At 38.3% G+C, this 102,627-nt stretch overlaps 1 protein-coding gene and 1 long non-coding RNA gene across 2 annotated transcripts; both read left to right on the forward strand.

The window, feature by feature from the left end:
* The first annotated feature begins 43,468 nt into the window (after positions 1 to 43,468).
* On the forward strand, positions 43,469 to 62,326 carry LOC148132575 (uncharacterized). The gene is made up of 3 exons (XR_015747366.1): positions 43,469 to 43,568; positions 46,559 to 46,724; positions 62,030 to 62,326. It is a non-coding gene; the product is annotated as an uncharacterized LOC148132575 (long non-coding RNA).
* A 2,131-nt stretch (positions 62,327 to 64,457) lies between these two features.
* On the forward strand, positions 64,458 to 100,409 carry ANKRD55 (ankyrin repeat domain 55). The gene is made up of 11 exons (XM_087954235.1): positions 64,458 to 64,497; positions 71,602 to 71,724; positions 83,002 to 83,132; positions 84,953 to 85,062; positions 88,466 to 88,526; positions 89,954 to 90,082; positions 90,967 to 91,151; positions 92,814 to 92,981; positions 96,286 to 96,938; positions 98,296 to 98,397; positions 99,842 to 100,409. The coding sequence occupies exons 1-11, from the start codon at positions 64,458 to 64,460 to the stop codon at positions 100,123 to 100,125; spliced, it is 1,986 nt and encodes a 661-aa protein (XP_087810361.1). The 3' UTR covers positions 100,126 to 100,409.
* Positions 100,410 to 102,627: the final 2,218 nt, after the last annotated feature.

The raw sequence follows: 102,627 nt of genomic DNA on the forward strand, positions 1-102,627 counted from the left end.
TTTAATTAGTAAAGCAGCCTTCTCCAATCTGATGTCTTCCAGAAACGTTGAACCTCAAACCCTGTTTAGTCCCACCAACATTTTCAGTGGCCCAGGGAGACATGTTTGGAGACCACCAAAGCTAATCCAAAGATCAATTTCTCCTTCCCTTACTTTTCTCCCTGTTCTCTTAATAGCTTGTACAAATTTGGCATTTACATGAGAAATGAGAATAGTTTCTTTCTTAAAACAAGTGCTGAACTGGTACCAAGATCTAAGTTATGTTAAATGCAATGTGGAAGTTTCTTAGGCAACTACTTCCTTTTAATTGAACAAGAGAAAAATATTTGTGCAGCTTATTGGCATATAAATTAAAGTTTCTTTGAAGTGTTTTAAATTCACAAATCTTTTAAAACTTGCTTGTTTTCTAGATTCAGTTTTCTAGATTCTCCTTGAATGACCAAACTTACTTAAAGTTTCCACAGGCATTTCCATAGCCATGTCCAGTGAATTCAGTGTTTAACATGACTATATGGGATGCCTTGAATATTTGACATCCACTGGAAATATGTCAGATCTTCAAATATCAGTTTCTAACCCCTATAAAAGCAAACAGAAAACATTAAGGCAAATGAAAGTACTATATTCAGGTACATATATGACATTTAAAAACATTTGCTTGATTTATTTGTTTACCAAATTTACACATAATGATTTCACAAATGTAAATATTATCTGGAATTGTTTGTGAAATTTTGTCAACTAATTATTTTTCTACTTTAATTTTCGTCTACCTATTCAAAATTTAGTTCCCAAATGCAGTCCTATGCATCTATATTCTCTGGTGCTTTCTTTGCACCAACTTTAATTAATATTATCCATACAGCAAGACAAAGTACCAAGAAGTTGTCACCAAAAATGCCCAGGACTATTGTTCATGACATCAGTAGGATAAGATCAGGAATAAAATTATGGAATGGATCTAAATGGAAATTGTGCCTCTCCCATAGAATCACCCTCTTTGAAATGGAAGAATCACACCCTCCATTAAAAAAAGTGGAAACTTGATTCTGAAATAGAATATTTGTGGGGACATTTGATTTTTTTTTTAGATCTAACCCTACTGATTTATATAATGAAATATTACTTATTGTTGTTTTGTTGTTTTTAGATACCTGATTTTTTTATTGTAAACCACTTGGAGTGTCTGGATACAGTGGCATTGTTGTTGTTAATCACGAAGTCATGCCCGATCCATCGTGACCCCATGGACAACGTCCTGTCCTCTACCATCCTCCAGAGTCCATTTAAGCTCACACCAACTGCCTCAGTGACTTCATCCAGCCACCTCATTCTCTTTCATCCCCTTCTTCTTTTGCCCTCAATCATTCTCAGCATTAGTCTCTTCTCCAGTGAGTCCTTCCTTCTCATTTGAGTTTCATTTTCAGATCGGGCCTTCTAAAGAGCAGCCAGGGTTGATCTCCTCTAGTACTGACCGGCTTGATCTCCTTGCAGTTCAAGGGACTTGCAGGAGTCTTCTCCAGCACCATAGTTCAATGGCCTCAATTCTTTGGCACTCAGCCTTCCTTATGGTCCAGCTTTCACAGCCATACATTGCAACTCCTTCATGGATCACTGCCTTGTCATGGCGAAGGGGCTTGCATAGCTATGAGCTATGCCATGCAGAGCCACCCAAGATGGACAGGTCATAGCAGAGAGCTCTAACAAAACATGATTCACTGGAGAAGAAAATGGCAACCCACTCCAGTATCTTTGCCATGAAAACCCCATGGACAGTACAGTGGCATAGAAATATCAAAATTGAATGATTGATTTGTAGAATAAGTATAAAGTACTTTTTATCTCACTTTTCATAGCAGCACCTGGCCACCTTTTCCTTAGTTGAGAAATTAAGCAGAAATAGATTAATACTAGGAGAGGAGACAACAACAAAAAACCCTGGTAGCAGACTAGATTGAAAACTTTAAAAGTATCTCATAAGAAGGCAATGGAATCATATTTTCATGGCAAAAGACTGAGAATTGTGACTGCATAGATGTGGGGAATGGCACATATGCTTTCTAGCATGTGTGTGTGTACTTTCTAGCATGGCCTATGGATTAACAGCAAGTTTACTCAGTGTCATTCTGATTAACACTGTGATCAAAACAATTCTATCAATAATGAATCTTCAGCCAATGATGGAGTCTTCTTTAGCGATCAGCCTAATGTGCAGCTATGCTTTCCTTAGCTGCAGGATTAATTGTACCTATATTTCCATAGTAAATAATAATAAAGTTTAACTTACTTCTTTTATGTGATAATAAGAAAATCAGAGCAAGGGAAAATGCAGGAAAAAATTACAGAATGAAGAAATTGTTTTGTTCTCTAATATACGCTAGTGATGAATGAAAATGATTGATTTGTGTCAAGAGTATTGCTATGGAATCATCCCAAAATAACAGTTGCTCTTTTAATAGCAGCATTTGGCAAAGCTTTAAAGGAAGTTAAATTGAGAAAATTAGAGCCATACCAGCTTTAGATCAAGACCATTTCACTACCTGGCCAGGGCAAGTAGCTCAAGCAGGAACCTCCTCCAGGTTAACTGAAGAACCAGTTTAAAGGAAAGCATTTGTAAATGTCATTTGTTTTATTAAGAAATCAAAGTGGCCTTTTCACATCATAACATTTTTTTAAAGGCTTCTTACAAGGCAGCCTTTGAGGACTTTATCAAAAGGAAGATTGTTTGGTTAAGGGTTACAGCCAGGTGCCTTCTGTTCCAGGTAGGCATCTTGCTGATATTAAAATCTGAAGGGAAGGGTTAGATCAAAATACTTCATTATATATGTGTAATGAAGTAATTCTCCAATAAGCGGCATAGCTCAACAATGTCTTTTCAGCTTCCAAAGTGTTGAAAGTCCTCCAGAATTGTATCCCTGACTGTTATTCATCAGAGTTCTTACAGTATTTTTAATTTCTTTTTTTTTTTTTACAGCAAGGAAAAATGCAGGTCACTTTAGAAATGTGGAATAAGCCATAATAACAAAGTTCCTACACCTGAATCAAACAGAACATTTCGCATTCTGCTAAGGGCAGAGTATATCATGGCAACTTCACATACCTATTGTTATTTTGATGCGATCTTAGCTTGCCATGGAATTTGTGTAAATAAGTACAAATAAAGGAAATCTGTAAGAGGTTTGCAAATAAGAGGGATTTCTTCCTGGGTGATTTTTTGGACAGGGTGCAACTATTTTTGACATAACGTTCCTTTTATTCTGGAATTGTATAGTATAAAATCCTACTCTGTATTGTGGTGTTATTTTTAAACAAGAAAAAGGTGTAATGTCGAGATATATATATATAGTACTTCCAATCTTACGCAGGAGAAAACCCGAATAACCAAAGATCCACATACAAATACCGCAGAACCTCAGAAAACAAATATATATATATATTTATCCCCCTACCTCCAGCTCAAACACACCCCAACCAGGCACCCAGATGAAAAGCTTCCTAACTAATGAAGAAGCTGCACTAAAGGCCTCCATTAAAGTAACACAATGCTGCCAGCCAATCAAGATACAAAAGAGCCAAAAACAGACAGAAGATATATCAAGCAGAACACAGCAAACTATATCCCAACCAATCAGGATGAAGAAAAACCATTCTGGCACAGCAATAGGCTGCCCCAAATAAATCTGAAACATATCGACCCACAGACGGACACAATAGCCTGATGATGGCAGATGAGATTCTGCTACGTCTACTTTAAAGAACAATATGACGTGGAAAATACCAACCAAGCCGAACACCATACATACTTAAGAAAACATATATATATATATATATATATATATATATATATATATATATATATATATATATATATAAGCATGTATTAGAAGGACACTGCCTTCATTGGTATATCAGATGAATGAACATTAAAGGTATTTATTTATATATAATTCCTGAGAAATATCAGGCATGAAAATTAGATAAAATGTAGATATTCCTTTAACTATTGGAAAATCCTAGATCAGTATTAAAACAGAGTTTCAAGCACACAAGATACAGACATCAATAATATCTAGGATTTTTGTTTTGTTTTCCAAAGTAATCTCATGTTGTCTCCTATTCAAAGATAGCTCCTGGGGAAACTATTTTCCTCTTAGATTATCCAATATTATATTTTATCAAAGAACCTCTCTTTTGAAGGTGTTAAAAACTGAATCTTGTGCAAAATAACGCAAAATTTTACATATAAAAACTTCACATATATACATGCATATAAAGGCTTGTACATATATTTTTCTGTTATTTTGCTTTTTCCCTTTCTTTTTTCAGTCCTATTTAAATGATGAAAAAATTCTTTAACATTTACTTCTATATCATGTACATAATTATGCATATAATAGAATGGAGAAAATTAGCTACGATACGGTGTCTCATCATGTGAACTCACAGACATTTGGGCTGATAATTTGAATCTGAGTTGAGAGAAGGACCACATGAGGTGTCTTAAAACATAGAATCTCTTGCAAAGAAGGAAGTTGAAAGGCCCTTAAGGAGTGGCAGCAGGTGATTGAAGTCAAGAGAAGGAGAGAGAGAGAATATGGTTAGGAAGTAATGATGGATTTATAGTGTCACACATTGCCATAGAGATACAAGTTCTTGGATAATTCAAGAGACCAGGACAACAAAAAAGACAACCAGTGGTGGGATTCAAATAATTTAACAGCTGGTTCTCTGCCCTAATGATTTCTTCCAACAACCAGTTCACCAAACTGCTCAGAAACTTAACAACTGGTTCTCCCGAAGTGGTGCGAACTGGCTGAATCGCACCACTGAAGACAACACAATGTCTACCCAACTAGTAAAGACTTTCAACTGGAGAAGAGTATGCAAATATAGAAGATAAAATCTTGTTTATGGAAGGTTGGCAGTTACATTCTAACTCTCTTAATTAATTCTATGGAGAAATTAGTAATAGCTGCTGTATATACATAATACCAGTTTAAGATAGACACGTAAGGGTAGCAGAAACATTGCTGTTGCTGATAGGGGAATAACTTACCTCAGAATGGTAGTTCAGTTAGACCACAAGGGTCTAAAAACAGACACTGGAAAGATAGGAGATCCTAGTATAGCAGATTGCTGCTTGCATAATTATCTAAGAGAATTATCTGTAATGGTTTTCTATCTATGATAGATTACAAATAAAAGAAAATCAATGACATGGTTCCCAATCAGGTCTTTGTATGCTGTCATTTCCTTGTTTAATCCTAAAACATCCCCACCACATGGAGATAATATAATTTGCATTATTTTCATGATGACACCTTCATACAAACCACTGTGGTAACCTGCTCCCTGGTTTGCTTGTCATTCATGGCTATACCTTCTATACCTATATGTTAAAATAAGGTTTCAGTGCATTTTAATTTGAGTTAGAGAAAAAAAAATTAATCCTATGGAGATGCCAATTTTCCCTTAGCAGTTTGTAATTTTTTTTTGTTATTACTTTGTTGAAATATTTTTCAGTATTTTTTTTAAAATTGAACTACAACTTGTTTTGGCATTTATAACATTGGGTCAGATTCATTGTTGCCATAAGCAGGCCAGGATTTTTATAAGAGATAAGAGGATGAAGCTCTATCACAGCTTTGGGGGTTGGGGTTCATCAATTCACATCCATATGGCTGGAATAAAGTCCGTGTTTACCTTGGCTAGACTTGAAAAAGCAAGGAGGGTTGGGTTTTATTAATACTTTTGGAGTGAATCAGGGAATACCAGCCTTATAGAATAGACCAAACAATAAAAAAACATCCAGAAAGAAAGCAAACTCCTTCTGATTGTTACTAAGAAAACCACATGGACATATCCATTGAGTCACATATCCTGTGATGACCCAGGGTGGGATACAAAATAAACACAGTCACAGGTGAAGCCCCTTTTATTCCTTCACTTTACTTCAAAGCTCCAAATATCCTTGACTGGAGACAAAAAAACCTCCCCCACAAGCAGTTACGAAAAGGAGGAAATGCCGTTTAAATGAAAAATGCCTATAAATTATAAGAGTAAAAACAACACAAACCACACTGAAGCAATTAAGGGAACCAGGCAAGATAAGGGCTTGAAGACGTCCACAGATATCTGAACATACACTGGAAGGACGCCAAACTCAGAGAGGAACGACAGACTAGAAATATTTCCACACTTTGTTTCCAGCACTGGCCCATATGCATGTCCATCCTTTTAACCAGTTCTCACAGCTGCAGCCCATGAAGAGGATTAAGGCCCTTTCCTCCCCCATAGACCATACCATCCACATCTCTCCCTTATCCTCTTCTTCCTGCATGCCCTAGGATGGAGAGGGGATGGGCCTGGGTCTTCCTCTGACTGCCCAGCCAGCCCTTCCCCAGCCTCCTCCACAACCTCTGGAGCCACACTTCTACTCCCTGACGGCCGTTCCTCCTCTCTCTCAGAGTCAGTCTCCAACAGGGGCATGACATATCCATTGACTCAGCTCAAAGGATGTTGCTTCTCATTAGTTGGAACACATATATCCAAGACCCTGGTTGAAACTGGTCAATGGTTACATATGCTCTTCCCACTCACCTCAAGGCAAGCATTTCCCCAGGATTCTCTCAATGATTGATCAAAACTGGGTTGTTTATATAAAACCCATTTGCAGAGGAAGAGTGAATCAGAATAAAATCTACACATTTCAACTCTATGAACATTAAGGAGGAAGAACTGGTTCTTTTTTTTTTTCTTTTTTTTTGCGAATCTCTCAACCACTTATTTTCCAGATCTTGAGAGATTTGTGTTAGGAATATGAGTCACCTAACAGCTATTTGGGTTAGAAATATATAAACCAGGATAAACATTTTAAAACTGTATTTTTAAGAAAATGCAAAACTGTAATTAGGTGTGATTTCTCAAACGGCCATAAGATGGAGCCAGAAACCTGAGTTGTTTAGTCTGAGTCTCAGAAGAGAGTGTGAGTAAGTCTCTCTGTTTCCTTCTGTTGGAAAGTATTGCCATTCCTCCATTTCTTCTAATTGACTGATATTACTAGATTTAATGTAAGTTTTTGACACTGGACTTTGATATTTGGATTATCCCTGGATTGAAAACTGACTGATTTAACCTGTGAATGACTTTGGACTGCCTATTTTGGACTTTGCTTAATGTTTCTGGAAGTAAAAACCTACATTTACTGTACAGTGTATCTGTGTGCTCTGTGTGTATTATTCAAATACTACTCTCTATACGTCTCCATGTATGTGCTCATTCTCCTAACAGGGAATTACCTCAACAATTTGCAAAAGATTTTTTAAAAACAGGAAAAGGGACATTGGATGCTTTCAGTAGTCATCTAAAATTTAATTGCTAACTTTTTTCAGAGGATTCAACAGCTGTTCATGTATATATGACTTCCCCAGATAGTTTTAATTTCTACATACTTCATTACAAATTTTCTGAAAATATAATATCATTTAAGAAAACAAATAGCCAAACAAATGGCAATGGAGTTTTATTGCACAACCAGAGGCAGTGTTTTGCTGATATACCTAAGCATCAATTCACTACTTCTAAATAAATAGGTATAGGAAAACCCAGCAGGTATGTTTATATTAAAGTTTTTAGTTTGTTTTGGATAAGGAGAACTGTAAGGCTTACTAATAACTTGAACAGACTGTAACTTTTTCTCCCTATTATGTAGGCAATCCTTGCTCTGAAAATAGTGGGAAGGATGAGTGTCACTGGATAAACAGGTTTTAAAACTTTGCTCAGTAGATGTCTCTCAACAGTTTCTTTCAGTTTGTTCTATGATATTTTATTTCTGTATTGCTTTTCATTTAAACATCAGTTTAATATCTTGTGATGCCTTATTCTTTCTTTCTTGAGTTGGGAGAAGCATGTATGCTGTAGTTTTAACTCTTTTTGATATCTATGGAAATGTTAGGAAATGCAAGCAGTGTTGTTGATTTTTTTTCCTTTTGTGATGTTGTTGCAATATGCAACTTCTTCCCACCCTCATTTGTTATAATAATGGACTTCTGGATAGTTTAGAAATAAAAAAATCCTATTCCCCAGTGCTTTCTCCTCTTCTCTGGGAACAATACCACTTCAATTGCTCATATTTTCTATGCCATGTGTTGAGAAGGCAAAGTTCACTCAGCCGCCTCTCCGTGTCATTGGAAAGGCTAAACTTGTCAAGTCAGCTAATATAAAATGCAATCCCCTTTAAGTGCAGTAATAAACAAGTTCTACAGGACACTTCTCCAGTTTTAGCTCTCCCTAGGTCAGAGGTGTCAAACTCGATTTCATTGAGGGCTGCATTGGGTTGTGTTTGACCTTGGGGGCCAGGTGGGCAGGGCCAGCTTGACATCACTTATGTCAAGGGCACCTGTGGTGGCTCGAGCGCTCTGCCAGAGAAAACGGAGCTTGGAAGGCTATGACAGCCTCCTGTAACCCTCTGCCAATGAAAATGGAGCTTGGGAGGATTGCGCGCGGCCCTCCCGAGCTCCATTTTCACTGGCAGAGGATTGCAGGAGGTCGTTGCAGCCTCTCGAGCTCTGTTTTCACTGGCAGAGGCACCGTGGGCTGGTCCTTGGCTGTTTCCAGGGCGGTCCTATGGGCCAGACCTAAGCACCTCACAGGCCGAATCTGGCCCCGGGCCTTGAGTTTGATACCCTTGCCCTAGAGCTATGGATTGGTGAGTAGGAAACTGCAGAATCTCAGACTGAGAAAGGATGGCAGCAACAATTGTGGCAGTGGTCATGTTGGTTAGAAAATCCTGAGGTCTGTGGAAAGGAAAGGAGATAATGTTATCAGTGCAATATTTCTCTCGCACACCTCTTAGTTGATACAGTATGATATTATTCTGCACACAATCAACAGCATCTTCATGTAATACATTATCTTTTAATGTAAATGGTGGCACTTCTGTAGGCCATCCATGTAGACTAATTCTTTTTGCACGTTTGACTCACAAGGCAGTCTGCAAAGGCTTTTAGCAATAGTATAAATACTGACAGAAATGAAAAACTTGGGACTGCTGCTTTAGCAGGGTTAGGCCTGGCCTTAAAGAGATTTTACCTCAGGAACTCTTGTTCTTACAACATTAATGGTGCTGATGTTCATACCTGTTCAAGATTTAGCCTGTGCTATAGGACAATTCTTGTGTAGAACTTAATTTTGCAGATTTCACAACAGAACCATCTGATGGTCCTTATTGAGCAACACAAACCTCAGAGATTTTCTTTCCTGTGTTCATAATCATATTGCTTCCCCAAACACAACTGGATTGCAAAACAGTAGCCATGCTCCGTAAATAGAACTGAGAAATTGGCAATTTTGCCTGAGCCCAGCACTTTCAAAGAAATGCATACATACTTTGGCTCTGCAGGGACAAGAGACTAGAAACACACTCAGGAATTCTTGCCTGAAATATTTAACTTCTCTACTTGCACATTTCTAAATTCTTATGGCAATACCCCCACCCCACCCAGCCACCCAACCCCGGGAACTGAACAGTCATTTCGGTCATTTTTAATCATATGATTAAAAAACCTAGGACAACATTTCTGAAAAGATTCTTGGAAGAATGCTTGTTGCAAGCAAGTATTCAATAAGACATGAGCCTAAATATATGTAATATCTGTCTACACTGCTCATCTTTGTGTGCTTTTTCTAGTTTTTGATATGGACAGTTTACAATGCCTTATGAACACTAGGTAAATATAAATTTAAAAAAGTAAATAAAAAGAAATACAATGTGCTCTCCAAATATGCATCCAGTTATTGGATGACAGGTTGTACCAAGGATAATTCATTTATCAAAATAAATTTAGTACCCTTTGTACTTTAACTTTTTGACCAAACGTTACTGTAATAACTTTCTATGCCATACTATTTACCTCTGTCCATTAGGACTTCTTTTAAACAGTTACCAACGCTATTTTTTTTAAAAGCAACAGCAGCATTTTTTCCTCAAATTCTAAGAATTTTCATTGAAACAGCAAAAACAAGGATGTGTATTTCAATTGCAGACATTTTTTGTCATTGCACAGAAACCATTTCAGCAACAAGCAACGTCCTCATATGAAATCCTTTTCTTCTCTATTCATGAAAAGTGTATATGGAAGACTCATTCACACAGCCTCCTTGCCCTGGCTCCGAGGCAAACTACTTACCATTTGCTGAGACATATCCTCACATTGGAGTTTCCATTTTGCAATGACTCTGCTGTTGGGTGGATGGGGGAGTCAAAGTAATAGAGGAGGGACATGGTGTTTCTTTCAGAATATGGAACCCCATACAAGCTCTGTATATTACATGATGAGAAGGAGGTTTTGGGAGGCCAGTGACCTGCTGGGTTCCAACTGGCCTGCTGAGAACCATCCTGCTCCAACAGCATAACTCTGCCTCTCCATTTCTGTTTTTGCTGCTCAAGGTAACAAAATCATGCCCAGCAATCAAGTTGTGTTTGATTCCATGGTGCTTGTAGAAGGAATGACCCTAAATAGCATCCATGCATCAACAGCTACCCTGGTTTGTGCCACCAGTAGCCCCTACTGTTAAATGGGCATGAATAAGGAGGGAGCAGGACCCAGGAGTGCGAAGAAACTCTTTATTTTAAAAATCAAAAAACAAACAAATGTGGTAGGCGCCGGCTTTTATAGCCGGTGCTATCCAACACTTCAGCCACTGACAGGGTTCAAATCTTCCCGCCAGCGGCTGAACCAATGAGTGGAATCTGACATCAGACTCCACTTTGCATATCACGTAACACATGTAAATACAGCGTCCTGCATATTTAACACCTACAGTAGGAATATAAGTGATGCCCTCCTGGATTGGATCTCTGTCCAAACATCTGGACAAGGAAGTCTCCAGCAGATGGCCTTCAGAGGCAGTTCCACTGCAATCAAGGCTAATAGCCATTGATCCTCCATAATGTCCATAAAGCATTCCGTCCCTTTTTTGAAGCTAGCCAAGCTTGGTTGCTAGTACTACTTCTCCTGGTAGCATATTTCAAAGTACAATTATACACTGTATTTTTAAAAATCCATTTGGGGTTTTCAGGTATCAATTTTATTGTGTGACTTTATCCTCCTAAGGAAGCAGTACCAGCCCTTTGATCATCTTAGTTGCCCTCTTCTGAAACTTCTCTAGGTCTACTATATGCCTTTTTTTGAAGTGCAGTGACAGAACTGTACACCATATTACCAGTGCAGTTGTAACATTGATTTATCCACTTAGGTTTTAAGAGTTACTACTTCATTCTTCCTTTTTTGTTCCCTGGGCCAGCTCTCAATGAATTGCCTCCTTCTTCTTGGGGCAGGGGTTAGGCCCAGAAGTCATCTAATATTCCTTCCCACCCAATGATTCTATGATCTAATCCCAGCTCATTGCAGGTGAAATACCCCAGGCAGACAAAGACCCCACAATGTTTGCTTTCCCCTTTACTTTCCTCTTCCTCATTCTCTGGCAGGCATTTTGAGGTATTCATTGCCGTCAGTAGTTCATCTCATACATGGATTGGAGGCTAGTTACCATGTAGATGTCATAGCTCCCTGTTTGATCAATGTTCATTTTTTTCCCCTTAAAAGCACAGAAAGTCTAGAACATGTAAACTTTGAAAAAAAATGTATTGCTAAAACAGATTTAATAAATAAGCTAAGGGAAGCAACTCATAGTTTAAATGAGACAGGATGCAATTAGGAGTGGCTGAAGCTGGGTGAAACTGGTTCTGCCCAGGAACAGGGATGGTGTTTCTATCTCTCTTATCACTTGGCTGCGCTTTCCAGATGGCAAATCTGGAATTCTGATTTCATATGATTATCATATCCTCTTAACAGATTTGACCTATGGAGCCGCAGTTCCCATATTTAAGGAAAAAGCAGCACCATTTGCATTGGTGCTTCTGAATGTGGAGCTTCTTAATCCTGGTTTATCCCAATGATATTTTGTTACGTAAAACATCCACACAACTGATGTTGAATTGATTTTTCTAAGTTCTTCTTGTTAGATCTGTTTCTAGTTATTTGTTTTGGCTTCTTTTATTTCCTACTACATACAGTAATACAAAATGATTGCTTGTTAAAGCTGAATAACTTCTTCAATTTCTCCCCACATACAATGTTGAACACATCCTACTCTACTCTGATGGAACACAATTGTCTGAAATTTCAGCCAATCTGATCACCTGCTGGCACATTGACTGGGACTGAAGCTAGAATCACCTTCTTGGAAATGATTGTTCAGATGATGAACTGTTTTTACCTCATCCTGGCTCCATCTGGAGCCAAATGTTTGCTAGCCTTTTGAAAATATCCTTTGGGAATCAACTAATTTTTCTTTAAAACAGTAGGGTACAACCTTTGTCTTCTTTCAAGGGCTTCAGTCTAACCCTAAATTCCTCTAAAATTTTGTGATTTTTAATATGGTAGAAGAAAAAATGCATGACCCAAAGCATACTTAATGTAATGTTTATTTTAAAAATAAAATGAAGGAATTTTTTTTCCGGCACTCTCACTATTGGGGGATGTGCTGCTCAGAAGCCATGTGTAGCTTTTGATTTAAATAGCCTTGCATATTTTGTAGATATGCTAAATATCTAAATTTTAGATGCCTGAGTTTTATACTTTTATAAAATTTGTATTATAAAAGCTTTTTTGTGTATCATATACTTACTGAAGTTTTTATTCTTAACTGATTTTTTTTGTAAGTTTGCCTAGCTATTTCATATTATTCTATAAGGCTGTTTTATGCTATACCTTATTTTTATTGCTGCTAGCTTCTCTGGCCACCAATAAGATAAGATCTATACTGTAATAGCAATAATATTAAATGCTAAGTATACCTATGCAGAATTTAAGCTAGGACACAGACTGGAATATAAATGATGCAGTCATAATCATATCTTTATGTTAATTTTACTCTGTGAAATAACAGGAAACTGTAATGGGCAAAATTTTCCTCTTATTATCATGCCCCAACTGACTTTTTAATGGTGTATCATTTTACCAGAGACATTGCTTTGTTTCACAGATGGTTTCCCTACAGATAATGACTGTCGGTTGGCCAAGTTGGAACCTGACAGGATTAAGGAAATCTAAGCTGACAGCTGGTTTTGTGCAAGGAAGCATAATGTAGCTGTTGTTGCAAGAGGCAATGTGGCGTATCAATTCACAAGCAAATAATAAGTGCTGCTTAGAAATTGAGGAGAACATCAGTGTTAATTTCCCAGAATGCAAATATAGGAGGACTTTTTTTTTTAGAAGTGACCAGGTGCATATTTAAGAAAACCCACAAGTTTCACAAATGTGTTTAAATTTAGTAGGGGAAGAGCAGGAGCATCTGTATATGAACATGAAATGAAATTGGCTCTGTATATAGATCTCAGGCAAGCAGCATGCTCTGAAAAGCTTTTTCTATGCTAACTTCAAAGTTATTTCTGCTTTCATATCTTTGTATCTTATTCTAGAGTTGCCCTTACCAATCCGTCCCAGAAGAGAAAACATACATATATATATATATATATATATATATATATATATATATATATATATATATATGTTTTCTTAAGTTTTCGCGGGTACTTACATGTATGGTGTTCGGCTTGGTTCGGGTATTTTCCCACGTCATTGTAGTTCTTTTAAAGTTGTAGCAACGTTTCAGCAGAATCTCATCTGCCATCATCAGGCTTCTGTATTGTGTTTTATATATGGATCTTTGGTTATTCGGGTTTTCTCCCGTGTAGAATTGGAAGTATCTAGGCGACGTTTCGATGAAGTTTCATTCATCATCTTCAGGCTTGTGTCTTCAGCCTTGTGCTTCTCAGAGTTTTATATATATATATATATATATATATATATATATATATATATATATATATATATATATATATATTTATATTTATATTTATATTTATATATATATATATATATATATATATATATATATATATATATATATATATATATATATATATATATATATGTTTCGGCAAGGTCCCACTCGCCATCCTCAGGCTTGTGCTTTTGGCTTCATGCCAATGCAAGAAGTGTGTGATCGGAGCTGCCGTCTCTCTATAAATACTGGTGGTGGGAGCTGGTGTGATGTAGCATTCTGGGTTTTAGTCTGGCTTCGAGTTTGGGGTCTGGGTCTGTGCTCTTGGTGTGTGTCAGCTTGTTTGGTTTTGGGGTCAGGGGGTGCGACAGCTGGCGAAGCAGCCGTGGTCTGTTTTCTGGATGGTGGTTGTCCTTCATTTATAGGATGGGCTTGGGCCTGGGTCTGATGAGGGGGACACCACCGCCAATCCCCCTCATCAGACCCAGACCCCAAACTCGAAGCCAGACTAAAACCCAGAATGCTACATCACAGCCACCCGCTCAGGATATCACATCAGCAAACTCAGGAAATTACACCACAAGAACTCAAGAAGTTGCAACGTAGCAAATGACCCAGGATATCACAGCACAAGACCAAGGATACCACAATGAAAGAACTCGCAAGCCCATCACACAGCCCATTACCCAAGCCGTTAAAACATGAGAGGCTAATGGAAAAAAGATCACTACAAAACAAACGACCCAGGAGATTATAGCACCAGTTCCAGGATATCTCCACAACAAAACTCACAAGGCCATCACACAGCCCATTATGCCAACATCAACTCCATCAACCAATCAAGAGGCAGCAGCGCAGCCAACCAGCCCAGCACACCAGCCCCCACCACCAGTATTTATAGAGAGATGGCAGCTCCAATCACACACTACTTGCATTGGCACGAAGCCGAAAGCACCAGCCTGAGGATGGCAAGTGAGACCTCACCGAAACATTGCCAAGATACTCTCAATCTTACACGGGAAAAGACCCAAACACACCTAGACCTACATACCTGTACCCGTGAAAATCTACGAATGTATGTATGTATGTATGTATGTATGTATGTATGTATGTATGTATGTATGTTATTCTGCTTTGTTCCGGTATTTTCCCACGTCATTATAGTTGTGCTTTTAAAGTTGTAGCACCGTTTTGGCAGGATCTCATCTGCCATCATCAGGCTTCTGTATTGTGTTCATCTGTGAGTCAGACTTTCACAGCCGTTTCAGTTTTAAATTTGGGGCTAGCCTATTGCTGTGCCAGAATGGTTTTTTCTTCATCCTGATTGGTTGGGAGTCTTGGTCTGTGTTTATTGGTCTTGGAGTTTGCTGTGTTCTGCTTGATTGGTGTTTCTAATATCTTCTGTCTGTTTTGTGGCTTTTTTTGGTCTTGGTTGGCTGGCAACATTGTGTTCCTGTATTGGAGGCTTTTAGTGCGGCTTGGCTCCGAGTAAATGGACAGCTATCATTTATTAGGAAGCTAGGTTTCATCTGTGTTCCTGGTTGGGGTGTGTTTGAGCTGGAGGTATCAGGGGGGATCTGTTTGTGCCCAGGTGTTTGCCTGGCTTGTGGTGTGGAGATTTTTTTTGTTTGTGAGTGCAGGCTTCCAAATGATTGACAGTCTGGTGGAATCATCTCTTCTATTCATGCTTTCAGGTCTTTTTTCAATCTCTATGGCTTCTCTGATAATTCTGTGGCTGGGGTTTTCTATAGTGGCTAGGGTTTTGGTGCCCTTGAAGCTGATGCTATGACCTGTTCCTTTCATGTGTTGGACTAGTGAGGAAGTGTGTTCCAGCTTTTTGACTGCATTTTTGTGTTCATCCAGGCGGGTACTTATTCTTCTATTGGTTTGTCCAATGTATGTGGCAGGGCATGATGCACAGGGGACTTCATATATGCCTTGGTTTTCCAGGTCAATTTTATCTTTGGGGTTTCTTAGGATGGCTGCTATTTTTCTGTCTGTTTTGAAGGCAGTCTTGATGTGATGCCTGTGTAGTATCTTACTGATTTTGTCTGTATTACCTCTTATGTAGGGCAGGACAGCTGTATATATATATATATATATATATATATATATATATATATATATATATATATATATATATATATATATATATATATATATATATATATATATATATATATATATATATATATTTCCTTTCTTATGCTTTTTTGTCCTTAAAGTGGACTGCCATCCAAATACAGAAGTAAGAAGTTTACAATGCCTGAAGTTGTTTTCTTTCCAGTGTATCTTCATCAGCTCAGTCTTAAATATAATGTTTTACTTGTCAGTCTTGAAGACTTTAAGATGGGGGGACTTTAAGATGGCTGGGGAATTCTGGGAGTTGAAGTCCCCCCATCTTAAAGTTGCCAAGGTTGAGAAATACTGTTTACTGGATTGTACTGATCTGAACATTTGATGTGGGCATTCATTTAGTAATGCAGAACTCCTAATTCAAATTAGAGTGAAACAGAGACTGCCCAATTTGACAGGCTCTAACTTCAATTAAAAAAAAATCAAATGTTCATATTTTTCCATTGACTAGAAAAATTCCATTGACTAAGGACAGAGTTGTTGTTGGAAAATAGGAGGATGAAGAAGTATTGGTATGTTTGCCACCTTACGTTGTATATAGGAAAAAAGACAGGATAGAAATCTTAAAAAAACAAAAAAAACCAACAAGATAATGGAAATAAAGGCAGTTTTAGAGTTGGCCTGATCCTCAGCCCAGGGAAGCATTTCGTAATCTGAGGAGCCCAACTGAATTGGCCTTCTTCTACTTTTCCTCAAAACGTATAGTTCACACAGAATACAGAATAACAGAATTGGAATGGATCTTCTGGCTGGTGGATCATATAAAAGAAACTCCTTGGTATATCATATGCTCAGATTTACAGCTTTTAAACTCCAACAAGTATGTAGAGTGAAAGGTGACACCTCAAATATCAATGCTGAAAAAAAATTTAGAGGCTGACTAAATATTAGCTTTATGTATGTACAGTGTATTTTCATTTCCCCAAATCACAAAGCAGTTTACCATGAAGTAATCACTCATGCAAAATAATAAACTAAAAACATACTGATTTAAAAAAAAATTAAAATAGAGTATGTGATTATAGACAATTAGGAAAATAAGGCAAATTACTGGGAAAACAGGTATGTCTTTAATTCTAATTTGCAATCTACTCTTCATTCCTTCTTATTCAGCAATAAGAATAATATCCTACTCAGAATCATGGTTTTCTTATCACATAGTACATGATCTACATCACTGTATCTTTGATTACTTGTGAAAATATTCATGCATCTTTATAAAAAAATACTCATTATTTATTTATTCATTAGACTTCTACCTCACTTTTCTTCCAAGAGTACCGTGTTTCTCATATAATAAGGCTGGGTCTTATTTTTTTTTGAGCCCCGAAAAAATGGCTAGGCCGTCTTTTCGGGGGTGACTTAATTCCCCCCCCCTTGCATCTTTGGGCGGGCGGGCAGTGACGGCTTGGATGCTGACCTCGGCGTTGGTGAGGCACTTAGTATCGGGGTCAACGCAGGCAGCACCATATCCGGGTGTGCAACAAAAGTATTTCCTAACAGCAAGCCCCCCCCATCATTCCCCCCCATTTCGCATGTTTTAATATAGGCCTTAATTTGGGGGGAGGGGCTTAATTTCATTTCATGCCTATAAAACATGCTAGGACTTCCTATTGGGGGAGGCTGTATTGTTGGAGAAACAGGGTATATAGTGGCCTCTATAACCCTTTCAGACTTGGTTTTATTCTCACAACAATCCTGTGTGTAAGTCAGGTTGAGTTTCTTGCCCAAAGTCATGATGCATGAGGGTAGTTTTGAATCTGATTCTCTCATTTCCCAGACTGACATTTGAACCATTATACCACCTTGCCTGACCACACCTGACAACAGATAAGACAAAATTTAACATAAAAGAAGCCAAAAGAAAGTGACATAGAAAACAATAGCCAAGTCAATGAATAATTCAGATGGCTAAAAACACAAAAGCACTTGCTCCATATAAAATGAATGAATGAATGAATGAACGAATGAACGAACGAACAAACAAACAAACAAACAAGAGAAGCAGCCACTAAAAACTGTAAAATTGGAGATTAAAGAAATTGTAACATTTCTAAATATAGATACTTGTAGGTATAAGCGGTGCTTACAGAAAATTTGCATGAGACCTTTCATAATCTGCATGCTGTTCTCTAAATGCTAAAAGAGTCGTGGATGAGAGAAGAGAGTGAAGATGCAAATCTCATAGCTTCATCATCCACAGGTATCTGTGGCAAGCAAAGAGAACAAATGATATCATCATCAAATGGCGTGACTTCCATCATGATGCCTAATGCAAGTATGTACATGCTATGTTGCACCATTTGAATGTTGTCATGGCATACATATCATTTTGTCACCATTGTGACTTGTTATAGCATCTGCTCTCATCGGCTAAGTCTATTAGCACTGAGAAGACAGGGTGGTGGAACAGTGATACTTTCTATATTGTCAATGACATCATGGGCAGAATTCTGCATGGGAAACTGACATCAGGGTTCTGCCTCCAAGCAGGTGGATGGTGGCCACCATTCCTATTTATAGCTAGCCATATGTTGTGGCTTGACAGGCCCCTGACAACTTTTCAGGTTCTGCATTCCACAGCAGGGAGCCAAACTAATGTTTGCTGCACTAACAACCTTAACTGGAGGTCTGCATTTGGCATCGTGAGAATCTGGATTGAAGGCTCAGTTTGAATCAACAAGCTTAACTCAGTAGATGTTGACTGGTCATTGCTTCAGTCTATCTGGTTATTCATGAGAAATGCAAAGTGTTTTATTCATTATTGGCTAGAGATGAAATTTGCAAGAAAGCCTACCCACCCATACATAAATGCAGGAAACAGAATATTTCACAACCTCCTATTTAAAATCATAAGCTAATTAAGTAGAAAAAAGTTGTCAAAAAAGCTTTCATGGTAGAGTTTGAAAAACGTCCAGAATGCCTAAGTTAAAAATGGAGGCTATTGGGAAAGAACTAGAAGTCATTCAATAAAACTGTTCAAAGACTGGGGAGTGTCAATGTTTGTTGGACTGATATAGTAATTTAAAACTTTGTTATTAGCTAGTTTAGTGGCTAGTGTATTATCCAATCTGTGGAACTGCCCTGAAATCGTATCTCTGATCATTTTAATTTCAACCAAATATATCTCAAAAATAGGACATTCAACTGGGCTGAATAAACAAAATGCCTATAACTTCATATCGTATGAGTACTGCTTGATCTCTCAGATACACAGGATATTATCATGAGCTGTAAAGCTCAGTGGCTCTCCCCATGACTAGCAATGATGCAAATGAGAAAATGCATGAATTTGCATAATTTATACAGCTCACAGATGTTGGCTTTTCTAGGCATGAAATTTGGGTTGCCTTCTTACACAGATTTTATTGTTATACTATTTTGTTTTTGAGATAGTGTGGGTAGAGCTCACACCATATGTTCTAGTTAAAGCAGGCAGAAGGCAATTCCAAATCTACTGGTACATCTGAATGGTTTGCCCTAGCTTTATAGGCATTTCTGCGCCTCTATTATTTCTCAGGAGCAGCTGCCAAAATACTTCTTTTTTTGTTTCTAAAGCAGCTTTGTTTGCAAAACAATTTTCTCAGCTGCATGTGTAGCAGAGACACTCCTTCTCTTCCCTCTACCATTAAGCCGCCTTCCTCCCTATAAACCACCATTTAACAGTTGGTTCTGACTGGTGGATCCCAGGTTCCTGTAAAGAAGATTCCACACACTTAAAGGGATGTGGCATAACTTTCAGGGTTAAAGGTAATAAATAAAGCAGGAAGTAAAGAGTTAAAAAGCAAGACCAAACACAATATCTTGAATAAAAGATCTTGAAAAAGATCTTGAATAGTCAAGATCTTGTTGATGACCCAAGCTCTGTAAAGGACCTTGGAATACTCACCTCTAATGATCTAAGTGCTAGAGCCCACTGCAACTACATAGCCAAAAAGGCATTAAGAGTTGTTAACCTAATCCTACGTAGCTTTTTCTCTGGTAATATCACACTACTAACCAGAGCGTACAAAACATTTGCTAGACCAATACTCGAATACAGTTCATCAGTCTGGAACCCACATTACGTATCTGATATTAGCACAATTGAGAAAGTCCAGAAATATTTCACAAGAAGAGTTCTCCACTCCTCTACTCGTTGTAGAATACCTTATGCCACCAGACTTGAAATTCTAGAACTAGAAAACCTTGAATTACGCTGTCTTCGGTCTGATTTAAGCATGGTATATAAAATCATACATTGCAATGTCCTACCTGTCAATGAATACTTCAGCTTCAACCATAACAACACAAGAGCACACAATAGATACAAACTCAAAGTTAACCGCACCAAACTTGATTGCAGGAAATACGACTTCAGCAATAGAGTGGTCAATGTCTGGAATACTCTACCCGACTCTGTAGTTTCTTCCCCAAACCCCAAAAACTTTAACCTTAGACTGTCTACTATTGACCTCACCCCTTTCCTAAGAGGTCTGTAGGGGGCGTGCATAAGCGCACCAACGTGCCTACCGTCCCTGTCCTATTGTTTCTCTTATTCTTCTTTTATTTTTCTTATATGTACCCATTTCATGTATTCACAACTATGTATACACTTATACTTATTATCTTGTAAACAATTGGCAAATCAAATAAATAAAAATAAATAAATAAATAATACAATAAGATGACAAATTTAAACCTATTATATTCTCTTTCCCTGCCAAATGATATCACAGCCCTCCAACTCCCTAGCCAAGGAAGGAGTCTTTATACCAGGGGTGTCAAACTGGATTTCTTTGAGGGCCAGATCAGCATTGTAGTTCTCCTCCGTGGGCTGGGCGGGTGGGGAGTTTGGGGGAGATGGACAGATGCAGCTGTAACACACTGCTGGCTCATACTTAAGTGTTGGCCCATTAGGATATCAAGATCCCTATCACAGGCACTACTGTTGCATCTGGTATTGCCTATTCTATAGCTGTGCATTTGGTTTTTCTTACCTACGTGCAAGACTTTACTTTTCTCACCACTAAACTGCATCTTTTTGGATAGGGCCCAGTGCATAAGTCTGAGTCACAGGTTATGGAATACTCTTCCTAGGAAGTATGTATCATTCCAGTATTTGGCAAAATGATGGATGTGCAACTTTTTCATCAAACTTTAGTTGTTAAACTGGTTTTAATTGCCTTGATTTTATAGTTATATGCATTGATGATATTACTTATTTGTGTGATGAAGTGAATGCAAGTTCAGAGAGCAACAAGAACTCTATAGTCCAAGCTTGATCTATACAATTATCTTCATTTATAGTTATAAATCTTATTGAATGCAGAAAGCAGAAAGATTGGCTATAAATTATCATGATGATGATGATGATGATGATGACAGTGATGATGACTATCTGAATTATACTCTAAGTATAGAATTTTACATGAATAAATAAATGTTTCTATAGATAGAAACATACAACATGCAGTAAAAGGGGTTGGAGAGGAAGTAACTTTATGCAAAAATGCACCCACTTATTTTCATGTCACACATTCAGACTACATCTATTCAGTTCATTTAATTGCAGTTCCTTTTCTTTTAAAGGAAAATGTTGTTCAAAAGTAGATCAGCACCCAAGAATAATTCAGCAAAGATATTTGATGTTTAAAATGAGCATGAATACACAAATCCCACTGAAAGTTATCTAAGGATTCAACATATAATGAAAAAGATTTGTTTTTGTACAAAATCTTATTTTTTTTTTACTATTTATATTTTTATATGGGTAAAACCAGTTGCAATTTTGAATTGTGCTTAAATGTTTTTTTAATTGCTCTAAATCAATTGAAGTACTTTTTCTAATAATTTTCTAGTTCATGAAGACATAGAAAAATGTTTTGTTTTATCTGAAATTCAATAAGTAATATAAGGAAGAGAGCTGACAAATATTCCTTAATAGCACTTTTCAAGAATTTAAAGGTTTTTGAAAATTTAAACATTTTAAATGTTACCAGGGACATTTGCTGTCCTATCCCTCCTCAGCCATTACATCACATCTACTTTGAAGAGCTCCCTCCATCCATGGTTTTCTATATAATTTTAAAACTGTTTTAGATAGTTTAAATAGAAAAAGCATTTCACCATAAAGAATATGGAACGTGGATGTTGTAGTAGTCTATTCATGCGGATTTCTGCTTCTCTCAAGTAAATAGATATGTTGTAAAATGGCTAAGGATTTGATGGCTCCCAAAACATTGATAGTGATTAGTTTTGTTTTACAGATGTCAGAGTGCTCTTGTTTTTTGCTAAATAATTGTCTTTTACAAGGCTTATTCAGTCCAAATCCAACTTCAAGATCTAGTGATTAACTGGTTTACATTAAAAGAAAGATAATTTCTATAACTATGAATAACTATTATTGCAATTTACCTCTAGCCCAATATAACCCAATATAACTTTGCAGAAACTGCAGAAATAGGCTAGTAAACATTTTTGAGAGCAATTTACATGTGTGGGTCTATTGGCAAACTAAGCAAATATTACAGTTCTCCTCCCTCAAAACTCTTAGAAGTGAATTATATGAAATGTTATCCAGACTTTCAGAGAGAAAAGAACATTTGTCAAAAGAAAAATAAATAACTCTTCCGTTTATCTCACACTTTCAAGAAACCACCTGTGAAAACAGAAATTGGAAACATAAAACAGGAAATATGCCAATTCTTCTCTTAAAATGAAGCAAAACAAGGCTGAAAAATGTTATAATAATGCCAGTTATTTAAGGTCTGGCTTTGATTTCATTTGCTTTGTTTTGCTCCCAAAAGGGTGGTTTAGGAATTGAAGTTAATTTAAAGATTGAAAATGAATATAATTTCACTAAGACAATGTCGGTGCCCGTCCAACCTTAAAAGTATCTAATAATTAAATCCTTCTGATCATCCTGTCCTTGGCATAGAATACACTTGGATGGAGGTAAAGCACTTTGGCATATTTTTTCAGAAATCTCTTTAGAACACCCTCTTTGCCTTTTTTTTTCCTTTTCCCATAAATTAACAGAAGCATCCTAACAATTTAATTCTATAGAATATAAACACTTATCTGTAACATCATCAGTCCAGCTATGTTCATTAAAAAAAAATCGTGCTATCTGCTTCTCTGCCCTACAATGTACATCAGACTAAGAAACCAACACTATATGAGTCTATAACTTTACACTTAGTTCTCACTTACCAACTGCTTGTTCAGCAACCATTCAAAGTTACGATGGCGCAGAACAAGTAGCTTCATGACCAATGCTCAAATTTGTGGTTGTGACAACATTCCTCAATCATGTGATCTCAATTCTGGAACTTGGCAACCAGTGTGCATTTACTATGATCACAGCATCCCATAGTTATGTGATCTCCATCTGTGACCTTTACAGACAATTTCTGGCAAGCAAGGTCAAGGGAGAAGCTAGCAGGAAGTTGCCAATCATGAGTCACAGTCCGTGATGTTACACTTAACAAATGTAAGACGTGATTTGCAACTGTCGTAAATCAGGCCTGATCATGTGATCTTTCACTTTACAATTGCATGGATTAGTGAAGAGTTGTTGGTCCCTGTTGCAGTTAGTAAAAGAGGACTATTTGTATTAGAACAGCTATACTTACAGAATCTTGCAAGTTTGAAGATGCTTCCCCTACCTCCCTTTAACTCTGTGTGAAAAGGGAGGGTCTTGTATGAGCTGATCTCTCAAGTTATTTTCTTGGCCTGGGCTCAAACTCCATGTCTCTAAGTGTGCGTTGGTACCAGTTCTTCTTTAAGACTACTCCCTATCTCCTTCTTACTACTGCATCTGTAATGAACTTTCCCCAAATATGCCCTCTGTTATGTATTTAGCACTTGACAGCAGTTCTCCTTCTGGTCCGCTGCCTGAGCGGGAGCGCCGAACGCTCCCATTGGCTGATGCCGTTTGACAGCCAGCTATAAAAGGGAGCTGTCAAACGGCATCAGCTGTCGCCACCAGCTGGCTGTCAGATTGCATCTGAAGCCGCGGCGACCCTTTATTCCCTGAATAAAGCTGTTAGCGTTATCCTGGCTCCGTCTCCCTTCTGTAACCGCCGCTCTACAACACTGGCGACGAGGGCGGGATGCAGTAAAGACGTCCAGGCGAAACAATTGAGCCGAAGTCACACAGAGAAAGAGCTGAAGCCGCTAATTACCGAGTGAAGTCACGCCGCCGGCGCTCTCCAAAAGAGCGCGAACTTCAAAGCTCCAGCTGAGGAGCCGAACGCCGCTGACAGGCGCTGCTGAAACGCTTTTTAAAAGCGACCGCTGAATTTTTTCCTCACCTAGCACACCCACGGTTATCGCTCAAATGGCATCTACGCCGACCTTCCCACATTTCCAGCCCGGAACAGAGACTTGGGAATCCTACATTAATAGATTTGAATGTTTTTTAAACGCTATAGACTTGTCTAGGGCTACAGACCTGAGGAAAAGGTCTTATTTTTTAAGTTTTTGTGGGGCTACAGTTTTTGACACTGCCTCAGCATTAGTGTCACCACGACCCATTAAGTCTATCCCCTGGGAAGAGCTGAAGGATATTCTAGCCAACCATTATTCCCCCAAACCCTCTCAGATAGCTAGGAGGCTAGCTTTTAGGAGAAGGGTTCAAGCTGAAGGAGAAACCATAAGCCAATATATGGCAGCTTTAAGATCTGCTGCCATCCACTGTGGGTTCAGGGACTACCTTGATGATATGCTACTTGACCAAGTTGTGGGGGGGGTTAGAGATCTAAAGCTGCAACGTAGGTTATTAGCCAAGAAAGATCTCAACCTAGCCCTAGCCCTAGAAGAAGCTCAAGCTGCTGAGCTATCAGAAGTGTCTGCAGCTGAGATTCAAGGTACTTCCATTAGACAAGGGACGGCTACAGTCCACTACGATGAAGCCTCCCAGGAGGAAATAGAGGAGCCATTAGAAATAAATCGCCTCACACGCCCTAGAGCACCTTTAGCTCCACCAAGGAGAAACAACAGCCAGTTCACCAAACAACAATCCCCTTGTTTGAGTTGTGGGGGAAACCATCCTAGAGCCAAGTGCAGATTCAGAAATGCTATTTGTCTGAACTGCCAGATGCAAGGGCATATAGCCAGAGTTTGTCAAGCTGAACAAGCCCCTGTCCCAAGATCCCGAACCTCTGCCTCTTTCCAAAGGCAAGTAAAAAGCTGCTACACTTGTTATCACGCAGGCAGCGTCTCCACTAACCCTAACAAAATAAGCGTTTTCTTCTTTTAGAAGGTAAACCCTGCCATATGGAGGTGGACACCGGGTCAACCCTCTCCATCATTGCATGGTCCACGTTAAAGAAGATGCTGCCTTCGTTCCCAAGGAGGAAGCTGACCACCTGCCACCTGAATCTTCGGGACTACCAGGGAAGGACCATCCCCGTCCTGGGTAAGGGAAGATTCCTTATTCAATTCCAAAACTTTAGAGGTTACTTGCCACTGGTAGTTGTTGATGGTGCCCTGCCTAGTCTGCTAGGACTGGATTGGTTCCCTGCCCTGGGGCTTAGCATAACAGGGATTCACACTGTCAGAAACTCTGAAGTTGATGCCCTTTTTAACGACTACGCTGATGTCTTCAGCAGTGACCTGGGCTGTTATACAGGCACCCCCATATCCTTCAATGTGGGTCCACAAGCCACCCCAGTCCGTTTGAAACCCTCGAAGAGTTCCCTTTGCCGTTAGGCCCAAATTAGACGCAGAGCTGGACAAACTCATAAATCAAGGAGTTTTAGAACAGGTAGACTTTGCAAGGTGGGAGACACCCATAGTTACACCTTTAAAAAAGGATGGCAGTGTGAGAATTTGCGCGGACTATAAGACGTCCATCAACCATTTCCTTCAAGTTAGCACATACCCAGTACCGGTTATTCAACACCTGCTTCACACATTTGAGCCAGGCCTAATCTTTGCTAAATTGGACATGTCCCAGGCATACCAACAATTCCCTGTGGACCAACAAACAGCTGACCTTCAAACCATAGTAACACACAGGGGTGCGTTTAGATGTAAGCGTTTACAGTTTGGGGTCAGCGTAGCCCCTGGCATATTCCAATCACTCATGGAAAGAATCCTCCAGGGCCTACCCGGGGTGGTCCCATACTTTGATGACATATTAGTATCAGCCTCCAGCAAGTCACAGTTGTTACTCAGGGTTAGGTCTGTTCTTGACAGGTTTAGACTAAATGGGCTCAAATTGAAAAAAGAAAAATGCACCATAGCTACCAGTCAAGTAGACTTCCTGGGTTATCGAATTGATTCCTCGGGAATTCACCCTATTGAAAGCAAAGTCAAAGCCATTCACGATGCACCCACACCTTCTAACAAGGTAGAACTACAGGCCTTTTTAGGGCTTTTAAACTTCTACGCTTCCTTCTTACCCCACAAAGCCTCTGTAGCTGAGCCCCTGCATAGGCTCCTAGACAAGAATGTTCCCTGGCACTGGGGGCAGGTAGAAGCCAACGCTTTCCGAGCAGTGAAGTCCCTATTGACTTCAAACGCAGTTCTGGTGCAATTTAACAAGGACTTGCCCCTAGTACTCGCAGCTGATGCCTCACCTTTTGGGATAGGAGCAGTTCTAAGCCACAGACTTTCAAATGGATCAGAGGCACCCATTGCCTACTTTTCTAGGACATTCTCTCCTGCTGAGAGAAACTACAGCCAGATAGATAAGGAGGCTTTGGCTGCTGTAGCTGCTGTAAAAAAGTTCCATGAGTTTCTCTATGGCCATTATTTTGAACTGGTCACAGACCACAAACCGCTTTTAGGACTGTTAGCTGGAGACAAGCAAACCCCACAGGTACTTTCCCCAAGAATGACCAGATGGACTCTTTTTTTGGCCGCTTATTCATATACCTTGATCCATCGCCCCCGGAATAAACCTGAGCCACGCAGATGCCCTCAGCAGATGCCCCTGCCTACGCCAGTCGAGGACCCAGCTCCCATCCACGCAATCTTCGAGTGCACGGGACTGGACCTCCCAGTTTCAGCTGGGGATGTTGCTGCACACTCAAAAAAAGATCCATTGATTTCGCAAGTCCTGGACTGGGTGGGAAGGGGGTGGCCGGATATACAATTTGCCCCTGAGCTAATTCCCTTTAGAACCCGCAAGCAGGAGTTGTCAGAAATTCAGGGCTGCCTGTTGTGGGGGACAAGGGTAGTCATTCCTGCCTCATTGCAAGAACCAGTTCTAAGGGCACTGCACGTGGGACATCCGGGCATGGTGAGGATGAAGGCCTTGGCCCGAGCTACGTTGGTGGCCTGGACTAGATGCCCAAATTACCAGTTGGGTCAACGCATGCCAGGCCTGCCAGGCGACAAGGGCAGCTCCACCCACAGCTACACCCACCAGGTGGGAGGACGCGGGGGCACCCTGGGCCAGGGTTCACATTGACCTAGCTGGTCCCATGATGGGAAAGACTTTCTTGGTGGTTGTGGACTCATTTTCTAAATGGACCGAAGTGGCCATGCTGACTTCCACCACAACACAAGCCATCACAAGGGTTCTGACCCAGCTGTTTGCTACGCATGGACTGCCAGACACCCTGGTGTCAGACAACGGGCCTCAGTTCAGCTCAAATGAGTTTGCCATCTTCGCAGCCAACCTTGGCATCAGACACGCACTCACAGCACCCTTTCACCCTGCTAGTAATGGGTTGGCCGAGAGGGCCGTTAGATCAGCCAAGGAGGTTTTAGCCAAGCTGAGCATGGCAGACTGGCACTCCAAGTTATCCACGTACCTGCTCACACAGCATGCCACACCATGCCCGACCACCAACAAGTCACCTGCTGAACTTTTAATGGGCAGGCGACTCAGGACAACCCTGGACAGGTTGCACCCCTACTACGCCTCCAGCACACCCCTGGCATCTGACAGCCATGCCAGGGGTTTTGCCCTGCAGGACCTGGTGTATGCCAGGAACTATGCAGGGCAACCATTATGGCTGCCAGGGCAGGTAGTTTCTGTTACAGGGCCCAGGTCTTACAAAGTCCTCCTGGAAGATGGGAGAACCTGGAGAAGGCACATCGACCAACTCCGGAGACGCTGGACCTCGCCCGCCGCCGAGAGCCTAGGCAACCCACCGCCGAACTACCCGGTCTACTCACCGCCTGCCGCAGCCGCCCCGCAGCACTACCCGGTCTACCAGAGGCCCGACTTTCCAGCCAACCATCCACCGCGCGTAGACTTACCAGAGCAGCCGCCAGATGACAGGTCCGGAACAGCCATCGACCCTCCACAGACGCCTGGCACCGCAGAAGGCAAGAAGGACTGTGCCGCAGCCGCCCAGCCTCCAGAACCGCGAAGGTCCGGTCGCGAACGAAGACCGCCATTACGATTTATGGACTGCGCATGCGCGCGACCAGGGGAAGGAGTGTTATGTATTTAGCACTTGACAGCAGTTCTCCTTCTGGTCCGCTGCCTGAGCGGGAGCGCCGAACGCTCCCATTGGCTGATGCCGTTTGACAGCCGGCTATAAAAGGGAGCTGTCAAACGGCATCAGCTGTCGCCGCCAGCTGGCTGTCAGATTGCATCTGAAGCCGCGGCGACCCTTTATTCCCTGAATAAAGCTGTTAGCGTTATCCTGGCTCCGTCTCCCTTCTGTAACCGCCGCTCTACAACACCCTCCAAGATAAAACTGTGTCCCAAATACAGTTGGAGGTGCCAGATAGGGAAGAAAGCCTTGTGTCAATATCCATATTTAGAGGGTTTTTTAAACTAACAAATAAAATAGGTATCAAAACACAAACATAGGTCACATTTCTCTTTGCCTATCATAAGCAGAATAAGGCTAAAGTCTTAAGCATACACCTGAAATTGGCAATATCTTTCTTTAGATATGGCAATATTTTTCCTAACATCATGATCAAGGGTAGAGCTTGTAGTGTAATGTCATGACGTTCTAGGGTTACTATGATTAGAAACATGATTAGCTGAAGAAACTGCAAAAGAGAAAGCCATTAGTTACTTCAAGTGTGTCAGCTTATGGATTCATCTTCAGGTTAGGAAGGCCTCCTTTCCGGTGAAGTTGTGGAAGAAGATGTACTTTCTACACCATTAATCAAATAGGGGAATTGTTTAACTCATTGTTAAAGTCTCTGTGAGGTCCTGGGAGTTCTTTTCCCAACTGCACAGACTACTCTACCACTCTTTAACATGGTGCTATAGCTAAAACACCACCTACCATTTCTTCCTCCTTTATAAGTATTCCTCAATTTACAAAAGTTCATTCAGTGACCGTTCAAAGTTACAACGGCATTGAAAAAATTTCATACTTAAGATTGTTGCAGCATCCCCCTGGTCACATGATTTACATTCGGACGCTTGACAACTGATTCACATTTATGACACTTGCTGTGTCCCAGAATCATGTGATCTCCTTTTCCAATCTTCTGACAAACTTAACAACCGTGTTACTAATTTGACAGCTGCAGTGATTCACTTAACAAATGTTAATGGAGCATGGAGCAAAAAATGAGGCAAAACTCATTTAACAAATATATCTGTCAGCCACATAAATTTTGGGCTCAGGCATAAGCTGAGGGCTACCTTTCCTCAGGTACCATGCTGTGAAGAATGGAACAAATGCATTCTTGGGCACAGCATCTTTCTAAACTGAATGTGTTATCAGTAGTTGCCTGGATATATATGGTTATGGTTCTCTCCATCAGCTGGGATCGAGGCAAGCAGAATAAGGCTGACAAGTTTATAAAGACTGAGTTTAATTTCAAAAGAGGTAGAAGTGGCACCAATCTCCAAAGGAGATTAACAACATAAATTTAGGAGTCAATTGTGATCGCAAGTTGAGAACTACTTGTGCTCCTTTTTCCACTTTCTTTTTTCAAAAGTGCAGTGTGCTTCCTCCATTACTATAACCATTATCTTGATTACAACATGGACTCAAGGTGTTGGCCCTGCCTAGTTTGGTCCTTTGAACTGTGGTGTTTTAAAAGGAGAAGAAAATTTCAAAATATAAGCAATGAGTAATTCAACCAGTTAGATCATTGGTTCTCAACTTGTGGTCCAGGAATCCCTGGAGGACCATAATGTGATATACACACTGATATAGAGGCATTTGATTGGTCCAGTTGCCTAAGACTTCAATTTCAGAGTAATGTTTCATTCCAACAGCATACATGGTCTCTGGGATTTTTGGGGGGACATCCTGGGAATACAAGGACCAAGACTAATGTGTGGTTGTGGGTTTCCTTTTGAAGAAGACTGAAGTCTATGAGGCTTGGATTCTGCATTCAATAAGCTCAGGCCCTATAGTAGGATCCTGGTCCAATCGCTGACCGATTAGCACAACAGACACTAGACTCAGCTATTTCCCTGTCTTCAGATTTTTGCCAGAAGCCCTAATAGCATCAAGCAGAGGTCTGGCCTTTGTTTGGCATAAACCACAGTGATATATAGTGATTTATTCAGGCTGCCCTAAAGTATATCCTTTAAGATGACATCACAACATGCCATGCAATGAGAGGGCTTTTCTAACTCTATTTGGTGAACTGCTTGTGGGCTGAACCATGTCACCTCCAATGAGGGTGCTACGAATTTGTGTGCCAGCCTGGCACCTACCTTATCATGCCAGGGCAAGGCTGAGCCTAAACCAGCCAAGTCAACTTTTGCTGAGGAGACTTCCAGGCTGAAAAATATACAGTGTTTTAAAGGTGTCCATCAAATGCACCTCTTACTGTAGATTGAACCGATCTGAATCACCCAGATACAACTTTTCTCATTCTATGGAAAATATTGTATTTTGTTTTTTATATTTGCCATCATTGTAGATATCAATATGTCAAGTGTTGTACAAATATCTATCCTCTAATATTTACCTTTTGATGCATCGTTTTTTCAGTGAATAAATAACTTCATGCCAAACATGTTTAATAGCGTGTAGATTAGTGAGAAAAGAAAGTAGTGAATGCATCCAGAAAAATCCAGGTTTGCAAGAAACACTCCTATATTATATAAAACATTCCAATATTGATGCATTGGTGTATTTTTCTCTGTTTTCAGACATTTTAAAATATTTACAAGTTGAAATCTTCAGGGATAAAAAATTAGCCATAAAATTTTATCTTTTGTTATGAATTATAGTCCCATTTCATCCAAATTCTCAATGTCAGAAGTGCTTAACTGCTGCCACCTTGCTGAGATTTTACAACATACTTGATTCTGTACCTGATGTCAGAACACACGGACTTATAAAAAATTGGCACCAGTTCTTCTATATGCCAAGCTTTTAAAATTGCTGCCTTAAAGTACTGCTGTAACATAAAGATGCCAATATCTGTCTTAAAATGCAAAGCAGAATGTAAACATATGAATATATAAATGCCATTGTAAAATATAACATAGTTATAGGATTCTTCTAAAACTCTACTATAGTTATTGGCCTTTGATTTATCACCCTCTTTTGAGCCTACACAATGGGAGAAGCTTCGACCCTTAAAATGATGAATCTTCGTCTTTGTTTCCATCTTGGCATTTATAAATCAGAGGAGCAACATGATTTCAAGACATTTCTTCGATTAGTTTCTCAGCAACATATAACTGTATTCACACAGCTGTCTGGAGAGTGTAGTTCAATAAAATGTAGCTTTTGTCAAGAGAGAAGAAAAGGAAATTTTATTAGTGTACTGGCCAGGATGTTCCCACAAGTAGCATCTTCTTCTCTGCTTTATATCATTGCTTAGATCTCTGTCTGCCCCTCTGTCCTTACCCCACCCTCAACCCTTCTCCCTGAAAAAAGTATTCTGTCCTCTTTTTATTTAGCTCTGTTTAGCTAACTTAAAGTAATTATGTGGATGGATTGAAATAGAAGTTCTTATTGAGCTTCATTCCTTCATTATGATAAACAGATGTGGTCCTTTCATCAAATGGAAGTTTGCAGTTGCAGTTTCTTAGCATTGTTCTTCTGTGCTTGTTAACTAGCCAATTGGAAGATGCTCTTTCATAATTTTTAAATATAGAAATAATCCCTCCACTTTGTTACCATGTTTTCATGCTATTTGAGACGGCCTTGAATTGCCACTGAAGAAAGAAATATGCTAAACCTGTCAGTGTCTGTATGTCTCTAAATTTACTGACTATATCTTATATTTAACTGGGTTTTATGGACTGATATAGATACCTTATGTTGGATACAGATTTGTTTGAATAACAGATCAGCTCACATTAGAGTGAATATGAGTGCAATTTAATAGATAGGAGATCAAAGATTGTCCTGGACATGTTCCTGCTCCTTGATGCCTTACATGAGGCACATGGAAAGATGATCCCATTGTGAGGCCACTTTCTGAGATCAAAGAAATGCCTATTAATAGTTCTCTAAACAAACATAGGAAATACATGGCCCACCAAACATTGTTGGACTCTAGTTTCTCTCAACTCCAGCCAGTAAAACCAAGACTCAAATTTAATGGAAGATGTAATATAATGACCTCTTGGAAGTCCTCAGCTATTTTCTGTACTCTAAATCAATGTTTCCAACCAGTATTTTGCCAACTATAGAATAAACATCATATTTTCAGAATTTCACTTGTCCCTCTTTCTGGTGCAAACAATAATGTCAATTGGACCGATACCTCTAGTTTGTGAGAAATTAATATTTTCCCAAAAATGCATGTGTAATTTTTCATATATCATATGTACATATACCACCTTTATGCATTTGTATATATTTCTCTCTCAATAATTATTTGAATGGGCAACTTGCAAATAATAAATATATATTCCTTGGCAGTAAGTTCCATTGAATTCTATGGAACATATTTTTGAATGAACATATGTGGGATTAAATTACAGTTGGTTTTGTCTGTTACTTGTTTCAACATTAAAAGCACAAGAAGTCTCATGCAATCCTGTTTTTTTTTTAAGTGTGATCTGCTACATATTGCATAGCAGAATATCTAATTGTACCTCTAACTTATTTCAGCATTGTCTCTGTGTTGCCATGCAGCTGACAATGCTAATTACTGCACTTGTAGGCATGAACTTAATTAAACTAATCAGCCCACCATGAAGCTGACAGGTATACTTTACTGTCATAGTTAGTTGATAACATGTAAATTGGCACTTTCTTTCCATTGCTCTTACAATGCTAACACATTGTTTCTATTATCTCTTTCGTCAGTTCTTTGTGGTATTAGTGTTCACAACAAAAAGTATGGAAAGTCATGAAGGAGCTTTTATTTATGCTTTTGTTTTTAGTCAAAATATGGACTATCATAAGAAACAGAAGAGAAGAAATAGAGAAGGATGAAGAAACAGAAAACAATGGCAATAGAACAGCTATTGTTTAATTGGACAATCAACTGCTTGTACTTTTCACTACTACCTTGGTATAATGTCTACCACAGTAACCGATGGGAATAATGATATTTGTAGTCTAGAAATACCTGGTTAACATAAAGAGATATTAACACAAATATAGGTTAACACATAGATATTGGGTGCCAACCTTGTGTCAAGTCCTTAATGACATGCGTATGGGTTAACTATCCTCTGATTTTTTTTTTAAAGTCACGTTTATTTTGCAGAACACAGTGCCTCCCCAAAAGTATGCAATACAAGAGAGATACCGCAGACATTTATACGCCGTTGTACAAGCCACACACGCATTGCCTGTAAAAGCAAAAGTAGGAAGTGGTATAGAATAGGTCAGCCTAGTTTTCTTTCTCATATACCCTTAAACAGGAAATTGGTAGATGATTATTCCCCCAGCTAATAGACAAAGCTAAAATGTGCTTCTCTTCTGCATTCCTGTCCAAGGATAACCATCATTCAGGACTCAGCAGTCTATCTGGCAGGGAGCACCAGGCAACTTACTTCAGTCATTGCTTCTCTGGCCAAATCAGCCCCTTCTGTGTCATGATAGTCTCCTGGGAAGCAGGCCCAGTGCAGCACGAAATTGTTTCAGCTTCAATTCAGCTGAAAATATGAAAGAAAATTGCACTGTATGATGCAAATTCTGTGATCTGCAGGCACGATGACCCTTCTAGATTGGCAAGACCCAGAATAATGACAAAAGGAGGCTTTAGATTCTAGTTCTTTTTGTTGTTGTTTTTGAAGCTAAACTTTAGCAATTTAGCTGAAACTATTTCCTCCAAGTTTGTATTCCAGCTAATATTCCTTTATTGATGATTTCCAGAAGTTATAGTTCCCATATACTGGGATAGGATTAGGTCTTGTTGATCATTTCAACCAAAAAAGGGAGTGGCTAAAAGAAAATCAATTTAAAAGCTTAGATTAATCTTCAACAATATGCTTTCACATATTTTGCAATAAAGCTCTTAGTCTTCCTAATCTTGAAAGGCCAGCAGCTGGGAATTTTGGGAACTGTAATTTTAAATTGTATGAAAGATAGCATGTGGGAAAGGCTAGTTCAGTTTGGCTTTATTACTGTACAAGCATTTACCAAAGTGTTATACAAATCTTATAAACAGTATAAAACAATGTTTTATACAAATCTAAAATTATAAAGCACCAAGTAATTATAAAAGCCAAAAGAAAAAGCAAAACAGATGTGACATATGAAAAAAGAATTTAGATGCTGAAAATATATTTTGCAATTAATAGGAAATAAGATGTTAATAATAGCATATAAATGACTTAGTATTAAGAGCTAAGTGAAGAACCCCCCAAAATAGATGTATGTTAAATACTTTATAAACCATAACTTTCTGTGAAATTAAGTTGTTTACTTCTATTTCTAATTTCAGGAAAAACTCGGGAAAAATCAATCAAGGTGTGGAAGGAGCAACTGAAGTATGCCTAGTAAAAATCAGATTGAGTTTAATTAGTCTCTACTTTGAGCACAGACTATAATTAAGTTTAAAAAAAACTTAAAGAAAAATGGATTTTCCATGTGTCATTTTACCCATAGCCATTGGTCTTAGTTATCTGTTTATGGCTTTTAATTGCTGTCATGCAAAATCTAGCAACATTATATATGAATCTCTTCTTAGTCGTAGTGAATCTCCCATTATAATACTGAGAAAGCAAAAAAAACATTAACTTCTCTCTGAGAAAGGTTCTATGTTGGGCAAGAAGGACTAAACCAGTTAAACATCTGCCTGTTTCCATCTGGTAGAAATTTTGTGAGTTCTGGATTGTGGCTGACCTCATTCTGGGATTCTAGGTCTGGGATTCTTGTTTCCTAATGGTTCTTTTAGCCAAAGTGGATTCTAAAAGGAGCAATTGCTGAAGTGGCAAGCCATAATGGCTAAGGTGCCCCAGAACTGCTTTTTCCCTGTAAGACTAAAACTGGCCTTTCAGGCCTAATGGAATCAGTTTTGACAGGAAAAGTGACATTTGAACCAATGGGTGACTATTAGCAGCCATGCTCTGGGAAAAAGGCTAGCCAGGATTTCCGATTGCTTATGCATTACTGAAGACTTTAGGGGTCAACAGCTTTTACAGTTATTATGATGTAAACAACTTAGAAAAATCTGATATGTGACTGTGGCTCCCAATAAGAGAAATACCCTGCAGGGTTATACTGAATATAGCAACAGAGATATGGGAACAGCTTGTAAAACTGTTACACAGGGAAGCAGTAAAAATGTACAAATGCAATGAGGCAGGCATGTGATTCATTAACTGAAACCTGCTATCATGGAGTGAAAATCTAAGAAAGCAAGGTATATGAGAAGGCATGTTAGAAATTCTAACTCTTTACATTGATAAAACTGGAATTTTTAATTTTACTTTCCCAATAAACAATGCAGGTGCTAATGCATAAAGGGTGATGGGGAAAAAATCTGCTAAGGAAATTCTGTCAATACTTATGTCTGGATTAAGCAAACATGCTCAGAAGTTAAAGAAGGGGCCTTTTGATCAGACAAGAAACAGAAAACTCTGGGTGTTTTCATATATAAAGAGCGAAGGAGTTGTACCCAAAATGGTATTTAATATAAATAGAAATCTATTTGGGCTTGAAGGATCACTTCAAACAACAGCCAATGACTTAATAGTTGACCATCAACAACCCAATCAACAAATAAAAATCCAGACATAATGAGGCACCACATAAATATTACACACAGAACAGGCCAAAGCACACATTCTGATAGAGAAAAGTTCCCTGAGGGTGGATTCCAGCAAGAATCTGAAAAACTAAAGCTCTGGTCCTGGTGAATCATTTCATTTCTTTAGAATACCTTCCCCTTTTTAGATGAGCAAAATGTTTGCCATGCTTAGCTCAGTTTAGCTCACCTCAAAAAGCTGAATGTGAGCTAGAGTCACTTTAGTAGAGAATTCTGACTCACAAGAAATCCTAGAAGGCTCAAAGGTTACCATTTTGTCTAATACATGTGAGTTTTTGGGACAATATATTTGGAATATACTGCCATCATGGTGATGACCACAAACTTAGTTTTAAAGAGGGATGGTATCCTCCTTGCCACGTTCTGAGTTTCCTGGATGCATCTGGTTAGATACTTGGTATCCGGAGCAAACTTCAGTAATCCCTCAGTGATGATGACACCTTGCAATGACAATCACATAAATAGCATGATTACGTCTGCTGAAAGCACATTGTGTACACATGGTAGGGTGGAATTTCTTGGCCTAGACCTATTACTTTATTGCATGATTTTCTGTTGCTGTTTATGAGGACAGAAGATGACTATGAACTTGTGTAGATTTAGAAAAGTTCACTCCAATTCACCCAGTATAATTTTTATAATATTGTTCCACTTTTCATGCAGTATACATTATTAAGGTCTGGTTCTATCATACGGCATAAAATTGCTTCTGTTGAAAATATTAATTGCTAGCATGGAGCCCATTTGAATTTTTGGGAAGAAAAAATAGAGTTAAATTCAATTGTTTTCGTGAATGGTCTATTAGTATTGTGCCCCTTTTCTTTGGAGGAGCAGAAGTCAGGCATGGAGCCTAGGGATTTGATATATGCCAAGAGGGATAGGTGGAAGTATTTCCTCTGCAATTTTACATTCTTCTTAGTAATACCGCCTCCAAATCTAGCCAGAGTATTTGGAAAAGTGCCTTGAGAATAATGGCCTAATTGGAAGTTATGGTCTACTTAACAATAGATTTCTGTGGTTTGTTCTGATCTGCACCAGCTGTGTTTGGTGAAGACCGGGAGCTTCATATTATCTTCTATATGAGAACTGTCAAATATTGAAATAAATTTTGTGAGAATATACTATCGTTCTCAGATGTGGCTCTTTGTTGACTTCCTGGGAACTCTGTTCTTTTCTGGACCTGTGTATGTTTTGACTTGGTTGCTTAGACTTGCAACTCTGCTTCAACCTCTGGATCAGATCTTGACCACCAGTTTGTATACTAAGTTTGTTGTATATTTTCACAGCTAGCTTTGGCTAGCCAGACTGTTTGATTCTATTTCTTTCCTTGCTGCTTGAAACAGTGGACAGGTCTGAACAATTACAAAAATACATTCAGCGTTCCAGCAAACCTCCATTCCAGTCAATAACTCCAAGACAGACATATTTCAAAGGTACCTTTATTTGGAAACAGTAACTGGCACATCTGTGGAATCCCAAAATTGAAAGTTCTGGGCTTCCTTGCAAAAGTCAAAACTACAAATCCATCCCCTCTTAGCCATCACCACATCACATGGTCCAATCATCATCCTAAACTAAGATTCCCATTTCATTATATGCTACACTCAGTGATCTTGAACCAAACAAAAGAATTGTATTTTCTCTAACTAGATATACTAAAATGAATTCCTCCTTCCCACTTTCTCAGACCCAATTGTGGCAGCATGGGAGCATCGAATCTCAATATGGCTTCCAAAACTGACATACATATTGGTAATGTCTCTGGCAGGGGTGGGATTCAATTTTTTTAACAACCGGTTCTGTGGGCGTGGCTTAGGTGGTGGGTGTGGCTTGGTGGTAATGTGACTGGCTGGGCATGGCCAACTCAACATCACTCACATCGAGGCACATGTCTCCTCGCCAGGCCTCTCATGACTGTGGAGATGCTGCAATAGTCATAAGTGTGAAAACTGGTCATAAGTCACTTTTTTCAGTGCCATTGAAACTTGGAATGGTCACTCCACACAAGCAAAGTACCAGCAAAGGAGGGGAAAAAAGCTCCAGAGAAGTTCCTGAGACAGGAAGTCTAGTCCTGCCAAGAACATAATAAGGGTTAACAGAGAGGCAGTTCCTGTAAGCAACACCAGAATGTTTCCTTCCTGCCTTCCTTACAGGATTAGGCCAGTAATTTCTTCTAACAACCGGTTCTCCAAACTGCTTAGAATGTTAACAACCGGTTCTAGCGAATAGGTGCAAACCTGTAGAATCCCACCGCTGGTCTCTGGAGAGCCAATAAGGAGCACCTTAGCCCTGCTCTCTTCTTAACTTTATTTCTTATTTTTGCCAGATTTTGGAAAACCCATTGCCCTATGTGAACATTTATTTTCATCACATGGCTAGCTTCACTGTCACATGCTGGCTGAGAATTTTGAGAACTGTAATCCAACATATTTAAGATTTGCAGCAGCTTAAGGAACACTAAATGCAGTGAAGAACTTGATGTTATTAAACTACACAAGAAGATGAGAGTAAAGACCAGGTTCCCTTTCAGATCACTCTCTTTTCATCTGTGGAAGAATGCTAGTTTCCTTTCAGATCACTCTCCTTACACCATGTGGAAGAACACCAATAAGACTAACATTTCGGGGCTGTAAAAATCTAGACCTCCATTAAACAGCCAAGAGTTAACATTTAAACATTTCTTTAATGCCATCTGATGATCATCTGAATTTTTGCAGCCCTGATGCCTATGGGCGGGCAGGGCAGCGTCTTTCAATAGGGATGTGGTCTTTCTTTCCTGAGATTATAAATACATGCTAAAGAACACAGAGACAAGGCTTATGTGTGTCTCAAAAGAGGTAAAGAATGCAGAGTAATTTATTAACTACTTTTCATATTCTACTGTTCTCTCCCTCCTTGGTTTTGCAAAGTAAAGATTTACAACAGGGAACAAAGGCTCACGTTCACTCATGTGAAGACCCAGAGGGAGAGGCTGAGGTTCAGAAGCATGCCTTTAACTCCGTGAACCTAGGCATGGCCTGGTCTCCCACACCATCAGAGCTTTCACGCTGGAAATTCTAATGGCATAATAGCTGCAGCCCACAGGACTTTTCCAGACAAACAATCTGCTGGGCATAAGATCTTGGCTAGGATCCATTTACTATCATTAAGAATCGAAAGTTTTTTAAAGTTCATTTGGGGGCAGCTTCATTTTTATTATTATTATTATTTCTTCCAAGGCTAGCCTCCACACCCACATCTTCAATGGAATGTGTTAATAATTTGCTTTGTGGAGATGAAAGGCTCTTTGAAAGTAGCCAGCATAAACACATCTCAATCTTTTCAAAGGTCCATCAGCAACAGAATTGTGGTTGCTATACAGTGGCCTGAATGGGGCAGGTCTGACATTTTGGGACCTATTACTTTATTGCATGATTTTCTGTTGCTGTTTATGAGGACAGAAGATGACTATGAACTTGTGTAGATTTAGAAAAGTTCACTCCAATTACAGTCACCCAGTATAATTTTTATAATATTGTTCCACTTTTCATGCAGTATACATTATTAAGGTCTGGTTCTATCATACGGCATGAAATTGCTTCTGTTGAAAATATTAATTGCTAGCATGGAGCCCATTTGAATTTTTGGGAAGAAAAAATAGAGTTAAATTCAATTGTTTTCGTGAATGGTCTATTAGTATTGTGCCCCTTTTCTTTGGAGGAGCAGAAGTCAGGCATGGAGCCTAGGGATTCGATATATGCCAAGAGGGATAGGTGGAAGTATTTCCTCTGCAATTTTACATTCTTCTTAGTAATACCGCCTCCAAATCTAGCCAGAGTATTTGGAAAAGTGCCTTGAGAATAATGGCCTAATTGGAAGTTATGGTCTACTTAACAATAGATTTCTGTGGTTTGTTCTGATCTGCACCAGCTGTGTTTGGTGAAGACCGGGAGCTTCATATTATCTTCTATATGAGAACTGTCAAATATTGAAATAAATTTTGTGAGAATATACTATCGTTCTCAGATGTGGCTCTTTTTTGACTTCCTGGGAACTCTGTTCTTTTCTGGACCTGTGTATGTTTTGACTTGGTTGCTTAGACTTGCAACTCTGCTTCAACCTCTGGATCAGATCTTGACCACCAGTTTGTATACTAAGTTTGTTGTATATTTTCACAGCTAGCTTTGGCTAGCCAGACTGTTTGATTCTATTTCTTTCCTTGCTGCTTGAAACAGTGGACAGGTCTGAACAATTACAAAAATACATTCAGTGTTCCAGCAAACCTCCATTCCAGTCAATAACTCCAAGACAGACATATTTCAAAGGTACCTTTATTTGGAAACAGTAACTGGCACATCTGTGGAATCCCAAAATTGAAAGTTCCGGGCTTCCTTGCAAAAGTCAAAACTACAAATCCATCCCCTCTTAGCCATCACCACATCACATGGTCCAATCATCATCCTAAACTAAGATTCCCATTTCATTATACGCTACACTCAGTGACCTTGAACCAAACAAAAGAATTGTATTTTCTCTAACTAGATATACTCAAATGAATTCCTCCTTCCCACTTTCTCAGACCCAATTGTGGCAGCATGGGAGCATCGAATCTCAATATGGCTTCCAAAGCTAACATACATATTGGTAATGTCTCCGGCAGGGGTGGGATTCAATTTTTTTAACAACTGGTTCTGTGGGCCTGGCTTAGTTGGTGGGTGTGGCTTGGTGGTAATGTGACTGGCTGGGCATGGCCAACTCAACATCACTTACATCGAGGCATGTGTCTCCTCGCCAGGCCTCTCATGACTGTGGAGATGCTGCAATAATCATAAGTGTGAAAACTGGTCATAAGTCACTTTTTTCAGTGCCATTGAAACTTGGAATGGTCACTCCACACAAGCAAAGTACCAGCAAAGGAGGGGAAAAAAGCTCCAGAGAAGTTCCTGAGACAGGAAGTCTAGTCCTGCCAAGAATGTAATAAGGGTTAATGGAGAGGCAGTTTCTGTAAGCAACACCAGAATGTTTCCTTCCTGCCTTCCTTACAGGATTAGGCCAGTAATTTCTTCTAACAACCGGTTCTCCAAACTGCTTAGAATGTTAACAACCAGTTCTAGCGAATAGGTGTGAACCTGTAGAATCCCACCTCTGGTCTCTGGAGAGCCAATAAGGAGCACCTTAGCCCTGCTCTCTTCTTAACTTTATTTCTTATTTTTGCCAGATTTTGGAAAACCCATTGCCCTATGTGAACATTTATTTTCATCACATGGCTAGCTTCACTGTCACATGCTGGCTGAGAATTTTGAGAACTGTAATCCAACATGTTTAAGATTTGCAGCAGCTTAAGGAACACTGAATGCAGTGAAGAACTTGATGTTATTAAACTACACAAGAAGATGAGAGTAAAGACCAGGTTCCCTTTCAGATCACACTCTTTTCATCTGTGGAAGAATGCTGGTTTCCTTTCAGATCACTCTCCTTCCACCATGTGGAAGAACACCAATAAGACTAACATTTCGGGGCTGTAAAAATCTAGACCTCCATTAAACAGTCAAGAGTTAACATTTAAACATTTCTTTAATGCCATCTGATGATCATCTGAATTTTTGCAGCCCTGATGCCTATGGGCGGGCAGGGCAGAGTCTTTCAGTAGGGATGTGGTCTTTCTTTCCTGAGATTATAAATACATGCTAAAGAACACAGAGACAAGGCTTATGTGTGTCTCAAAAGAGGTAAAGAATGCAGAGTAATTTATTAACTACTTTTCATATTCTACTGTTCTCTCCCTCCTTGGCTTTGCAAAGTAAAGATTTACAACAGGGAACAAAGGCTCACGTTCACTCATGTGAAGACCCAGAGGGAGAGGCTGAGGTTCAGAAGCATGCCTTTAACTCCGTGAACCTAGGCATGGCCTGGTCTCCCACACCATCAGAGCTTTCACGCTGGAAATTCTAATGGCATAATAGCTGCAGCCCACAGGACTTTTCCAGACAAACAATCTGCTGGGCATAAGATCTTGGCTAGGATCCATTTACTATCATTAAGAATCGAAAGTTTTTTAAAGTTCATTTGGGGGGGGCAGCTTCATTTTTTATTATTATTATTATTTCTTCCAAGGCTAGCCTCCACACCCACATCTTCAATGGAATGTGTTAATAATTTGCTTTGTGGAGATGAAAGGCTCTTTGAAAGTAGCCAGCATAAACACATCTCAATCTTTTCAAAGGTCCATCAGCAACAGAATTGTGGTTGCTATACAGTGGCCTGAATGGGGGCAGGTCTGACATTTTGGGAGTCTCCTGCTCTCTATGTTTAAAATCACAGATCTTAGCAAAGAATTCAACGAAGGAATACATACATTGTACAGTCCTTTACCTCCCCCTCCCCAATGAAAAGGGTTTTAAACATCAAACAAAAGCATTAAATGATGTTGATCATTTCTCTCTGGGTCAAAAACCAGTGAGCCCTCTGTCTTAGTGGAAGGACTGAGACCATTAGATAGGTCAGACTTTGGAGAAATCACAACAGTTCTGGTAGAATTGTAGCTTTTTCATTTTTGGTTGCAAATTCTGATAAAGTTGAATGTGGATGCGGTATATTATTTTTTAATGTACAGCAGAAAAGTCCTCATCAATTTAATATCCTTAACCTATCAGATTACAGGATATAATATATATGATGACATTTTTCACATGAGAATACAAGTGATGGCACCGTAGCAAACTACAGTGATATCATGTATTTTATTTGTTTTATTGTGGTGTCATTTATCAAATGCTGCCATCACATATTTACATATACACATCTTATGCAAGCATGTAAGCCACAACCCTGGTGTGGTGATATTACATGTCTAAGGAGCTACAAGCTGCCTTTTGCTAATTAGATAATCAATCTTATTTCCTATTCCTTATTCTAGTCATTCCAAACTCTTATTTTCAGATTTTCAGCATGAACCTGGAAATACTAGAAGTTATTATCAAACATAATTGATAAAACTTTGGAGACGGCTGATCTTCACTTACCAATAACAATTCTCCAGAGTCCTTCACAATTTTAGCAGACAATGCCAGAAGGAGAAGCTTGGATCATCTGCCTACTTTGTATCTGCTGTCACAGTGATCTACAGACCTTTGCTACAGGAAAATCTATTACTTTCATTTTGTCCTTGTCACCTGCAGTTTTTCTACCTCAGTAAACAAGGTGCTGGTAGATAAATAATAGTCAACAGGTTGGAAGAAATCCAAGTTAAACTTTGCTATATGTAAAATGTTCTATACAGATAAGACTCTTTTCTAATCTGTCATAACTTCTATGTCTAAAAGAACAAATGGAACTTCTAACTTTTGTTATTCTTTGCTTAGACCTCATTTTGATTGTTTAATTATCTATTTATATTGTTAATATTTTAAAAACCTAGGAGCATAGTATAACTCAAAGCTTTCAATGCTGTTCTTGGATACATGTATGTTTACTTCTTTCTTTTCTTTTTAGTCTGGCCATGAAAATGCTTTAAAGCCTACTCTTGGATGTCTGTGTATTTACAGGTAAGTACATATGCATACCATAACTCATGTGTGCAGCCAGACATGTGTTCCATTGTTTCTTGTTATGGATGTTTACCTGTGTGTTGCATACTTGATTTCTATGAATGAGGTAATTTGTTGTGCTTTGTAGATTCAAACATGATTTATTAATTTGTTACATTTACATCCTGCCTTTCTTCAAGATCTCGGATTAGCTTATATCATTTCCCCGCAACCCCAGAGGATGCACTGAGAGAGAATGCCTAGTTCAAATGCAGCCAGTGATTTTCTCTGACTGAGGGGGCACTCAAATCTGAATCTTCCAGGTCTTAAACAAAGCACCTTAACTACTACATCGCACTGCCCTTGGAAATGCAGATTCTGCCTGTGTCCTGTGCTCATTTTCTTCACTCTTTCCTGAGTCGCATACCTTTGTCTTCTGCAAAATGGGGACTGAAATCAAAATAGGTGAGTCTGAAAGACTAGCTTTGTTTCTGACCTCAGTTCCCATTCTTATTTAGGACATTGCACATTGATAGCCCTAAAAGCGTAGCCAGGATAGTAGAATATCAAACAAAGTAATTGTAACTGGCTTATAACAAAGCAAGATTTTATAGTTCCATTGTATTTTAATGGGGGAGAAGACATCAAGTATAATCAAGACAAGAACAGCTAACTGGGGAACTCTCTGAATTGGGGTCCACACATCTTAGAGCTGCCATATTGAAAAATACGGCCTTAGATAAATTTACCAATTACCTGCAACATATTGCACAACATATGGACAGACTTAGCCATAGTTTCAACTTGGGAAACTGACCAAGCCAAGCCCAAAACATTAGAGAATTCTTGGAAGCCTGTTACTCAGAAAAATCAGCCATCAACAGGCACATAGAGATAAACAATATCTACTTACCATTCAAAAGAGACAATAAAAAAGCTAAAAAGGAAACAAAAAAGACCAAAAATACCTCCTTGCCAACAATGAACATCTGGTTAATTAAAACCAGCTATTCAGTAGTAAGCAATACCCCAATCAAGAAACTACTAACTCAGACAAACAATCAAACAGTAAACAGCCTAATCAAGGAACTATCAAGAACACTCCCACCAACAATAACAGAGCAAACCACTTGTGTATAAACAGAGAGCAAACCCAAGTTCCTTCCAGCACTACCCTAATTGGGAAATGAAATGTCTGCAAGAAAACAAACAAGTTTTGAGAACACCAAGGACGCCCAGGAATTTAAGAGTCTTTTCCTGACAACTTTTTTGGATCAACTGTGTGTTTCTTATATACCTGTACTAAATACCATCACTCCCCAGAGCCTTTTTATTTCTTTATAGACTATTTCTTAATAAAAGGATATCACATGTAGTTATGCAGTTCCCAAAGAGAGAATCATTATGACATTGCTGTAAATTTGGGATATTCAGAGTGGATAACTGTGTCTTCCTTAACCTAATATTCTATGGAAGTTGGAATTTCTGGAGGGTGTGGATTTATTGGATGGGAATTTTAATCTCACACATTTGAAGAAAATCAAGTGGTGGCAGATTGGAATAATTTATCCTTAAAAGGTATCTCAAGAAATTTGAGAAAACAAATGGAAACTAAATTGACTATTTCTTTTGTAGAGCTGACTAAATATGGAGAGTAGTATAGAATGAAATACGGCAGTTGATATATAATTTGGCAATAACAAAATATTTTAATGGTCTCTTTTTCTGGCATGGGAATGCCTTGCATTTAATGTAAACATGGTTTATTTTAGGAAGTAAAATTACGGGCCATGAACTCTGCAGTGCTCCTCAGTGGATCTAATGGAATGTAGTTTTCCTATGTACTGGAATGATTAGAATGCAAAGGGTTTTTTACACTCTTTTACTAAGGAGACTAATGCGTGATGGCTGCTATTTTGAGAATCAATAGTCATTACTACTGCCTTTAATTAAAAGAAATGGCAGGGAGCTTATAATTTAGACATGTTGCTCAGATTGATACCAGCACTTCAACACTTTGAAACATACCTTTTTTTTTCCTGCTTCCTTTATGAAATCTATTGAATCCCCACAATCTTATATTTTATAAAATTCTTTGTATTTTGGATATCTGTGGGTTATAAAAGGTGATGACGTTTTAAATTTGAATGAATGATATGGCAGAAAAATCTTGAAACGGCAGGATTTGTGCGTGTCTACTTTGTGTGTACATATAAAGAAAATGCTGAAGGTTGAGAAAATATCTCTAAAATTAACTAAACATTAGATGATTTGAAGCTGAGGCCAAGCAGTAAATGAAGGGTTTGGTCATTTATGTTGACTGAAGCCTTTGTGTTATTGATTCAGTTCTGTCTACAACATCTGAATTGATTATTATGCTTGTTATTAAAAAGTTCATTATCCTTGTCTTATGCAAGGAAATACTTTGGTATCTATATGCACTTTTCTAAAGATGCACATAAAGTTCTCATGAACATCAGTGAAAACAGCCCATGCCTATCTTCATTTCATGCGTTATTTCATTTGACATATACTCATTGTTAATGTTCTCCAATAATATCTTTTCCAGAAAACATTGTTTTCATTAAGACCTCAAGCTTAAGAAGTGATTGAAATACATTTGTGTGTTGTTAAATACGATGGGAACATTTATTCTAACATCAGCTGAGTCCAATACAGAACAAGTGTTAGATATTTGAAGTTTGTTTTAAAAGGAAAAACTTGCTTAGACTAGGCTGAAATCCAAGATAAGCCAAGTAAAAAGAGATAGAGATTTTGGCAGTGAAAACGAACATAATCAAGAGAAAATGCATAAAGGAAAAGTAACTGCCCAAAAGTTAAAGAAAAGAGAGTTGGCAAGCTGCAGTAATCAAACTTCAGTTTATGTCATACATACATAGAAACATGGAAATGGAAAGGACTTTCGGGGTCTTCTAGACCACTGGGGTCAAACTCATGGCATCACATTACCATCATGTGACATTTTGTGATGTTTTTTCCCTTCACAGAGCTGGGGTGGGCATGGCCTGCACCCACGGACTAACAGTTTGACACCCCTGTTCTAGACCAACCCTGTGACCAGGGCAGGAAATCTTATTGTATTCCAGAAAATAAGACAGCTATCCAATCTTTTCTTGAAAACTTCCAATGCTGGAGCACCTACAACAACAGGAGGTAAGTTATTCCGTTGATTATGTGTTTTTACTGTCAGGAAACTTCTCTGTAATTCCAGACTGGATCTCTCTTTAATAAGCTTCCCCTCATTGCTTCATGTCCTGCCCTCAGGTGCTTTGGAGAATAAGTTGACCTCCTCATCCCTGTGACTTCCCTTCAACTTGCAGAAGACAGTTATCATGTCACCCCTCAGCCTTCTCTTTGTTAGGCTAGACTTACCTAGTTCCCTTAACCATGCCTCGTACAGTCTAGCCTCCAGACCCCATATCATTTTTATTGCTCTTTCCTTCACTCTTTTTAGGGCTTCAGGATCATTTCTGAATCATGGAACCAGAGTTGGATGCAGTTCCAAACACTAGTGTAGTATAGAACAGTACTATCACTTCTCATGATCACCTTAATGTTATCCCTCTGTTGATGCAGCCTAGGGCCCAATTATTATATATTTTGCACTAACTGAACAACAATACCATGATACGTATTATGGAATCATGACTTATAACCGAAAACCTATATACCTAACATCTCTCACCATTAAAGAGCTGAAGTTCAAAAACTTTATGAGAGTCACAGGGTGTCCATCCTTGGTTCCCTAGTTTAAGAAATACAAACTGAAAATACCCAAAAATTGAAATTCTCTGCATCATAATTAGATATCTAGCAAAATCTTGCATAAAACAAAAGCGGAAATATTAATCTTGCAATGATGAGCTTCTCTTGAAAACAGATTCTACTTTGTATTATGGGGAAAAGGTTACCAGCACAACAAAATGTAAAGTGTTTTTCTAAGAAATATTCTCTATTTTTAAACCATAGACCTTTATGTCTATACTAACAGGACTAAAAATAAAGAATTATATCAGATGGACCTTTGACTAAAATATGACAGCTGGATTATGTCAAAGGTGATGTTTAAAAAAACTCTTAAAACTTATAGGTAGAACAGCTAAATCAATTCATGATTCATGACAAACTCAAGACAAAAACAGTTCTACTAAACTATTTTTAAAGAAATAGTGAGTTGTAATAAGTGCTTTCACCTGAAGAAGAAATAAGGAGCTGGAAAAGAACATCTGGCCAAGTTCTTTGAACTTTGAAAAGTGTGTACAGGTAGTCCTCAACTTACGATCACAATTGAACCCAACATTTCTGTTGTTAAGTGAAACATTGGTTAAGTTAATTTTGCCCCATTTTATGACATTTCCTGCTTCAGTTGTTAAGTGAATCATTGCAGTTGATAAGTTGGTAACATGGTTGTTAAGTGAATCTAGCTTCCCCATTGATTTGGCTTGTCAAAAGTTTGCAAACATCTTGGGACACAGCAATGGTCATAAGTATGAACCAGTTGCCAAGCACCTGAATTTTGATCACATGATCATGGGGAATGCTGCAAAGGTCATTAGGGGTGAAAAATGGTCATAAGACCCTTTTTCAGTGCCACTGTAACTTTGAACGGTCACTAAATGAACTTTTGTAAGTCCAGGACTACCTGTATTTATTGCATGTTTTCTTCCCCATAGTCCTTTTCAAAAAAACAAAATCCTTTTCAAAACCCTCTTCCCATTTTAAACAAGACTTTAATTACTGCGGAAATGGCAAAAACTAGGAAGATATGAAATATTTGAAAGCACTTCTCTTTTTGGGAAGAACTTTTGTCTAGTGCCACTTGGCAGCTTCTCCTTCATTTGAATAGCAAGTGGGGAAATCAGCAACATGCCCTTTGTCAGATCAGGAACATATGTGGCATTCCAGATGTTGCTAAAAGCTAACTCTACAATGTTCTTCACTATTGACTAAGCTGACTTTGGCTGTTCCAAATTAGAATTAGTGACATGTGGAAATCTGCGGGTATAAGTTTGAATTTAAGTGGTAGGCAATCATCCAAAGAAAGATTTTTATGCTGAGGAATTAAAAAAACAACACAAAGGATTGTCCTTTTTTCTAAAACATATTTATGTCAAGTGCTCTGATAATGAATTATGTATGTAATCATTAAATCTGCCATGCTGTATCAAGTAACTAGGCATTTAGCTTGGTTAGGTAAACAGATTTTTGACAATACATCCTGAAAGTGTCAGAGATGCATTGGAAGAATATTTTGCTATGCTAACCTCTTGGGGGAGGAAGGGAGGGAGGGAGGGGGGAGGAGAGAGAGAAAGAAAGAGAGGGGGAGGGGGAGGGGAGAGGGGGAGGGAGAGAGAGAGAGAGAGAGAGAGAGAGAGATTGGTGGTGGCAATGCTCTTTGTCCACACATACAAGAATCTGAAGACTGTCTGCTCCTTTGAGGCTTATTATATTTTGGTCGTGCAACATTACATGATGCAAATTTAATACACCATATAATGGAAGAGAGTGGATAATTTTTTAATTCAAGGGAGGCACCAGTGAACCATTGCAGGTAGAATGATGCAGGCAGAATGATGATGATGAACTCATGAACTGATTAACTATCTAAGAAATTGATCCAAATAATTTGAGAACTTTGAGATCCCAAAATAGCAAAGCAATAGCAGTTTGGGATGCTCCAAGATCTTAGTAGGATTATATCCTTCAAAAAAAACATTCTCCTTCATACTGTTCAAGGACTGCAACCCAGTTATTCTGCAAAGCCCATGTTTTTTTCAAATTCTACAACTCAAGAAGTATAACCAAACACCTTTGCCTTTTTATTACATGCAACTTATATAAATATATGCAGAGTTTAGGAACTATTACATAATTTCATGTGTAACTATGACTTTTCTTATACATATTAAGCACAAAAAAACCCTCAATGTTATGTATGGAATGAATTTTTGAATGAACATCAAAATAATGTAAATCATGGTACTTCAGAATTCCTTTGATCAATTCACTCTGTTCTCTGACTAGCAACTGCTAGCAAGAACATTTACCTGTGCTGAGGAGTGGAATGAATTGCATGAACTTGAATTTTATTTTAGGGCTCTTGTATGAAAATTATGTGCTCATCTGAAAGCGTATCTCATCAAATATTGATGACAACAATATTTGAAAGTTGTGCCAATTTATTTTTGGATTAGCTATCAGAGCAGGTTTGGGTTTGGGTTTGTATACAATGGCACACAATTTCATAAAGGAAATTTGCCTCACTTCTCCTTTCTGGCAGCTGAGTTTCTGGTCCAAGAAGAGGAATTGTAGATTGTCAGCTTTGCAGCTTTTGGTTAGACCTAACAAAATCAGCAGGCCTTATTATAGCAATAAGATTTGTGTGTCTTTCCATCTAGTGCGTGATGAAATTTTCAATCAGAGAAAAATGAGGACAAGCAGGGATAGACTTGAAGTGGCCTTGACTGGGCTCTCCACAGAAATTGCCAAAATGGAGTATCAGTGTAATTGTAAAACGTTTATAGTCTCCAAACATTCCTTACTCAGCAAATGGTTGCATAAAGCTGGTCAGAAAATTGTCTCCTCGGCCATTTTATGCTGAACAAACTGCTAAAAAGCATGTAAAGCTGTTTCAGAGATAACAAGACCTAAAGGAATTGCAGCAGGTGATGGGTATTATAGCACCATCTGGATTTGTTGTAACTCAGTCAAAATAGTTTCTGTCACAATTTAGAGAAGAGTAGGGGGGTGGAGAGATTCAATAGTAACTTTAAGCAATGATGAATTGAAAAAAAAGAACACATCAAGGATAACATACTCCTTTTTTTAAAAAAAGTATACATTTTTATCTTTCTCTTTAGTTAAAAAAATGAAATCCAAAGCAGCTCACAGTAATAAATTTAACATGAACCATAAAGGCAACCCTAATTCTTAGATGTCAGGAAGACAGTGCTGAAATTCACATACCATGATATGCCATGATTCATTTAATCTTGGTTGCATAAATAAACCACCCCTAAGCAGTTTTTATACAACATATAAGATAGAACCGACAAAACCATAAGGTATGCTTACCATAAGGTATGAAGTTACTGTAAAAAAAAAAAATCAAACAGTTCTTCAGGAATGGTAGCTATTGTGTTATTAACATCAGGTCTCTAAATGGTTCATTAAAAAAACCCCAATAACCATGTTTAACAGTATCGTTTTTGAGCTGCAAGAATCAGGATGCTCACTATATATGGCAACAAAGGTGGTTTGTTTCGTTTTCCCACATGCCACAATTAGTACTAATCTTTATTCTTGTCTGCCATTCTCTATCTCCAAATATCTTCCAATATCTAAGTATTCTGGTATTTGAGGGGCTACCACAAGGCATCTGAAGCAGTGGTAGGATTCAAAAAATTTAATAACCAGTTCTCTGCCCTAATGACTTCTTCCAACAACCAGTTCACCAAACTGCTCGGAAGTTTAACAACCGGTTCTCCTGAACTGCTACGAACTGGCTGAATCCCACCACTGATCTGAAGGTGGAACAAGAAGCAATGATGGGAAATAAAGCAAGGAGAAATCCGAACTAAAATAAGGAGAAATTTCCTGACAGTTAGAACAATTAATCAGTGGGACGACTTGACTCCAGAAGTTGTGGGTGCTCCATCACTTGAGGTTGTTAAGAAGAGATTGGACAACCATTTATCTGGAATGGTACAGAGTCTCCTGTCTAAGCAGGAGAAGTTGACCTAGATGCTGGATGGAGAGGAAGAAATGAGGAGTTTCAATCTGATTATTGAGCAGTGCAGTAGTCTGGAGGTGACGCAAAAGGTTAAGAATTCAATCCTAGGAGTGGCAGATATTTCTCTATTAGGGCACAAAGAGAAAATATCTGCTGCAAACTCCATGTAGGTATCAGGAAGGGCATCCAGCCAGTAAATGCTCAGCTCCATTCAGTTGCTGCAACACCACCTCAATTAAAGGGTTGTAAAAAGAAAAAAAAGGGAATGCTGAACTTGGACACCAGAAAAAGATTCCAAACACAAATCTTCTCCCTGCTTTACTCTAGAAGAGGGGCCTTCAAACTTGACAACTTTAAGACTTGTGGACTTCAACTCCCAGAATTCCTCCTCCAGTCATGTTAGCTCAGGAATTCTGGGAGTTGAAGTCCACAAGTCTTAAAGTTGTCAAGTTTGAAGATCCTTGCTCTAGAAGAGAAAGAAAACAAATTATTAGACCCTGCCCTTGTAGCTGCCCCTTTTCCATGAAGCAGACATCAAAAACCAGCAGCAGACAACCCAATACCAGTTTGCTTCCTGTTGAAAGAAAGGGAAAGAGCAAGTTCTCTTTGTTAGCGTTAGTATTCCTGTGCCTGTGGAAACACTTGTTAAGATCTGCCAAACAGTTCCAACTTCCCAGATGGATGGTTGTATTTTGAAATGACTTCCACAAGGTGTTGTGCATTGGTCTGATTTTATTTCCCAAAATCTGGAGAACTTGAAGTGAAGATTTCTCTCAAGCCTCTTTTTCCTTCAAAGACTTGTGAATTGTGTGTGACCAGCTGAAACTCAACTGGGAGGACTCTTGAAGTAGAGTTCAAATGTACAAAAATGGTTTTTGTCCCCTTGATTTGTATTAGACCTCAACTAATTAACAAATCTACTCAGGGACCCAATATATGATCACAGGACTGGAAGAGACCTCAGAAGTTAACATATGACCTAAAACATAGAATCATAGGGCTGGAGGGACCCCATAGTCTTCTAGTCCAAGTCCCTGCTCAAGATCTTATACCATCCCAGTCAAATGGTTGTCCATGATGAGGACACAGAGACCTGAAATTGCTTCTGGGCTGAGCAAAATACCTGTTTGAAATTGGCTTCAGTTTAATGCACTAGCCACTAGGTTTCCATTCTTCCCTACTTGTCTGCCACTCTATATAAAGTTATTTTTATATCTGATTTCTCTCCTTTGTTATTCTATTAGCCTGCAGTACCAGGCTGCCCTGATTTCCTGGCTTCTGGATACTTATTTATAAATTTTCCAGCTGTTGGACCCTGAGTTAGCCAGCACTTAGATGCTGAGTGCTTGGCAATTACACACTGCTTGAACTTTAATCTAAACTTCATGTTCCCAGTGTTTTTACTTCAGAGTATATCCATTCTTGGATACACTTCCTTCTGTGAATTATTGCATAAATTGCAGAAAATCTGGGGGAAGGCCAAGTCTGTGTTGTTGATTTGTGAAATTTCTTCACAGTATATTTATCGGTCATGTGTCCCTGCCTATTTAAAATAAATATATTTTCCTCAGTGCTTTCTAAGTATTTCGTCAAATTGCTTTTTTTTTCTTTCAAACTGGATTAGACACCTATTATCTCAAATTATCCTAATTGTATTCATATTCCGGTTATATGCTCAAGTACACAGAATTCCTCTGCTCTATTTAGGAGGGTCCACAGAATATGAGGAAATAAAGTCAGGGCGGAGATACAAATAATAAACAAGCTCTGCTCACATTGTTTATGGTGACCTTCTTGGCTGTTTTTCACTTACTTTTCCTGCCGTTTACTTTTAGCTACAGAAATAGGATGGAATAAATGTATACTTGAAAGAAAAAAAAGATTAAGCAGTCTTAGGCAAACATTGAGAACTAGTCATCCTTATTATTTGGGGAGGGTTGAATTCACACCGATTATGTATAGTTACTCCTGTGGAGCACCATTACCCACTTAAAATGCAATGTCAGTAAGTTGGCGGCCCCAATTACTCTGCACCTGGCATTGGTGGGCTTGTTTTACGTCTGGCAATGAAGTGGCATCCAAGGCTTGTCTGTAGCTTTAGCTCTCACAGCACATTAAACCAAGATCAAAATCAAGTATAAAAGGGACAGAGTTTGCATTGTGGTGTACATTCATCATTTCCTCTCCTTTGCAGGCTCCCAGGTGCAGAGTCCTGTTTTAAGATCCCACAACTCTCTTACAACTGCACTGCACATTGTATAAATGTCATTTTTGCAAGTGTTATCCAGTCAATAGAAGTGAGTTGTGAAATGCAAAGTACTAAAGTATATTATTATTCACCAGTGTTATTGCATTGAATGGAACTTTCTGTTCCATATGGTCATTTTAAATATTGAACCATCTTTTGGAAAAGATACCCTTTGTATACAGAGCCAATGGTTATGGCCTGAGACCCAAAAGGCTCTGCCCAGAGGTGGGCTTCAAAATTTTTAGCAACGGGTTATCTGCCCAGTTGCTGGGTGGGCATGGCCATGGTGGGCGTGGCCTACACCATGCCCGGGGGGGCATTTTTGCCCTCCCAGGCTCTGGAGGCTTTCTTTGAGCCTCCGAGAGGGCAAAAGCAGCCTCCCCGGGCTCCGGAGGCTCTCTGGAAACCGGAAACGGCCCTGGCCTTCCTGAACTTCCGGAAGGCCCATTTTCACCCTCCCTGAGCCTCCGCACAGGTCCTGCACATACCTGCATCCAAAATGGGCCATGTGGGAACTCCTGGGAGGGGCGGGGTGGGCAGGGCGGGGTGGGGCCAGCCAGGAATGGGATTTGGGGTTTCTCTGAACTGCACAGAATCTTAACTAGAGGCTCTCCCCAACCCCTGTGAACCTCCAGTAGCCCATCCCTGGCTCTGCCATCATCGCTTACCAAGATATATCTCTCTGGACCCATAACCAATCTTATGATATGTACAGAATAACCCTTGAGTAACAAGGATATGCACATGGAAACGTTTATGAGAGTAGTTATGAATAATTATTCAGCCGCACACAGATACACTAAATTAAGTTAAAGTTTACTTTAAGAAATAGCACAGTCCAATAAACGGTCCAGGTCATATACATTTAACAGTCCAAAGAATATCCAATTACAAAGTCTTCTTACCGGTTGCCTTTGTCATTTACAGTAAACAAAGATATCAAAGTATAAGCACAGCATAAATACAACAGAGAACCTGATAGCAACAGAATGTCAGAGAGAGCAAGCTATGATCTCTAGATCTCTCTTATGTTAATTTGCAATATAATCAACCAATCGGAATATAGTATAAATCAATACAGTGATTTTGTCTTAAAGCTACAAATATGCATTGTTGGTTTATATATTTCCAACCCAACTAATTGGTGTACAGATTCCTAACAAGAAGTCTGCTGGCATCATCTTTCATAATATACAGGGAATTCCCAGGAAGTCTGCATTTTTACATATCAGTTCTTTGGTTCCCATTAGTGACATTTAGTGACACATTTCCATAGAACTAGGAATGACTTGGCAACATCACTCCCCAAAAATAGATCTTTTGAAAGCAACTATTCCATGAAGTTTTTCACTCAGCTAATGTCACTAAGGGGCCCAAAGTCTTTATATGTAAAAATGAAGACTTCCTGGGAATTCCATGCCTAGAGAGTGTATAATTGATAGATAGTGCTGAACAGTCAGAGGAAAAAATTGCCATTATTCCCAGTCTCTTGACAAGAAAGACCTAAAACATTCAGTGATTTATATTGCTGCAGAAAATCCTAGCATATGTGAAATTAAGAACTGCATTAAGATAGATAGTCTCAAATACCAGATGTTTAGAGTATGTTATTTTGGAGCAAACAAGTGTTTTATCATTTTTCATTGATCATAGTCAAAGACTTGTGACATGCTTGGCATTGTTAAATGTTATTAATGGGCATCCATCCATATATGTTCTGCTTTTAGTTTTGATTGCTGAGAAGTCATGATCTCAGTAGGTTTTTGAGCTGCAAATTCTAGGAATCATAATCTCAATACTTTTGGAGAACATCAATTTGAAGAAAGCTAGTACAGTACTTACATTCTTAGTATAACATTCCTTGAATGTTTAATTGAATAACAATTCAATTAAGAAGTTACATTAATAAATCTAAAAAGATTGATGTGTATACAGACCATAAATGATATAAATGTAGATACCAAGGATACATAGATATATGAACAAAGCAACAATACGTATTTGGGTAACATAATTTTATTCAGAATATTCACAAACTTCTTAACCTTCTGTTTAATCATTTTTTTTAACTGCAAATTCAACTAAGAAATGCTTGTAGAAATGTAATCTGAACCTAAGAAAGTTAAATCAACCCCATCCATCTCAGAACAACTTAATTAGTAATAAATATAGCCCATTCCATTCCAAATCTGATTTCATAGCTTGCATGAATAGTGATGCAGTTACAGAGTGCTTTTTCCTTTTTTAAACAGCCACAGTCAGCATCAGACTAATTTTAATAGCAATTCTGATCTTTTTATGATTATTATTAAAGATCATGCGCTGTTTCACTATATTTATTTATTTATTTATTTATTTATTTATTTATTTATTTATTTATTTATTTATTTATTTGATTTGCCAATTGTTTACAAGATAATAAGTATAAGTGTATACATAGTTGTGAATACATGAAATGGGTACATATAAAAAAAAATAAAAGAAGAATAAGAGAAACAATAGGACAGGGACGGTAGGCACGTTGGTGCGCTTATGCACGCCCCCTACAGACCTCTTAGGAAAGGGGTGAGGTCAATAGTAGACAGTCTAAGGTTAAAGTTTTTGGGGTTTGGGGAAGAAACTACAGAGTCGGGTAGAGTATTCCAGACATTGACCACTCTATTGCTGAAGTCGTATTTCCTGCAATCAAGTTTGGTGCGGTTAACTTTGAGTTTGTATCTATTGTGTGCTCTTGTGTTGTTATGGTTGAAGCTGAAGTATTCATTGACAGGTAGGACATTGCAATGTATGATTTTATATACCATGCTTAAATCAGACCGAAGACGGCGTAATTCAAGGTTTTCTAGTTCTAGAATTTCAAGTCTGGTGGCATAAGGTATTCTACAACGAGTAGAGGAGTGGAGAACTCTTCTTGTGAAATATTTCTGGACTTTCTCAATTGTGCTAATATCAGATACGTAATGTGGGTTCCAGACTGATGAACTGTATTCGAGTATTGGTCTAGCAAATATATCACTCAACCTCATCTTATAATCTTCCTGCCTAATACTGTACATAACAATCATGGGAAATTGGGAATATCTATTAGATATTTTGCTGACAACAGAACTTCAGATTTCTAAACTCAATCACAAATCAGAGAAACTGCTTCAGAGAATGAGAATTCTTGGTCAAAAGTAGGCTTTCTCTGACATCATCTGGCCACTGTAGCATCCTGCAATGTTAGTTTATGTTAGTCTATCCCATAAGTGGCTGAATTCTCACACAACAGACCATATTTTTTTTAAAAAATAAACCACAAGTCACTAACTTGACAAACCATGACAAACCATGCTTCATATACCATGCTAAAAGAAAAACAAGTATCGTTATGGTTTTGCATAATACTCCCATACTTCAAGACAGTTGGACAACGGTTTGATGCTCAGGGATCCTTAGAATTTTAGTGGGAATGAACATCATAGTTGGTGGGATGTTAATGCAAAATAGGTGTGACCTTGTCATATATGTGACCAGCATGATTTTTTTCATTTCTTTCCACCAACTGTTTAAAGGGACAGATAGATAAAGTTTTCTTTTGTCTTGTTTTAAAATGCATGAAGTTTATGTTGAGGATTACACTACACTATATTGAATTAAGAAATCCTACTTCCAATTTTCAACAACAACTGAATATTGCAAAGGACCCAAATGGATGCAATACATTAAAAAAAAAAACAGGAGTCACATACAGGAGTCCTGAGAAACAATATGTACCCCTTTCTCCTTTTGTATTTCAACAAACAATCCAGTCCAAACTGGAACGATTATTTCTTACAAATCATTATCTAAGTAATGTTTAAATATAGCATTTTTACATATGTTTGTTTTCTAGGAGAAAAACAGATGGCAAAAATATGGAATTAGTGTAGATAAGGAGATGGAATTGTATGCACTAATCCTATCTATGATCCAGGAGTCCACAAAGTGTTTTGTCAACTGCATCAAATTGTGGACATGCATATTATATACATCCATAAGCTCAGCTGAAGAATCACACAATTCTTGTTGACAAAGGCATAGTCCCAGGATTTTGACAGATACATAGGATCTTCATGCACAGCTTCAGTCCCAACACTATCAGGTGTCAATTCAACCTGCCACATTGTATAAAGAGCAATTATGGGAGGTCCTTGGTGCTCTCTGAGCTTAGTTGTTTTGCAGGTGTTTTATTACCCAAACTAGGTAACATCATCAAGTTCAGAGAGCACGAAGGACCCTTCATTTCAGCTCTGAACTCCAAATATTCTTCCTAACAATAGCAATTACATTGGGTTAGAAGAAGTATGTTTTTTTCTGTGCCTTTTAAACTATGATAAGCTTATTTTAGGTTTATACAGAGCTAACATGCTTTGCCTTTCAAAATGGTAAGAAATTGAAATGATGTGGTTATGTGGGAGAGAGTTTTCAAAGCTATCACAAAAGGATTTTAACTGAGGATAGAAATAAATGGGGTGTTGGTATTGAAAATGACAGAAAATCCATATTTGCTGGTACAGTTAGAGGGTGTTTTGGCCTGGGAGTTCAGGTGGCCAATTCGTGTTTCATATCAGAAGCAAATCTAGTTTGCTGAGAAGATATCTGGCAAAACCAAATTCATGTATGGATTATTTGTCCTCAATAATTCTGGATGCTGGCTTTTCTGTGCACAAGCAAGTTATCAATGTAACAAATAGTAAATAAAAACCTCATTTATTATTATTTAAGATATATGAGGCTTAAGAAACTTGAAAATTATCGCATCTAAGAACTGCATCTTTTCAGGGTTTGAAGCTATTGCGAATATACAGTAATGCCTATATAAGAAGTGTACTTTTATGTGTATATACATCTTTCTTGCAATAACTTGTTTACAGAATGGTGTTTTCCTAATCCTATGTTTCACTTTTCTCAGTATACAAAATGATATTTTGCTAGGTGTTTGTTTACTAAAGTATTCAGTGGAGCAACTTCAGCTCTGAAACTTTGAAATTCTAATGCAGTAAAATTATTCTGAGTAGTAGTCCATGTGAGTCACCCTTATTTCTCCTGATGTCTGAAAACTTACGTTGATTGAACTCTGCCATCTCTTGGAAATTTAAAATAACTACACCCAGCTTAGATCTTGAAAGATTTTACATGAACTGCTTAAAAAGAAAATATACTTAGCAATTGAGCAAGAGGATATTTTGGGCCTCTTATTATATGAGATCTGACAGCCCCTGGGCCACAATACTTCTGAAGAAATCTGGATTTCATTTACTACTAAATTTTGCAGGGTTACAATCTACTGACTTACCTTAAGTCACCTAATCATTTGTTGTCCTGAAACTCAGTCAATGTAGTTATTGGCTCAAGTTTAGAGTATTAAACTTTGGAGCAGTTTTTCCCCCCCATGAAACTCATTGCACCTTCTGATTCATACAGTTCTCATGATGTATTATCAAGTTGGTGTTAAATGAGAGTATTAAATTCAGCTAATGCTGAATGGGATGACGTTTTCATCTGATGTACTTGATTTATATAGCTGCCCACTTCACACACCAGTATCCTGGTGATTCGCCCAAAGTCACCCAGTTGGTTTTTCATGCATAATATGGGCAACTTATAATAAAATAGATAAAATGTTTAATATAAAATAGAAATCCATAGCAGTCAAACATCATAAAATAACCATCAGAAAAATAAAGAGTGGGATTCTTCTGAAGCCTCAAGGTTGAGCACAAAATTAAGCTTTTGGGGCCTTCCAAAGTTTTCCCAGAAGGATTAGTTACATTGCTTGGAGTGTTTTACCTGGAATTATTGCGATCTAGTCTTCAGCAAATACGAAGCATAGCACAGTCAGGATGATATCAAGAAAACCAAAGCATCCTTCTGCTGAAAGCATGAAATTTGCCGCCATTTATTGTTTTTCTTCGCATAATCCTATAGACATTCTTCTAGATAGTTTCTGTTCCCTACACCCCAACACCAAAATCTTTGGGAGAGATTCATTTACGGTTTTGTAAGTTCCTGGAAATCTCCTCTTGCAATCAGGAATTCCTACAGAATTTAAGTGCTTAAACTATTTGTCAGGTTTTTTAAAGATTCAGAAGAACATGTCTTCTAAATAGTGACTGATGATCAGTTTAATTTTGATGACAGCATAACTTGTTCAATCAGTCAGTGAGAAAGCTGGGGTGTGCACACAAGTGTTTCCCAGATAAAATCTGAGGAGCTTCTAAAGAACAAGCTGCATGGCCTATTTAAACCTGTTTTTTCTGTTGTGTCAGGTAAAAAGGACATAGTCCAGGCTGCCCAATGAATGGGTTTCCAGAATTGGAAGCATCAGAATACGCTCACCTATGGCAAGAGTCATAAAGAGGATGGCAAGCAGAGCCTTAAGACAAGCAGAGCCTTAAGCATTTCAGATTTTACGGTTGTTAAGGCCTTAATTTCTGCCTGCAAAGCAAGTGGCAAGCCATGTAGTTCTTTAAAGATGGGTATCATATGATACCAATGTATTGGTGATGATTAGATCAACATTGCAGGTTGGTTGGACGTATATACATTATCTGTGGTCCACAAAATCCTGCCAGGGGATTTTGACAGATGGGCTTACAGAATCACCTGAAATCACCTCCATTGTCTTTGCCATAAGCTTAGTCCATTTTGGGCACTTTCATAAACTTTTGGGAGGCCGAGTTTTTTTTACCAAGAGTTATCAATGTACTTGGGACAAGTGATGAAATCCCGTGAAGACCCTGTTGCAATGAAATCTGAACTCTTGCAAAATGTTAGAAATTCAGCAGTACAGATGCATCCTTTCAAACCCATGTTGAAAAATCAGGAAGCGAAATACAAAAAAGGATCTGATGCTCTTTTCATTACAGATGAAAAATTAGGAGGGGTTGGTCCTGTCCTTAGCTGGAATGAGGAAGTGGCTTCAGACTGTAGATGCTGGAAGCAAGGATAGTGGGAGGTAATGGGAAACAGCTAGGTGTGCTTCCCTTGCTCATTCTCAAAAGTAGTATATTGTCCTCTTCAGGTGAATTCTGGAATAAGCACCAATCTCATATAGAACATAGAACAGGGGTGTCAAACTGGCGGCCCACAGGCCAGATGCGTCACATGCAGGCCACTCCCACCTCAGCTCCACGAAGAGAAAAAACATCACAAAGCATCCCATGACAGCAACATGACATGGTGAGCTTGACACCCATGACATAGAACACAGAATAACAAGAGTTGGAAGGGACCTGGGAGGTCTTCCAGTCCAACTCTCTGCTCTAGCAGGAGACCCTATACCATTTCAGACTGGTGGCTGTCCAGTCTTTTCTTTAAAGCCTCCAGCGATGGGGCATCCACAACTTCTGAAGGCATCATCAGCTTCATCAGCCTCTGCAAATGGAATGAGACAGAGGATACTATCCTTCAACTTGCAACCATTTGTTTAGCAATTGTCAGAAGTTACAGTGCATTGAAAAAAGTGACTTATGACCAGTCCTCACACTTGCAATGGTCAGAGTACCCCACGGTCACATGATCAAAATTTGGGCACTAGACAGCCAGCATGTATTTACAAAACCTGCAGCATCCCAGCGTCATTACGATCACTGATAGCAATGTCCAGCCTCCAACAAGCAACATCAATGGGGAAAGCTGGACTGACTTAAAAACTGCATGATTTGTTTAACAACTATCGCAAAAAAGTCATGAAATTGGGAATGACTCACTCAACAACTGTCTTACTTAGCAACAGAAATTCTGCTCCCAGTTTGCTATGTGCTGGTAGCAAACACATGGTAAGTTGGGGGCTCAGCTGAGAGTTTCTGCTACAGGTGCATAAAATCTAAATTTTGATTAAATCTGAATTTTAACAGAAACATCCATTTGTTGAATTTAATATGCTTAGTGAGATAAAGGAAAACACACATCCTTTTGATATTCTTCAGCAACACATTTAAAGTTTAAAGTTTCAGGAATAAACATGAGATATCATATACTCCATCCATTTTTTACATTATGAGATAATTCATTGGACTCATAACTGAAGCTATATGTAAAAAGAATAATAATATTTTACTATAACTGCTTAAGGCAATCAAAACTACATCCACATATTTATACATTGCCAAAGCCATTCCTAATATGGCATCTCCAGAGGTCTTGGGATTGAAGCATTGAAAAATTTCAAATCAGGTTGGAAGATTTTTGGGGGAGACCTTTTCCTGGGAGAAAATGATATTGAAGAAGTTTTCTAAAAGATCATCTTCCCAGAACAGAGCATCTACTGAGAAAGGGGAGAAAGGGAGGGGGGTCATAATGTCACAATCGTGGCTGCAAGCATGTGATTGAAGCCCATCCCTTTTCTCACTCCATTTCCCACCCCCATGGATGTTTGCATCTTGAAACCATCAAATAAGGAGAGGCAAGCAACGGAAGTTTCATAGTTGAGTAACAGCATTTGTTTTTTTCCAGGAGATGCTGCAAATGGGCAAAACAGGTTTAATAGGAAAGCAGGAAGAACTGGAAAGGGCCACAGGAGCATTTTTAAGATCTGCCAAGTACAAAGAATATAATCCTTGACCTTTGGTTGCGGGGATGGGGAGAAGAGGAGGATGGAGAGAGCAACACAACTGTCAGGTTCTTGAGTAGTGGAATTTGGTACTTGATATTTGGTACTTCTGGCAGTAAGGAAACCTAACCAATCATGTGAAAAAATAACAAATAAAAAGATATCTTGTCTCCATTAATCGAAGTATATAAATAAAAAATAGTTAGCCTTCAACATTTATGCTTTTCTCAATTTTACAATATAATTCACTTACATTAAATATGTTTTAAATATATTTATAAGTACACATTTATATTAAATATATAAGAATACACAAAATACATAAAATACATTTATGAAAAATAATATGTTATATCAAGGCAATTTGTTTGCAAATTCTATCTTCATTCTTTTCTTGGAAAAAGAAAAGCAGATAAAATTTTGTACTATTTTTTAAAAAGACATTTTCTAACTAGCATGGGAATGGCAGAAACTGAACTTTTAAAGGGAAAATAAAATAATCTGAAATTATGGAGGAAGGAAATAAAATACTTTTGACCAAGTGGCCGATACCTAATCTTTGTAATGTGTTTAATCTGGTGCTTTACTCTTCATGTAAATATCCATCCTCTGTGTTAGTTAGAGACTAGAAATCCAATCTTCAGTCTCCAATCTTATTGACTGATAAATTGATTGTGACATTAAGTCAGTATTACTTCTTAGCAACAACATAGATTTTTGGCAAGTATAGTATTGTAATGCAATATTATTTCTATAGATCAATCATGTAAATGAATCATATTAAATTTTAAATTGTCCTTGAATTCTTCAGAGTAATACTTTGGCCCTACTTTTAGGTGCTAGAAGTTTATCACATTCAAATGGAACAGATTTAGAAATGATTTCTTCTTTTGAGAAAGAGGCAGTGGTGGTATTCAGCAGGTTTTGATCAGTTCTGGAGAACCAGTAGCAGAAATTTTGAATAGTTCAGAGAACCAGGAAATACCACCTCTGACTGGAGATTTTACAGTATCCTTCCCTTGCCATGCCTACCAAGCCACGCCCACAGAACCAGTAGTAAAAAAAAATGAATCCCACCACTGGAAAGAGGGTATATTTTTATCATAATTCCAACTATTATCTCTAATATCAAATACTGGAGAAAAAACTATTATTAATATGAAAAAGATTTGAGACTTTATCTACTGTAACAATACTTGCTACTAGGGACCATTACTTAGGAAAACATGGGGTGAGTTCCCATTCTTGCCCCAGCTCCTGCCAAGCTAGCAGTTCGAAAGCATTCAAATGAGAGTAGATAAATAGGTACCACTTTGGTGAGAAGGTAACAGCGCTCCATGATGTCATATTGGCCACATGGCGGCAGACACTGCTGGCTCAATCACCTTGAAACAAAAATGAGCAGTGCCCCCTATAGCTGGCAACAAATAGCAGAGTAAAATCCGCAGGGGCTTCTTTACCTTTACCTTCATTTAATTTGCGGGAGGAACTACCAAATTTGGCATCCAATCCATGAGACACATGGGTAACTGTCTTCAAATGCTTCCACTAGAGAAGAAAGCAAGTTTATAGTTCATGGTTCTTGGAAGCTCCGTGGAATTTGTGCTACCCTCTACCCTCACAATCTCAGATCAACATATACCAGTTTGGTTCCGTAGCACAGCTACTGGGAAGCAGCTATTTTATTACTGTTTATACCACTGCAGTGCTTCTGTATTTCTTTCTAGGTGGATTGTCCCGCCCCCATCCATTTACAAGACACGGCCTAGCCAATTTCACAACATCACCCCTTGCTTGCTGTAGCCTTCTCTGTTCTCCCATCCCCACAAAACAAGAAAAGAAAAATACTTGTCCATCCTGTAACATATTGTTTGTTCCTTGAATAAACTGTAATAATCAGCAGTGGGTATATGTTTGCAATCTTCAGAGAGGATTTTACTCTTTTTGCCACCACCACGTAAACATTACCTCTGAAATAACCACATTAGTATTTAAATAGCATTGCAAGCTTTGCACATGCTCTGTCTGAATATTGTGGATTCTCATTCATCCACAGAGATTGCAGTTTAAGTACAGCGTTTTGAGAGCTGATGCTGTACTACCAGCAGATCCCTTCCTAAGTAAAGGAGTAAAAATGCTTGATTCCCGCCCCCCATGAAACTATAATGCCTTAATCTATTTGCAAGGGTTGTTTTCCATTGGATCTATTCACAGTCTTTTTTTTTTAAGAAGGCAGATTTAAATCAAAGGAGACAGGTGACAGCAATTGCTAGACGTGCATTGTTTACTAACCAAATAGAGGCTGTTGCTGTAGGGATTTCAGAATCAGTCATGGATTTTAGCACTTCATCGGTGTTCGATCATCAGAAAGGTAAGATAGTTGTTTTTTCATACTAGGATTCATTCATGAATATATGTCTCCTATCCTAGTTGTATTTCATGAGCACAGTACAAAAAGCTCTATGTGGTATAAGGAAATCTTAGGTTACATGAATTTCAAGTTAAATTGTACAATTTGGTTTTCTGGACTTGTTGATTTTTAAAGCAGTTTTTTTTCTGCAGTCTGTTTTGAAATCAGCTATTTACATCTGCTGCCTAAATTAATTGAAACAGGTGTATTGTTGGAGTGGGGGAGGAAACTTGGCTGTGCCTGCCATTTGTTCTTATCTTTGATTTATGATTTTCTGTGCCATTCAGAACCAGCCTCCTATGTTTTGTCATTAGTAATCAATTGTGTTTTCTGTTAGTAATAAATTATTGTGAAACTACAAAATGAAAGTAGTAGAAAATTTGTGGCTGGTGTCATTATTTTCTTTGAAGAATTAATTAAATTGGCTCTATGAGTATGTTTGTGTTAAAATACATAATTAAGTTTACTGAGCCTTAAAATAAGCATCCTTTTTTCTGGAACAATTAAGATGGATGTAGTAATGATCTCTTGGGAATGGGAGGTGATAATTTTGTTTCCGTTTTCTGTTTAAGATCTTTATACTACATGCTCGATTCTATTTCTTATCTAACTTTTCATATAATTAATCAAAGGATTGGATTTCTACTGTGAAATAACATTACAGACTAATATTGCCTTAACTAGCTTTATACTTCCCCCTTCCTCCTGTCATTTCAACGTATATTTTTTTTTTGTATTTGTTATCTATATTGTTGTTTTTGGTGCTACTTCTTGTAGACTCTATTAATTTAGTTGTTAATATGAGCATCAAGGATCCTTCCAAGGCTTCTCCATTTAATTCCGTCCAAAGGGCAATTTCATGGAAGGTTTTGGATTTATCATGATATGGCTTAAGAGTGAAGAGCAAGTGTGCATATGAATCACTGAATCAGACCAAGGTAATTACATAGACTACAACCTTTGCCATCTAGGACTCTGTCTCCAGATACAGACAGTCACATACTAAAAGGGAATTGACAAACATGGTGAGGATTTGTCTACTTCCAGTTTCAGAAAGCTGAGAGTCCCCATTCTCTGCAAAGTAGACCATATGCAGAGTGTGTATCCAATACTTTCACTGAGTAATCAAAAGCAACTGCTACACTATTGAAATGTGGAAAAAACGTGGATTCTTGGGCCAATCTGACATCATTTTATAAATTTCCTCCAACTATTCAACAAAAACTTCATATAACAGAATTGGACACATTGATTAATATCTGTAAATGTTATTGTTGTTGTTTTTAAGCATAAATCTTCTCTCTTGGGTATTCAAAGAGAAAGGCAAATTACAGAACCCAATCTTTTTTATGGTCCATTGTCCTGCAGTTCATCACCGACTTTAATATTTTCTTCATTGCATTGTTTTATGCTAGTGCTTTTTTCATGATTCACCAGTACTTACATATTATATATAATAAAGTTAGTTTGTATAAAATAAAAATATGTGATAGCCATGCAGTTTGCATGCATTTTATTGCATCAAATATCATTCCTACTTTGTTTTATTATTTGTTTTGTCTATGGCTCACTTCCTGGCTTATATCTATCCAAGAAACATACAGTTTGAAATATAAGCATTTATATTACTCAAGCGACATATTTTTTTTTTAATAAAGTTTTATTTGGGTTTTCACACATACAAAATACAAGTAAAACATCTTTTTTGAAAATAGCATGGTCCTGGGTTGAATTTCTTTATACAGACACAAAGCTCAATTTCATGCTCCTTTTTGTGTTCTATCCCATGTCTTATACTATTCTACATTTTCTATATAGTTTTTCCCCTCTTTTAATTTTCTCAAATTTTATTTTGATTATCTCATCTCAATTCAAATCATTATATTTATACTTTTGTCTGTTCTGTTCCAATTTCATATTATCTTTTCTCATTAAACAAATTTTCTCCTGTAGTTACTAATTGGAGTATGACACCTTTATATCGTTTAATTACATCCATTCAACTCTTATTTAAACTTCAATATATACCTTAAGGTTATGACCTTCAATATAAAACATAATACATAACTTCCAATCGAATTCTGCTTGGTACAGTCTTATAATACACACTATATTCTTTTTCAAAAATAGATTATAAATATATGTAATTATAAACCCTCATTCCATTCCAATTCAGTTCTATCATTAATAATCATTAAAATCTTAACATCTTTAACACTTCTTTTCAATTAAATATCATACTTCCTTAAAGACACATGTAATCTCCATAATTAATTTTTCCCTTATTTCTCTTCACATATGTTTTATAAATCATTAAATATACCTTTTGTTACATTTATTTATTGACAAGCATTCCACTGAATTACGATAGCTATTTTATCAGACATTTTAATCATACATTGTTTCATATTTTCTAAAGTTATTTCTATTTCTAATATAACAATACTATCTTATGTACCTTTGCAGAATCCCTTTTTCCATTAAGTTTTCACCCATTACCTCTAAATAGGCCCTGTTTCTCTATATTTTGTTTCTGTCCGTTATAACTTCTTTTCCTTTCATTCTTCCCTCTCATTTTCTCCCTCCCCTTTTTACCCCCTTGTCTCTCTACTTCTAATTCTCTCTTCTGCATTTCCCTCTTCTGTTGCTTTCTGATTTTATACTTATTTTTCACTCTATTTTTTATTTTTTGGAGTTGTTCTTCCCAATCTTAAACTTTCCATTCTCTTTCCCCCCCCCTTTCCTTCCCCCCCCCACCTAAGATTACTTGTTCATTAAAGATGGCTTCTTCTTTGTCGCAATCTTCTTGTTTTGCAGGCATTTCTTGTTGTTTCTCATAGTTCCAAATCTCCATTTCTAAGAACTGAAATACGAAGCCAAAAGAACCTCTCCCTTCTTGTGCATCTTCTTTGTACTTTTTAAGTTCCATTTTCAGTTCTTCTAAAAGTGGAGCCATTTTAAACAGTTTTAAACAACCACCCAATTGATTTTAGTCATTCAAATACAATAACCAAAAATCCAGAAATCATCAAGTAATCCAAATAGTCCCAAGTTATTTCTTCTTATTTCTTTTTCCACTTTCTCTTCCTGGGGTTTTTGTTGCGATATTTCAGTTAAAATGTATCTTTTGGAAGTCATGCTGAGATTTTGCTGTAAGTTCTTTTTAATTCCAGGAAGTCTCCTCCCTTCCAGATCCTGCCCTTTTATTCTTTTTCTCTCCTTTCCTGTTTTCAAAAGCTTTTGATTATCCAGAAATCTTTATTATCCCTTTGACTTTTTATTTTCAGCATTAAATGCCTATTAATGTCAAAGTGGATTTTTTTTTCCAATTTCTTGCTTAAGTCTCTTAGCTGTCAGTATAGGAAAAGGAGGAAAAAAACCCAAATCTTTTCCCTTTTCTCTCTCCTTCGCAGCTTAAAAATCTTCTTAGGGAACAATGTTATTGTTTTTTTTTTAATAGCTTCAATTCCAGGGTACCTTATTTATTGCTTTTGTTGTTTGACCCGGTCAACCAAAACTTTATCTTCTTATCTTTCTCCTGCACATTCTTTTCCAGTCGAGTTCTTCTTTGTGGTGGCCATTTCTGACCACCGCTACAACCGCCTTCGGGAAAGGGAGTAATGGCCAGCTGGGGAGGAGAGGTGCGGCTCTCCTCAACCCTACTGCCAGTCTCCCCCTTCTTCACCACCTCTACGAGGTGGCTTAGCCCCAAAACCAGCTGGCTTGGAGCGCTCCAGCGGTGAGCACAGATCGAAGCCTCGCAGAGACGAGGCTTCGGTCTGTCGCCAAAGAAGCTCAAAGCGGAAGTCCTCAAGCGACGTATTTTCATGCTCCATCCAAATCCTCAATCTTACCAAACACAATCCTGAAGCTCCATGCCTGTTGTTACAGTCTATGAATAATGGAATGACATTATTGATGGGAATGATGGGAGTGTGAATAGTAGTTAGGATCTTATGCAACTGATTTTCATGCATTCGTATTAAACTTCTTCCTCTCCTATGCATGTAAAACATATGTAAAGGCTATTTATACAATCCAGATTCATGACCATTGAATAAACAGTTATGCACATGTTGAGGGAGTTCTCTGGACCACCTTATGCACCAGAGCAGCAAAAACAGAAAGGCATTGGAGAAAGGCATTGCTATAGAACCCTCTTACAGGACCTGGTAGACTTACTAGTAGAGTGGTAAAGAAAACTAACAATAATGCTTTGAACAGAGTGCCAACAGGTTAAAACCATGAGCTATACTTTTCTTGGAGGATAACTCCAAGTCATTATGGAAAATATAAGTATCAGATCCCACTGTGTGAAAGTGGGAAGGCTAAAACTGTCATCGACGGTGATTTTTGGTGACTCAGATCTTTGTAGATGTCCAAGAATGCTAAATGTTAATGCTGGTCAAGTCAGATAACTCTTAGATATTCCTGCTCCCCTTTCCCTATAATGCACAAAAAGAGATGTTTTTCATAGGCAATATACATCTTGTTCAAACAACTTCATGTTTTACCTGTGGTTCTGCTAACCTTTGTATCTACTTTTAAAAGGCCAATAACTAATATCAATATAAAGGATAATGGTGATTTGGTATATTCTGTCCATTCCCCCCTTTTTTAAAAGAGAGGTTTTTAAAGAACCTTCTGTTAAATTGACTTAAGCTTTCTGCTAGCACCCCTTTTCTTTTGGACTGTTACACTGGCCAGAATTGCATTATGGGAAGGAAAACAGGATAGAGATAAATGGATATTCTGGAGGAGTGTTATGCATGAATGATTTTGCCTGCTTTGGTTTCCTTCTCCTTTGTTAAGAAATATGCATTTATTATTGTATTTTAATAGTCATTTCTAGAAAATCCATCCGTATGGTCATTAAAAGTTGGCACTGATTTCATGGCACTTATACAATGAGTCATGATCATTTCCATTGTAAAGTACACTAAAATAAAACTGTATGAGAAATTATTTTGAGCTGCATTAATTAAAATAAAGAATAAATAAAGTCCATTAGCAGCAGCAGAGTTATAATAAATTCCTGTATAATTCCATCGTTTCTGCAGATGGAATAAATTGCCACTTGTTGCCTAAAGGTACAGAGCCAGGCCTAGCTGGACATTTGCGTGCAAGCAGGCTCTTGGTGCCTGCTTAATGAAAACTCCTGCCAGTTAATTGAAGTGATAGGAGCTAATTACAGTGGGTTCATGATGCTGAAACAGCAAACATAGGTAATGTTTTCATACACATTTCCAAAGAAATTGGGTTGACTAGGCAGCCCATTTTAAAGAAAAACAATCTATTCTGCTAAAGAGCAGCTCCCTGAGGATGGGTTCCAGCATGAGTCCAAAACCTCAAGAGACTAAACCTTGGTTCCGGTGACAGACCCAGATTGGATCCTGCAACAAGTGCAACATTATCCTGGAACGAGAATATATTTGCCTTCATTCAAAGGCAAATCTATTTAAGTATCCTCTATCCCAGGGGTGTCAAACTCGCGATGACACATTGTCATCACATGAAGTGTCGCACCTTTTTTCCCCTTCACTAAACTGGGGGTGGGCATGCCAGTGCAATGACGCATCCGGCCTGTGGGCCGTACATTTGACACCCCTTCTCTATCCAGTTCAAATCTGGTTTAAAGAATAGACAATATCAAACCATAGAAAAAGCAGCGGAAATAACACAACATTCCTTTTAGCTGTGAATGGACTTATGTCCCATGTCATAGGCATCTGCAATTGTTAAAGTGGGTGAAGAAAGTAGACTCAGAATATGGTCTTGGGTATCTTCTGTTCCATTCAGTGATCACTGGTTTATGCTATGCCATGAAGTTCCATCTCATTGCTTATGCTTTTAAAGTGTAGACACAATGAGATAAGCCAATGTACATAAGGTGCTCCCTGCTATCAAAACTATAAATTGCTATCACATAGTATTCCAATCACATAAAGCACCAATGTGCACGAAACTTCTTTGCACAAGCAAAATATCCATTGCAAGATGCCATCCTGAAAATGCATATTCAGTGAATGCTAGCAATTGTGTAGTCCGATTCTTTTCTTTTCCATGTGTTTATCTTTCAAGTGGAAACGAGATAATCACACAGTACACTCTGAATATGAATACTGTTCAAAGACCACAGTACATAGGACTGGTTTTCTCTGGTCTTCTGTAACAACATTAGTTGCTAGGTTACCTTTTGATTTAACTGCAAAGAAAGTATACCTTCCACTTCGTTCTAAAAAGGATTGTCCTAAATTTGAGTTCAGCAATCTTGTGGGTTTCCCCTATGCAGCTGCTATAGAATTTGGGGATATCTCAAGTAAAAAGGAACAGAAGGAACAAACTATTGTTTACTTTCCTTCTAACTCTCTAAGCTTCTTCTTTTTCAAAGACCAATAAAACAGCTCAAAAAGACAACAGAGACAAATTTAATTTAAATGTAATTTAAATTTAAAATTAATTTAATTAAAAAAACCTGTTTAGCCAGTCAACCATTGGCTAAAAATGAGATTTCTCTGAAAGACTCAAACAGGCAGAACCCGAAATATTTATGTTTGTGGGAAAGCAGCAGGCTCCAAATTGGTTCAGATTTTACTACAGCACAGTGTACTAAGATTCAGGTTAGATTTCCTGCTTTACACTATATGTGATGCTAAAATACTTTTTCATTTAGAAATCCCTTTCTCTCCTATATTTAGGTCATGCAGTATAGGTTCCTAGACTCAGAAGGAAGTTGTGCCAACAGTAGAGAATGAGGAACGAGAATCCATAAAGATTCTAAGAGGTCTGTAGGCGGCGTGCATAAGCGCACCAACGTGCCTACCATCCCTGTCCTATTGTTTCTTTTCTTTTTCTCATATGTACCCATTTCATGTATTCATAACTATGTATATACTTATGCCTATTATCTTATAAGCGATTGACAAATCAAAATAAATCAAAATAAATTATTTGGTTCCACAGATCTTCAAAGTTGGATCTTCTTGTTTTGCTATTAAACATGGTTATTTCCTTCTTTCCAAGAGATAGGATTCTCCATTCTAATGCAAACATTAATTTTCACAGGCGATTCAGCAGAAGAAATTGACCTTATTCTGGTGTATCAAGCAGCAGCTAATGGAGATATTAATACTTTAACTACTGTCATCCGTGAAGATCCTTCAATATTAGAATGCTGTGATAGTGAGGGTACGGTAACTGATTCCTATGGTTTTATTGTTGTAGCTCCAGTTTTGATATGACTATCTTCTATGTTACTGAAGAAAAGTGATGTGTTGTTTTTTAAAAAAAACACTTTTATTTAGAACTTCATTGCACAATCATTTGCTAAATTTCCTGTCTAGTAAAATGTGTCATCAGTATAACAGATTTGATATCATAAGTGTCTAAAATATGTGAAATAACAAGGGTTTATCAGAATCATGTCTTCAAAGCCAACACTGTCCATTGGCAATATGGATTTCCATATTTACTGCAACTGCTCATTCTAAGTTTTCTCTACAACTCCGGGGGAGGGGCGGAAACCAAATGTTTGATGATGCCTTGCATAGCCTGTCTTTAACAGCACAACCATAGGTTGTTCGCTCAGGTTCAGCTAGAGAAAGGCTTTGGCCCCAAATCACCTAGTGAGCTCCATAATGTAGATCCCACTGATCCCATTCCAACATTCTAACCACTATGCTGCAATGCTCCCCATTCTTGAAAAAGTATAGGAGTAGCTATGCATTCTTTCAGAACCTTTAGGAACTGTAGTACAGGAACTTATTGTCTATATTTTGCATCACAAATGTGGCGGCCCATCCTGATTGGCTGGTCACTTGTAGAGTATGTGTGATTACATAGTAGCAGTGATAGTAATAATACTTGTCAAACTGCGAGCCTGTGACATCCCAAATAACTCCATTCTTGATTAGTCTAATGATATTAAGGGACAGTACTGGTTTTGATCAAAGCAGGAATTTCAGCAGCCATAGTAGTCATAATAAATGCTAGGAAGCATTTAGTTAGCATCAGCTGCTTCCAGAGAGTGGATACAAAAATGCTTTTGATTACCCAAAGCTAATGGGGTAAAAATTGGCAATGAGCATATAAAAAAAAACAGGGCTAGAAAGCATTTGGAATTTTTATGCTCAATATCTAATATTTAATGATATTTAATTTCAATAATTCCAAATAACACATTTGAAAATATGTAGTTACATTGAACATTGTAGCCACAGTGGACTTTTAATGACCCCCATAATCCCTTGCAGGGTGGAGTCTGAGCAACTGATTGGAGCTAGCAGAGTGTTTAATGCCAGATGCCTTTCCTGTCACCAATGTGGAGCAGATATATTCATTTTTTTAAAAAAAATAAAGTTTTATTTGGGTTTTCACACACAAAATACAAGTAAAACATCTTTTTTGAAAATAGCATGGTCCCGGGTTGAATTTCTTTATACAGACACAAAACTCAATTTCATGCTCCTTTTTGTATTCTATTCCATATCTTATACTATTTTACATTTTCTATATAGTTTTTCCCCTCTTTTAATTTTCTCAATTTTATTTTGATTATCTCATCTCAATTCAAATAATTATATTTATTCTTTTGTCTGTTCTGTTTCAATTTCATATTATCTTTTCTCATTAAACAAATTTTCTCCTATAGTTACTAATTGGAGTATGACACCTTTATATCTTTTAATTACATCCATTCAACTCTTATTTAAACTTCAATATATACCTAAAGGTTATGACCTTCAATATAATACATAATACATAACTTCCAATCGAATTCTGCTTGGTACATTCTTATAATACACACTATATTCTTTAAAAAAAAGAAAGATTGTAAATATATGTAATTATAAACCCTCATTCCATTCCAGTTCAGTTCTATCATTAATAATCATTAAAATCTTAACATCTTTAACACTTCTTTTAAATTAAATATCATACTTCTTTAAAAACACATATAATCTCCATAATTAATTTTTCCCTTATTTCTCTTCACGTATGTTTTATAAATCATTAAATATACCTTTTGTTACATTTATTTATTGACAAGCATTCCACTGAATTACGATAGCTATTTTATCAGACATTTTAATCATACATTGTTTCATATTTTCTAAAATTATTTCTGCTTCTAATATAACCATACTATCTTATGTACCTTTGCAGAATCCCTTTTTCCATTAAGTTTTCACCCATTACCTCTAAATAGGCCCTGTTTCTCTATATGTTGCTTCTGTCCTTTATAACTTCTTTTCCTTTCTTTCTTCCCTCTCATTTTCTCCCTCCCCTTTTTACCCCCTTGTCTCTCTACTTCTAATTCTCTCTTCTGCATTTCCCTCTTCTGTTGCTTTCTGATTTTATACTTATTTTTCACTCTATTTTTTTTTGGAGTTGTTTTTCCCAATCTTAAACTTTCCATTCTCTTTCCCCCCCACCTTTCCTTTTTTCCCCCCATCTAAGATTACTTGTTCATTAAAGATGGCTTCTTCTTTGTCGCAATCTTCTTGTTCTGCAGGCATTTCTTGTTGTTTCTCATAGTTCCAAATCTCCATTTCTAAGAACTGAAATATGAGGCCAAAAGAACCTCTCCCTTCTTGTGCATCTTCTTTGTACTTTTTAAGTTCCATTTTCAGTTCTTCTAAAAGTGGAGCCATTTTAAACAGTTTTAAACCCGATTGATTTTAGTCATTCAAAACAATAACCAAGAATCCAGAAATCATCAAGTAATCCAGATAGTCCTGAGTTATATCTTCTTATTTCTTTTTCGACTTTCTCTTCCTGGGGTTTTTGTTGCGATATTTCAGTTAGAATGTATCTTTTGGAAGTCTTGTTGAGATTTTGCTGTAAGTTCTTTTTTAATTCCAGGCAGTCTCCTCCCTTCCAGATCCTGCCCTTTTATTCTTTTTCTCTCCTTTCCTGTTTTCAAAAGCTTTTAATTATCCAGAAATCTTTATTATCCTTTTGACTTTTTATTTTCAGCATTAAATGCCTATTGATGTCAAAGTGGATTTTTTTCCAATTTCTTGCTTAAATCTCTTAGCCGTCAGTATAGGAAAAGGAGAAACCCAAATCTTTTCCCTTTTCTCTCTCCTTCGCAGCTTAAAAATCTTCTTAGGGAACAATGTTATTGGCTTTTTTTAATAGTTTCAATTCCAGGGTACCTTATTTGTTGCTTTTGCTGTTTGACCCGGTCAACCAAAACTTTATCTTCTTATCTTTCTCCTGCACATTCTTTTCCAGTCGAGTTCTTCTTTGTGGTGGCCATTTCTGATCACCGCTACAACCGCCTTCGGGAAAGGGAGTAATGGCCAGCTGGGGAGGAGAGGTGCGGCTCTCCTCAACCCTGCAAGCAGTCTCCCCCCTCTTCACCACCTCTATGGGGTGGCTTAGCCCCAAAACCAGCCGGCTCTACCTAGAATCGAATTCACAGCCTCCTGATTTTGAGGCGAGTGCTCCACCTCTAGGCCACTGCACCACTCCCCACAGTGGATAAAATGGTGATATACAATTCCATATCAAGTGTGGAGCTAAGATTTCCACTTCTATCTTTAAGGTAGCCCATTCCAAGGGCAACAAATATCCAATTTGGTGATCATATACAACCGAATCGCAGCTTGCTGGAAAACACTAATCAAACATGGTGGCCAAAAGACCAATGAGGAAAAGTTATGTATCAGAGTTTTGTGGCAAGCCAAATATTACACGTATTAAAAGGTGAAGCAACTCTCCAGTAAGAAGTAAAGTCAATATCTGGGTCTTGTTGATGCAAAAATAATTTAGGAAGAAAAAGGAGAAAGTGGAAGATTGACTGCCTTTTTTCTCGTTCTACCAATTTGCGGTCATTTAAGAAAAGCAGAAAATGGGAAACTGAAGTTACACCTGTTTTTTATGTGTGCCACTTACATAGCACCCATTAAAAACTGTGGTTTTGATTGCAACATTGCAGCTGCTATCTTGACTGTTTTCTTTTTTCTTTTCTTTTAACCACACCCTGTGCACACCCAAGTACTTTTGAGCTTCTGGGTCACAATATGGACTTTCCTAGTATATACAGGGGACATGTATTACACAAAAGAAAACTGAAGTTTAAAAAAAGGGAAGCAAACAAGTTTATTACTTCCCCTTGTCTGAGACAACTCAAAAATCTAAGCACCGGAATAAGTAACTCTCCTTGCCCACAAAATCTGTGTGAGATTTGTCAGCATGTTTAAAAGCCCTGCCTGAAACAGAAACCAATTAAAAGAACATAAATACATGTAACTCTGCCTCACATTTCAAAGTTTTGCTGTTGGTTTGTTCTATTTGCTCTCTTTAAGCAGCAATCCTTACAGGGATAGATAGATAGATAGATAGATAGATAGATAGATAGATAGATAGATAGATAGATAGATAGATAGATAGATAGATATTAGCTCATGGCAACTCAAGGTGGCTTACAAGGATATAAAACAGCATATAAAAGAAATAAAAAGAAAAATAATAAAATAATAACCCCCCTCACCTCCCACCCCAGAGACAAAACACATTCATACTAGCCATTTATTGGGCTCCATCTTGCTCTGGGTTCCCCAGGCCCACTGACAGAACTACATCTTCAGGGCCTTCCAAAAGAGTGTTTGAGTGGGGGCCAGTCTTGTTAAGTATGGAGAATAATGGAGACCAGACATCTGACCAGTGACTTCAACTCTTTAATAACAGTAAATAGAACAGAACAGAGCAAGGCTATGGGCAGCAGTAACTCTTTTATAGGGTTAGCTGCTACCTTGTTAACCAATGAGATGAGCAACAAGTTCAAACTAATAACCAATAAGAATAGTCCAAATAGTGGCCAATCAGGGGCTAGTTCTGGCCCAATCCAAGTTGTTGTATAAGGACCAATCAAGTGTGCAGGTTTTCAAACCCTGATTTGCATTTAAGTTATTAACTTTTATTGATTCACAACACCCTCCCCTTGGGTTCCGTTTGAGGGGAGCTGTAATAAAATCCTCAAGATAGACAGGCCGTTTGGTCTGCCTGGATGATTTCCGAGGCTCCACCGGTTTTGGTCTAAGGTCCGGTTCCGGTGGAGCGTTTGGATGATCTTTATTAATTTCTGTTTCGCTGCACGGTGATTCCGTGCTGCTTTCACTCTGGTTGTCTCCGCTACTCCGTGTTTCTTCGGGGTTTTGCAGTTCGGTTTCCCCGTATTAAAGTTCCCTGAAAAAGTCAACTCCCTCCCGCTTCACGTTCCGGTGTCTCGCTGGGCCGTAGGGTTTCCGTTGGCCTGCTATTTGTCATATCAAAGTCAATTCCTCGATGCTTCCTCCCCTTGAGTTGGTGAACCCGGGAGTCATGGCGCTGGGTGGTAATCTCGATCGGAGTTGGTCTATGTGGCGTTTCCACACCCTCCCATCGTCTGTGAGCAGGCGGTAAGATCTAGGCCCGGTGAGGTGGGTAACGGTTGTGGGTATCCACAACGGTCGCCGGAAAAGTTTTTGGCAAAGATTAAATCGCCTACCTTAAATTCCCGGCATTTGCTGCTGGAGCCGAAGGGCTTTTCCGGTGCGAATGCGGGGTGGAGCCGGTCAAGGTGCGATCATAGTTTCCGCCCCATAAGAAGTTCAGCGGGCGTTTTGTTGGTTACGCTGTGGGGCGTGATATGCTGTAACAAGAGAATTCGATTGATTTTCTCGTCGATGTTGCCGAGTTCCATTTTGTGAAGGGTCTTTTTTACAAATTGTACCATGCGTTCTGCACGTCCATTGGCCGCAGGGTGCGCGGGCGAGGTTAGCGCATGGCGGATGCCCCGATCAGCAAGATATTGTTCAAAGGGTAACGCAGTAAACTGTGGGCCGTTGTCCGAGACCAACACATCTGGGAACCCATGTGTGGCAAATAGTCTGTTTAATTTATTGATAACTGAGTCCGTTGTAGTTGTGTTCATTTGATGGATCTCGAGCCAATTCGAATAGGCGTCGACAGTAATAAGGAAAGTGTGTCCTTTGGTAGGCCCCGCAAAGTCAATATGAATACGGGACCATGGTCCCCTCGGAGTTTCCCATTCGGTCGGGATTGCTTTAGGCGGAGCGTTGCTGACGTCTTGGCAACGTTGACAAGTAGCGACCCAGGCCTCAATTGTTTTGTCGATTCCCGGCCACCAAACGTAGCTGCGTGCAAGTGCTTTCATCCGCACGATACCCGGATGTCCTTCATGCAATACCGCCAAAACAGTTTGTTGCAATTTGCTAGGGATTACGACTCGATCGCCCCACAAGATACAGCCTTTCTGGGAAAACAGCTCGGTTTGGCGGCTTTTGAAAGGCGCCCATTCCGGTGCTATTTGGTCTGTCGGCCACCCCCGTTCAACCCAGCGTAGGATGTGTTGCAGAACTGGGTCACATTTTGTTTCAAAGGCAATGTCTCTAGCCGTCAATGGTGGCACATGTAGAGCTTCGATCTGTAGTGTTGAGATGGTGGGGGCTGGATCTACAACAGAGTCTGGAAGCGGCGTTCTGCTCAATGCATCAGCGTGGAGAATTGATTTCCCCGGGCGATGTTGCAAGGTGTAGTTGTAGGCCGCCAAGAATTCAGACCAACGGGTCATTCTGGGGGACAATATATACGGGGTTGGTTTATTACCCGCAATGATTCCCAGTAGCGGTTTATGATCAGTGATTATTGTAAACGCACGGCCATAAACATATTCATGAAATTTTTTAACTGCAGCCACAATAGCTAAAGCTTCTTTGTCCAGCTGACTATAATTTCGTTCAGCTTTAGCTAAGGTCCGCGAAAAAAACGCGATGGGGGCTTCCGCTCCATTTGGTAATACGTGGGCCAGAATTGCCCCAACCCCAAAAGGTGATGCGTCACACGTGATAGTGAGCGGCAGAGTCTCATTGTACTGCATAAGTACAGAATCAGAAGTTAGCAATTTCTTTACTTGTTGGAAAGCATGTTGTTCCCGTTGTCCCCACACCCATGTTGCTTTTTTGTCTAATAGTCTATGCAACGGTTCAGCTACCGTTGCTTTGTGGGGTAAAAAAACATTATAGAAATTGATAAGTCCAAGGAACGCCTGTAGGTCTGCCTTGTTCCTTGGAGTGGGGGCCTTTTTAATGGCCCGTAATTTGTCTTCGGTGGGATGGATTCCTTGGCTGTCCAGGAGATATCCCAGAAATTCTACTTTTTCGGTACATAACTGGCATTTATCTTTTTTTATTCTGAGGCCTGCATTTTGGAATCTTTGTAAAACCTCTCTGAGTCGTTTTTCTAGAATGTCTTTGTTAGGTGCGGCGATGAGTACATCGTCGAAATATGGGACAACGCCTCTTATCCCTTGTAACAACCTTTCCATTAAACTCTGGAAGATTCCAGGGCGACGCTTACCCGAATTGGAGCCGGTTGCATTTAAATGCGCCCTATGCGTTACGATCTTTGCGCCTTGGCTGTGATTGGATCTACAGGCAATTGTTGATACGCCTGGGCTAGATCTAGTTTGGCGAAAACTTTCCGCCACCCAGGGAATGGAGCAAGTGTTGCACTACCGGCACTGGATATGCACTTTGCTGCAGTGCGTGGTTTAAGGTGGCCCGGTAGTCTCCACAAATTCTTAGGGACCCATCAGGCTTGATAGGCGTCACTATCGGGGTTTCCCAACGGGCGCGGTCGGTGGGTTCCAGTACGCCCTGCGCTATTAGCTTATCGAGTTGTTCGTCGATTTTAGGCTTCAAGGCGAACGGCACCCGACGCAGCTTAAGGCGGATGGGTGCTATCTCAGGGTTCAAGTTAAACGAGATCGGGGTCCCCTTGTACTTGCCTAGTCCGTTCGCGAAAACGTCTTGGAATTCTTGCACGAGTGCCTCCTCCCAATCGCTGCTCTCGGCCCGGTGGACTCCGGCTACAGTGATTCCGAGCGGTCTGAACCATTGAAGGCCTAAAAGACTAGGCCTGTCGCGGTCCACGACAGTCAGTGGTAGTGCGACGGTGCGGTCTTTGAAAGAAACCTGGAATCTGCGGGACCCGACGACGGGAATTCGGTTACCCTGATAGTCTTTGAGTATAACCCTTTGAGGGTTAAGGTCTTGGCGGCGAATCGTTGGAATGAGCTGTTGGAGCGTTTTCCACGACACCATCGAGAGGGAAGATCCCGAGTCCACCTCCATCACACAAGGTTTGTTTTCGATGGCAACCTTTACTCGGATTTTCCCGGCATCAAGGGATGTAGCGTGGCCTATGGTGATTGTTTGGTGGGTCTCTTCCCGCCGGGTTTCTTCGCGCCTGGTGGAAGTGGTGGACGGTTTGTTTCTGTAGGAGTGGTTTCCCCATTGGTGGTTCAATTTTTCTCGGTGTGTGCCGAAGAATCCTGAAGATTGGCATTCGGCCTGTCGGGGTTTGGAGTTCTGTTTGCTTCTGCAAACCTTTGCGATGTGACCTCGTCTCCCGCAATTGCGGCAGAGTGCGTCGAGGAATTTGCAGCCGGATCGTGGGTGATTGGCTCCACAGCCGGCACACGGTCGAAAGGAGTGTTGTGTGGACTGGTCTCGCTCCGTTCGAAGTCGGTTGACCTCTTCCTCATCGCTGTCGGACGGGGACTCTAGGTCTTCGTGGTGAGTTGATACCGGGTGTCTCTCTGAGCGAGGCGAGGTATCAGTGGCGAGTTTACGTAGCGGTGCGTTGGTGCGGCGCATTCTTCTTGGTCGCCTCCGCTGCAGAGGCTTCTTTAAGGGCATCGGTGAGGCTGATGTCCCCCTTAGCCATGATTTTGCTCTGGATCGTGCCATCTTCTAGACCCAGAACCAGGCGGTCCCGGAGGGCTTCTTCTAAGTCTGCGAATCCGCAGAGGCCTCCAAGATTGCGGAGGTCCGCGATGTAATTGGCAAGGCTTTCGCCTTTCCGTTGATCCCTCTGGTAATATTCGTGTCTTCTGACTAAGGTTGGCACGGTGGGCGCGTAGTGAGCCTGTAGTAAAGGCTCGAGGACGTCCCAGTCCATCTCTTTTACCTCTGCTGGCTTGGCAAGTGACTTTGCCATTTTAAACACGGTAGGCCCGCAGTGAGTTAGAAAGATAGCTCTTTTTTTGCCGGTTGTTGCATCTTTCAAATTGTTGGTCTCCAGAAACATCTGGAACCGATCCATGTATGCCTCCCAGTCTTCGGTTTCTGGGTTGAATGGAGCGGGTGGTACGGCACCGCTGGCCATGTTGCCGTTGATGGTGCGTGTTCGACCACGTGCTCTGTTGGTTGCTCTGTAGGTTAGTCAGCTCTTCGGTCTCCGAATCCCATCCTCGTCGCCAGTGTTAAGTATGGAGAATAATGGAGACCAGACATCTGACCAGTGACTTCAACTCTTTAATAACAGTAAATAGAACAGAACAGAGCAAGGCTATGGGCAGCAGTAACCCTTTTATAGGGTTAGCTGCTACCTTGTTAACCAATGAGATGAGCAACAAGTTCAAACTAATAACCAATAAGAATAGTCCAAATAGTGGCCAATCAGGGGCTAGTTCTGGCCCAATCCAAGTTGTTGTATAAGGACCAATCAAGTGTGCAGGTTTTCAAACCCTGATTTGCATTTAAGTTATTAACTTTTATTGATTCACAACAAGTCTAATTTCTGCAAGGATGATGTTCCAGAGAGAGAGAGAGCTACTACAGAGAAGGCCCTTCTTCTAGGTCCCGCCAGATGTATCTCCTTGGGGGATGGGACCTGCAATATTCCTTGCCTCCCCACTCTGGTAGGTCAGGTAGATGTGACCAGCAAGAAATTATCAATCAATAAGCAAAAGATAAAAAGGAATATGTTGTCCAGGACAAATAGATGGTCTATGAGATTCTAGAGAGGCAAAATAATGGCCACCATCCACTCTCCAGAGAAACAGCAGATTCTATGTGCTAATGAATATTCTCACCAAGAGGCTACATGTAGACTTTAATTAGCAATGGGAAGAGTGCCGAACCCCAAGAACCCTATAAAACAGAATCTTGGAGCTGGATGTACCCCTTCTCAAGCATCTGGAGTCAGCCTAAGATTAAAAAGAAGAACTAACATAAAACAATCTCTCATTCTTATCCTCTTAAGCCAAAAAAGGAAGAGACCACTTTGACACCTTCAGATCAAGGAGGACCAGCACAGGTACACCACTTTATACCAAACCTACCAAAACACAATCAAAGTCATCTCAGGGCTATATCCCAGCCTAAAAGCTGGCTGTGTGTGTATATATACCTCTTACAACTATTTGTTTAGCAACTATATGAAGTTACAATGGCACTAAAAAAAGTGATTTACAACTGGTCCTCGCACGTAAGACTGTTGTAGCATCCCCTTGGTCACATGATCAAAATTCAGGCACTTGGCAACCAGTAAGTATTTACGATGGTGGCAGAATCATGTAATCACTATTGGCAACTCTTCCAGCCAGCTCCCATCGAGCAATCGACGGGGATTCACCTAACAACTATGTGATTCGCTTAACAGTTGCAGTTATTCAACAATTGTGGCAAAGAAGATAGTAAAATCAAGTACAACTCAGTGAATTATTACCTTGCTTAACAATGTCTTTAGAGATTCTCAGTCATCTAGGTCATGGTTGTCCCAAAGGTGCTTTTTTTCAAGAGGCAACTGGATTACTTAACAATGGAAATTCTGGTTTCAGTTATGGCCATTGGTTAAGGACTACACTAACATATGAGTTCATTTAGCCTGTTTTAATCTGTTTTAATCAATGAATACTGTCCCAACAATATTAAGAGTAAGAAAGTAGGGCTTCCAATCAAGAATTACAGCCAAATTCACCCACAGTCCATTGTCTGTATCTGAATTCCAGATGCATAAACCAAGTTCACATATGCTAAACTGTGGTTTACTTAATTTATTGAATATTTAATCATTTATTCATTTGATATGTATCCCATCTTTCCTTCACTTACTCTCTTCTTCACTTAAACTCTCACAACAACAGCCCTCAGAAGTAGGTAATAAAGTCACCCCATACATTTCTGTAGCTGAATGTGAAAATATGGAGTTGAAACTGGATCTCCTTTAATCAAAGGATTGGAGTAAAAGGTAGAGTAAGTTGGAGTTGGAAAAACTGAAGTACTGCAAGGGAGATTTGGAAACACTATTATAATAAAATTAATCCAGATAATAAGGGAGTTTGGAATTTCTGGATAAGTAACAGATCTTTTATCAGTATAAATTCTCTTTCAAAAAGAAGTGCTTGATACATCAATTGAAGTATAGGTCAGAAGACACTGTATTTCTTCTCTTAATTTTGGCCTCTTTGGCCTTCATGTGGGCACAGCTATCATTGCATTGCACAACTAATTGTTCATACATAAAGAGGAATAGAAACAACTTTGCTAGCTAAATCACTTGCTGAAATGGAATCCCAAATGTAAACAAGGGACAAGGTGACTACACAATACTGTACTTTTTGTACTATGAAAATGTTTCATGTTTATGTCTTTTTATTTTCTTTCCAAGGCTCTACCCCTTTGATGCATGCCATTTCAGGGCGCCAACTTGATACAGTGAAATTATTGCTAAAGATGGGAGCCAATATTAACACTCAAGATGCCCGAGGGCGAACTAGTTTATCTTTGGCAACGTATCTGGTACAGAATTTCCTTGTCTTACACATTGTTTTGGGGAAGTGTTGAGCTGAAATAGAGAAATGAATATTCTTTATTAGAGCCAGTAGTTAGGCCTAACAAAAGAAGTCACTGGTTAAATGAAACCTAGAAAATCTTGCTCAATTTTATCTCAGTTGTATGTATGTATGTATGTAATGTGTGTATGTATATATATGTGTGTATATATGTATGTGTGTGCAGGGGTGGGATCCGACAGGGTTAACTACTGCAGGGGTGGGTTTCTACTGGTTCTGTCCACCTCTGTAGAACCGGTTGCTCCGAAGAGCAGCAGACATAGAACCGGTTCTATGTCTGCTGCTGTTGTGGCCCACTCACCCGCCGGGGCTTTTACCTGATCTTTATTTCCTGCTTTTTCAACTGTAGCTGCTTTGCGCGACACAGCTGCAGTTGAAAAAGCAGGGAAAAGGGGCTTTTCAAACTGCTGTGCACTTGCATGCAGCACTGCTCAGCTGTCCAGGCAGCTCAGCAGGTTGTAAATTGCACTTGTGCGACTCGCGCAACTCGCGCATGCACACGTGACGCTAATAGACAGAACTGGTAGTTATACCAGTCGGATCCCATCCCTGAACTACCGGTTCAGTGATTTACTATGTGCTTCCCTGCACGCTGCACGCACACTTGTAAATCTTCATCAGCTTGCTGCCTGGACAGCTGAGCAGCGCTGCGTGCAGGGAAGCAATGTTTGAAAAAGCACTTTTTTCCTGCTTTTTCAACCGCAGCTGTGCCTCGCAAGGCAGCTGCAGTTGAAAAAGCAGGAAATAAAGGTCAGGTAAGAGCCCAGGCAGGTGGGTGGGCCAAAACAGCAGCAGACATAGAACCGGTTCGGTGTCTGCTGCTCTTCAGAGCTACTGGTTCTACAGAGCCAGATAGAACCAGTAGAATCCCACCCCTGTACGTGTGTGCATATAAATATATATATAATGTGTATGTATGTATGTATATGGGTACATATATATTTTCTTTTGAGAGTGGGCAACAAAATTTCATTTTTAGTGTGTTTAGTTAGTGTGTTCACAGTAAAAAATGAAAATAAAGATTATCATCCTTTTTAAAAAAATATAAACCACATATTATTTTTGAAGTAAAATATTTATTTTGTCCAATAAAGACAACCCTATATTTAGTTTAATTGCCTCTTCTATGAGAGAAAATGAGAGAGAGAAACAGAGAGATATATGTTCAAGTTTCTCAAAATATGTATAATGTATTATTTTAGTGATGGAGCTTCATGGAAGTATACTCCTTTACTTTCTCTTGGGTGGAGTGCAGAAGTAATTCAGATAATTTATACCCACACTCTATTGTGAACAGCACTGGCTACCTATAGACTGAAATGTCTAAAACTATTCTCTCAATACTCCAGTGCCCCCAAAATATTCTTCTGTAGACCAGTTAAATAAATCTACATGGAAAGCAAGGAAGAAGGCCACCCCCAACTTACTGCAATAGCTCTGGTCAGTCAGATTGAATAGGGTTTATTTTTAATCCTACAGTAAAAACAACTATGAACAAAATATGAGAAGGATCAGCCAGTCAGTCACTACAATGGTATTTAAGGTATCAGACTATGATGACAACTGTCCAGTAAACAGGATATGGCCTTGGTTTGTGGGGTTATCTAACAATAGACAACACATTGGTTAACTTGCTCTGTGTGGTACCAATTGGCCGTGGGGTAGCAGGAATGTGCCCATTAATTTGGGGGAAAAGGAAATTCAATGCAGAATCTTTACTCAGTCCCCAAGATTTTCTGAGTAAATGAAACTTTGTTCTATTTTCAGGGATGGCTTGAGGGTTGTGTTAGCCTGCTAAGAAATGGAGCCAGACAGAACATTCCAGATAAAAATGGAAGATTACCCCTACATGCTGCCACTGCTGACCCCAATGTCAGGTATCCTTCTTGAAGTTACTCAGAGATAAAACTTTTGATAGCGTTCCCTAATAATTTTAGTTTTTGTATTGCATGAGTAACATCACCTCCCCTATGCAATCAGTAGAGTAAGATGAGAATTCCATTAGATTCTATTCAATCAAAATGTTAGTCATTATGCTTTTCTATTAGCCTTAAACATCCTGTGCTATCAGCTAAATGGATAAAGAATTGCAGAATTTCATAGCTATCATGCTATTAATGTACTAGGGGCACGGGTGTCAAACTTGCGGCCCGGATGCGCCACACACTTGCCACGCCCACCCCTGGTTTAGGAAAGGGGGGAAAATTGTGATATGTCACGTGATGACGTGATGTCACGAATTTCACACTCGTGTACTAGGGTTTGGAGCAATAGATCTCAGGCATTTACCCTCCCTTGCTTTTTGTTCAGAGAAATCTGTCAGACTGTTACTCAGGATATGGCCAAAAGACATCCATGTGTAACCTCCATTTTATTTCAACTGTTTTTGCAATGTGTGCAACCAACATCAACATACTGCCTACCTGCACAAGTCAGACGGTTCTTGGAAAAATACAAATACAAATACACTTTAAAGGCCTTATTTTCTCCAGTTAAAGAATTATGTGAGAGAGGATCAAAAAGTACTGCCCCCATTAAATATAAACTATTTTTCAGCACTGCCACAGAAGTGATTATATAACTTTATAGTTCTGTTTTTAAAGGGTTGTCTTATCCAAGCTTAATTTAGAAATACTTTTTTAAAAAGCAGTTTTAATACACCCGTATGGCTAGCAACTTTACCACCAACCATCAGCAAATTTCTGCAAAAGTTTGCAATTATCCTAACTACAACTATGAACCTATCACTTGATGAATGAGAGAGACCATAGAAAGAAACTTTATCAATGCCAATTAGCTGGGACAAGGACAGCTATAAGCTATAAGTAGGAAAGGAATTAAACAGTATTAACCAGATAAAAAAACTTGGTATCATCCAGATCTTTTGGACCTGAACTCTCTTCTGCTCCAGCCAGCATGATTAAGAGCAAAAGATGTAGAAGTTACTGACCAATATGTTCCATTTGCCTGGTATTAATCATTTAATTCTATGCACATTATGACTTAAATTTAATCTGTACACTTATATTTTACATACATACTGTATACATCAAATTTTGAGAGATATGCCAAAAATAAGAATTTAGAAGAAACATTTTATAAAAGATAGATGATAGATGAATTGATGAAAATTACATGTGCGGCCATGCATGACGCTTAATTCACTGTTTGCACCTACATCTCAGTTTTTCTTATTGTCATCGACATTTTGTTAATTTCCTGTCATTTCCATTTTTCTTTCTGTATCAGTTGAACAGTATGCTTTGAAGTTTTCAACACAATGACAATAACACTATTATTAAATAAAAAGTCCACAGAAAATGAGCCAGTGATATTTGGAAAAGAAATCGTAATTTGCTTTAACAGCAGAATACTAGGATCCCTGCAAAATAAAATTTCTACAATCCCCATGGTAACAGGTAAAACTTTGGTCAGAACAGAAGTAGGCCAGCTGCTCACTTTATTTTCTAGCAACCCAAGTCAACAAAATTAGTACTTCTGAATCGGATCACTCTCTTACTGGAAGGTACTGTTGAAGTGCCACCTTACCTCAACCTATATATTTGTTTTTCTCTTTGATCTTTGCTCAACCTGACCATTACAAGTTAAGTACAACAGGAAACCTCACTGCAGAAGGCAATAACAAGAACAGTATACCAGTGATAACACTGATGAGGTGATTGATAGTAATCATAATACCAATAACATTTTTTTTAAATCAGCCCTAAAACATCCAGATTAAATACCAAGAAACACTGACCTTTGACGTTAATGCTGCAACTGAAGTAAATATTTTTATTTATATTTACTTTGTAATGCTTATTTTTTATATATATAATCATAGAGATCCATAAAGAAGATAAAAAAATGTATAACTTGCATTAGAAATCTTATTTGGCCTCCCTCAGTTTCTGTAAATTAAAGCAGACTTAAGGCGGGAGGTTTTATTTTTACTCGCGTCTTAAAGGAATGCTATTTATTTATTTAATTTATATAGCTGCCTATCTCATTTATGTGATTGTGAGCAACTAACAGTTAAGAACAGTTTGAACAATGCTAGCATTTTCTTTGCAGATGGTTGATTGTACTATTGATAAAAACTCATGTGCAGAAAGAGAAAGTTTGAGGTTGGTCAACAATTATAAGAATCTAAAACTTCTAGATTTACAGCTTCTTGAGGAGGCCGTGCACAACCACTGTCTTCAAGGAAGGCAGTTGTAGTCTTTCTCTCCACAGTCACCTTCCTGTCACGTTCATAATTCAGAGGGACAGAGATTCAAATTACAGGTGATACAGACAATGTCTAAGGGAACTCTTGTCCACTTCTTTTGGACTCATAGATTTCCACTTACCTCAGATAACCTAGCAAGATATGATCTTAGTCACCGCCTCAAGACATGATCACCGAGTTCATTTAAGTCTGAACAGATCTGTGCAGTTTTAATAGATGCTCATACACACACAGAAATACATGAACACACAAATACCGGTACTTGTATAATTCAGCATATTGTAGATACCTAATATAGTGAATGTAAGCCATGAAAACTCATACAATAAAGTGTTTGCTTTTAGGCTAGTAAAAAATAAATGAAGGAAAGCTTGTAATGGAACTATTCCTTGAAATCTTATGTAAGTTCAGATATCTTGCTTTTTTTAAAAAAATATTCTTATCATCTATGTGGTCTCATTGATTCTAGAAATGTAAGTGGCAAAAAAAGGATCAAAATAAAACTATTTAAATGCCATTGAATTTTGTTTTAAGATTCAGGATCCAATCTGGGTCAGTCACTAGGACCAAAGTTTTTGGACATTTGCTGGACCCCATCCTCAGGGAACTTTTGTTTATGATGTATTGGCTTATAATGTATTACACAGGTAATCTTTGATATAGGATCACAATTGGGATCGTAATATCTGTTGCTATGCAATGCAGTCGTTAAGTGAAATGCACCCAATTTTACATTTTTTACTATGGTTAATAACTCAGACCGTTGTTAAGTGAATCACAGGATATTTGAGTGAATCCAGACTGGAGTGAATTGAGTTAGCTTATTGGAAGCTCCCTGGGAAGCTGTAAATGGCAATCACATAACCTTAGGATATTGCAGATGTCATAATACATATCACCCACATTTTGATCAATGATTGTGAGTAACTGTGACGATTGTTAAGTGTGAAGACAGTTTGCAAATTACTTTTTTCAGCACCATTGTAACTTTGTTGGTAGTAATTCAAGGACTACCTGTAATGCACTGAATATAATTTTGTTGTCCATAGGCTTTTATCTGTCTTGCTTCAGCAGTCAGATCTAAGTGAAATTAATCATCAGGATAATGAGGTAAGCAATCAAATCTCCACCCAAATATATTCCATAATGTAGAATTAGAATATATTTTAAAATGTGGTCTCTGAGACAGTGATTCATGCTAAAAGATCTAAAATCAACTCATACTATTTAGCGTTCTGGTGAGTATTATTTTCTGTGCCGAAATCAGAGGTGGTATTCAGCAGGTTCTGACCAGTTCTGGAGAACCGGTAGCAGAAATTTTCAGCAATTCGGAATACCACCTCTCACTGGCCCCGCCCCCATCTATTCTCTGCCTCCCAAATCCCAGCTGATCGGCTAGGTCTTCTTTTGTTGCCCTGCATAGGAGAATGCACCTGAAAAGCAGGTTAATGGGGAAGGGAGAGAATGGAGATTTTGCAGTATCCTTCTCCTGCCATGCCCAAGCTACGCCCACCAAGCCACACCACGCCCACCAAGCACGGTAGTAAAAAAAATTGAATCCCACCACTGACTGAAATGCATTGTGAAGGCAAAAAAACGAGTAACCTGCCCTGTTTGCAATGTGCCTTTCAGTTCCTCCTAAGCAGAATTTGACAGGTAATGAATGATAGCAAAAGAAATGGAGCAGTGGGAGAGATGGAAGAAAGAGCAACTCTTTAGATTATGCATCTTTTTCTAGAAAATAGAGTCTTCTGACTGCAGTTGCTAAAAACTGATAGGCCTTTCCTACCATTTTTAAGCAGGAAATATGGAAACTAGTGTGAAAACTATAATGTGCTGAAGTTAGCATAACTACAGAAAGTATGAGAAAGTCTACTTGTGCATATTTTTATCCTTACCTCACTAGAGCTATTTAAAAGAATAGAAAAATGGAACAATTTTTCACAAAGTAGCTTCTAATATATGCTAAGGCATCTTAGTCTTATTAGGATATATCTATTTTATTCTAGAGAAGAAAAACTCTTTTTCTTTATGACCAATTAGAAATGGTGGAAAATATTTGTAGCTTGGGTGATAGATGTTGGTAGTGGTTTGTTCTCTGAGCTTGTTCAGTTTCGAACATTTCGTCACCAAGCTAGATAACATCATCAGTAGAACTTTGGTTGAAGTGTATTGTTTCAGTTATATTTTGCTTTTATAGTCTTATGTGATCAGTTGGTTATGTGACCAACTGGTCATGTGATGTGAGAATCATCTGGTGGTGAGGTCACCCTGGCTGGAGGTCATTGTGAGTCGGCTGGTAGTCGATGCCATCGTCAGTTGGTCACTCAATTTATGACCAATTCTACCTCCCAGATCAGGTTTCTCACCCGTAGCAGCTTAAAGATATGTGGACTTCAGCTGCCATAATTCCCCAGCCAGCTATGTTGGCTTGGGAATTCCCAGGAGTTCAAATCCACATATCTTCAAGATTGAAATACTGGTCTACAAAAAGGATATGTTAATTAAAGCTCCAATGATTTTGTTGTGATTTTCAGGGAATGACACCACTTCATTGGGCTGCATTCCACAATCAGCCTCAGCATGTTCAGACATTGTTGCACAAAGGATCAGATCCAACTTTGGTGGACAAAGATTTTAAAACAGTCTTTCACTGGGCAGTTCAGGTAAGGAATAATTGCTAACCACGTAGTGCCTCTTTTGTCTCCATATTGCATCTTGAAAGGGGAACGAAAAAGAACTATAATCCTACTCACAGCAGAATCTGAAACCTGACCAAATCTATGGGAGGAATATATGCAATGACTAATCCAGCTGTGTCTCATACCCCTCACACTGAGAATGGCACTGTAGGGTACAGTAGAAAACCAAGAAATGTAAATAAGATCAGTTATATCCATATCCTCAAAGATAACTTTAGCATGCAAAAAAGGTGATTTACCTTTTGTAAAAAAATTGCTTTACTATAAGGCTGTTTAAATTCAAGAAATGTAAAAATGCTGGCTTCTGGTTACAAGAAAAGGAACCTAAACATAGCTTTACCACTATAGATGAGATCCAAATTGCAACCATGATCTTGGGTAAGGCTGAAGTTATATTACCGCATGGTGTTGTCAGGCAAATGTTAGCACACTAGGGCTCCAGATGGCCTAAGGAAGCTAACAAAAACACTAACCTCCCTTTCTCTCTTTTTAAAAATGTTATTAATAAATTAGGATCCAGCACTAGAAAAAGAAATGTCTGATGCCATTGCCATCTCTAAAATTCTTAGCCAATTTTCAAGGTAATATTCCCCTGGTATTATATCAGGGCCCAAAGGCATTTTTAGAAAAATAGTGTAGTTGCAATTGAAGTCTCATTTAAATTAAAAAAATTATTGAGCTGGTTAAAAACCAAGAACTTGATGAGCAATAATTCAATTTGGATAACCCTAACAGAATATTTGTAAGTAAAGCAATATGTGTACAGGTCAAAAATGCTTAAAGATCTAGAATTTGTTCTTAGCAATGTTGATAATAACATATTCTCTATGTGCATAATTGGTTTTCAGAGTGGAAACCGGATCCTCTGTTCTATTATCCTGAACCACCATCAAGGCCCATCAATAATAAACTACGATGATGAGAATGGGAAGACTTGCATTCATGTTGCAGCTGCGGCTGGATACAGTGATGTTATTAGTGAGCTGGCTAAAATCCCAGAATGCAACCTGCAGGCGCTGGATGTGGATGACAGGTGGCCATGGAAACAAAGAGAAGAGCTGTCTGTGGCTTTGCTTGCCTAACCCATAGTTGAAAGAGGGTTGACTGCTTTTGAATGCAACAGGGGTCCTAATGAAAGAGTTTCTGCTTGGTCTTTTCTTTGTTAAACAGCAACTAGTCAGTGGGACCTCTAGTCTGTCTTCAGCTAAATAGTCACATGTTTTTAATGAATGCACATATTATACATGACATATTAAGTCAGATAAAGCAGGAGGCTTATCTTGCAATCCAGGGATTGCAGGGAAGGGGAAGGACTTATAAACGTGGTCTAAAACATGGTGAGCAACTGGCAGCCCCTTTCCAATAACCTGTTAAGTTCAAACATTGAAAGTTTTCCTTTCCTGCATCCTGTTGGTTGTCAGAAAACATACAACAGAAAAGTAATGTGAAAAAGAGAACAAATGAGCCTGTTAGAAAGAAAGGGTTATCTCCATCAAATTTTCACTCTAGTCCTATTGTGGGTGTTAGCTTTACCTTTTGTGGAATCTTTTTCCCCAAGGAAAAGAGGTCCTTGATAGGAAAAATGCTGAAAAGAAGGGCATCTATCTAGGTGATCTTCAGTTCCAGCATTTTTATTTTAGAAATTCACTCTTGTTATCAGTTGAAGGATTGCAGTACTAAAACAGTGAATGTTATTTCTGTGTTTTTAAGTGAAAAAAAATCACAGAAAAACAATTTGGGATTTTTGTGTATGTATATAAGAGGAAGTCAAATACTTGTAACATCACAATGTAGGATGATTTTTTTATTTTTTTATTTTCAAAATAATAAAGTTCAGATAAGTAGTATGAATTATCTGGAAACAGAGAAGCTAAGTTACTGTAGGTCTGACCATTCACTTGGATAGAAAATACTGCAAGCCCCAAATAGTTTATGATACAGTAAAGGAAATACTTTTATTTCAAATTAATCAGATGTAGAATTTACAGTCAGTTCACACTGGGAATTCAAAGTTCAAATATTGGCATATGTGGCAAAGTAGTAATACTAATACAAAATCCTACTGACCAGTTCCAAATTATATCAGAATGGGAAGCCTCCCAACATAAGTTGTATTAAACTTGAGGTTTCAAAGAATGCTTAATTTAATTCTTTTGGATCGGAACAACTAGATGGAAGCTATCAGAGAAAAACAATGAGGCAACTCACATGCAATTGTTAACAAGATTTTGACCTCACTGCTCCCAAGAAAACTTGTTTTATGGGTTGTGGTAAGCTGTATTGTTGCTATTTGTCTCTGGCATGCTTGTGCATTGAAAGGAACTGATATCTTGCTCCAAGATCAAACTTTGGAAGAATTTAATCATCTCAACTGATTAACTTAACACTTATCTAAGGTTATGTAAATATATGAAAGACCTCTACAGATCTTTTTTGTCAGCTGTCAGAAATTCCATATAGTAACTGATATGGGAGAACGGAAGAGTGAGTTAAATCCCATGTAGGAGCCAGGTCTGATAAGGGCTAATATTAATCCCCTTGAATTTTACATGGTCAATTAACCCTCTTTAAAAATTCTCATGTCATGGTAACTTCCATTCATACTATGAAAACAATACCAATTGTCTTATCTAAATCTGAATTTTAAACTGCCCACTACTGTATGGATGTTTCTTTACTTATTTTTTTCCATTAGGACACCTTTGCATTGGGCTGCAGCCGCAGGAAAAACTGACTGTGTTAAGACTCTGCTACAGCTGGGAGTGGAAAGCAGCCCTAGAGATATCAATGAGAATACACCCCTGTCATATGCCATCTATTGTGGACATACAGCATGCATTGCGCTACTCTCTCAAGCAAACAGGTAGAGTCTTTCTCTTATAATAAACCAGATTTGAATTTTTCAATTAAGTATAGAGGTGGAACGGATTCTAAAGGTCTTCTAGTCCAACCCCCTATTCAAGCAGGAGACCCTATACCAGGAGTATCAAACTCATGTCATCATGGCTGCATCATGTGATGTATCGGGACTTTTTTCCCCTTTGCTAAAATGGGTGTGGCCGTGGCCAGCATGCCACATGACGCATACGGCCCATGGGCCAGGAGTTTGACAGCCCTGCACTATATTTATTTATTTATTTATTTATTTATTTTGTCAAATGCTTACAATATAATATAAATAAAAATAAACATAAGTTTAAATATAAGAAATAGGAACTAATAATTGGGGACAATAGGACAGGGACGGTAGGCACGATTGTACATGCCCCTTACAGACCTCTTAGGAATGGGGTGAGGTCAATAGAGGTTAGTTTGAGGGAAAAGGAAATATATTTTCAGACAGTCTCTCCTTAAAAATTTCCGGTGATGAAGCACGCACTTCTGGAAGCAAATTGTTCCACTGGTTAATTGTTCTCACTGTTAGAAAGTTACTCCTTAATTCCAGGTTGCTTCTCTCCTTGATTAGTTTCTATCCATTGTTTCTTGTCTTGGTGCTTTGGAAAATAAGTTGACACCCTCTTCTTTGTGGGGAATACTGGAATATTGCTATCATGTCACCCTTAGTTCTTCTTTTCTCTAGACTAGCCATACCCAAATCCTGCAATTCTTTTCATATTCATATTGCTGAATATGAGAATATTGCTGAGTATCAATATATTCATACTTCTGAGTATGATCATTCTTCAGTTGATCAGATGACTGATTATGTTTTCGTTGGGGACCACTGCAAGTTACCATGCATTGTAATATCTATACATATTAAATGTTTTCCTATTTCTCTATTCAAAGGCTATATCTTAATTCATCATGGCAATACCAAAATATTTTACTGCCTGGCCCAAATGAATTTTCTTTCAGAAGGAAAATTCTGTAACTCATGAACAGAACTTCCAGTTATCATGTCTTGAGAAGAGGTTCTGTTAAGTACTTTGTGCAGAAACTATACATCCTTTTTTAAATACTACCTTCCTTGGTTTGCTTCTTCTATTCTGTATTCCGCTGTTGATACCACCACTTTTTACAGAGTTGAGTTTCAAGGTATAATATAGCAGAGGTATCCAAACTTATTCAGGCCAGGCAACCTGTTAGTTTAAAAAAAAATGAAAAGCTTTAGTGCTAAAATAATTGCTGTTCCCTGTATTGTTGTACTATCAATGACTCTTACTAGGAATATGAAACTGGCATCAGGTGGTCATTATATTTCATAGCTGTTTACTGCACATTTTAAATTGGGTATATAATTCATATATACTAAATATAATAAATTGCAGTTTAGAAGACAACACTTTTTAAAGAATTAAAAGCACTTTAATATATCAGTACTTGCTGATATATATACATGCGCACAAACGTATAACCATTTTTCTTCCTTGTAGTACCTGATCAAATAGATTTATCAGCTTTTAGCAAGGCTTCAAATGATTTGCAAAATTTATTTAACTGGCAATTGAATGGCACAGCTAGAAAACAATATCTACCTTTATGCTCTATCAGAACTAGTTCTCTGTAACACTATGATGTCCATGTTAGCAAATGTTCAGATTTAATTGGCTAAACATAATGAAATTAATAACTCACTTTATAATGGACTAAAAATATGTTTTAGATTAAATTTACCACAATAACATGATTGTTCTATGAAAAGTCAATGCACTTCAGAGGTGGCATTCAGCAGGTTCTGAGCAGTTCTGGAGAACCGGTAGTGGAAATTTTGAGTAGTTCAGAGGACCGGCAAATACCACCTCTGACTGGAGATTTTATAGTATCCTTCCCCTGCCATGCCCACCAAATCACACCCAAAGAACCGGTAGTAAAAAAAATTGAATCCCACCACTGATGCACTTGTTATATACTCTGGTCATTTTGTGCAAATGAAAATAAGCAGTCTAATTTGGATATACAGTCATCTGGGGGTGGGGGGGGAAATGCATTCGTTTTCTCTAATTTTCTGAATGTTAAATGTGTCTTCCCCCAGTTAATAAGTACAATTAGCATTATTTTCTGGGTTGTTAAATTCAACAGTGGAAATACCTATTTACCTATTTATTTTATTTGTATCCCATCTTTATTATTTTTACAAATAACTCAAGGCAGAGAATATATTCAACGTACCTTCCTCCTCTTATTTAAGCCATTTTCCAAAAAATACTGCACAGGGTCAACAGTGTGGATTAAATGTTGGATTGTTCATGTTCACCTTCACCCATGGGAACTCACAGAATGACTTTAGAACAGCTGTTTTCTCTCACCTCAACTTACATTAAAAATTGTTGTGGGAAAAAATGGAGGAAACACTGTTATATTTATGATACCTTCAGCTTATGGTGAAAAGGCACAATATAAATTAATTAGTTAATTAAATTAGCTAAAATACATTACTTAGAATGAGGTTACTTTTTAAAAAAAGATCCCTTGCAAGCATTATATGAATACTATGCAGAATCATATTTTTGCTATGTTGGTGGAGTTTTATGTTCATCTGGTAACACCTTAGCTATTGAGTCAAACTTATGGAAAACTTATTTGCCCACATTTTATGAACATTAGATGAACGAAATTTGCCTCTGATTTTGTTACTGCTTTTGATGATCTCTCCTTTTTCCTGATAATGTCTTTTAAAATATATTATTTCTACAAGTTATTTTATACTTTGTAAAGTGCTTCAAGATGCTTTTGTCATGTTCAGGGATGTGTTGCTGGGGGTTCATGTGGGTTCATGAGAACCCCTAGCTAAAATTCTGCACAAAAAGAACCCCCAAATCCCACTCCTGGCTTGCCCCACCCATCTCAACCCACCCCTTCCATCCCACCCCGCCCCTTCCAGGAGTCCCCATGCAGCCCATTTTGGATGCAGGTAAGTGCAGGGGGCATGCAAAGGCTCAGGGAGGGTGAAAAACAGGCCTCCCAGAAGTTCGGGAAGGCCGGAAACGGGCCCATTTCCAGTTTCCAGAGCCCGCGGAGGCCATTTTCACCCTTCCAGAGGCTCGAGGAAAGCCTCTGGAGCCCAGGGAAAGCAAAAATGCCCCCCTCACCGCCATGGTACAGGCCGACTAGGCCACATCCACCATGGCCACGCCCACCCAGCAACCGGGCAGAGAACGCTTTGCTAAAATGTTTAAATCCCACCCCTGCCAATGTTGATACAATTTGCTTTTCTTTTTTTAAAGACCTGAGCTACTTCATCACATTTCTTCCCAGAACAATAAATTATCAAAGAAGGAAGGGAGATTCAGCATGCTTAACCAAATCTTCTCATCTAAAAAGAAAAAAGGGGATTGGAAAGTCAGTTTGAAGGAAAAGAGTACAGACAGATCCCAGAAAGAAGAGACCTCAGAAGTAGATGAGATTATCACCACATTTGATTGCATAATAGATTCCAGCTTTGATGGCTCATCCAAAGAGTATATGAAAACCACTGACCTTAAGAAAAGAAATGTAGACCTTAAGAAGTACCTCATTTCAGAAAACAAGACACCAGATTGCAATGGCTTTCCACCAATCAGAACACAAAGTCTCCCACCCATAACTGTGAGTAATTCTTTTTTAACAACTTCTCCCACTACGATCTCCAACATGAATATGGATAATGATTTTGCAACTTGGTCTCAAAAAAGCAGAAGTGAACATGATTTGTCAAGTCAAAGAACCAGTCGACAAGCTTCGGACAGCCCTTGGAAAATGGACAAAAACCAAACACCCAGATATAGATTCTGGACAACTGTGTCTTCCGATAATAAACTGATAGATGGATTGTTCCCAAACAGATCCCATCATGTGGTATGTCCTCCACATCTTCCCCATCTGACTAATTTATCACCAGGTAATTTTTTTGTTTTTTATTTTCTGTTTATTTAGTGTGAGCTAAAGGAATTCTAGATATGCTGAAAATAATTGAATCATAATAGCAGTTTCCAGATTGAAATATCCCAATCTTCTATGCTGAAGAGTGGTTCTTCTCTTAAGAAATAAGAATAAACTCAGCTTCCAAAGTAGGGTTTTTTTCCAGGCAACTATCAACTGTCATCTCTTTTAGTCCTTAAAAGCACATATACCTGTCCACACAATGCACTGCCACCAAGAAACCATGGTTTATTTAATAACCATCGTTATATTGGTTTATAAATTATAAATTTGTAAGGAACAAGTTGAACTACAGAACACATTGAACTACATAAATTACAGTATAAGTTAGTAGTATATATGAATTAGCCATCTCTTTAATGCTCTCAGAGTAGATTAAAATGAGAACAGGTTGGTTTCACACAAAATTCAGATAAACTCATTTATGGGCAAACTTTTCCTACTGCATTTACAGAACTGGACTAACTTTAGATTATTATAAAGATAATTCTTCTTAATTATTATAAAGACAGTTCATTTAGAGACCATTCAAAGTTACAACACTGAAAAAAGTGACATGACCATTTTTCACATTTATGACTGTTACAGCATCCCCATGGTCACATGATCAAAATTCAGACACTTAGCGACTGGTTCATTTTTATGGTGGTTGCAGTGGCTGGGGTCACGTGATCAACTTTTGCAACCTTCTGACAAGTAAAGTCAATAGGGAATCCAGATTCACTTAACAACCATGTTACTAACTTAACAAATGCAATGATTCACTTAACAACAGTGGCAAAAATAATAAAATGGACAAAACTCACTTCACAAATGTTTCACTTAGCAACATAAATTTTGGGCCCAATTGTGGTCATAAGGAGTACCTGTAATTTCAAGATAAAACAATTTTCTCAGATTTTTAATATTTTTTGTTGTACAGTAACTTTGATTATTTTGTTGTCCATACTGATTCTTTAGAAGTACAGCATGTATTATTGAGCTTAATTTAAAACCAAAACCAAAACCATCTTGGTAATTTCAGCTTCTGAAACCAGCCCTGTATTTTACTGTTCCAAGAATTAAATGCAGGATTAAATAAACCTTTGCAACTGCTAGGAAAGTAATGTTTTGTACCAGCCTCTATTAAGTATATATTCTTCATGTAGCAGCGTGATCTTATTTTGCCCTAATCATATATTCTGTGGAAGTAGAGAATGAATACAAATTATCCAATCTATTCTCAGTCCCATTCATATATTGTTTTCTGTGTCTTTTCAAAGGAAACTTGTTTAATTGTGTGTGTGTATAATACTTACTTCCTTTTCCTTTTCTAGAGAAAAACTTTCAGCATACCACTTTAGAACTTCCCAGAGTAAAAGACCTAACAGCTATAAGGAACAACCTGGCCCCCATAGTAAAACATGGTGATCAAAAAGGTAAGAACGGTGGTACAAGATCTTTTCTTTTTAAGTCTTCTAAGTTTTCCCTTAATGCAGAAAATATAGGATATAGACAATACAAAATATTGTACCTGTATTTTTTTACTATTAAAAATGGTCTAAGACAGGACAAGTCTTCTGCATTTATCACTTGCAGTAACTGACCATCTCAAGTCTATCATTACGTACTTTCAAGAGGAACCAAAGTGCAGGGTACAACGATTTCGCATACCACATGTGCAGCAAATTATTATTATTGATTCAGTCACTTCTGACTCTGCGGAATCCAATCTGGGTTGGTCTAATACTTCTGATTCTGACCCAGTCACTTCACCAAGACTGTCTTCTGGTATTTTGTTTTTAAAAATCTTGTACAGTAATCTTATGCTTATGTCTTTACTGATAAAATGTAGTTACTTTGACTCTTGTCAGCCTCTTTTTCAATTATTTGTTCTTGGATTTGTTCAAGGTGTAGTCAACAATTTTATCCATTACCTGCCCTTTCTTTTTCATTTACATCATTTGTATCAGCTACCAATAGCTTATCATTCATACAAGGGCAATGAAAGCTCTGCAGAGACTGTTGCAATATACAGTATGTCCTTTGTGCATATTTTACAACTGTGGCTGTAAAATTATTTCTCTTCTCCCCCGATTCAAATAATATTGTTAGTGCCTTGCCCCCACCCACAAAAAAATAATTCTGTTGTTTTCTGGTAAGAAAAATAAGAACTACTACAAGCAAATCTCATAGTAGCACAGGTACTTACAATTGAGCCTAACATTTCTGTTGCTCAGTGACACAGTTATTAAGTCAATTTGCCCCATTTTGCAACCTGTTGTGTCACAATTGTTAAGTGAATCATTGCAGTTGTTACATTAGTAACATGGTTAAGTGAATCTGACTTTCCCATTGACTTTACTTGTCAGAAAGTCACAAAAAGTGATCACATGACCCCAGGACACTGCAACCATCATAATAAATATGAGTCAATTGCCAAGCATCTGCATTTTGATTATATGATCTCATAAGTCACATTTCCAATGCTGTTGTAACTTTAAATGATCAGTAAACAAACTATTGTAAGTCGAGGACTATCTGTATGTAATATGCAGTATTTTTACAGATAAAAATATGGGAACCCATTAACTAATAAGGGGGTGGGTTTCTTTAGTTACCTTAGAGCAGAAGTGTCATGCAGGGGCTTTAATTTGTTGGTTGGATTTGGTGGCCTAAATAGGTTTCTCCGACTATGAGTCTGTGTTGCAGGTGATGTAGCTAAGATTGTGAGTCTGTGTTGCAGGTGATGCAGCTAAGATTGTTACATGCATTTAGTACAAAATTTACCTTTTTCTCGACTTCAACATTATTCCCTTCGTTTTACACAGTCTGTATTATCTACTATTTGTTTCTGATGTCTCTCTTTGCACTTTCTTTCAGGCCAGCTATCAAGCAACCATGCTCCTCAAGGTGCCAGAGAGATGAATTTACTGTCTCTAAATTCCCTGAGAACTGAGACATCTGTTTTGCCACCAATGTTTGCTACCAAGTCCACAAAAGGAGGACATTCCCAGATTTACTTTCCATTCTCATTCTTATCACTGCAATCAACTGAGCCTCTGGGAACCAGCAAAGTCCTCCCAGCCATTCCAAGCCAGAAAGAATCCAGCTACACGAGTGAAATGCTTGATCAATCACATTGTGACTCATTCAGTGACTATTAGTGCAGAAGCCCCACGTGGTGGAAACGTGAATAAAAAGCACTAAAAATACTAAATGTTTGCTTTCTAATCCACTGCTGAAGGGCTAGGAAACTGATATTTTAAAAAGCAGATATTTATTACTGCCATTTTTTGACCCATTTAATTTTATCCTGTATTGGGAACATGCTAGCACTATGCAAATAAATGGAGAAACAAAGAAAAGGAAATGCAACTTAATTTTGCTACCTAAATTTTGCTCTAACTGCAAAGTAATCAAACAATACAAGTCTGACAAAGCACAAAAAGTTTCTAAATATGATATTCCTGTATATCTGGCCTTTTATCTCTAAAGTGTTGTTTGAATTCAGTAGAAGTTAAACTTTATTTTCTTTTCATTACAACCTGAGGAAATAAGTGCTGGCACATAATGAGAATGAATATTACTGTATTCTCAATTCCAAATAAGCGCCAATTTCAACGTGACTTGATGTTTTAATTCATCTGCTTAGAACTATTGGCTATTGTGGCAGCCATGAGTTGAAAACATAGATGACATGGAAACAAATAACAGCATTCTTCTTCCAATAACTTTAATTGCAAAGAAATAAAATGCAGAAATCAACAAATGCATGTATCTACCCATTTAGGGATTTTCCATATCATCATTTTAAGGAACATCAGCTACATATGTATTTTATACACCATTATTCAACTTATAAAAACGTAAGTCTTGTCAACAGACTTTCAACTGAAAATAGATCTGATGATCAAAGAATGTGAGAAAAAAAATCTGTGCATAAAACAGTTTTAGTTTTCAGGGCTCTTAAAAAACTAGATTCATTCAGGTCTGGATCAAATCTGGATACAATTAGTTCCTCTTTTTTCCAACCTTCTGTTATTTTTGTCAGTTTCCCATTTTTTAAGGAAGTATGTATAAAAATCAGCACATAATAGTCACAATAGGGCTGGCCCTGCTTCAGTCTTAAATTATCTGCCATCCCAGACTTGTTGACTTCAAGTTGATGGGTTTTATTATCAGTTCCTGCCATGACTCGCAAAAAGCTTCAGCTTCTAACAGCATTTAGACTTATATACTGCTTCATAGTGCTTTACACTCTCTAAGCGTGTTGCCCCCAACAATATCGGTCCTCTTTTTACCAACCTCAGAAGGATAGAAGGTTGAGTCAACCTTGAGCCAGTCAGGATCAAACTACTGGCAGTGAGCAGAGTTAACTTGCTACACTACATTATAATCACTGTGCCACTACAGCACCTAATCACTTTCAGAAATTGGTTGCTAACTACTTTTCAGTTACTAGAAAAGTTTGAATTGATACATTTTATAGTACAAGATGAGTTTCTTTCAATCCTTAGTAAAAAAAAGTTTTAAATATAAGTTTCAGGACTTAAAATAAATTCTGAAATAAACAGCAAAAGGGTCATTAGAATTTTAATTTTAGAGCTTTATAAATGGACTAAGGTGCCAATAAATTTGAAATAGGGTTTTGCAATATAATCTTTCCTATGAGAAAATCTTTGTTTTTAATTCTTTCCCAAAAAATCATCATAAGGTAAGACTTTAAAAATTAGACACTAGAAAGAACTAGAAGGAACTAAAGATTACAGTTAAAGGATAACATTCACACTTTCTAATACAGAATGAACCAAAATGTTAACACTGGATATATTGAAGGATATTTTTGAACAACTCACCCAGAAGTTAATTTAACAGTGTCTGCTTCTACAGTCTGTTTAAAAGATGCTATGGAAGAGGAACAAGTATGATATAACATGACTGAGACTGATTTGAAAGTGGATTTAATAATGAAAGGCTATAAGAATCACATGGAAAAAGATCTTAGACAGGACATATAAAAGAATCCCGCTGATGTCTTAATAATTACAGGTATATATAAATAATAAGCCAAAAGATTGACCAGGATAATTTTCCTACTTATATCTCTGTAATAAATATAGTATGTGTAATTTATGGAAGCCTATATATATAAAATCACCAGTTTCATTTAGTGGTTAAGGCATGGTTAAAAACCTAAAAACTGTCAGTTCTAATCCCATTTTTGGCACAAAGTCAGCTGGATGACTTTGAGCCAGTCACTCTCTCTTAGTTCTAGGAGGGAGACAATGGTAATCCACTTCTGAAAAAACCATTGCCAAGAAAATTGCAAATGCAATTGTCAACCTTATCAGGTCAACCAGATAGAAAACACAGCTAGATAAACTAATTTTATTTTATTGTAAAGCTACATTAACAGAATCTTGCAAGTCTGAAAGTACAAGCCTCCTGCCGCCACATTTATCTGCTTCATCTCAACCTCTCGTTTGATTGTTCCTAGGCAGCATTTCTTCCCCTCAGCCTCCAAGGTCATCTACACATACTATTACAGTATATTAGTCCAGAAAAAAAGGCGTCAACGCTGATTTAAAAGCTGTTTCCCCCTCCACCCCCCCAAAACCATATATATATATATATATATATATATATATATATATATATATATATAT

This window comes from Notechis scutatus, chromosome 2 (assembly GCF_049901735.1).
Source record: "Notechis scutatus isolate UNSWTSFEM ecotype Mainland chromosome 2, rNotScu1.2, whole genome shotgun sequence".
In the NCBI taxonomy this organism is placed as follows: Eukaryota; Metazoa; Chordata; class Lepidosauria; order Squamata; family Elapidae; genus Notechis; species Notechis scutatus.

Coding starts and splice junctions, on each gene's coding strand:
- ANKRD55 (XM_087954235.1), top strand. CDS start 64,458: ATGGATTTTAGCACTTCATCGGTGTTCGATCATCAGAAAG. Junction 64,498..71,601: donor GGTGTTCGATCATCAGAAAG/GTAAGATAGTTG, acceptor TAATTTTCACAG/GCGATTCAGCAGAAGAAATT. Junction 96,939..98,295: donor TCTGACTAATTTATCACCAG/GTAATTTTTTTG, acceptor TTCCTTTTCTAG/AGAAAAACTTTCAGCATACC.